The sequence below is a fragment of the Ictalurus furcatus genome, chromosome 20, assembly GCF_023375685.1.
Source record: "Ictalurus furcatus strain D&B chromosome 20, Billie_1.0, whole genome shotgun sequence".
Lineage (NCBI taxonomy): Eukaryota > Metazoa > Chordata > Actinopteri > Siluriformes > Ictaluridae > Ictalurus > Ictalurus furcatus.
In genome coordinates, this window is record NC_071274.1 from 638,926 (window position 1) to 778,925 (window position 140,000).

General features: G+C 41.0%; 9 protein-coding genes and 1 non-coding gene across 17 annotated transcripts; 4 read left to right on the top strand and 6 right to left on the bottom strand.

Moving 5' to 3' along the window:
• Positions 1 to 3,755: 3,755 nt before the first annotated feature.
• On the top strand, positions 3,756 to 34,083 carry jph1b (junctophilin 1b). Of its 3 annotated transcripts, none has more exons than XM_053651424.1 (6): positions 3,756 to 4,996; positions 9,963 to 10,716; positions 19,190 to 19,308; positions 23,898 to 24,577; positions 24,887 to 24,984; positions 34,002 to 34,083. In XM_053651424.1, the coding sequence occupies exons 1-5, from the start codon at positions 4,618 to 4,620 to the stop codon at positions 24,965 to 24,967; spliced, it is 2,013 nt and encodes a 670-aa protein (XP_053507399.1). In that variant the 5' UTR covers positions 3,756 to 4,617; the 3' UTR covers positions 24,968 to 24,984; positions 34,002 to 34,083. The 3 variants fall into 3 exon arrangements, with proteins under 3 accessions (XP_053507399.1, XP_053507397.1, XP_053507398.1); XM_053651422.1 differs by lacking the exon at positions 34,002 to 34,083 and adding an exon at positions 25,619 to 26,044; XM_053651423.1 differs by lacking the exon at positions 34,002 to 34,083 and adding an exon at positions 25,735 to 26,044.
• Positions 34,084 to 37,542: 3,459 nt separating this feature from the next.
• Positions 37,543 to 41,105, bottom strand: rpl7 (ribosomal protein L7). The gene is made up of 7 exons (XM_053651426.1): positions 41,037 to 41,105; positions 39,968 to 40,121; positions 39,686 to 39,852; positions 39,163 to 39,300; positions 38,867 to 38,976; positions 37,773 to 37,983; positions 37,543 to 37,593 (listed from the first exon to the last, which is right to left on the bottom strand). The coding sequence occupies exons 1-6, from the start codon at positions 41,048 to 41,050 to the stop codon at positions 37,775 to 37,777; spliced, it is 792 nt and encodes a 263-aa protein (XP_053507401.1). The 5' UTR covers positions 41,051 to 41,105; the 3' UTR covers positions 37,543 to 37,593; positions 37,773 to 37,774.
• Positions 39,377 to 39,466, bottom strand: LOC128624586 (small nucleolar SNORD12/SNORD106). Its single transcript, XR_008388792.1, has one exon. It is a non-coding gene; the product is annotated as a small nucleolar SNORD12/SNORD106 (small nucleolar RNA).
• Positions 41,106 to 42,941: 1,836 nt separating the features above from the next.
• On the top strand, positions 42,942 to 47,496 carry rdh10b (retinol dehydrogenase 10b). The gene is made up of 6 exons (XM_053651425.1): positions 42,942 to 43,796; positions 44,605 to 44,840; positions 44,934 to 45,032; positions 45,145 to 45,290; positions 45,887 to 46,018; positions 46,509 to 47,496. The coding sequence occupies exons 1-6, from the start codon at positions 43,508 to 43,510 to the stop codon at positions 46,630 to 46,632; spliced, it is 1,026 nt and encodes a 341-aa protein (XP_053507400.1). The 5' UTR covers positions 42,942 to 43,507; the 3' UTR covers positions 46,633 to 47,496.
• Positions 47,497 to 55,355: 7,859 nt separating this feature from the next.
• Positions 55,356 to 61,167, bottom strand: ube2wa (ubiquitin conjugating enzyme E2 Wa). Of its 5 annotated transcripts, XR_008388760.1 has the most exons (8): positions 60,529 to 61,167; positions 59,811 to 59,902; positions 59,500 to 59,602; positions 59,253 to 59,408; positions 58,769 to 58,844; positions 57,349 to 57,889; positions 57,022 to 57,128; positions 55,356 to 56,621 (listed from the first exon to the last, which is right to left on the bottom strand). XR_008388760.1 is itself a non-coding variant. In XM_053652022.1 (6 exons), the coding sequence occupies exons 1-6, from the start codon at positions 60,541 to 60,543 to the stop codon at positions 57,861 to 57,863; spliced, it is 471 nt and encodes a 156-aa protein (XP_053507997.1). In that variant the 5' UTR covers positions 60,544 to 61,167; the 3' UTR covers positions 55,356 to 57,860. The 5 variants fall into 5 exon arrangements, 2 of the variants coding, with proteins under 2 accessions (XP_053507997.1, XP_053507998.1); XR_008388758.1 differs by having other exon boundaries at positions 55,356 to 57,128; XR_008388759.1 differs by having other exon boundaries at positions 57,022 to 57,889.
• A 3,609-nt stretch (positions 61,168 to 64,776) lies between these two features.
• On the bottom strand, positions 64,777 to 73,140 carry elocb (elongin C paralog b). Of its 2 annotated transcripts, none has more exons than XM_053651936.1 (4): positions 72,919 to 73,140; positions 67,192 to 67,228; positions 66,455 to 66,598; positions 64,777 to 65,206 (listed from the first exon to the last, which is right to left on the bottom strand). In XM_053651936.1, exons 2-4 carry the CDS (start codon positions 67,193 to 67,195, stop codon positions 65,016 to 65,018), a joined length of 339 nt encoding a protein of 112 aa, XP_053507911.1. In that variant the 5' UTR covers positions 67,196 to 67,228; positions 72,919 to 73,140; the 3' UTR covers positions 64,777 to 65,015. The 2 variants fall into 2 exon arrangements, with proteins under 2 accessions (XP_053507911.1, XP_053507910.1); XM_053651935.1 differs by lacking the exon at positions 72,919 to 73,140 and adding an exon at positions 68,338 to 68,437.
• On the top strand, positions 68,557 to 71,897 carry tmem70 (transmembrane protein 70). The gene is made up of 3 exons (XM_053651934.1): positions 68,557 to 68,891; positions 69,881 to 69,980; positions 70,851 to 71,897. Exons 1-3 carry the CDS (start codon positions 68,688 to 68,690, stop codon positions 71,291 to 71,293), a joined length of 747 nt encoding a protein of 248 aa, XP_053507909.1. The 5' UTR covers positions 68,557 to 68,687; the 3' UTR covers positions 71,294 to 71,897.
• A 2,300-nt stretch (positions 73,141 to 75,440) lies between the features above and the next one.
• On the bottom strand, positions 75,441 to 100,104 carry kcnb2a (potassium voltage-gated channel subfamily B member 2a). The gene is made up of 2 exons (XM_053652297.1): positions 99,529 to 100,104; positions 75,441 to 77,291 (listed from the first exon to the last, which is right to left on the bottom strand). Exons 1-2 carry the CDS (start codon positions 100,102 to 100,104, stop codon positions 75,441 to 75,443), a joined length of 2,427 nt encoding a protein of 808 aa, XP_053508272.1.
• Positions 100,105 to 112,418: 12,314 nt separating this feature from the next.
• On the top strand, positions 112,419 to 127,883 carry trpa1a (transient receptor potential cation channel, subfamily A, member 1a). Its single transcript, XM_053651678.1, has 26 exons — positions 112,419 to 113,132; positions 114,429 to 114,604; positions 115,273 to 115,380; positions 116,399 to 116,507; positions 116,599 to 116,744; positions 117,501 to 117,637; positions 117,955 to 118,003; positions 118,333 to 118,432; positions 118,525 to 118,625; positions 119,115 to 119,284; positions 119,895 to 120,059; positions 120,279 to 120,393; positions 120,965 to 121,131; positions 121,443 to 121,533; positions 121,640 to 121,699; positions 123,719 to 123,820; positions 123,907 to 123,977; positions 124,413 to 124,566; positions 124,936 to 125,025; positions 125,130 to 125,299; positions 125,673 to 125,802; positions 125,975 to 126,157; positions 126,257 to 126,325; positions 126,806 to 126,910; positions 127,014 to 127,120; positions 127,491 to 127,883. Exons 1-26 carry the CDS (start codon positions 112,811 to 112,813, stop codon positions 127,678 to 127,680), a joined length of 3,387 nt encoding a protein of 1,128 aa, XP_053507653.1. The 5' UTR covers positions 112,419 to 112,810; the 3' UTR covers positions 127,681 to 127,883.
• A 100-nt stretch (positions 127,884 to 127,983) lies between these two features.
• Positions 127,984 to 136,002, bottom strand: dnajb6a (DnaJ heat shock protein family (Hsp40) member B6a). Its single transcript, XM_053651677.1, has 10 exons — positions 135,882 to 136,002; positions 133,802 to 133,975; positions 133,477 to 133,586; positions 133,297 to 133,356; positions 133,035 to 133,142; positions 132,130 to 132,297; positions 131,798 to 132,026; positions 131,177 to 131,247; positions 128,569 to 128,700; positions 127,984 to 128,473 (listed from the first exon to the last, which is right to left on the bottom strand). The coding sequence occupies exons 2-10, from the start codon at positions 133,864 to 133,866 to the stop codon at positions 128,406 to 128,408; spliced, it is 1,011 nt and encodes a 336-aa protein (XP_053507652.1). The 5' UTR covers positions 133,867 to 133,975; positions 135,882 to 136,002; the 3' UTR covers positions 127,984 to 128,405.
• Positions 136,003 to 140,000: the final 3,998 nt, after the last annotated feature.

A 140,000-nucleotide genomic window follows, 5' to 3' on the forward strand; every position in this document is an offset into this window, starting at 1 on the left:
TATAAAAAGCGTGTAATGTAATTGTAAATGATGTGATTATATTCGTAGTTTCTGATTATTATATGATACAAATGGACATAAAATTTGGTCTTCACACACATTACATCATATAACCATATCGTGTGTCGTATAGAAGCAGTATAAGTAAAGGTTTCGATTAATGTAGTGGTATGTAGTGGTATGTAGAAGAATGTAGTGGTATGTAGAGATATGTAGAGGAATGTAATGGTATGTAGTGTTATGTAGAGGTATGTAGCGCTATGTAGAGGAATGTAATGGTATGTAGTGGTATGTAGAGGAATGTAGTGGTATGTAGAGGTATGTAGAGGAATGTAATGGTATGGAGTGGAATGTAATGGTATGTAGAGGAATGTAGTGGTATGTAGAGATATGTAGTGGAAGATAATGGTATGTAGAGGAATGTAGTGGTATGTAGAGATATGTAGAGGAATGTAATGGTATGTAGAGGTATGTAGAGGTATGTAGTGGTATGTAGAGGAATGTAATGGTATGTAGTGGTATGTAGAGGAATGTAGTGGTATGTAGAGATATGTAGAGGAATGTAATGGTATGTAGTGGTATGTAGAGGAATGTAGTGGTATGTAGAGGAATGTAGTGGTATGTAGAGGAATGCAATGGTATGTAGAGATATGTAGAGGAATGTAATGGTATGTAGTGGTATGTAAAAGAATGTACTGGTATGTAGAAGAATGTAGTGGTATGTAGTGGTATGTAGAGGAATGTAATGGTATGTAGTGGTATGTAGAGGAATGTAGTGGTATGTAGCGGAATGTAGTGGTATGTAGAGGAATGTAGTGGTATGTAGAGGAATGCAATGGTATGTAAAAGAATGTACTGGTATGTAGAAGAATGTAGTGGTATGTAGAAGAATGTAGTGGTATGTAGTGGTATGTAGAGGAATGCAATGGTATGTAAAAGAATGTAGTGGTATGTAGAAGAATGTAGTGGTATGTAGAGGAATGTAGTGGTATGTAGTGGTATGTAGAGGAAATTAGTGGTGTGTAGTGGTATGTAGTGGGATGTAGTGGGATGTAGTGGTATGTTCAGTGTGCACAATCCAGTCAGCACTGTATTACACATTACAGATCAATAACTACAGGAGCTGAACCACATGACGTTTATGCTATTTTGAGAAGAGAAGAGAATTATTAGTCCACTGTGGAGGTTACAAAAGACGAAATGAACCAGACCGAGTCCTCGGTACGCTGTGAATGATTTTATTTAACCCATGAGCCCAGAACTGGACGGACTCCCCTGCTGAGGCTCGGTTTCTCACATCATTTATTCTTTTTTAAGAGTTTTTTCTCCTCAAAGTCACACTTGCTTTGCTGAGTGAAGGTTAAAGCACTGACCTATATTATAGATTACAGATGACCTATATTATAGATTATAATCTATTCATCAAATACTTTAAATAAAATAGTAAAACATTTCACAATTAAAGTGTTGTAAAATATGCACAACGGGATAAAGAGTGGTGTATGTTCAATACATTTTATTTATTCAGCGCATGATTAGAGACAGTTATACCACACACACACACACACACACACACACACACACACTCATGGTAAAGCAGATTGCACCACTGAGAGATCATTTTAGTCCAAATCCAGGATTTTATCCACATTCTGGGTGCAGAGGTGTCGGACTGAATGAACTTTAATCTCAGTTCAGAAAATTCTGTTTTAAATAAAATCAATAAAATAAGGTCGGTGCGTTTGAAGACATCAGAGCTGAGGAGCAAAACACTCAATCTGGCAACCAGACGCAGTCCTTACTGCTAAAAATGAAATGCAGTGCGATATTAATGCACGCGCGCCTTTTTAGTCATTTATTACAGTCCTTTACGAGCCCCTTTAACAGCGCGCGGTGGGCGGGGACAAGCGGGATTGACGTCATCAGTGTTCCGTCTCTCGCGCCGCTTTGGGCGAAAGATGAACCGTTACGATTCACTTAAATGATTCGAACCGAATCTCTCAAACAAGAGCGAATCGACTCGAGAGATTCGACTCTTTTGATTCTTTTGATTCGCCGCAGGCAGTGGAATCACAGCAATAGCGTTGCCGAGATTTACACCAGAATAATGGGAACGAAATGCACGCACGCGACATGAGTAAAAGATGAAAACAGGATTTTAAGGATTTAAATTAAATTTAAAAAAAAAGTTTTTTAATAAAAAAAAAAACAGAATACACAGGTCAAAATAGGAACTATAGCGCTATGTTCACGCGGCTGAAATAGGTGAAGAATATTTCATAGAGCGTGGTCACGTGACAGCACAGAGTGGCAGCTGATGCCTCTGAAATTAGCCTTGCCACCATAAATGCCTCCCAAACCCTGACCTTAAATTCCATCTGCGATGTTTATTACTGTGTAATTACAGCAGACTGAGCAGAATGAGATGAGGGGTGCTGTACAGTATATCGCTCATGCTGTTGTCCTGTAATCAGCTGCCACCCCTGACTGTGCTCTTGCCACCTCTTTGCTACCCTACATCTCCCTAAAACCGTCTGAAATAAACAGGTGAATCAGGTTAATGACGATCTTTAGGATTTTGTGTTAATATTCATAACCTTATATAAGATATAAATACTGTACGTGAACAGTGAACAGCTGTAATTACTGCCCCCTGCTGGTCATCTGGAGAAGCGTTAGAATGTATTATTCCGGAAGGAATAAGTCTGAGACGTTGTGTTGTCTTTCACTCACATGCACAGGATTGTGGCAAATATAAATTATTCTAGGATGCTATTAAAAAAACAGATGAGCGTCAACCTCAGGAGTCAACCCCAGTGTTTATACCTATAAAGAAATATAGAAATGTTAGGATTAGACTGTTAGCTGTGCATTAGCTGAAACTCAGAGTTCATCATTTCCAATCAAACCGATTTTGAAGCAAGAAGCATAGGCTCATGGTTCTCAGTGTGATGTCCAGGCCTCCCAGGGGTTCATGAAGCATAGACATTGGCCTTATGATTCTCTCATTTCATTATGTTGAAGTTATTATGCCTATAAATAATTTTAACTGTAAAGTAATGACAATTTTGATTAAAAAAAAAAAAGGTTTCCATGGACAGTTCAGAAATTTCACTGGCTCCAATAAAAAACCAAAATATTGTCGTGTGGATTTAAATAATCCGCCTGATTGTGTTAGTCTGTCTGTAAAAATACATTCATACTGAGAAGATTCATGGAATTATTTTTACACTTAAACATTCTTTGACTATAAAACATTCGAGAACCCTTAATGAAGGCTTTGATATCTTCTTAAATAATTCACTTACAATCCCACAACAGTATTACACTCCTGACTGTGAACTTTAAAGATTTATTGTTTAATAAGTCTGGCTGGGACTGTATTACAAAAGCGGTGAGATTAATATTTTAAAAAGAGCTCAATATCAAAAAACCCAACAGCTTTCCAAACCCTTTACACTTCTTTTAATCATCGTAACGAACACTGTAAAGTGTTTTGAAATGTTTAAAAGTAACGTCATGTATTTTTAAACAAAGCATTATTGAAATGTACAGATTTCCTAATTAAGACCATTCCTTTCACAAAATCCTGAAATGGTCTTATATTTCATATTATAATTATTATTATAAATCAAATATCTGAACTTGATTAAAACACACACACACACACACACACACACACACACACACACACACACATTGTCCCTGCATTGTTATGGTTTCTTTCACATTTCAACAATCAGTCAATTCGAACGATGGTGTTTTTGTTTGTTTGTTTGTTTGTTTGTTTTAAATTACTTGAAAGTGAGGAAGATTACTATCAACTAGTGTCAAATGTTATTATGCTTTTTTCTTTCTTTTTTTTGAGTTTTCATAGTTGTGTTGAAATTGGTTCAACACTCAAAAACAAAACAAAACAAAACAAAACAAAAACAGACTAAATAAACTTTAACCTAACTGCCGTTTGAATAAAAGCAGGAAGTCTGTGTTAATGTAATGCACAGTGTTTCAGATCCACATCTGGATGAGTGGAAAGTTCAGGAATAACAAGCTCAAATTTATGGAATAAATGATTAGAACTGTACATGTTTTGCTGTTCATTAAATGAGGGAGTTGCTGGAAATACTTTGACTCTGGAAAAAGTCTCAGGAAGTTACAGATCCCCTGAATCAGTAGGAGACTGTTCTTGACGGGGTTTTTTTTATTATTATTGTTATTTATTAATATTCATTAGCGCTTGAGAACCGATTCTCAAAAAAAAAAAAGATTCACTTAAAAAGAATCATTTAAGAGGGGGGAAGGAACCGATTCGTTCCCGAGTCTCCCCTCATCACTACTTTTGGTCTCTGCTCCGTTCTCCTCCTCTCTCGCGCTCCGGAGGGAGAGAGAGGACCATAAAGCGACTAACGGCGCTGACAGCGCGTGCGGCCTCCGGTGTGCGCACGCGCTCCCCTCCACCGACGTCGAGCCAGATGCGCGCGGATACCCGACTCTCACCGTTTTCCAGGCACCGCTTTCTCAGAATTCATCCCTTTATCACGAATCCTCGCGTCTGATCAGCCGAGCTACGACACAGCCACCGAGGCGCGCGCGGTTTGTTTTGTTGTTGGAAGCTGAATGACGGGCGGCCGGTTCGACTTCGACGATGGCGGAACGTACTGCGGAGGCTGGGCGGACGGCAAAGCCCACGGGCACGGCGTCTGCACCGGCCCCAAGGGCCAGGGCGAGTACTCGGGTTCGTGGCGCAACGGCTTCGAGGCGGTCGGCGTTTACACGTGGCCCAGCGGCAACACGTACCAGGGCCACTGGGCGCAGGGCAAGCGGCACGGACTCGGTGTGGAGGCCAAGGGCCGGTGGCTTTACCGGGGAGAGTGGAGCCACGGGCTGAAGGGGCGCTACGGCGTGCGCCAGAGTCTCAACACCTCCGCCAGGTACGAGGGCACGTGGAGTAACGGGCTGCAGGACGGCTACGGAGTCGAGACCTACGGGGACGGGGGTGAGTTTCAGGGGCTGAAGCTCCAGTCACCTGAGGCCTCTTAATGTCTATATGATCTATACACGAGTTAAGATTGCACTGCCTTATAACACGTCATGAAGACTTTATAAGACGACATAAGGTCGTATAAGGCTACATATAAACAGTTTATGTAAGACTAAATATTAATACTGCAGTATATCTCAGAAGGCAGAGTATGTGAGTCATATGACCAATTTAAATAAGCTTATATATATATATATATATAACACCCCATATAAGACTTTACAAGACGACATAAGGTCGTATAAGGCGAAGTATAAAGACTTTATGTAAGACTGAATAGTAATACTGCAAGCTATTACAGGAGAGAGAATATGAAATATCTGTCATTTATATAAGCTTTTATACAACACTTCATTCAAGACTTATGTAAGATGACATAAGGTTGTATGAGGCTACATATCAAGACTTTATATAACACCTAACATTAAGACTGAAATATTATTGGGGCAAATGAGATTACACGCTGTATAAGACTGAATATAAACAAACAGTTCAGTCATATTTATACAAGCTTATAGCTAACATGTCATCAAGACTTTATAACACTACATAAGGTTGTGTAACAGCACAAGGCTACTTATAAAGATTTTACATAAGATGATATATTAAGACAATTTGTTTGAGACGACAGAAGATGAAATGTCAATATTATGACTCGTGCATATAAGCTTATACGAAACACTTCGTATAAGACTTTATAAGATGACATAAGGTTATATAAGACTGCAAAGCTACGTATAAAGATATATCTACATAAGACTAAACCATAACACTGCAATACGTCTGAAAGCAGAAGATGAAATGTCACTCATATGATGAATCTATATAAACTTATATACAAGACTCCATATAAGAATATCTATCTATATATAAGTACATAAAGCTAGATGAAGATATGTATATATATATATATATATATATATATGAATATATACAGTATATAGTACTATATAAGTCTTAAGGCTGCACATAAGATTGTGTACCGTATAAGACTTTATATTAGGCAGATTAATCAGACTGGATGTAAAATGACATAGGAGACTGCATAGTAAGCGACATATGACAGCTTAACGGAGAGTCTTCAACTTATTTAAAACTACATAAGGCTACATATCAGATTATACTGCATATGATTCCATATGAGTCTACATTTTAGGACTTTATATGACTGCACAGGCTACATAAGACTGAATAGTAAGCCCGTGTACGTGTATATAATGACTGCATATTCCCACGGCACAGGGCTGCATATAAGATTACATACGCTATAAGGCTTCATATAGGGCAGAACATTAAAACTGGTTATGAATACTTATAAAACCACATATTAAAACTCACACATGTCATTCTTACGCTTATTCAAAATGACATAGGACTACATAAGGCTGTGTGTCAGATTGTACTGTATATAACTCTATACGAGGCTACATATTAGCACTTTATATGACTGCATATAAGACTAAAATTGCATATTTAAATGTAAATAAGACTACATAACATTTCATAAAAGCCTTCATAAGACTGAATAGTAAGACAGCAAGATCATACTATAAGATTATGTACAGCCTATGACCTCATATAAGACAGAATATCAAGACTGGATAAGATTACGTATTAAGATAAGACCGTCTTATAAGACAGTTTATTGACGTGTTAGTCGTGAACTTATATAAGACTACATAGGACCACATAAGGCTGCCTACATATCAGATTGTACTGTATATAATTCCATTACGTGACATATTAAGACGGCATATAAGCCTGCATACAGCGACATAACATATATAAGACTACATAACACTGACTGCATGTAAGACTAGTACAAGACAGCGTAATACTGTTTAGTGAAGTGTCAGTTATAGGACTACATAAGACTATATATCAGATTGTACAGTATATAACTCCATATAAGGCTACATATTAGGACTATGACTTCATATGACTAAGAGTGCATACCTCATGTAAGACTGTATAGAATTCCATATACAATTACATTGGATTATATGTGAGACTTTATACATAAGGCGTATGTGTCCATGTATAAGATTAAGATTTCTTAGTCTATATAAGATAGTAAAGCACTTTATATGAGACTTTATAAGAATACATTAGGCTGTATATCTAAAGATTGTATAGTAAGGCTATGTATATAGTGATTAATAAATAACATATGAAGGCATATAAGATTTCATATAAGGACTGGATAGTAAATGAAATAAGTATTAACACATATAAATTTATATACCCTATGTGCATGTATTAAGACTGAATAACACTTCTTAGAAGCTTTTACGAGAATGTCATGTAAGGATAAAGGTCAGGAGACTTTATATAAGGCTAAAATGCAAATGAATTGTAATAATTAATAGTATGTATATAATGACTGGTTTATTTAAATGACTTCCATGGCAGTCCTGTATAAATGCGTATATAACCTGCGTATGCAGTCTACATACGGTATGTAATATAACGTTATATAAAACTGTAGTGTATATACGAATGTATATTAGGACTAAGTTTATTCCTGCGTTTGTGAGATGTTTGTTTTTATGCCCGCTTTCTCGAACTTTCGCGGTCATGTTTAAAAGTGTTTACACGTATATCTGAGTCGGACCCGCGCTGTATGATTGATGGCATTGGACTGGACCGGTCAGTCATAGAGGTCACGGGTAATAATAGTAACATCTGCTACACTTCAGATCAGAGTAGCTGTGAACCGACACGGAGCTGAAGATCAGCATCGATCCGGGTTTGGTTGGCGTTTGAGTTCAGCAGATTGGAAACGTTTGAGTTAATGAAATGATCGTGTGCTGAAATGACTACGTAAAGCCACGTGTATAGTAATGGTAATGGGCGTGGCCTTTTATACTCGGGGGAAACTTGTGATCTGTTTCTTAGAAGATATTAAATCAAGCTTTCTGTTGTGATATTGCGTTCTAAAATGGTGCGCATAGAACGTGACACGACTGTATAACGTCGATGAGACGGAATGAATGAATGTCGCGGCGTGTTGTGTAATCGAATAGAAATGAATATTTTAATAATTACAGCAAGACGACGTGTGATGAAGCAGAGTTACTAAAAGTTACCACGGTAAAGTAGATTTTTTTCCCCCATTAACAGCACGTCCCGTAGTGCGTCATTCCTCTAATACCACAGCAGTTTTCCAGCGACTACAACTTTTAGCATTTCTATCCATTTATAGTTACATTTAATGTTGTAGAACGTCCATGAAACAAGTTAGTTCCTGTTCTCGCTCACATTATAGCAGCTATAAACGCTCACTCCCTCACGAGCCCTCTCTTTTTCTCTCAAAAAATAACCAAAAACGCTTGTCGTGTTTCCGAGAAACCGCAAAGGAGCGTAAACGCGTCTGTCCCGAAGATGTCGGAAAACTTAAAATGACAGCTTTATCTCCGACTGTTACAAAAATCGCTGACACTGGAGACTCCTTCCATACACGTTATATATATAAATGTCTCTTTACAGAAAACATCAACGATTATACGTGTTTTTAATCCGTTTATTATCACTGGAGCGTCCGCTACGAACGTCCCTGTGAGTGATCTGTTGCTATGGAAATGATAACGTATTAGAACGAGCGCATTAATATAAACCTGCGATTTATGTCGCAGCTGTGCTACCGTCAGTGCTGCTGTTATAGAGAACTAATCAACACCTTCTGACCAATCACAGTCCCCGAATACTAAAACCGCTGTGGTGTGATGTGTCATAGTAATTATGTTGTATAAATCTTTTAAATCAGAGATTAATATGAAATTAGGGCTCAGATCTTGTCAAATCTGTGTGTTACGTACGTATATATATATATATATATATATATATATATATATATATATATAAAATATAATAGCTGTACTACACAAATCTACTTCCTCTTTCATAGCTTCAGCCCACATTATCGACGAGGTCCGAGGGGGCGTGAGGGAGACAGGTCGTCCCAGCGGAAAAGATGAACCTTGTTTTGTGAATAAACCAGAGTTATGATTGGCTTAAGCTACAAATTTCTCCACATCTCGGGTTACTTCCATGTTTTAAAATAGCGCTGTGTGTTCAGGACGGAGAAATGGCAGCGACGACTGTCCACTCCACACACTCGTCATTCCACAGCTCCAGTTACACACAACGCAGAGCAGAGCGTTTAGCATGTGCTGATAGGAAACTCTTCATATCGTGACTTTCTTTGGGTTCATTTTCACTATAACATCATCACAACCTGAGGTTTGTCTTCTAAACTTTTATAGAACTCTGGTCCGGTGAGCAGGCCGTGATGCTCGTGTCCTTAGAGGACCGTTGTCCTTATCATGTCCTCAGAACGGGATTTTATGAAGCACAGAATCGCTCCTCAGCTAGACAGCGTCCCCTCGAGAGGAGCTCGGGGTCATGACCACGATGACACTATCGTTCCTGTTGAATATGTTGATGTGTAGTTTTATCCCGTGAGTCTGTAGAAGAATCTTCAACACACAGGACAACGGTATAAAGCGGATCTGTTCATATTATAATAATAAATCCGTCATCTATTTTATTTGCTTCCTAAAATTTGCTTTTAATGAAAGCTTTCTGGTAATGGATCAATATCAGTATATATTGCTTTATATTATTATTATTATTATTATTATTATTATTATTATGTTGAATTCTGGACTGTGATTGGTCAGAAGGTGTTGATTAGTTTTCTATAACAGCGGCTCTGACAGTAGCGCAGGTTTATATTAACGCGCTGGTTCTTATACGTTATCGTTTCTATAGTAACGGCTGATTCACAGGGGCGTGTACAATAAAAACGTGTGTAATCGTTGATGTGGTGAGGTTTTCTATGAGCGAATGTATATTTAACGCTAGACAGCTGGTGTGTTGTGTTAAGATGCTATTTAACCCCTGTATGTGTGATTGACAGGTACGTTTCAGGGCCAGTGGATGGGCGGGATGCGTCACGGCTACGGCGTGAGACAGAGCGTGCCGTATGGCATGGCTGCCGTGATCCGCTCGCCGCTGCGCACCTCCCTCGCCTCCCTGCGCAGCGAACAGAGCAACGGTTCCGTCCTGAACGAGCGCTCCTCGGACAGTCCGGCGGGGACACGCGGGGGCTTCGTCCTCAATGTCCACAGCGACGGCGAGCTCAGCTCAGGCAGGAAGAAAGGTCTGTTCCGGCGTGGCTCACTGTTCGGCAGCCTGAGGCAGCTGAGGAAGTCGGACTCACGTTCTTCCATCTCGAGTAAGCGTAGCTCGGCACGCAGCGACGCCGCCATGAGCCACATCAGCTCCAGCGACGCCAACTCCACGCTCAGCTTCGGAGAGGACGAGGACAACGCTCCGACCGAGGACAACGTTGATGCAACCACCACCGAGTCGTACACGGGAGAGTGGAAGAACGACAAGCGCAGCGGCTTCGGCATCAGCGAGCGCTCCAACGGCATGAAGTACGAGGGCGAGTGGGCCAACAACAAACGCCACGGCTATGGCTGCACCGTGTTTCCCGACGGCTCCCGCGAGGAGGGCAAGTACAAGAACAACGTGCTTGTGAGGGGCATCAAGAAGCAGCTCATTCCGCTGAAGAACGCCAAGACCAAACAGAAGGTGGAGCGTGCTGTTGAAGGTGCAATCAGAGCGGCCGCCATCGCCAGGACGAAAGTGGAGATCGCCACCTCCAGGTGAGTGCACGCCATTGGGAAAAAATATGGTAGGGGTGACAAGTTCGCCAACATGATGATATTACTGATGATGTTATTGTCACAGATTGTCACCATACCGTTTTCTGTCAGTCTTACTGATGTCATCGGACTTCATCTTAGAGAAGCCAGTAGCTGATTGGGCGCTAAAAGTTCCCCGCTGGTTCCCTTTTTAATCGATTATTTATAGAATGTTTTCCTGTGTGTTACACTGTAAACATCAGCAGAGCGAAATACCGTCATAACGTCATGTATCCTGAAAACATCCCGATCGTTTCTGCTGTAACACTAACCAGGTTCTCTTCAGCCTGAAGAATCACGCCGACGTCGCGTAATCATTCATGAACGTTTTCCTGAGGGAAACGTTCCTGCTATTCTTCTATACACTGCTGAGTAAGGAACAAATAAAAATAATAGGACGTAAAAAATGACAGATGTTTAGGGACCCGTGGGAATTGTGGGTAGAGCCAGATCTTTACAGAACCTCCATAAACTTCAGGAGGTAGTGAAGACAGGAAGAGATGGAGATGCGCGGAAATAAAGAGGAGGAAACATTACGTTTAATTTGAACCATAAATTAAAGTACCTGGACATCGTACTTCAAATAATCTACTTTATACGTCGGGCTCTGTGGAGAGGAAGACGTGGTGAGTGCTTATCCGCTGAGGATCACGTGAAATTAGAAATCAACGTCATCTCCATGCTTGTGCTCGTCATTTTACGTACCTGTGACGATTAAAAGCCAAAGATAAAATGACACCAAATAGCATCATTAACGTGTACGTGTTGGTCATTAACCTAACGTGTACGTGTTGTTAAGGACGAATCTCGCACGTGTTGAAATCGATGAAAGATTGTATTTTGTTAGGATTTGTTTAAGATCAGTTTAATATCGTTCTGTTTAGCGTTGGCAGACATTAGACTGCGTCTTGTTTTAAGTGATTAATCTGGTGTCTTAAGCACTCGGTTTCATTTCGTCAGCCATGCTTTTCTGGCCACAGTTTGGGTTCCTTCAGGAGATTAGACCTGTTCAGGTGTTGTGTTTCAGACACTTTAAAAACATAACGACCGAACAACCAAACAAACAAAAAAAATCTGATTTGGGGAGGAATCAGACAGTTTGAGATAAAGAGGACGAGTGAGGGACAGAGAGACAGACAGGAAAGGATATAGAGTTACAGAGAAAGGGGAGGAGGGGAAACTTTGAGATAGAGAGAGAGAGAGAGAGAGAGAGAGAGAGAGAGAGAGATCCGTCCTGTTGAATAGAATAGTGTGTTCACATGAGTGCCGTTATTAGCCCCCAGGCTAAAGCTCTCTCTGAGCAGCTAATCAATGCAGAGCTGAGCGGATGTGTTAGTGATGAAATCACAGCGGCGTTGAGAGCAGCTGCATGGGAAACTTCAAACTGCACAATACATCACTTACTATTCATCATCATCATCATCATCATCATCATCATCACACTACTCCTGTCTGTACAATACTGACACGAGATTTTAATCAGGCTTGTTTTGTCTGAATTACGGCTTTCACACAAACATGACTTGCTCCAAATAATGCAGGATTGTCTTTAACGGTTACTCAGTTACAAAGTCCATACACACAAAGCCCCGCCTCCCTATCAAATCCGTTTACACAAAGCCCCGCCTCCCAATCACGTCCATGTACACAAAGCCCCGCCTCCCAATCACATCCATGTGAACAAAGCCCCACCTCCCAATCACGTCCATGTACACAAAGCCCCGCCTCCCAATCACGTCCATGTACACAAAGTCCCGCCTCCCAATCACGTCCATGTACACAAAGCCCCGCCTCCCAATTACATCCATTTGTACAAAGTCCCGCCTCCCAATCACATCCATGTACACAGATTTCTTCCTCTGATATAATACTTTGTGTTAACTTTACCCTGTACATCAAGCCCCGCCTCCCTACCACGCCCATATACACAAAACCATCGTCCCAGTCGTAGCCATGTACACAAAACCTCGCCTCTTAAACATGCCCATGTACACAAAGTCCCAGAACTATTTCCCAATGCTAATTTTTACCATGCCGTGTCGTTTTATCATTCTTGCTAACATTAGAGAGTGCTGGAACTCGTTGGCTAATTTTAGCTGGCTATTTGCTAGTGTTGCAGGGTTTAACAGTTGCTAGCATGATATTTACACTAACAAAACATTAATCTGTTAAATGGCTTGTTAAGATCTTATGATCTCAGCTAGCATCCCGCAGTCACACGGGCATGAATCAGTATTGTATTGTTATTTCTACTTTCTTACAGCAAAAATCTGTAACTGCACCTTGGTAGCATTAATGGCTAGCTGTGAGTGTGCTACTGCTGTACATATGCTATATAAATACTGAAAACTTTTCCTGTCACATTAAACTGAGCGCTTCACCAGTTAGCACACGCAGATATGCTAGTTTCCCTTCTATAAATATACTAAGCCTCTCATCACCTCTGAAACCAAATATCTAGCCGAATAGCTAGAATGCTCTTCCCCTCGTCTTTCACTCTATAAGCAGCTTTAGTGCGTGAATTAGCCTAGCAAGCTAAATCAGGGAGTGTAAATGAATACTTCACAGATAAATGCTAATGCTGCTAATAATGACCGAAAGCTAGTCGAGCCTGTTAGCATCCCAGGAATGAGACAGCGCTAGCTGGTCCTCGCTAGTTCCCAAACTGTATTTTGAGATGTGAGTTATGCTAATTCACAGTGAAATTTTATACGTTAACTAATTGGTTTGTTGGCTACGTCAGCGTTTTTGGATAAAGCTACTACTCGGTTTTGTGATAACGTGCAAATTAGCAAGCTACAAGCTGTTAATATTTGGATATTAGCACATTATGCTAACTTTGCTACTAAAAAGCTCATTAGAAATAAAACATTATAAACATTATTATTATTATTATTATTATTATTGCTATGAAACTATTTTTACTGAATAAACAGTATGTGTGTGTGTGTGTGTGTGTGTGTGTGTGTGTGTATTACAGTAAAATACTGAGTGACAGGGTGGTGTGAGTTACTGTAACCTCCCTGAAGTTGATTATTTTCCTATAAAAGCACGCCCCCAAGTGTTTTATTCCTCTTACACCACAGCAATTCACCAACAGTTACAGTTTTTATTTATGAAAGTACGACGTCATATGTTTTATCATATAGCAGCTATAAACAGTCGTAACCTCACCAGCCTCTATTTTGTCGCTCTCTCTTCAAATTAATAATAATAATTATTATTATCATTAATAAATTAATAAATAAATAAAAACAGATTGTCCTGTTACTGCAAAGAAGCGTAAACACCTCTGTCCGGAAGATGTCGGAAACCTTAAAGTTACAGCTTCACCTCTGACTGTTACAAAGCGCTGACACTGGAGACTCCTTCCTTACATGTTAAATAAATACACGTCTCCTAACAGATCAACGATTACACACGTCTTTTAATCTGTTAGTATTAGCGGAGCGTCTGCCGTACAAAGTCTACGTTAATATGTCAGAGCTGCTGTTCTAGAAGATTAATCAACATCTTCTGACCAATCAGTATCCAGGACTCAGCAGTGCTGAGGGGTAAATGACAGGAGCCGCACTGTGATGTCGTCTTGATGCGAGTTTTATTGAAACAGTTAGAGCGGCCCGGAGCAGCGCTACGAATTAAATCTCTCTCTGTGCATTTGAATGCTGTTATGGAGAGCAGAGATAAGCACTGAGGGGGACTTGAGGAATGTGAAGAGAGAGAGCGTGAGAGACAGACATTCTCTCTCTCTCTCTTTCTCTCTCTCTCTCTCTCTCTCTCGCTGCTTGCTGACTAAATAAGGCAAGGCAGGATTTGGCTCCTCAGCGCTGACGAGAATAAAACGCTGCGACTGATACAGTAGTCGATCTGTGTGCGCCTATCATCTGTTGGAGCACTCAGCAGACTGAGCATGTTTAGTGAGTGTGTGTGTGTGAGTGTGTGTGTGTGTGTGTGTGTGTGTGGCCCCTGCACTCAAGCAGCTATTCATGTCCATGAAGCTGGTCAGCGTTTCACTGTGTTTGTTTTCCACAGAGAAACTTTTAAATGCTCAAATTAATGAAGAGTTAGTTTTAAACCATGAAGCTAATCGGAAGTTACCGCGTTATTCTAACGCACGCTTTCACGCTGTTTTTTTCACTGATTATTTTAATTGTTCTCGCGTTTCCTATTCAAGACGTTTTATGATTTGAAAAACTCACTAACTGGCTCTCGGTGTCGTGGCTATGAGACCGGAAAATAGTTTGCTTATTTATTTATTTATTTATTTATTTATTTATTTATTACTGTTTGCTTTAATAACATTTTAAAAAGCATCACATTAAGTGTACATTAAGGTTCCTTTAACGTGATTTATATACTGTATTAAATACCGATGCATATTTAATGCTATAATAATTAAAGTTTGTATTAATCTATGATTTTTTAAAACACTATATTAAATGAGTCCACTATATGAGATAATTAATATTTGTAGCGGTTAATTGGCATAGGTGAGGCTAGACAGAGGGTGCCAATATTTATACCCCTTGACCTGAGTTCACCTGTTTCAAAATGATGAAATTTAATTGATGTATATTTATGCATGGACAGAATTCATGTATTAAGTAACATTTTTAAAAATAGCAGTTAACTTTATGAATGCCGACCCTCAGGATTTATTAATGTTAACTAAAGTATTAATAATTTTAAATGTTAAGTGTTACGTCATCTCGAATCCTGTCCCAGTCGTCTTGTGCTCGGGGATGTCCTGCATTGCCTTATATGGTCAGTGTTTCCTGTCCTTGTTGCCATGGTAGTTTTCTCTGTTGGTGTTGTTCTGCATTTAAACTCTATTTCAGGGCAATAATAAATCAGCAGTCACATCGCATAGTGCGGCGTTTGGTTTTGCTTTTTAACACAGTTGCACTGAACGTGAAAAATAAAGAAATAAATGAAAGTTAAGAAGATAAAGGAAGGTCCAGGCCGATACGGGGTACACGTTACTGCCGTAGTGCTCGGTCTGTTCCGTGTGTTTAATTACACGTTAATAAAGAACTGTATTTGTATTTATTCCACTTCCTCGCCGTCTCTCGGGCTTTTTCACTTCCAAATGTTTTTACTGTCATGTTTTCCTGGGTCTGACCCCTGCCTGATTATTTATGACTATTAATAATGATCTTCCCCTCGGGGATTTTTGTCTGCTGGTGTTTTGACCCCAGTTTTGGACTCGGATTACGATACTTGGATCTCTGATCAAAAATGTCATTTAACCTGCTGAAAGTATATATTCATACAATAATCATTTTTTTGTATTAGTTTTCATTAAAAATGCAAACGAGGTAATAGACGACTAAATCTGTTTTCATTTGCATGGCATAAAAAACATACAAACAAAACTAATTAATTATTCAGGTTTATATATTTCACAAATTCAAGTTAATGAAAGAGGGGAAAAAAAAAACAAAGTCAAAACTACTCAAAAAAAATTTCCAGATAAAACCCTCAGAGTGTGTGTGTGTGTGTGTGTGTGTGTGTGTAATAATGTAGATGTTTTTTTTTTTTCTTCGGAGATAAATGACTCGCGTGGGAAACGGTTTATTTAGAGAAAACGTAAATGATAATAAACCGAGTGTCTGGATACTGAGAATATTTCAGCACAAATGGACTACATGCTAAGTTTTAGGAAATAAAGATTACAATAAAGGATTTAATAAAAAGAGATTTTAAAACACTGGTTACACTTCAACCTGACAGGAGTTCACTTACAGTAAGGAGCTGGGATAAATATATTATATATATATATGGATAAATATGTACAAATGCGGTGCTTATATAAATAACTGCCTGCTTCTTATGACATATTTTGGAAGTCACTGATCTATAAATTGACTCGTTCAGTTCAAAAACCTAAACACAGTGTAGAACAAAAGGGTTCATAATTTACCGCGCTATAGAAAAAAACAAAAAACAGGACGCTTTGACCATATAAGGAACGGTGAGGGGTCAGTGGGGACAGAATCGACTTGGAAATGCCACACAGCGACACAGGATTTTGTGTGATGTGTACTTGGGACGTCTCTCTTTAGTAGCCTGTTCTTTTCTAGTTAAAGTTTTGTTAAACCCTCGTGATTTCGGAGCACCGTGAGAAGTGTGTATCCTCGCAACAGTGTCCTCGTTATCCCATGATACCTGATTAATCGTGTAATTACACTGAGCTCGGATCTCTTCATCTGCCCCAGGCTCTGCGCAGTGTGTTTCTGGAGAGATTAACCTGCACAGATTGACGAGTCTGTAATCCGCCGCTGAATCTGTTGCATCGTATTTGTGTTCGGCGAAGCGGAAGCGTCTCGTGTCTGTGTACCTGAACACCGTGGGGAGGTGTTTCACATAATCCGGCACCAAAAGTCCAGTAAACACATCTACACACAGAGCACGGGTCCTCGGAATGTCTCTCTCTAACGCGTTGTGCTCGGGTTAGAGCTAGCGCACTGAAGCTGATCGTTTTCCTTTAACAGCACACCCTGACGTGTTTTATTCCTCTTACGCCACAACATTTTTGTGATTTAAAGGACGATATGTCATGCGCTTTATCCATTTGTAGTTACGTTTAACGTTGAGGAACGTCCACGGAACAAGCTAGTTCCGGTTCTCACTTACGTAATAGCATAGTTAGAACTAAAACAGATTCCACTGAGGCCTGTGGCCTGGGCAGGTCTGAGGTCTGGGTGGCTCTGATCAATAAAACTACCTAGTGTCTTCTATTTTGCACGTACTTCAAGGCAGGATCGCGTTCAGACGCCTCCGATGAGAGGATCCCGTCATCATCATCATCATCGTTATCGTCATAGTTCTGTTCAGTATTCTCAGCGAACGAGTTCCAGGAACGTGTGAAAAACACGGCAGAGAGACGGGACTGTCAGTGTGACATTTTATTTACTCATGCAGTATTATTTCAGTACTAAACACGATCAGTAATCGTCCTGGTGACAATTTAATACTGGCTCATTCTCAACGTTTGCTCTGTTTATTCTGTGAATATGAGAAAGAGAGACACAGAGAGGACGATGCAAGCGTTTCTAAACGACAGAGCGAGGATGTGCTCGTCTTGACATCTTTATCTGCAACACTGAGAGAGTGGGTGGATTGTGTGTGTGTGTGTGTGTGTGTGTGTGTGTGTTGGGTTGGGGGGACTGCTGCCAAATTAAAACCTCGGAATTTCTGCAACTGCTCCATCTGTCGCCAAGGAGATGATCTCCGTCTCCGTCTCTGCTCTGTACCCTGTTACACGCAGCCTATTGAAAATATAAAGAATGCAACAGTACAGCGAGATGAACTAGTGTGTGCTTTTTTTTCTTCTCCACACTCGCATGTGTGCTCTTCATCTCCACCGAGCGATGTTCAGCGAGGACATTCTCATCGCTCTTCAAGGCGTAGTGATGTTTGTAGCTTTAGGACTTTTGTGTTAAGATCATTTAACTCGTAAAAATGGTTGAGCGAGCATCATACTGAACTCTCTCTCTCTCTCTCTCTCTCTCTCTCTCTCTCTCTCCTCATCAGTGCCGTGGAGATTAAATTCTTCCCGTCAGTCAGAAGACGCACCTACGCACCTACCAGAACCGAAAAACCCCCAAAAAACACGCCTGCGCTTTTCACGCTCCTATTTACGACTCTGCTTATGACACCACAACTCTGACTTCAGTTAAACGATACAGAAATGTATTGAAATCTTGACGGATTAGAATTGAAGCAAGCGCGAGTAATTTCATAATTTAATAATAACGTTAAATTATAAATCTGATTGGTCGCTGGTAAAGATGTCGATTAATTTTCTATAACAGCGGCTCGGACTGTAGCGCAGCCGCGACTCACAGGTTTATATGAATGCGTTATCGTTTCTATAGTAACAGCTCGTTCATTAATATGCTGGAGTTTTCTCCAGAGAAAGGAGATGTTTATGAAACATTTTAAGGAAGGAGTCTCCAGTGTCAGCGCTGTGTAACAGTCAGAGGTGAAGCTGTAACTTTATGTTTTCCCACAGCTTCATCACAGAGGAGTTTACACTTCTTTTGTCTTATTAAGTTGAAGAGAGGGAAGAAAGAGAGAGAAGAAAGAGAGAGGGAATAAAGAGACAGAGCAGAGAGAGGGCGGTGAGGGGACGAGTGTTGATAGCTGCTATAACGTAAGTGAGAACAGGAACTGACTCGTTTCAGTGACGTTCCACAACGTTAAATATAACTATACATTTTTTTTTAGCAAATAAAAATTGAACGTTGGCAAATGACAGTGGTATAAGAGGAATAAAACATGTGTTTTTTCATTATGAGCCGAATGTATTTGTTTATTAATTTCCTTTTCATGTTGGTTTGAATGAATTTGACCTCATTGTACACACTCTGGTCAGCACATTGTATTTTAACGTTCTTTTATAAACTAATAAAAACATTTTTTTTCCCAGAACGGCCCACGCCAGAGCTAAAGCAGAAGCTGCAGACCAGGCAGCGCTCGCAGCATGCCAGGATTCAGACGTGGCTCGTACCGTGGCCCGAGAGCTTTCGCCCTCCTTCCGTCAGCCAGGTATTCCCCTCACACACACACACACACACACACACACAATCTTGCGTAAAGTCACAAGCATGCATATAAACTAGGGTCCAAACGTGACTTACATCCCTGACATCACCATTTATTCAAAAAACTAATTTCCATCGTTCTTTATGAACTGGTCAGATTTTATTGGTGATATTTATGTTTTTCGGTGTAAATTTCTGCCTACATAAAAGTGCTGGATGATAAAACCCACATTGGCACACAAACATTTAAACACAAGCTCCACAGGTCTATGTCCTTGGCTTTGTGTCGGTCTTGACTTCGCCTTTATTCAGGAAGAGAACGTTAAGCAGATGTAAATGCAAATGAGTTCTGAAAGGAGGACGCATATCATTTGCATATCTTTTCTGCTGTTATGACCGGCCGTCAGTTCGTGCTGCATTTAAAAGTGAGGCGATTATTTTCATTATTTCAGGACAGTGTGAGGGTCCACTTCAATTCAGCGCGTCAAGAAGATTCTACAGCGTCGCTTTTATATTGAGTTATATTGAGAATATTGAGATTTCCATTCAGTTCCATTCAACACCTCCACTTTCGAGATTGCAGAGAAAATGTTTTTTTGCATATCAGGAACCCTTAAATTCTGCCAATGTCTGATCTGAAATCTACTTTCTCACCCAATAATTGATTCCAAAAGCTCAAACCTACCAACAACCAGTTTCAAACCATAAGCACCATTCAGTCCCTGGTTTCAGATGCCCAAAGTCTTTCCACTGCTTGTTTCACACCACCAATTCTCCAATTCAGTTGCTGGTGTAAACAGATTCTACTGTTAGTTCCAAACCCTAAAAATAATCTAGCGGCAGGTCTCAGATCCTCAAACCCACAAGAAGTCTGGCCTCAAACTTCCAAACACAACAGCTTGTATCAAACCCAACCAATATTTAATACCAAGTTGATAATCACACCTAATCACACCTATCCCTAACCCAAATTCTATCCCTAACCCAAACCCTAACTCTAACCCTAACCCTAACTCAGCTAATAGCTGGTCTCAAAATTCTACCAAAACTGTTCACAAACCCTCTAAATCCATCTAATAGCTAGCTGTAAACCATTAAATCCACCTAACATGTGGTCTCAAAGCTCTAATTTGACAAAAAGTTGGTCTAAAATCCCATTTTAAGTTAAATTATTCTCTAGCTAATTTTAAGAAATATTACAATTATATTGTAAAATAGTTTTTAGAATAAATTGTGTGCAATTATCATCTATCCTGTAAATCTGAATTATAGAATAGAAAAACACTAAATTAGCATTTTTCCTTGTTTTTCTCTCCGTCACACACCGATTACATCATCCTTTGGGGCAGGTTTGTCTCCCTGCTCTCTGCCCTTCCTGGATTGCTGTAATAGCTTCCTTTGTCTTGTCCAGATTCAGGCACTGCAGTACTGTATGGGTATCGCTGCCAAGAGACACAATGCAGCTAGTGTTTGTGTAGGCTGTGAAAACAACCGCGCATGCTAGTCTCGCCTCTGACCTCACATCGGTTCACACATTTGTCCTTGATAAAGCTGACACAGGATCAGTGTGGGATCAGGCTTCAGAGATTTATACTTGATGTAGCCAAAGAAATTTGGTTAACTGGCGATATTACTCACTTTAGATGTTTAGGGTTATGATTGGGGAATCTTGATTGATCACCGTTCCACAAATGATCAAGTCAGTGAAGGTCGACTACAACCCCAATTCCGAAAAAGTTGGGACAGTTTGGAAAATGCAAAAAAAACAAACAAAAATAGTTCAGTTCACTCTGTACTGGATTGAAAACACATTATTAACACATTATTTGATGTCGTACTTGGTGAATTAAATTTATTTTTGAGAATACACACTCATTTCAAATCTGATGACTGCAACACACGCCAAAAACGTTGGGACAGTCGACTGTTTAGCGCTGTGTGACATCAGGTTTTCTTTTAATAACATTATTAAGCGTTTGGACGCTGAGTGAAGACTGCAGTCAGCGAGCGGAATTTTCCCCATTCATCCATTATGCATTTCTTCAGCTGTGTAACTCTACAGGGACTTCGGTGCCTTATTTTGCGCTTCATAATGCGCCACACGTTCTCAATGGGAGACGGGTCAGGACTGCAGCAGGCCATGCTCGCACCCGCGCTCTCTGCTTACGCAACCATGCGCTTGGAATCCGGGCGGAATGTGGTGTGGTGTTGTCCTGCTCTGGATGGAGGCATGTGTTGATCCAAAATGTCTACATATCTTTCTGCATTAACACTGACACGCCCCCATACCATGAGCACTGACACGCCCCCATACCATGGGCACTGACACACCCCCATACCATGAGCACTGACACGCCCCCATACCATGGGCACTGACACGCCCCCATACCATGAGCACTGACACGCCCCCATACCATGGGCACTGACACGCCCCCATACCATGAGCACTGACACGCCCCCATACCATGGGCACTGACACGCCCCCATACCATGGGCACTGACACGCCCCCATACCATGAGCACTGACACGCCCCCATACCATGGGCACTGACACACCCCCATACCATGGGCACTGACACGCCCCCATACCATGAGCACTGACACGCCCCCATGCCATGACAGACGCCGGATTTCGGACCTGACGCTGATAACAGCTCGGACGGTCCTTTTCCTCTTTGTCCCGGAGAACACGACGGCTGTTTTGTCCAAAAACTATTTGGAACGTCGACTCGTCGGACCACGAAACACGATTCCACTGTACTACTGTCCATCTCAGATGAGACCGAGCCCAGAGAAGTGGGCGGAGCTTCTGGACAGTGTTGATGTACGGCCTCTGCTTTGCATAGTAAAGCCTTAACTTGTATCTGTGGATGCAGCGGCGAATGGTGTCGAGTGACAAAAAGGCTTACCATAGTATTCCCGAGCCCATGTCAGGATCTCCATTACAGACTCATGACGGTTTTTAAGACGGTGACGTCTGAGGTGTCGGAGATCACGCGCATTCAGAAGCGATTTTCGGCCTCGCCCTTTACACACCGAGATTTGACCGGATTCCTCGAATCTTTTAATTATATCGTGCGCTGTAGAAGGTGAAACGCCCAAAATCCTACCGATTTGTCTTTGGGGAACGTTCTTCTCAGAGTGTTGGATTATTCACTGACGCATCTGTTGGCAGATCGGTGAGCCTCGACCCGTCCTTGCTCTTGAAGGACTCGACCTTTTCTGGAGGCTCCTGATATTCTATGATTAGACGATCGCCTCGCCTGTTTCACATCACCTTCTTATTTCAACTTCTCACATCGCTATTAGTCCTAAACTGCCCCGTCCCAACTTTTTTGGAACTTGTTGTGTGTATCAATTTCAAAATAAACGTTTACCTTCAAAAAACTATGCGGTTGATTAGTTAAAGCATCAAATACCTCGTCTTTATACGTTTCTTGTTTAAACACAAGTCAAAGTACATTTACACTTCACTCCTCTTTGTTTTAATTAGCATTTTACATTCTGTCCCAACTTTTCCGGAATGAGGGCTGTAGTTTTAACACTTTTCACAAATCCTATGTATGGGATTGGAAAGGATAAAAACTTTAAACCAACGCCAGTGACCTTTTGCTTCTCAGTGAGGACAGTTCAGGCTGTAGCTTGACCTACCAAACCCCCGTATAAAAATAACCACAAACCTTCCTTTCAGGACTCGAACGGTTGACTGTTGATATTGATGGTGCACTTCAGTTCAGCAAAATGTTTTCATTCCTAATAGAAAAAAAAGTTCTGGTGAATGAGTTTTCAACCTCTTGTATAAGACCAGTTCTCCTCCAGCTCTTCGGTGTGTCGGCTGTGTGAAGTGTCGGATAAACAGAGTGATTTACAGGCCCATCTATGGCCGGATCTGGACTCGCCGCAGTAAGGGTTCTAGAAAGCCCACCCGTGTCAGCTGCACGACCGTGTCGGCTCCGTGAAGAATCTGAAGAATGCGTGAAGGCTTACACTCCATTCGTAAAGCAGAATCGGACTCTCCTGCCGTGTATAAACACTGACGGAACTCAACAAAGACAGGGTCAGAACGGAAAAGACAGCGAGTGAGCGCTTTGTGTAGAATTCTCTTGAATTTATGCTTTCGACATAGGAAGACGAATACACAATACCATTCGAGTGGTTAGAATACTGTTGCCAGGCAACTGAAAAATCGGGGCACCAAGCAATTCCTAACTAACGACTAAGGCGAATGAGTTAGCTAGCCCATAGCTATTAGGTATTTCATACACAGAGTTACAGTAGAAGCGAGACAGAATGATCAGGAATGTCAACATGTTCCTCAGATGTCTTGGTGAAGTCCAAAGAAAACACTACAATTTCACTTCACCTCGACTGCTAATGGAACTTCCATGGCTTCCGCCATATTGAAAAATATTTAATCAACTTCATGTTGTCGGTAAATCTAGTAAGGAATGGGTCATTTGAATTAATCTTCTCAGTAAACATGGAGAATATGCAATGCGGCATCTTGAAAGCATTCCTGTTCTCATTGTAGATCAATTATTTCATATATTCAATATATTTTTGGCATAATCACGGTATGTATTTCCTTTAAAGGCCCTGATTACATCAAGCAAAAGTTCTCCAGCGAACCGATAGAGATTAAAGAAGTCATCGAAGAGAAAAAAGAGAAAACTCCTTCAGGAAGCCCTCATTTCTATCGCAAGGGCACTACGCCCCCCCAAACGCCCACCCACAGCCCGGGTCCGACTCCTCCGCCCTCACCCCCACCCAGCAAAAAGAAATCCTTCTTCAACCGAAGCGCACCAAAATCTACCAAAGAGAGCGTAGTGGAGAGCCTAGCGGCCAGCGTCGTCCCCAAAACCGCCCCCAGGGTGCCGGCCAAACAGGAAGTGAAGCAGGAACCGGTGTCTTCTTCTTCTCTTGCGTCCTATAAGCCCTTGGCGCCGGTCGCCAACTCCTCAAGTCCCGGAAACGGCGCGGTCCATTCGCAGTACCACAGCTACTTCGTGAAGGCGGAAGTGTCCATCCCACCCGAGGAGCCGGAGGAGGAGGAGGAAAAGCAAGAAAATCAGACTGCCCTCGTCAGGGCGACACCCCCTGTCAAGCAATACCGTACACCTACACCCTCCCTGCCTCCCGCCAAGCTCACCACGACCAGAGATGTCAAGCCAGAGCCCAAGCTGAAAAAACAAGATTCTCTGAAGCCAAAGAGTCTATCAGAAACCAAGAAAGCAAGCATGGAGATAACCACGGACGTGGTTGAGGAAGAATCAGTGAGTGACCTCCACACACACCCGACTAATCAGAAAATCTCTAGGTGTCTCATTTAAATTGGTTAATTTGGTAAAGCTGAAAGACTTTCCGTGTGCTCAAATCAAATCTGCTTAATTTCTCTTTGAATAAAAGATTCGCCAATTTTTCATCAAGCTGAGGGTTAAGATTTAGGATGATGTTTGGATTAATATGTTAGTCATGTTAGGCTGAACTGTGTAACAAAGCCTTCAGAAGAAATTTTTTGAAAAATGCACATTTCTGAAAAACTGGTTGAACATTTCTTACGTAATGTCGTCACTCTCCTGCAGGGTCCTAACTCAATACTGGTGGCATTAGTGATGCTGATTAATATCGGGCTAGCCATTATTTTTGTCCACTTCTTGACTTGATGCATCATCAAACTCAGGTAAGACATCATTCACCACAGTACAGAAACATTTAACCTGTGACCTAATATTCACACTGCACCATTAAACTGCACCATTAAACTTAAACTGCACCATTAAACTGCACCATTAAACTTAAACTGCACCATTAAACGGAACCATTAAACGGAACCATTGCTCATCACAGAAGTGGTACTATAAAAGGGTACTTTTGCTGTTCCTTTGCTCAAATATTTCACCTGGGAAAGAAAATGAAGTCATTTAAGTTATGTAACTGAGCCTTAAAGACTACCGTTGTACCCAATATGAAGGGTTCTGGGGACCCACTACCCTGAAGAGCTTCATATTATCTCTATTGATGATATTGTGTTCAACTGATCAGCTGATTATCAGATGACAGGCCTTCCTTTTAGGACTCGAAGGGTTCGTTTTCTGGACAAGTCACAATGTTCACTTCAGCGAATGTCTGTTTTGTCCTGTCTGATCAGCTAATTCTCAGGTTCTCCATGGGTTGAGCAGCTAATTCTCAGGTTCTCCATGGGTTGAGCAGCTAATTCTCAGGTTCTTTATGATTTGAATCAGGAGTGCTGATTTCACCTGTGAAGAGCAGCGCATCCCCAGGTGGCAACACTACTTTTTTTTTTTATTTTCCAGGTTCATTTATGCTGCATCTGGAGCAGCTTTTGGTCATCCGTGGCTTTCTAAACAACTTAGCAAGCCAAGCTCTTCTGACATGTAATTGTGGTCCTCTGATTGTTTCGCCTTTTCAGCGAGTTCTTCAGGACGTGCGGCGTAGGCCCCGTAATTCTCTGCGGTTGTATGGACGGCCTTTACAACACGCCGCTCAGACTCAGACACAGGCAAAGGACGACTGGAATTAAGAGCGAAAAAATGGTGGAGTGAAAAAAACGCAGAGTCCCGTAGCCGAGCCCAAGCAGGTCCCCCGCCACCCGCCCCCAACCTCCAGCCCCGCCCCATCCTGACCGTGATTTACGACTCGCTTGGGCTCTGTGAAAGCTGAAGCAAGCACAGTCGTTGGTAAAAGGGGGTGGGGGGGGATAAAAATAAAAAAATGTGCTGAGCCAAGCCGTACCCAGTGTGAAGTGCATGGACGGCCTGTTGGAGTGTGTGTGTGTGTGTGTGTGTCGGTGAGGAGGGGATAACTGGATACGTTTGGCGATGCACTTTTAATTGACAGAAGCGAACAGCTGCCTTACAATTTTACCCTCTGACGTTGTCGTGGGGGGGTGGGGGGGGGTGTATGTGTGTGTGCACGCAGTGGGAGGTGAGAGTGTGTGTGTGTGTGTGTGTATGTGTCTTCCTTCTGATCTAAACACCGTTCCCATTTAAAAAAAAAAAAAACAAGAGGCACTCGCCAGTCTTATTGCATTACCCGTCTCTGAAGCCTTGTGGAACACCACCTGCTCGTGTTTTTAGGAGATTAGAGAATGCCACGCCAGGGTGTGGTACAAATTTAACAACTATGTCTTCAGCGTGTTTCTGTGTGTGTGTGTGAATTTCTTTTTTTTTTTTTTTTTTTTTTTTACTTTAAATTGAATAATAATTGTGTATATTTTTGTCCCCTTGCTCCGTGACCGAACGTCGGTCAGATAACGAGCGATGTTTTAGTTGTGGCGTGATTAGCCGACACTTCGAGGTGAATCTTTTTTTTTTTTTAATCGGTTCACGTGGAAATGATCACGTGGACGTGAGCAGCTGTGGTGTTGAAGCTCTGTTTGTAAAATTAGAAAGGAATCGTTCTGATACGCGGGTGTTGTAAAATAGCTATAGGATATTATGCATGGTGTTTGTTGGTTTTATTTATTTAGTAATTATTTATTTCTTTTGGGTTAATAACTGGTTATTGCACTGGATTTTTGCACATGTAGTGGTCCGAGCCCGCGCGGGTTCGGACGTTCTTCCCCTCATCACCCCCGTACGCCCTGAACCGTGGTGTTGACTGAATTCAGGATGAGCAAGCGAATGTAGTCAGATGCCTTAAAGGACTTTTTAAACAGTGTTAGAGTTTACCTCGGGAATAAAAAGTAGTGATTTTGGAATTTTGTCTTAATTAATTGGAGGTTTTATTGAAATATATTATTAATCTGTAGTCTATTTATTTATGTGGTGGTGCATGAAGCTGTGGTTTTATTTTACACTAAACTGTACATGGCACTTTTGTGTCTGTATTTGAATAAAAAACATGTTTAAAAAATATATATTTTATATACATAATATGAATATATTTAGTCAGTTGTTCTAAATGATATTGTTATATCCAGCACATGTTTGTTTTTTTTTTGTTTTTTTTTGGCGGACTTTCTCGTGTGCACGGTATAATTTGAAGGTAGATTATTTTTAGACACATTATTTAAAAGTAGGCATGCGGCGATAATCAGTGATACGATATACCGCGATATTCATCACTTGCAATATTATTAGCGTGAACACACACATACAATTTGGAGATTTTTTTCCCCCTCTGCAAAATCCTGTTTTCTTTCCTCATCAGATCGATTTCTGTCCAACGATCTTCTTCTTCTCAATTATCGTGATATAAAATTGTAATATCGTCACATGCCTATTTAGAAATGTGGTTTTGCGTTATAGACTATGTGAGTGTGTGTGTGTGTGTGTGTGTGTGTGTACAGTATGCGCGGGTGTTTGTGTGTGAGTGTGAGTGTGTGTGTGTGTGTTCGTATATATTTTTGGAGCATTTACAGAGTTTAGTTCAGATTGTAAAAGCATGTGATCAGGAAAGAAGGAATGAAGGAAGGAAAGAGAAGAGAATCGAATGAAAATATAGAGCTTTTTTTTTCTTTTAACTTTTGATATTTAACATTTTTTAATTTATATGCAGTGGCTGTGTAGATGGCTGTGTTCTGTTGTTTTTAATATTTTTATTTAATCCCAAACGGAAGCAAAAAAAAAAAACAAACAAAAAAAAAAACAACACACAATTAGGTCTAAAATAAGATCCTAAATCACGTCAGTATATACTTCATATTTTTACGCATTTATACAAAGTTCAGCGAAATTTGTCCGTATTTTTCTAAAACAATGAAGCGTCTATGTTTTAATGAAAAAGTTATATGACTGTATTTGCATTTAATAATAACGAGTCTTCAGATATATATTTTAAAGTTTTCCTTTTGAAGAAACATCGATGAACATTTTGGTATTGACGGTCCCTTTTCTTTTTTTTTTTTTTGTTTTTTTTTTTGGAAATTGTTTAAGTTAACGTATGTTACAATAAAAAATTGTAAATTTTTATGTATGAATGTTTGATGTTTCAGTTCATAACTTTGCTGCTCACACTGTGTTGTTTTCCAAAAAGGGAAAGAAAGAATTAAAGCAGAGGAAGGTTCGATTTGTGCGAGAGTATGAGCACTGAAATCAAAATCATTTTTGTTTTTAAATAAAGGATCAAAATGCAAGTGTTAAAAAGGACCGAATTATTCAAAAATAAAATGTGTTCAAGTTTGAAGATGATTTTATTAAAACTGTAAATTGTCTTCTTTTATTAAATGTTTATCTTTATTTAAATGTTCCCTAAAAACATATGCTAAAGTCTAAACAGACTAAATTATAAAATATAAAATCAAGCTTTTTATGAATTCATTTTATTTAAGAATACTTCCTTGATAAATCATAAAGTATGAATCATAAATGTTTGAGTTTAAATTTTTTAATAAAATCTGCAGGATCTTGCACAAACCATTTTTAATTTACAAATGCATCTAATTTTTTTTATTTATTTCACAAGCACTTGTTTTTTCCCTCCACAATAATCCTAACACATGGCAGCGCATCAATTATCTAATAATCTAAATAATTAAATCAAACGACTGTTACGTTTTTTTAATGAGTGAGTGTTTTGTGAATTCAGTTCTGTCACGTTTGCTCCGTCACACAGGAGTGTCGCACACGCCGGCAGTTACAGGAGCGTTTATTTTAGATCACAGCAAACTCACAGACCTCGGTGTGAAACCTGCCTGTTGTCTGGGGGATTGGTGCGGCAAAAATAGTGACCAACAGCTGCGCTCGCGCTCTCTCGCGCTCTCTCTCTCTCTCTCTCGCTCTCTCTCTAGTTAGCTAGCTAGTAAATGCTAACAGTCAGCCACTCATTGAACAGTAGACGTGTAACTCGATGACTGCACAAGCTACACACACTCGGACTACACCGATCTCTGCTACTTCCTTCCGAGCTTTATTTTAATTCGTAATGTCTCTATACACAATTCACGATAATGAGCGGGTGTAAATGAGAATAAGATGAAACCGCTCGGAGGTTTTCTTCCATTTCTGCGTAAAGAAAATTGGTCAATTTGGTGACTTTTTTGTCCCCATTAGTGGCTTTATTTAAAAATATCATGTATTGATACATGATTAACAGCTGCTGGTTATACACGTTGAGGGAGCTCACTCACTCGACTCACCACCATTATGTAAAGCCAAAGACCAATCACTGACCGCCACTGTTCCCAACGACCAATCACTGACCGCTACTGTTCCCAACGACCAATCACTGACCGCCACTGTTCCCAACGACCAATCACTGACCGCCACTGTTCCCAACGACCACTCACTGTCCGCTACTGTTCCCAACGACCACTCACTGACCGCCACTGTTCCCAACGACCAATCACTGACCGCTACTGTTCCCAACGACCAGTGACTAAATGTGATTGGTTTCCATTTTAAACGAAGCTTTGTGCAGTTAAAGAAATGTTTCAGTGGCCAAAGTCAAGGTCGAGCTCAGCGTCAGTTTCAGAGCATCTACAGCATGTGAATGAGAGACAGCGACAAACCCCAGGCATGTCAGAACGCACACACGGACTCACGTTTCACTTTTTTTTTTAATTGTGTAAAACACACGCACACACACACACACACACACACACACACACACACACACACACAGCGGATGGACGATGGCAGATGGAAAGGGACCATGAAGATGGTCACAGGTTTAGGTATTTCTTAATTGCTCTTTTAACATGGTATTATTCTGACTTCAGGAATAAAACCCTCGGGGACATGCTGTTATCGGATAACAATCAGTGCAGGAGTGCTGTGATGAAGCAGATTACTGTTACCAACCCAAAACTGGTAACTGGGGTATTATAGCTTCCTATAATAATATATAAAAGTTCTATTCCTCTTATACCACAGCAGCTTGCCAATTATTAACTCTTTATTAAAGAAGATCTTTTGTTAACCATTTCTAGTTACATTTAACGTTATGGAACGTCCACAACACGAGTTACTTCCTGTTCTCACTCACGTTAGAGCAGCTACAGTTTTCTCACTTTCTCTCTCTCTTGAAGTTTCCTAAAGCTTTACCTCCAGTGCTGACACTGGAGACTCCTTCCTTAAATATTAAATAAACGTCTCCTTACAGAAAACTTCATATCAACAATTACACACGTTTTTTAATCCTGTTTATTATCAGTGGAGCGTCCGCTGTATACGTCCCTGCGAACGAGCCGTTACTATAGAAACCATAACGTATCAGAACGAACACGTTAATATAAACTTGCACCACTGTCATCAAAGCTGCTGTTATAGAGAATTAATCAACACCTTCTGACCAATCAGAAGAGGCGTAGAGTTTTGGTAATACAGTCTATGACTAATGCGCAAAAACGCTGACATGCTCGTAGGAAGTGATCATTTCTGCTGCAGGATTTTATCTCCATGAAGCTAAACGTCTTTGCGGAAGTGAAGAGAACAGATTGTGACTGTCACCTTCAAAGTCAACTCCACCACCTGCTCCACCTCCAGCTCCTGAGCCGCTACTCTGGACATTCAGCACATTTTGTTCACCTTTACCTCCGGAGTAATTCTGAAGCGAGGTAGGTTTACACCGAGGCCCCTTCACTACCCCTGTTTTTCTAAACCCCACACAAAACTGCCATTACAGGAAGAATGATGGCCCTGAGGGTCAAAGCTGCACGTCCGAACTCACCTGTTATTACCCGTCAGGTCCTCGTCACCCTCAGGGGTTCAGTTCTCGCTCTAACAGCGCCCCCTACAGGACATACAGAGCAGGTGGTGTTTATAAAGGTGTTCTGTCACGTGGCAGATCTTCTACATCCTACATGTGTGCAAAATAACACAGCACAAAACATTAGGACACAAAAATCCGTTTTTTAAAACATATTTTACATTATTACTATATCCTTTTTTGTGTGCTGATATGCAGTTCTACACGGATGAAATCAAATCAGGAGTGTTGTGTTTGAAAGTTTCCGGAACTTTTAAAAATATTTTTCGGCTCTGGGCTTTTTTTCTGCGTACAGTTCTCCTCCAGTCTCTCCGGGATGCTGCAGTGTTGTGTTCACAGAAATGAACACTAAATCAGACAAACTCCGCAATAGGTGGAGGAGTTTGCAATTTATTTATTTTTAATTACCGCAGATTCGGCCCGAGACGCGTCGTGTGACGTCATCACAACGCGCATTCAGACAGTGGCGTCTTCGATCACGTGCGTCGAGCATGAGTACAGCTAAAAGGTCTCATTTACCAACGAACATCACTGTGAGAGTTCACATATATGTTTATATCATCTCATATATATGGACTATAAAGTTATATTTATTGGATAATTATTATTATTATTATTATTATTATGGCAGTAGTGGCTTGGTTGTTAAGGCTCTGGGTTACTGATCAGAAGGTCGGGGGTTCGACTGCCAAGCTGCTACTATTGGGCCCTTAATCCTCCCTGCTCCAGGGGGCGCTGTATCATGCCTGACCCTGCACTCTGACCCCAACTTCATAACATGCTGGGGTATGTGAAGAAAAGAATTTCACTGTGCATATGTACATGTGATTAAAGCCACTAAGAGAGAGAGAGAGCGAGGAAAAAAAGAGGAGGAGTCTCATTATTCCAATAGAAATAAAATAAAAGATATAAGGATTACCATTAGTAAATGCCCTGCTTCAGCGGCCAAATCTGAAGCACCTTCTCCGTGAAGAAAATCCATTAAAAATATAAAACCATCATACTGACTTTGGAATGATTTTTAAATACAAAACCATGATCACAAAAAAAAGTTTCAGAACACACTTCTCACAAGGTTCTTCATCAGTTCTGCTGAATGATGGGAAATTCCCCCAACACGGTCCCGAAGTTTGAGGAGCACAGAAGCCGCTGTTCTGTGAAACCCCTCACTACAGCTACAGCAAGTCTGAGACGAGTTAAAGTCCACGACATCAACACTTTGTCCCTTTATAAACACACACAGTCCAAACTGAACGGCCGCAAACACACGACCCTGAACACACTTATTTTATTCCCAGTGTCGAACTGGTTTCCTGTAAATGACTCTGGAAACAGAGAAGCGTCTGTGAGGAACAGGGAAGCGTGAGGTTATGAGGTTCAGACCGCACCACAATAAAGAAAGAAAGAAAGAAAGAAAAAAGAATACTGTGTGGTTTTATTTACAGGAAGTTTTAAAGCTCAGCTCAATAAACAGTCAGCAAACTGAAGCATGGGAAGTCTGTGTGTTACCGAGAAAATCACGAGGAAATCACACACACACACTTCACACACGATGACGCCACACAAGAACCGTGCGTAGTTCCCTGGAGAACCTTCTTACCCACAACATACATGAAGATCCGACATGAAGACCCTCGCACATGATGGAAGGAGGAGTCATCGTTTTAATTCTCTGCAACTCCAACAATTAAAGACTCCATCAAAAAGTTTTTAAGGAAAAATATTTTTCAACTCAAAAGAACACTGTTCTGGAACAGATATTTTGCGAGCGGAGAGAAGGTTCCAAGTAGAACTGTTTGACAAAACTAAGAACACTTTTTAACTAAGATTGAAAGAGTGGAATAAGATGTGTGATAACATCCATTAATAACAATTAATAAACACCCCAAATAGACACTTCAAGCTTATAAAAAAAAGAACCATTCAAATGGTTTTCATGGGTTCTTTGGATGGTTCTTCACTTGCTAAAAGGGTTTTTAATAGCATTTTTGAAAGGGGAAATAATCAGTTCCAGGGACACAGAACCCTTAATGCTTCTCTGAAAGACAAACCACAGAACGATTAAAAGGTTCTACATTTGACCAAAGAATTCATCAGAAATCCTTCAGGGTTCTTCGTTTGTCCGTCTGTGGAAATATTTTACAGTTCTATGAAGAACCATACAACCGAGTGCTTCCCTCTACCAACGGAAACAAAGCAGCTGAGATCCTTTAATTATCCAATGAACCCTTGAACAACCATTTTTGTAAGAACGTGTGTACCAAGTTGATAAGTGTGTGTGTACAAACGTCAAATTATTGCGCTTAACACTGAACCATCCTGGTACTCGGTACACTCTTGGGGAAAAAACAGGGTTCTTGAAGGGCTCTAGCCATTGTAGTGTACTTCCTGTGTTCACTGGATAGTTAAGATTTCTGAACTTCTGAAAGGGGTTTTATTTAGAACCTCTTCTGCAGAAACAATCAGTTGTACGGACTCAGAACCTTTAATGCTTTCCTCAGAGGGACAAATCATAGAACCTTTAGATTTTCCAAAAGAGATTATACCTCCTGTTCTTCTGGACAGTGTTTCCCTAAGCTAAGATTCCTTAATTATCCAACAAAACCATTAAAGAACCATTGAAGAACCCTTTTCTCGAAGGGTTTTTGTAATAATAATTAATCATGAAATTGTCTTGTATCAGCGTTCTATGTAGAACGTCAGCCTTTTTCAGTCTGTTACAGGGCGTGTTTTGGGAGGTAGACATAACCCGGAGAACCCGGAGAACATGAACTCCACACAGAGCGTAAGAGAAGTTCATGAAGAACCCTCAGACTGCTGCAGTGTTATGTATATGGAATTTTTTTAAAAATATGAGAACCTTTCATGAGACACAGTGACGCTCTGGAAATCCCTCTGTTCCAGCTCGAGTCTGAAGGAACACGTGGTGCTACGGCGCAGTTACGTGCTGGATGAGATCACGCTTTAACCGTCACTGTTTCTCACATGCATTGTGACATTTAAAGTGATGGTTATTTCTTTTTCCAGGTCATCGATGATGTTCAGATTAACGTCAAAGCGATATTCTCCCTGTGGAAGAAACAGAACCCATCACTTTTAAATCAACAACGTGCTTCCTTCCATTAAAGACGTGGAGTTTACGTGCAGAACCCACCTCAGCAGCATTATACGGTTTCACAGACAACACCAATGACTCTCTGAGTGTTTCTGTAACAGAACGTCCACATTTTCACACCACTGTGGTGGAGAAGCAAACAAACAAACTCCTATTCAAAACCGTCCACAGTTTTCATACCTCCTTTAATCATGTTGCAGATGTTTAGATCTTCACATGTTACCGGTGGCTGAATAAACTCCACCCACAGCTGATTTTTGTAATATGAGGTGATGTTATATCCAGCACGTGCGATCGTGAACTCTGGAGGATAAAAGAGATGGAGATTATCTCCAAGTCAGCTGAATATGAAGAAAGAAAAGAAAAGAAAGGAAGAAAGGAGAACACACAATTCATCACAATATTTAGTTTTACAATAGTTCTTTTTCATTTCTATGCAGCGTTTGAAGAAAAAAACCCAACAGTTTCCTCATTTTGAACAGAAGTACACATCGAAGTACGCTTTAACGGATTACCGTGGGGGTACAAACTTTTGCTCTCAGCTGTACTTAACTGTCTTACTTGGAATCAGTGTGTAGTTGGCGATTATTACATCCATCCCATTGGTGCAGGGTCCGGTGTTGATAGAGAAGTAATGCAGCGGTCCTGAAGAACGAAGGAATAAAATATTAACAGCAAATACGTTCAATTATAGAAATAATCAGCTAAATAAGGAGAATACACCAGCCTATTAAATACACCAATGATACACCAATCTATTAAATACACCAATGATACACCAATCTATTAAATACACCAATGATACACCAGCCTATTAAATACACCAATGATACACCAATCTATTAAATACACCAATGATACACCAATCTATTAAATACACCAATGACACACCAATCTATTAAATACACCAATGACACACCAATCTATTAAATACACCAATGATACACCAGCCTATTAAATACACCAATGATACACCAATCTATTAAATACACCAATGATACACCAATCTATTAAATACACCAATGATACACCAATCTATTAAATACACCAATGACACACCAATCTATTAAATACACCAATGACACACCAATCTATTAAATACACCAATGATACACCAATCTATTAAATACACCAATGATACACCAGCCTATTAAATACACCAATGATACACCAATCTATTAAATACACCAATGATACACCAATCTATTAAATACACCAATGATACACCAATCTATTAAATACACCAATGACACACCAATCTATTAAATACACCAATGACACACCAATCTATTAAATACACCAATGATACACCAGCCTATTAAATACACCAATGACACACCAATCTATTAAATACACCAATGATACACCAATCTATTAAATACACCAATGATACACCAATCTATTAAATACACCAATGATACACCAGCCTATTAAATACACCAATGATACACCAATCTATTAAATACACCAATGATACACCAGCCTATTAAATACACCAATGATACACCAGCCTATTAAATACACCAATGATACACCAGCCTATTAAATACACCAATGATACACCAGCCTATTAAATACACCAATAATACACCAGTCTATTAAAACTAAACAAAACAGCAAGAAAGAAATTCCTGGCTTTTGTCCAAAAGATCAAATTTACTTTGATGATAAATAAAAAAACCAGAATGACTTTTTATTGTATGTCTTATTTATTTGCCTAAATGATAATTTGATGTTTTGTCTGACTTTAGGATCATTTCTATATATTTTTGTAATGACTCTGATGATGATGATGATGGTGTTTAATACTCACACCACCTGTACAAGTAAAATCCTGTAGATACAGGACAAGAGCTTATGAACATTAATGTTCACATCAAGCATCAGAAAGGGTTTAAAAAGTAGTAATAAATATTAAACATAATTTTTAAATATATATTCTTGGTAGGGTTTATTTTATTTTTGTTAGAATTAAATTTTACATTACAGCTCAGTGTGAAATGAAGCTTAACTACCAGAGACATGTTTACCCCCCCCCCTTTAAATCCCAATGGTGCCAATACTTCTAGAGCAGAATGTAAATCTCAGCAAGAGATGAGCACAATTCTATATTCAATCACAATTTCATGCATGTTCTATATTTCAGTGAAATAAAAGATCTCCATTACCTTAACTGTTTATTTAAAAGGATTGGTGTTGTAATGTTTTATAAAGATTATTGCTAATATTCTCAGTTTTAGCTACAGAATATGTTTTAGTTCTTATAAACATAACATTTTATTTATTTTTACATGGTCACTACATCCACCTAAATTTAAATTTTTTTATACATAAATATAAAGCTAAATTTGACTTACCGTCATATTCCCACCATATGGTCATGGAGTTTGAGGAGCACAGAAGCTGCTGTTCTGCGAAGCTCCTCGAACTCAAACACACCGCAGTTACAGCAAGTCTGAGACCAAGTAACGTCCACCACAGCATCGTGAACACCATCTAACACCGTAAACACACGAGGTACAAACTGAACTGGTGTTGGATAAACGGTGCGTCCAGTCAGAACCTCAGACGTAAATGCCACGTGTAAATGCCAGGTTGTTTTTTTTTTTGGACAAAATGTAATGAGGAATTTGTTGTTTTTTTTAAAGGAAGTGTTTGTATTTAGAGAAGTGATGGGTTAAAGGTGAAACTGCTGGCAAACAAAAGATCTCCTTTCTGAGACTATACAACACTTTCAAGGCTAGTACATAGCATTAGTTTTGTATTTCTCTCTGAATTTATGATCAGTAACACACATGAAAATTAGATACTTTTACACAAACACTGATTTGCATAATTTGCAGTAAAACCTACAAGTCAACTGGTTGGTTGAATTATTAAAACGTTATGCACACCACGAGGCGGTGATTTGAGGAGACCCGGAGGCGTTACACCACGAGTCAGCATGATTTTCTAATATGCCAACCAAACAATTATTCCACCTCAAGACATTGTTCAGATGTTTTACTTCAAGAGATGTGTCAGGTTTTTATCCTTAAAACACTCCAGTGTGGAACTAATTTATTAATTACACATCCCAACTCAAGCCTCCGTTGCTAAAACATTCCAAACCATTATTTTAAAGCTAGTAATACAGGATTGGGCCACTGATATCAAGTTATTAGAGAGAGAGAGAGAGAGAGAGAGAGATCAGTTTGTTTTTTCATTTCATAGGACAACTTGTTCACAGGGTTCTTCAGTTCGTATGACTCCAGAAAATACAACAAACAAATAGGGAATTAAATGAAATGTTCAACTTCAGCAGAGATGCAGATCAACACGGCCTGCAATCCTCTGCACTGTAATACCAGCTGCAGCCGCTAGATGGAGACCAACTCAAAGGAAGCCATATAAAGTATATTAGCACCTTGTTCTAACCATTACAAACAGGAAATAAGGACAGAAGACAGTGTGTGTGTGTATTAAACGTTTATTTCCCATAAACCAAAAGATGTCCCAGTACACCTGAAAATGAAGGGGGGGGGGGGGGGGAGAGAAAAAGTTAGATATGAATAATTCCATACATTTTAATTTACACATTAATCCTCAATAAAGCCTTGATTTTGTTCAAGAAAAGCAAATCAGATCTTTCACCTAACAGAGGTTAACCCTCAACTCTAATCCTAACCCTAGGGTTGGTTCACCTTCAGTTCATTCTCCTGATGAGTCTGTTGATCTGGTCCTCTCGGTTCCCGGCGTCTCCTCCCTCCACAAAGTGAGTGGTCTTCTTGTTCATGCCACCACGAGGAGACGACAGTTTGAAGGGCCACAGGAAGTTGTTGGCGGCTTTGAAGTTCCTGCCGACGGTGTAGATCTCATGGATCAGATCCTCCACGCAGATGATTCCACATGGTCCTGGAGAAATTAGGAGCAACGTTCTCGGATTACACACGGCTCTAAGATACAACGTTCAACCCACACAGTGTTCTAAGCGTGGACGCTGTACGAGTGCAGTCACGGTTCTGTTCGGACGTCGTCTAGGGTCAGGTGAGAGGATAATCATCGTATCACAATAATCCAAGTTATTTTTATCGTGATGCATAAAATTCAGCTAACCAACAGCCAGGAAAACAAGCGCAGTTATATAAAGCCAACAAAAACGAAACTAACTCTGAAAAATAAAATAAATAAACATTAAATCAGCAGCTTCCTTTCAGTTCATTATTTTAAATACCTGAACTTTTAATTTTTTTAGAAGACTATTTCAGAAGTGCTACAATTAATCATGACTGATCATATCGTCAGATTGGCCACCTCGAAACTCATCTCCTTTACATTCAATCATTCTGTTACTTAAAGGAAGAGCTCACTGATGACGTATTCATGTGAACCACTCCTCATCCCACAGAAGGTCATGAGATCATCTTCCCAATGACCCGAGTTCAGAAAAGGTCGTATCTAGTGTTGCAAACTAATACTCTGTCACTAGATTAGACAAGTTTTTAGGCCATTTTAGCATTCTTACTTTAAAAAAAATTAAATGAATAAGAAGCCCTGCAGGTTCTCAAGCAGACATTTATGATGTTCCTGAAGGAGATGTGTTTCTCCAGCTCATATCACAACTGCTGGAGATACAAACAGAGCAGCTTCACCGCCAGTGTGTAAAGTCTGACCACCCCTGCCCTGGACCACCAATCCCTGACCGCCCCCGATGACCAACCCCTGACCGCCCCTGCTCCTAGTCTGGCCTCTAGCATCGAATCCACATCATTTTCAGTGTGTGTGTGAGATTTTTTACCAAGGCTCTTCTCGATGAGGGAGTTGTCCGTCAGAGGAATACGCTGCTTCTTGATCTTGCCGTATCCACGCTTGTAGACCAGCTCGCGTACAGACTTCAGGTTGGGGTAACTGAGGGGCACAACCACACACAGGTCACCTAATTACACCTGAGCAGGTGTCACACCTCAGACGTCCACTACAAAATCACCACACACACCCCCCCCTTTAACAAACTCCTGTGTTAATATAGCATTCTAAGCTAATTCTATTGGCTGAACGTATAAAGAAGTGTAGAATGATAGAATTGCTCGTCACCCCCAGGCGATGTAGGGCTCTGCGATACGCAGCATGTTGATGGAGGCCTTGTTGAGCTTGACGAAGACGCCGTTGAAGATCTGGCGCAGACGCAGCAGCTGCAGAACCTTACGCACTTTAGGGCTCACGCCGTTGATACTGCGGAGAAGAAACACACCGAGCATGCAGTGTTAATACAGCTTCGCTTAGACCGGTTTATTTACAGATAAAGAGCCATGTGGTTTCAGTGAGACTGGCTTAAGAGCAGAGGAATCAGCATGGTCGATATGACGGGGAAAAAAGAGCTGCATCATTAACCACCACGACGTTATAACATGGAACAGATCATCCAAACACCACCGCACTGCTCATCACATCCTCAACATCTGGAGCAGTAAACACTTACCCTGGGAAAAGCCTGATACTTATACAAGGCTTCGTTCAATTAAAAAAAAAGGTCACATATGAAGCAAAAGCGGTGAACGTTTGGGTGAAATGTTCCTCCTGACTGAAAGCGTAACCTCCCTGTAGAGGTAATCCTCACCCTCTGATCCGGATAACGAAGGCCAGTTTGGGCTCAGCGGGGACGTAGAAGTTTCCGGCTTTGCGAGCCATGCGGTTCATGCGGATCTCGCGCCTGTACATCTGCCGGTACTCTTTATGGTAAAACTGCGCTCGGGCATAGATCAGGTTCCGGGTGATTCTCCGATTCTGGAGAGGAAAAAGAAAAGAAAAGAAAAAAAAAAAAAAAAAAACAGAGCGCGAGAGGTCAGAGCACAGCTCAGGCAATTTATGTTTCACAAACACGACTTTATAAAGCACGAACCAACTTCTCGGCCCGTAGAGACTTGGCGCGAGCCTCCTTGACGGCAGCATAGATCTTCCTCTTCTTCAGGAGGCTTTCGGGGACTGACGGAGCCTTCTTCGGCTTCTTCTCCTTCGTCTCCTTCTTCTCCACCTCCTTCGTCTCCTTCTTCTCTCTGAAGATAACACATGTGAGATCAGAACCGAGATCCGACTGTTTAAAGACCACCGTTCAGAAGGAATAAAGTTTTGGCACTCGTGACTCTAATAAAATTACACTGTCATTTTACACAAAAGGTAACGACAGCTTTAGTTAATAGTCAAACCTCTTCATTACACCATTTTAATGCTGTTACAGAAACGATATATTTTAGACAAACTGTACCGTTACATTGCTTTATTTTAAAATATTAAGTGAAAAATCGTGCATCACTGACCCACTGTACTTCTAACTTTCTGCAAGTCTAAACACTTCATTTAACATTATTTCAAGCGAGTTACACTAAAATCCAGCAACTTATTTTGCATTAAATCATAAAAATATTATTTTCAGGACAGAAATAAAGCAATTTAATGATCTTAATACAAAAATTACACGTGATGTGATAAGACATGCTGTAAAATATGGCTTTGGTTATTTTTCCCTTCCAAAGACTTCAAGTTAAACATTGTGATCTGTTTAAAGAAAAGAATAAAATAATGACTTATCAGACTAGCACAGGTAACGTTAGTACTTAGCATCCAGCTAACACAGGTGTAGTGTGCTGATAAACACACTAGTCTGGAACATCAGTTATTTACTTGAACATTTGTTGTTGCTGTAAATTTATTCTGTATATTTTTTATATATTAAATCTGAACCCTCTCACGAGCTACAGGCCGGTTAACATCACGATGCTAACGCGACACTGAGCCAGACACTACCATCTTTAACATCAACTTTTACACACTTTATAATTCGTATCAGTGACTAATATCAACTTTAGAATACATCCGAGTGTTTAAACATTATCCTCCATCTGAGATTAACACCGAACAGACTTCAGAGACGCCGATGGAAGAAGATTTAAACGACAAGACACTCGACTTACGTTTCACCCGCCATTATACCCACGGTAAAAGAGGCTTTCACGCATGCGCAGAGACGCCTTATAGGTCCACACACTTCCGGTCAGGATTAGGTAGACTTTGATATCGCCTGAATTTTATAATCAAGTGATTTTATTTTTTAACCAGCAAATATTTATTTATTAATAATCTTTAAACATTGAAAAGAGTTGATTGACAGTGACAAAATGATATTTTAGTCTAAAATACACACAAGTTATTTGTGTTATGCTAATCTGGCATCATGAAAACGCCAATAACTGATCGGAACCTAATACTTCAGATCAGTAATACTAAGTAACGAGGAATAATATGGCTTGTAAATCGTATATACAAAAGGTTTTTTTTCCACTCTAGCTTGCTAGCTAGCTAGCTCTTAACACTGAATAAAAAAATGATTATTATAAAATTTTAACTGTAAAAATGAGTAGAAAATATTATTTTGTGGCACTTCATGCGAGTTAATGTTCACATATACAGAGCGAGTGATTATGGGAAATTAAGTTTTTAGACTCCATGGAAAATATACTTGCTAGCCTACATAAAATGTTTCAGAAGGTTTCAGAAAAACAACATGTATAATAAATAATTAATGTAATGTCAAATATTATAGTCGATTAAAAAAATCCCTTTAAAACGAGTTATAAAACATCACATTGGTTGCCAGATTGGACAAAACACCCCTACCCTCAAAACTCCCCATATTAAACGTACACTTTCTCTTTTCCCTTTTTAATCTTTAAACATTTAGTTTCAGTAAAATTTTCATAGAAAGGTTTCTCACCAAAAACAAACAAATAAACAAATAATAGCTATATACACTGTATAATCGTATTATTGAAAGGAATCAATCAGGAGATGGTTATAAAGTAATATAAGTGATGTTTGATGTATAATGAACAATCTCCTGTATTGTGCACATACAGTATGGGCTCTGGAATAGCATGGACATCCAATCCTGTCTACATCTTTACAAAACATACAGTCACACTCAGGGCGTTTTCACACCAGGCTCGTTCAGAGCGTTTGTTTCAGAACCGTTTTCTCCCGTGGTTTAGACATATATGAAGACCACCTGAACGAGGTGGTCTCGGCCCGACCGCAAACGAACTCTGGAGAGTGTAGCTTGTATTGACAAAGCAACGGACCAACGAATCAACATGTATAGCAATGCATGATGGGAACTGCGTTACGTAAAAAAACATGTTTGTTTCGCTAACGGATCGTAACATGAATATCGGTTTAACATGTACCACAGACGAGGTAAAATGCCTCATTGAAATTTGGTCTGGCAAACATATTTCTGAACAACTTTCAAAAACACATGAAAACGCAGAGGTTTACAAAGTGATTTAATTTCTCTGTGGAACATATCAATTAGATCAATTATAATAACTACAGCTAAAAAGAAAGCCACAATAAGCTCACAGAGCTGCTGTCAGTCCATCTGGATGGACGAGCGTTATGGGCAGAACATAAACAGCCCTTCCTGAGTTGAAGTGAGAACAGGGGGTTCTCCAGGACCAGCGTTATTAGGAACCTGTGCTTGAAACAATCTCTTATAGTGTGATGAGACAGAGGCTGAACTTAATGTTAAAGCTACATTAGGTAAGGTTAATCTTTTCACTCAATATCGGGTCTCTAAGCGTTCGACGGGTTCAAGATTTGAACGATTCTCGCCCATGTTCACGAAGCTCCGCCCCCAGGACCTAGAGTAGCTATAGTGTCTGTAAAATGACTGACAGGAGGCACACCCATACACAAACAGGCATTCTAGACCGGAAGTCAGTTTTCCACACAAGTTTTCTCAAGTAATGATAAAAAATGAACCGTTGCACTTTTAAAACATGTGTTTGGCACAAATACAACACTATAGCTACTGTGAAGAATGGTGGTGGTAGCGTCGGGCTTTGGGACTGCTTCTCCTCAGCTCAGACAGGGGCTCTTGTCAAAACAGCTCCATATATAAAGTTTTTATCTTAATTTCTGTCTGTACATAAACAACAGAAGAAAAAAAACAGAAACAAAAACAGAATTAGCACACTTTGAGGGTGTGTAGACTTTTCCACTTCATTTGGTTTGAGGCTTCGTCGTTGTTATTATTAATGCCATCCTGGAAAACCAAAATGATAGCCTATAGATCCATAATCTGATCTACAAGTCTAATCTGGCAACCTCGTTCCTCTGACTGATGGGATTGGATCGTCTGGGATTTCGGTGACGACATCAGCGTGACGTCATCAGCTCGGTCCAGTATTTATGATAAGAGCAGAAGGACGTGTAATGAGGAGTTAGATGTGTGTGTGTGCGCGCGCTGCAGAAGTTGATCAGCTGATAGTTTAGTTGTGTGTGTGTGTGTTTAGATTGGACCATCTGCACTGAGACTCGGTTCCAGATCGAGTTTTTTTTTACAGAAACTTTGTCGGTAGTGTCGGTAGTGAGGCGGTTCTTGACGATGCACATCGCGGCGGAGTTTTGCGTGGTGTGCGTGAAGGTGCTCTGGTCGTTCGCGGCGGCGGCGGCGCGGTGGCTCGTGAAGCCGCGGGAGAAGCGCGTGCAGGGCCGCGTGTGCGTGATCACCGGGGCCGGAAGTGGACTGGGCCGCCTGTTCGCGCTGCACTTCGCCCGCAGAGGTGCCACGCTCGCGCTGTGGGACATCAACCGCACCGCCAACGAGGAGACCGCAGAGCTCGTGCGCGAAATCTACCGACAGAACACCACCGACACCGGCACCACCTGCACAGGTGAGTCCAGAAACTCCAGCGCGCGCGTCTTCTCTCTCAAACGGAGTGTTTATCAGAGTTGAGATTCAAATTAAATACAGAATCTCAGATTATATAAAAAAGTGGAATGTGAACAACAAAAATATAAAAACATTTTTAAAAAAACAGTTAAAAAACATTTAAACTCTGCATTTAGCAGATTTCTCAGTCCAAATATTAGCACAGATTCTGAAATTAAAGGAGATTTATGCTCCAGAAGTTGAAAAGGCTGAATCTCAGGGAAGATATTTCATTCTATTTTGTGTGTAAAAGTCTTCTAAATTGAGATACAGACTGTAGAGCGCACTACAGGATCCTCCTGGATCTAAAACTTCACTTTCCAAAGGAAAAAAACTCCCAAAAAATATTCTTTGAAAATTTGTCTTCAAAAATCATCCAAAAGGTTCACGCGAAACGTTTGAACATTTCGTCCAAATTGCAAATGAATTCAGATTTTAGTTTGTAAAGTTATTTCTGAAATTCATCCTGAAGCAATTTTACAGAGAAGTTCCATCCTAAATGAAATCTATATAATCTCAGATTAGCATTTAAAGGCTTTAAGGGTGACCTTAAAATGGAGATTTCATCCTCGACAGTTAAGATCATAATCCTTTTCCGGAGCTGTTCGTCTAAGAGATTTACGCCCCAGACGTTAAGACGGAATCCCAGAGTTGGCGTGTGATCAGGATTTCTCCATCAAACGTCAAACACAAACACGTTTAGAGATTCACACACTCGTCATCGTTACATTATTATCTTATTCATTTTGAGAGCGATCGTGTGTCTGCAGGTCCGGACGACAGGGTTGAGGAGTTGCCCGCGCTCCAGCCGCGAGTGTACACGTACGTGTGTGACGTGAGTAAGCGTGAGAGCGTGTACGCCACGGCCGAGCAGGTGAGGAGAGAGGTGGGAGACGTAACGTTCCTCGTCAACAACGCCGGCGTGGTTTCAGGACATCACCTTCTCGAGTGTCCCGACGAACTGATCGAGAGGACCATGATGGTGAACTGCCACGCCCACTTCTGGGTCAGTAGGAGAAGTCTTCGTCCTGTTAGCGTGCTTTAAATCACGTGACACGTGACTCCGTCAGGGTGTTCATTCGTTTCGTGTGCTTCACAGACCACGAAAGCTTTTCTCCCGAAGATGCTGGAGTTAAACGAGGGACACATCGTGACCGTCGCCAGCTCTCTGGGTCTCTTCACCACGGCCGGGGTCGAGGTGTGTGTCCTGTACTTGTATTTTGTGTGTTAATTCTCATATAAATGTAAAGATGTTATTTTCTGCAGATCTCATGCTCTTCCTATACTCTCTCCAACCTGTTTTGTCGCAGGATTACTGCGCGAGCAAATTCGGCGCCATCGGCTTCCACGAGTCCCTGAGCCACGAGTTAAAGGCGGCGAATAAAGACGGGATCAAGATGACTCTGGTGTGTCCGTTCCTGGTCGATACGGGGATGTTTAAAGGCTGCGAAATCAGGTTGGTCGCCGTTTAGCAGAGTAGACGCTCAAAACCTAGGGTTGAGTGCAAAGCGTGGCTTCATCTGACAATTTATCTACAAAAAATACAATTCCGAGATGTTGAAAAGTAAACGTCTCCTGTAACAAGACAACAACCCAAAATATACACCGCAAACAACAGCGTAGTTTTATTATGTGTGTTATATGAAGGAGACTTAAGACAGGAAGTACACGTATCTCGCTAAGCAGTCACCTTTGTTTTGCTGTAGGGGTGTACAAACTTTTGCACAAATCTGTATGTAACGCTAGGATGTATTGAACGTTGTCCTCTTGGAAAAATGGGATGGTGTAAAGTTTATTTATCATAACTTCAGAACAAGTCAGAAAGAATTCAGTTATAATGTTTATAAACGAATGGATAACGAGCTGGTTATAATCGATGGGGTTATTATAAGGCGCCGTTATAATTTACTGTAATTTATTAACGATATATTGATGTGATACGTTAATAATAAATGAATTACGATGTATTGTAATATAGGAACGATGTAGAATTGAGCGTATTTTTACCCACCGTGTTGTATGTGGTTGATGACGGTCTTTTCTTCTGCACAGGAAGGAGATCGCACCGTTTTTCCCGCCGCTGAACCCGGAGCACTGTGTGGACCGAGCCATGAGAGCCATTCTGACGGATCAGCCGATGGTGTGCACGCCGCGCGCCATGTACGCCGTCACCTTCATGAAAACGTGAGTATCTCTGTATCGCGGCACTGATGTTTATTTACTAAGAGAGAAAAAAAATCAAATACAAAAGACAGGATGTGTAAATAATATCGAATAAATGTGCAGTGGTTTAAACTGTGTATGAAACTGTAGTGATGTAGGCGCTTTCAGGAAGGTGTTATTACATCATAAATGATAAGAACCAATCAGGTTTCAGTATGCAAATGAAGCGGTGCTTTATGAGAGAAACGGAGCAGGGTTTGTAGAGCTGTGGTTTTGGTTTTGGTTTTTTTTTTCAATTTGCATATTCATAGAATCTGAATTTTATGAGCGTTAGAGCCACCAAGTCAAGCAGTTTATTATTCAGTAAAGGAGAAAAATAATCTGTTTTGAACTGTCGTACTCATGGAATTTAAACTCACGGCCTTCCGAGCACGCGAAGCTTACACTTCCCTGGGTTAGGGTTCGGGTGAAGTTAGCGTTTTCTTCACTGATGAAGCTCTCTCTGTTGCAGGATTCTGCCGTTCGACGCCATCGTGTGCATGTACCGCTTCCTCGGCGCTGATAAATGCATGTATTCCTTCCTGGCTCATCGGAAAGAATCCACCAACAACAACGAGTCGAAACTCAGCATGTAGTCACTCTGGATGTTCTGTGAAATCGCTGGATCAACACGTCTTCTAACATCTCTAACGCTCTTGTTTATCGGGAGCAAAAAATTAGAACTGTAACGACACGACCTAGAAATCTATGGATGTTGTTAAGCTGCCTTCACATTTCCGTTTTTAAGCTCGATAATTTCATCATCTACAGATTATTAGATGTGTGCCGACATTACATTCGTTTATGTCCTGATAATTACTTATATTAAAAAAAAAAAGAAAAGAAGAAGAAAACCTCGCAGGAAAAACCGGGGTTATTGTTCAAGACGTGACAAGCTGGGTTATCGCATCATAAAATATAAGAACCAATCAGATTTCAGTATGCAAATGCAGCACCGGTTTATCAGGGGGAAATTATTTAAATAATGACCTTATGTCCTCATTTGGAGGCGTTTTAACCGTAAATAAACTTCAGTCACGGTACCGGACGCACCGAATGCTGGGATATCCTCCTCCTCCGAGCAGGACACATGCTTCTGATGTTTCCATTAAACATGTCCTCTAGAAGACGTCTGGCCGTACGCTGCGCTCTGAACAGGACAGAAATAACAACCAGCAATACTGTGTGTTAATGATCGGCACATGTCTGTATAAAGTCCTCTGATCAGCTTGATTATGAAATAATGCAGTATGTTACTGTAATCGTGTACAGCATCTTTATTTATATTTAATATTTGTAATATCTGTCTTGTTCCTTAGCTTTCGATTCCACACAGTGACTAAACGTTTATGCGGCTTCTGGCTGAAGCTTTGTTACTTTAAACATTGTTCTTTTTCTGAAAGCTGTTTTTAAAAATGTATTCTCTATTCAAATGTGCAATATGTATTATTATTGTTACAATAAACATTTTAACCTAAAAATAAACTCGGTTGTTGTTGTTGTTTTTTTTTTTTACATACGATTCGAAACAGGAGTCTTGTTTGAGAAATCTGACAAAAAGTGTGTAATATCTTTAGTAATAAGTGATAATGAAATGTACACACAGATACGTCTTTGTTTAAGATGTTCAAATGAGTGTACTACAGTTGAGTGCAAAAGTTTGTGCACCCACACGTTTTTTTTTTAAACGGAAAGAAACGTAAACATGATTCTGTTTTATCTACAAAACATATCATTCCAAGAACATCGATGGGGGGGGGGGGAGAAACATGGACACATCCTGTAACATGACATCGATCCAAAACACACCAACGTTGACCAAGAAATCATTTGTTATTTATCATAATGAAGGAAGATCTGTGAAACCTAACGCACGAAATGTCGTTGCTATAAATTAAAACGGCGTCGGGGTGTACACACTTTTACACTCAAGTGTAGTCAAATGAATCAAACCGGGATCTTTGGGTGTTTTTCCCCGTTACATCCACAGGATACTGGCGTGTGATTGGTCAGAAGGTTTACACTAATGCGCTCTTTCTAATACGTTATCGTTTATATATGGTTTCTATAGTAACAGCTCTTCCACAGGGATTTGTACGGCAGATGCTTCACTAATAATGAACAGATTTTTAAAATCTTTAATACGGTGAAGTTTTCTTGAAGTAAGGAGACATTTATTTAACATTAACAGAGGAGTTTATAAATTCCTGTGGTGTAAGAGGAATAAAACATGTTATATTGATGGTGTACCTGTAAATGTAATATTTATATTAATATTATATGTCTAATATTAATATTAGAAAGGGTTCCAAGTAGAACTTTTTTTGGGAGCTAAAAACACTTAAAGAACATTTTCCCCCCTGAAAGTGTGTGTATTAACCGGGTAAGTGTGCGCTACAAACTCAGTACAAATTATTGCTCATTATTTTCTTCTTAACACCTAGACCCCGTTCCTCAAGAGCTCTTCAGGAGCTCACTGAAGGGTTCACAGCCTCTGAAAGGGTTCTACTTGGTTTCTGGGACACAAACAGTGTGTTGTAGGGTTCCACATGAAACCTTTAAGTGTTCCCTGGTGATACGTTTGTCAGCAGTGTATAAACTTTTTGTTCAAATCAAGAACCTTTAACAAAAGAAAACAAAACTTTTGAAAATCTCTCTCGAAAAAATACTTCTTTCCAGAAGAAAGGATCCTTGTTGAATGTTTCCCCCCCCCGGGGGTGTGTTCCACCTCGACACCTCACACACGGCAGTCGAAATCAGATGTACTCACTTTATTTCAGCATGAAACAGGAACATCATGGAGACGTGCCCCGATGGGAGCGAACAGATTTCATGATTTCAGAGTCTGTGTTTTCTGAAGTGCACACACACGCTTCCTGTGGAACGCCACACGTGATCAAGATAAGCAGTGATCCCTCAGTTCTGCTTTGGCTATGACTCATGACGGTTCTGTGTGAATAGGATTCCCTTTTCTCCCTCCAGGAACCAGATGAAGCTCATGCAAACTCACACAGCTGCTCATCTCTGACATTTCACTCCCTCACTGCTTTCATTCAAAAGGAATGTGTGTGTGTGTGTGTGAGACAGAGTGAGAGAGAGATACCAGGACTCAGCGCACTTTCCGGTCACCGTGCGTAGAGGAACACTGGGAAGTCTGACTTCCCAAAAATGTCAGTTTGTTATTAGAGTGTAACATTATAACACACGTCATCATTCGCCGCTGGAATGTAGATTAGACAGCTTCGTCATCTTTAATATAACACAAAAATAAATAATAGTAATTGTGTAATGCTGTATAATAACATATGCAATTGTAAAACTTTTTTTAAAATCTGCAACAAAATATGTGATAGACTCTATCAAAACCTGTAAGTTCGTAGCGTAGGCCAGCCGTCGCTCCTCTCACGCATCAGTGAGCCTTGGGAGCCCACGACCCTGTCTCCGTTTCACCGGTTCTCCTTCCTTGGACCACTTTTGGTAGGTACTGTTGGCTCAAATTTAGCCTATTACCCAAAAACACTTAAAATTCATCATAGAAGCCAATACTCACGTCTCCCTCTGAGCCCAGTTGGAGATAGAAAAAAATACACCAGCCGTGAGTGAGAAGAAGCAAGGGTCCAGCTTTATTGTTCCGTTCCACCACACGAGATCCACACCGATGAGAATTCTCAGAGGTGATCCCAATACCCTGAGCTTAAGCTCCAGTATTTATACTGTACTTACACACTAAATAACCCAGATGTTTCAAGAAGACTACGATCTCACTACCAATAGGGTTAAAAAAGAGCTCATTTACCTTACTCTTATGTTCCAGAAAAGGGCTATTCCACTTACACATAGAATTGAAACCAGGGGTTTTAATTTACACATAAAATCAGAACCCAGGCATTTCTAATAACCCAGAAAATAAAAACCCAGCGTTTCTAGTTACTCAGAGGATCAGAAACCAGAGTTTTCAGTTACCCAGGGCATCAGAAACTTCGTTTTTCATTTACCCAGGGAATCGAAACCAGAGAGTTTGAATAACCCATAAAATAAAGTGGACAAGACTAAACAATCTAGAGTGACCTTGGTCTTACTGTTATCTCGCAGGGGGGGGCAGCTTGACTCAGCCACCCTTATAAATGGGTTCTTTCTATAAATGGGTTCTCATGGTTCTTTCTTAAAATTAAGGCCTTCCTTGCGAGACAAGAACCCTCACCATTTGAGTCATGAGTAAGTTTACATTTTCCTGTATTTCTAGTTTATAATTTATTTTCATATTTGCACTATATTTCTTATTTTATATATATTTATACTACTTGAAAAGCGGTTTACTGTACTTCCAACTTCTTAATATCATTACAGTTCTACTGTCCTGCATATCCTACTATTCTGTTTTTTATAGAGTTTCTCTATTACTATAAGATATTATTAAAGTTATTCATGTGTGTGTATGAGAAAGAGAGAGTGTGTGTGTATGTTGTGTCTACTTGCCCGCCCTTGACTGTACGAGCGTGTGTGTGTGTGTGTGTATTAGCCCTCCTCAGCTCAGCTCGTATACCTCTTTTTGACTTTTTTGACTACTACTGCTCTTAAAGATCTTTAAAGTGTAATTCCAATTTGTCAATGTCCGCCTAATCCCGCTTCTATGTGTCTAGGTGCCCGTCTTTTCTTCTTCTCCCCTTTGCTGGACGCTAGGTCTCCCTTATGTTTATTTTATGACATTTTTTATCCACAACACTACTAACCCCTGCACACCGGGAACACCCCACCACACCTGCTGTTTTGGAGACGCTCTGACCCAGACGTCTAGACACCACAGTCTCTCCCTTGTCAAAGTCGCTCAGATCCTTACACTTGCCCATTTTTCCTGCATCCAACACGTCAACTTCAAGAACTGATTGTTCACTTGTGTCTAATAAAAATACCCCCCCACAGGTGCCTCTGTTACGAGAGAATCAACATTATTCACGTCACCTGTCAGTGGTTTTAATGTTATGGCTGATCGGTGTAGATACATGAATCGTACTAGGTGTATTATGATTATTCTAACTGTGGAATTAAGTGTAAAATCACAGTTTCATCATCACCGTGTAGCTGAAATGTAAATGATTACGAGTGACTTTCTCTCTAAAGCATCCTCATGGTTTTTCCCTTCCTCTGAGCTGATAGTGAACGGTGACGTTGAGGAAACAGGAAATTGAGCTCGGGCTGTGATGTGCGTTTCCAGGTACGTGTTGAGTGTGTGTGAGTAATCGCGGTAATCGCAGAGATAACGGGATCTCCCTTCTTGGGATATTCATTTATCGTGATATGGTTTCCCATTAATAACATCCTGATGCTTTTAGCCAATAAAGAGAGAGGGCACATGTTCCAGCGATGGTGACGTCAGTGGAATAAACCTGTACATAACTGCTAATGATCAGTAACGGAAAGGTTATAACACCGTCCCTGCCTTCCTAATAGAGCTGAAAATAAGGCATAATAATCGCATTTTCATGAAGGTACACAATCTTTCTGTAATGCGACAGTCTGAGTTATGACAATCACAGAAGCCTGGACTTGATCCAGATCTGGATGTATCTCCTCTCTGTTGTTTTAGCTTTCACTAAGACGTTAGCTGATCTCATGGGAGCGCTGCTAACACAACATGTTCATGATTCATCTGGGCAGAACAACGGTTTCTCAAACACTTCCACGTTAGAAATAATGACTAACACACGTCTAGACGGCCCTTCAGTCCATTCGAGAACCTTTTAAATTAAAAAAATCATATGAGAAGATCCTAGTCTGTGAAATTCCCAGTTTTACTATTTACTACTATTACTAGTACTAGTGAGGTTTATCCTCGCATCATCTCTACCTAAAAAGGGCGATGCGATGCAGCGGCGCTTTAGATCCTTAAATCTGCCCAGCTGTCTCTCCTCCTCATCTGTACACTCAAACATGCTGATACCACAGTTAACACCACCGCCCTCGTCATCACGTAGATCGCCACCTAGCCGAGCCGACTCACGCAGCCGCACTGCATTCTGGGACACAGCATTTGCTCCACTACTACTGGATTTCTCAAGTACTGTATATTGACATATAAAGCTTTAAACCGCGGGAGGTGGGGCCTAAGAGGGGCGGAGTCACAACTAAACAAACAAACTAACTAATGCCAGAAATCAAGACACCAAACCTCTCGGACTGCATTCAAAATAAAAAGGTTATTGTTATTGTTATTATTATTATTATTATTAGTACTATTTACTATTTTATGTTCTGATTCACAACTCGTCAGCGTTCACCTGTAACCGCTGCTGGAGTCAAAAAAAGACTTCCATTGTTGTGCTGAACATCTGCAGAGGCGGAAAGATAATTAAATAAACTTTCAAATGAACACTTTTCCCTAATTACAGCTACATTAAAATGAAAATTAAAGCCACAGATTGTTTTTATTCCTTATATTTTTATTTGGAAACTTCAAGCACTTGTTGCAAATCTTTAACATCATGGATGATAATACATTATACAGCATACACCAATGAATTACCTTTCTGTGCTTTTTAACTGTATTACTTCTATTTTTAATTTACTACATTTAACACATTCAAACACGTCCATAACAAAACCATCAAATTTGCCCAAATTACTTAAAAACACCTTCTCATGAATATCCTCCTGTTTGAATTTTTGTCTTGGTTTATTTTTTTTCCAAATAGATTTATGTGGTTCGATTTTACACGAAAAAGTAGTATAAGCTCTAGCCCCACCCCTAGCTCCGCCCCTAAACCTCATTGCTTCATATTAAAGAAAGACTTAAGCTTCTGATCAAAGGGTCAAAGTCACTGATGCAATCTGACATTTTGAGCAAATTGAGTAAAATTCCACTTGAGAGTGAAGAACACGCCTTTCCTGAGTAGACGGGGAACCTCGGGTTAAAGGTCACGGGCGTGAGAGTTTAAAGTCGTGAGGACGGGGTGGGGAGGTGGTGGGTGCAAAAAAAAAAAAGAAAAGAAAAGAAAAAGACTTCACAGAAAGGGAAGCTAGCGATGAGAGGAGTGTTTAGGTGTGGTCTTTTTTCTGAATTTCACTGCAAACAAAACAAAGTAAAAATACAGTTTAAAAAAACACAATCTTATACATTTTAGTGATCTGATGGGTTTGTTATTAAATTTGCTTTTCCCTTTTTATACAGAGACAAATATGTCTTTCCCAGATATCACACACACACTTCTGTGCCAAAATTTTCAGAGACAGGACACACCGATCGTATCTAAAGTTCACGTTATTTTTAGGAGACTCTTATAAGATACGGAGGTTTAGATGAATCCCATTTAATCCAGAACAGTGTAATGACTACAGCGTAAGGACACTGTAAGACATACAACTTTTATAATGCTGATTTCCACCACTCTCCATTCCAACCTCTGCTCTGAAATATTTCATCTGCTTTTATGAAATAAAACTGGAAATGTGTAACAGTGCACTCTCACTCTCACACACACACACACACACACACGCACAATGTGGAATGTGGAGAAACTTCTGAATGAGGCTGTTTGTCTCTCTTACTCACACGTCACACTGAGGGTTTAGGTTTATTAAATCAATCGGGGAACATCATCACCCCGCGCACTCCACTTCATTTCTGGGTAATTTGAGTCAGCCGAAGATATTTCAGAACTTTCACTAGTTCCTCTTACTTTCACTGCAATCTGTTATTTTTAGCTTCTGCTGTATTATGAGAGATTTCAATAAAATGTTCTCCAGATGGAGGAGCTCCCACTCATTACAGGTTCAGTGTAGAACCCTACAACAAAACGCTTCCCTGTCAGAAAACATTCAACAAGCACTTTCCGTAAGCTAAGAACCTTTAAAGAACCCTTTTTTACTAAGCGTGTGTGTGTGTTTATTATCGGTGTAAGCATGCTGTACAAACTCCAAATTATTGCTCATTGTTTTCTACTTAATACCTAGAACCTGTAAGAAAAATGCCTCTTTTCAAGGCTCCAGGTATAATCATGAGTTCTTAACCTCCCAGAATGGTTCTACACATGAACGAGTGTACCCTTAGCTCAATGTGAACAGGTTTTAGTCGCTCTGGTGGAATGTTGTGCGTTCATATTAGAAAAGGTTCCAAGTGGAAACCTTTTAGGAAGCTAAGAACCCTTAGTGTTCCGATGAACCTCCAAAGAACCCCTGAAGAACCGTTGTGTGTGTATTAACTGGGTAACTCTACATTATTGCACATTATTTTCTTCTTCATACCTGGAACCTTCCAGGGATTTTGATACTTGGTCTCTTCGAGGGTTCATTGAATATGTAAGAGTTCTAAGCCTCCAATGAGGGTTCTACTACACTTTGTTGTAGGGTTCTATGCAGTGCTTGCTTGTGGAATACATTTACTGGGGTTGGTGAGCAGTATGGTTCTTCAGTGGATTCTTTGATTCCCAACAGAGTTCTACTGAGGAACTCGTTCTGACGAGGAAACACCAAGGGTTCACCCTTAAGCGCAAGAGACGTTTTGTCAATACAGTTTATTATATAATACTGTTTTAAACAAGTAAACAAACAAAAATATTTTTCTATCATTATGACAGCCCAAGAACTTTTTTTGTGAAGAAATTAATCTTGTCCCTCGGAATCTTTTAGTGTTTAATCATATTTTGTCTTCTACTTGTCTGATCCTAAACGGTAACTCGTTATTATATATAATTTAATAAAGTTATAATATCATAATTTGCAAATTGTGTGCTTATGAGTCAAACTAATACAAATAGCGATGCTGCCCTCTAGAGGAAGCAGTGGGAATAACAGTGGAATATCCTCAACTCCAAACCGTCCATCCATCCATCTTCTATACCGCTTTATCCTCTTCAGGGTCACAGGGAACCTGGAGCCTATCCCAGGGAGCATGGGGCACAAGGCGGGGTACACCCTGGACAGGGTGCCAGTCCATCGCAGGGCACAATCACATACACACTCATTCATACACTACGGACACTTTAGACATGCCAATCAGTCTACCATGCATGTCATGCACTGGGGGAGGAAACTGGAGTACCCGGAGGAAACCCCCGCAGCACAGGGAGAACATGCACACTCCACACACACACACACACACACACACACACACACAGGGCCACGGTGGGAATCGAAACCCCAACCTGGAGGTGTGAGGCGAACGCGCTAACCACTAAGCCACCAACTATGTGCAGATTAATTTGCTCCATGTTCATGAACTAACTTGATAAACAAGTGCATTAATAGTAATAATAATACCAAAGGAGTTGTCAGAGGGTTACTCAGACCACATTAACATAAATGCATATAAAACACAGAGACTGCAGTCATTCAAAATATATTATATATTTTTAAATTCAAACATTTTGTTTAAATAATGTTAAATAACAACAAAAAATCCCACAAACCATCACACATTATTAGATTAAAAATTACTAAACCTTAAAGCCCGAGCCCAAAAATCATCCTGAAATCTGAGAGAGAGAGAGAGAGAGAGAGAGAGAGAGAGAGAGAGAGAGAGAGAGATCTGACCCAATCCAGTCCTCAGACTCCAGCTGGGGCTTTAAACACCAGAGATTAACTACCGGGAAAAAAGAATAAAACCATCCTTCATAACGCAGCGCTGCAACATTTCAGAGTTCACCTGGAACATGTGAAAAACCTTGAGTGTGTACACAACCTGACGTAACAGCAGAACAGACGGCTCGAGTGGTGATATTCATTTTAACCCCCCCCCAAAAGTCAGCTCTTCCTCAAAACACTGAAGAAGAAGAAGAGCGTCTGTAAGTGGTACTGAGCTTACCTACGAGTCCTGCAGTCCTTATCGTCATTTTTCCCTTTTAAAAATCACTCCAATTATCTGCTGTGCCGACTCCTCACATTTTAAAACAAGAAATCCTCTCCGTTTATTGACCGACTACGTCCGCCTCCTCCTGAATATATTATATGGGGTAATGATGGGAATGTGAAGTGTCCATGAGGACAATATTGTGTCTGTTACTGCAATAATATATTGCGAAAATTGTATAAATGATGAGGGGAACATGTCCAGTTCCACTGAATAAAGATTTCTACAGTAACACATTAAACAGAACAGAGCCTCCTCTCTACAGTCGACACGCAGGACACGCTAAAGACCAAGCCTGATGAAATCTCCAGTGTGTTCACGTTGTAATAAATTTACCCAATCAGCAGAGACATGTTCGCTGCATTTTTTGCTTCTTAAAGGAAAAATCCACCCTGAACAACGGACAAGTCAGTATTTATAATTAACACGGGGTTATTATAGGTGTAGCTTTTTGGTTAAACGTCTTTCGTTGACATCGTGGCTGCTCTATCTTCACTCTGATTAATGTTTCCCTACATTTCCCACAATGCCTTGTTGATAACGGTGCAGTGAGGTTTATCCTCGCATCATCTCTACCTAAAAAGGGCGATGCGATGCAGCGGCGCTTTAGATCCTTAAATCTGCCCAGCTGTCTCTCCTCCTCATCTGTACACTCAAACATGCTGATACCACAGTTAACACCACCGCCCTCGTCATCACGTAGATCGCACCTAGCCGAGCCGACTCACGCAGCCGCACTGCATTCTGGGACACAGCATTTGCTCCACTACTACTGGATTTCTCAAGTACTGTATATTGACATATAAAGCTTTAAACCGCGGGAGGTGGGGCCTAAGAGGGGCGGAGTCACAACTAAACAAACAAACTAACTAATGCCAGAAATCAAGACACCAAACCTCTCGGACTGCATTCAAAATAAAAAGGTTATTGTTATTATTATTATTATTATTATTATCTGAAGCGAGTCGTATTTTTAAATCTCGTGATCTAAAACAAACTTCTCATTCCGTTTTATATTTATGCTCCGGGACTGACTGCCTTTACACACCTTTAACATTCTAAAATAATTATTGCACGAAACGTCAACCTGAAAAGACGTTAAAGAAAGAAAAAAGAAAAAGAACTATCGCTTGTCCACTGATACCGTGTGATGGGGCCGGTCCTGGGGGCGGGGCTTATTCCCAAAACCGTTTCTCAACCGTCTTCACCACCAAATCCAAACGCGATTCTATTCACCAATGAGACGCTCAACTGAAACCGAGGAGACAACAAAGTGAGAGCTTGTGGGCGTGGTCCTTTCGCTGCCATGACAACGACATGAACTCAAACTGTTTGTTGTTTTGTTACTGTAACAAGTAGCTACATTTAAATAGCTATATTTATATCGATTTTATCTAAATAGCTATATTTCACACGCATGGCATCTAGTTTGGAAGATTATTATGAAATAATAAATATAACCGTGAATTACCGGTCCACGGAATGAACTGTACGGAAGCCATATTGCTAACGCTAACGCTAACGTGCAGTTACAGGTCCAGTGAAAAGCGCTAAACATGATGCTTTTGTACTGCGGATGGACAACTGGGTGTTAAAACGCGTTCCCACAGCCGAACTTTCTCCCCTACAGGCTGTTCGTCAATAAACTCACACGGTAACCGAACACGAAACCAGTGGAATCGCAGAACACGTCTTTAAAAGGTTTAACGGTTCCCAGAACCAGCACCGGCTCCACCGAGTCAGTGGAAAAGAGGTAAAAAGTGATCCAGCACCAATCCCGCCGTTTATAAACCCTCTCCTTATACGCATCGTTCTCGCTTCTCACTCTGTACACGTGGAGTTTTACATTCCTGGAGTTTCTTCAGGTTTTTTTCAGCCTGCTGAAGTGTAACGCTCCAAATACGCCGTTTCTCCCGAGAGGCCCGCTCAGTCCCGGGACCGAAGATCCGAAAAAGTGCAAGTGTACCGTCCATGAGTCTGTTTTCAACTGGAGTACGCTAAAAGTCCCAGAACTACTAACACGTATCATCTGTAAGGAGAGAGAGAGAGAGACAGAGAGAGAGAGGAGGAGAGAGAGAGAGACAGAGAGAGAAGGAGAGAGAGAGCGAGAGAGACAGAGAGAGAGACAGTGAGTGAAAGAGAGAGAGAGACAGAGAGAGAGAGGAGGAGAGAGAGAGACAGAGAGAGAAGGAGAGAGAGCGAGAGAGACAGAGAGAGAGAGACAGAGAGAGAGAGACAGTGAGAGAGAGAGAGAGAGAGAGACAGTGAGAGAGAGAGAGAGAGAGAGACAGTGAGAGAGAGAGAGAGAGAGAGAGACAGTGAGAGAGAGAGAGACAGTGAGAGAGAGAGAGAGAGACAGAGAGAGAGAGAGAGAGACAGAGAGAGAGACAGTGAGAGAGAGAGAGAGACAGAGAGAGAGACAGTGAGAGAGAGAGAGAGACAGAGAGAGAGAGAGAGACAGAGAGAGAGACAGTGAGAGAGAGAGAGAGAGAGACAGAGAGAGAGACAGTGAGAGAGAGAGAGAGACAGTGAGAGAGAGAGAGAGACAGAGAGAGAGAGAGAGAGAGACAGAGAGAGAGACAGTGAGAGAGAGAGAGAGACAGTGAGAGACAGTGAGAGAGAGAGAGAGAGACAGTGAGAGAGAGAGAGAGACAGTGAGAGAGAGAGAGACAGTGAGAGAGAGAGAGAGAGACAGTGAGAGAGAGACAGAGAGAGCGAGAGAGACAGTGAGAGAGAGAGAGAGAGAGCGAGAGAGACAGTGAGAGAGAGAGAGAGAGAGAGAGAGAGAGAGAGCAAGAGAAGGAATAAACAGCAGCATGTTGGTTTACAGTCTCGAAGTGAAATACGAGTAAAAAAGTCACGTACACGACGGCTGTGATTAAATCTCTCACCGTGATACCACCACTTTGTCTTCTTTGGGTTTTTGTTACACGTTCGTACGTAGAAGGAGTTATCAGGTGGACGTCGCTACAGACAGAGTAAAGAGCAAAACTCAGATCATTAAACATTCTGACGTGGGGTAAACATGTACTTGTTTCATCTCCGTAAGATAGAAACATTCATCAGGCGATGAAGCTTTTCACCCGGTCCCGCTTTATAACATTCTAATCATTAATAAAACGCTGTCATAATAAAATAAACATAAACCCAAAACATTCAATCTGTACACGCCTGCTAGGGGGTGCAACCTGGACGGTGCTATTTTTTTCCATCTCACGCAAGGAAATTATTTAAAAATGTAGAAAAGCGGGAGACTCGCGTTCTTCTCATTCCTGACCGACCGGTTTCTACAAGTTACGCGCTCCCGGGGAGCACGCCGCTCTCATGGGGAACGCGGGTCGAGCTTGTCTGACGAGCTGCTGAGGTGACACTGACCTTCTCTTTGCAGCTGGACAGCATGCTGATAATACTAAGACACACGGACTGGACGGACAGAGCCGGACTCCAGTCCTCCGTTAAAATGGACAGACAGATGTGTCCGTTGCTGTAGACGTGCGGATGGACCGGAATGTTCTCGCCGGTAAACATGACCTGTATGACACAGAGGGACAGGGGTTAAGATGAAGGGCACTTGAGGAAGTGAAGAGAAAACACTGTGCACTCTGGCGCTCCCGAGGTTCACCTGAGGAGAGTCGAACGGGTATCTGCTGCTGAACTTGAAGAGAAGCTGGAACTTCTCGCCTTCGTACAGGGTTCCGGGAGCGCCCTCCATATCTATAAACCACCTGGACAAGAGACGCAAGTTAGACGCCGCCAAGGACGATTAAACACACTTCTCTCTCCTGTGTGTGTGTGTGTGTGTGTGTGTGTGTGTGTTCTAAACTACTGCATCCGTAACAGACGTCGTGTTTGAGAAGACAGTCTGTATAAATCAAACAGAAAGAAAAAAATATTTCATTTAAATACATTTTTAAACGAACTACGAGCACTTACTCCGTGATCGTATTCTGAACGCTTCTTTCGTTCAGCGTCATTCCGGGCGGAGGATCACTCTGCAAAGCCAACAGTTCCTTCTGTAACCTTTTCTACAAAGGAAAAACCATAAATACAGCTGAGTGCAAAAATTTGTACACCCCCTAGATTCCAGCTGCAGGGGGAGAACAAATCTCCATTGGAATCTCCACTGCGTCTTAGACTAATGCGCAGCTCTTAAAAGTTTGTGCACCCCTTTGACCTGCTCCGATGAATGTATTTAAATGTCCTCTCATTACCGTGAGTTAAACACTTTGTTAGGTCTCAAAACAAGCCTGGATTAATTCTTCATACAATTGTTTTTATTATAATTATTATTAGTAGTAACCTTTCTGTATATTAAAGTATTAATAGTTCAGTCTGTAAATGATTTGCTAACAGACAAACATCATAGATAGGCTGACGAAAGATATATATTCAAATCTAGTTTTAAATTATTGCTAGGAATGTATGCTATGCTGAAGCTACACATCCGACTAGCTAACCCAGCTAACACGAGAGCCAAGACTAACTGGCTCAATATCCATGATTTTCGAATTCCGTTCATAGATAACGATTTAACAAACAGATACTGGATAACATATTCTGCCTGTAACGATAGCCGTTAGCTATGTCAATTAAAATCTCCATCTAACAGTTTGAATTAACTCGGATTGTTTACTGTAGTTTTGTTACTCACCTGCATCGACGCCATGTTGGAACTCCCGCAAGTTCTAGACGCGTTCTTTTTCTCGTCACATCCGCATTTTTTTGACAAGTCCCGCCTCCTGCGCTACGATTGGCTAGTTATAGCTCTATCCTGGATCCAGATTGGCTAACTGTATCCCAGTCCGTCGTGCACTACGATTGGATAGCTCACAAAGCAGTGCATACTGTACGCATCAAATTGTATGAATGCTGCTAATAACCGATCTTTTCTGATTAAAAATAAAATGTATTAGATGGACTTAACTATGCCAAATTAACGATGCACATCACCTGTAGTCTAGATGTGCAATACAAAGTATAACAAACAAAAACAAAAAACCCCAAACAATAAAATGTCACAATAGTGATTTAGACTGCTCTAGACTACGTCCAAAATGTCCTGGATATCTCAGCAATCCAGTGGAAATCATTAGCTAATTCTAGTTGAAAATAAGACAACGCACATTTCATACCGTCTATAACATTCACTCTGTCAGCCAGTGAGAATATGTAATTTGATTGATTATGGAAAATGCATGTAACTTAAACTAGCTAGCTAAATGGTGAAGAGTAATTTAACTACATTTAAGCTGCATCCATGTTTGATCCACATCTTCTGCTAATTACAAAAAAACAAAAACAAACAAACGAACCACTTAGTTAGCATTAAAGACCCTTAACTTTTTGTTGTTATAAAAATGTGTGTGGGGGGGGGGGGGGGGGGGGGGGATAACATTAGGTTATTGTGAGAAATTGAGAGAGTGAGAGGGAAAGAGAGTGTATGTGTAATATTTATACACCTTAAATTTTTAAGTCCTATTATGGATCAGGACAGAATGCCTATATATGACATTTTACAAGTTGCCCTTGGTTTGTTGGTATCATGCAAAATGTGCTTACTTGCTAACTACATTAAGGTATACCCATAAATTGACCCATTCAGAAATTGTGTTGGTTTGCATGTTTGCTGAAACCGGTCCCCTGATTCAATGAATCATTTCGGTCATGACCGAGGTGACTCAGTGAGTTCAACGATTCCCATTCCAAATATGGGTAAGGCTGAAAGTTGAACAAGAAGGTCATGTAAATGAAACTAATATGTAGATTACATCAGGTACGGAAAGTTATTTTCAAAACATGATGCGTCCCTTTTTACATTTGACCAAGATTTGGTTAAATTTCCATCGGACTATCTGGTGTACCAGAGATCAGATCTGTTTGCTGGTCACCAATTAAAATCAGGAGATCCTTCACGTCCTTGATCCCACCTCCAATTTAACATATAAAAGGTGTGAGGTGAGCCACTGCACAGGAAAGACAGAGTTCAGACACATCGTCGCCGAAAGATGAAATCGTTCTTCATTATTTTGGTCCCGCTGATACTCTGTGGCACGTCTGTAGGTCTGTTCAGAAACTATACGTTAATTTACAAGTCAATAAACTGGTCTGAAGCTCAGCGCTACTGTAGACAGAACTACACAGACCTCGCAACCATCACGACTGCCGAGGAGCAAAACAGACTTGTGCAGTCTCAGCTCCAGCATGTTCACCTGGATTGAGCTGGAGAGAACCAAGCCACTCTCAAACACCTGGCAATGGTCTGATGGACAAAATCTTACTTTCTTTACGTGGGGCTTCAACAACATTGATGATTGTGTTGTTTTAGGTCCAATGGGAGAGATCACCACCAACTGTTCCAGCAGATGTTATTTCTTTTGTTACAGAAGCTTGACGTTTGTGAAGGAGAACAAAACATGGGAGGAGGCTCTTGATTACTGCAGGACCTACCTCACTACTTTGGCTTCCCTGACCGTTAATTGGCAGATTCCCCTGGACGAAATAGAGGCCAGTCCAGTTGAAAATGGATGTGGGTGACCAGGGAAAAGGTGTCGAGCATGTTCTCGTGAAGCTCCTGCCCAGCACGTTACGGCTGTGGAGCTCACAACTTCAGCACACATGTCCGGGAGAACAGAGACCGCAACGAGAAGCTTAATTTCCTCTGCTACTGAAGGACAAACAGACCCATGGAATATCAGGATTTTATACCTGTGAATTTGCCTGGAATAAACATATTAATGCTTCATAGATGTCGAAATAAATTTCCAAAACTAGGAACGACATCTCAGACCTGACACGATACAATTCATCCAGACCTGAATGTAGAGACACAGTCTCTTTTTTTCGTGCTTCGTAGAGTTATTCTGATGTTAAGGCGCTTAAAATTATCAACAAAAAGATTTTACTTTATGTCTCTCAGTTCCTTTTTTTATTTTTCCTCTTATCTGTTTAAAAAAAAAAAATATATATATATATATATATATATATATATATATATAGGGCACTAAAACATCTGCAAAGCACTGACATGTACATGTCTAATGTAAATGATGGAAGTCTTGAACCTTACAGTAGAGGGTTTCAGAAAAGCAGAGCACATTTAGAAATGTTAAGAATCTTTAACTATACAAAGAACCTATCAAGGAACCCTTTTAACTCTTTAAGGTCATATGGAGAACCCTACAAGTGTTTCACCTTTCTACCATGATGTAGAACGTTTCAAATGTGACTACTGGGATTGAATAATTATGCAATGTGCAGCTGCGCTATTGTCAGAGCTGCTGTTATAGAAAATTAAGCAACACCTTTTGACCAATCACAATCCAGAATTCAGCAGCGCCGCGTTGAAAAGAACAACTGACAAGGATGCAAGAATATTTTGCTTAATATGTTCTGTCCATTTCATTTAATGAAACAATAAAAAATATATTAAACAAACAAACAAAAAAAACCAAAAACAAAAAAAACAAAACACTAGCTCTAAACATTCACAATGAATCCCCCCCACCCCCCCGAATGATCAATATTTGGAAAAGACAGACCACACCCACTGAGACAGACGTCTTTGCTCCTTACGTGTACTCACAGGGCACTTTATTAGGAACATTATAGTAATACAGGCCTCCCTTTGCTCTCAAAACAGCCTCAAAGCTTCTTGGCATGGATTCCACAAGATTTTGGAAACTTCTTTGAGATTCTGCTCCATGGTGACATGACAGCACCACACAATTCCTGCAGATCTTTCAGGTGCACTTTCATGCTGCGAATCTCCCGTTCTACCACATCCCAAAGGTGCTGTACAGGATTCAGATCCGGTGACTGGGAAGGCCACTGAAGAACACGGAACCCACAGTCACATCCATGAAACCGGTTTGAGACGACTTTAGCTTTGTGACACGATGCATTATCGTGCTGGAAGCAGCTGTTAGAAGATGGTAAATTGTGGCCATGAAGGGATGCACACGGTCAGAAACAACACTCAAATAGGCTGTGGCATGCCAAAGTGTGCCAAGAAAACATTCCCCACACCATTACACTACCTCCACCAGCTTGGATTGCTGACACAATCCAGGTTGGGTCCATGGGTTAAAGCTGTTGGCGCCAAATTCTGATCTTACCATCTGTGTGCCTCAGCAGAAATCGAGATTCATCAGACCAGGTGACGTTTTTCCAGTCTTCACCTATCCAGTTTTGGTGAGACTCAGCTTTCTGTTCTGTCAGACGTGGAACCCGATGTGGTCTGTTGCTTTTTGTAGCCCATCTACCTCAAGGATCAATGTGATGTGCATTCTGAGATGCTTTTCTGTTCACCACAATTGTACAGAGCGGATATCCGAGTTACTGTAGCCTTTCTGTCAGCTCCAAACAGTCTGGCCATTCTCCTCTGAACTCTCTCATCAACAAGGCTTTCCCGTCCGCAGAACCGCCCCTCACTGGATGTTTACTCTTTATTGCACCGTTCTGAGTAAACTCTAGAGACTGTTGTGTGTGAAAATCCCAGGAGATCAGCAGTCATAGAAAATACTCAACCAGCCCATCTGACACAAACAAGCCACGACCACAATCACTGAGATCAAACTTCCCCACAACATTCTGATGGTTGATGTGAACATTACCTGAAGCTCCTGACCTGAACCTGCATGATTTTATGCACTGCATTACTGCAGGTGTTCCTAATAAAGTGCTCTGCGAGTGTATTTCAGATATTCAGAACTCTCGTGCACTGATAAGATTTTAATGCACAGAGTGTGTGCAAACTAAGACTCTTACTGTATGAGGAAGCTTGTTGCATTCAACAATAAAGATCTTGAATCAGATTTCTGAAATCGGGCGAATTCTCTTATTAATGCTTATTAATAATTCATGAATATTGTCAGCTCTTAGGGAAAAACAATTTAATGAATTCTTCTTTAAAGTTAATTATTAAATTATTTTTATTAATGTGATAAGTTTCACAGGTTAGTAGTGGAGGGGGAACAGACACTGCATGCTATCTGCTTAACGACCTCCACTTCAGGAAATTCTGTGGCATGGACAAAACTAATACTGTGGGAACTAAATTTAAAAAGCATACAACACGTCCTTCTGCCAAACATTTTGCCTATTGTTTAAACGTTTCCAGCACATGCACGGCGAACGCGTTTAACAATCTAAGAAGTTTGCGGCCATGAGCAGTTCCAGGGCGATTTCCGGGGCGATGGGGAACTCTGGGATTTCTGTGGAGCTGTTGGTGTATCGGACTTTGTAGGTGAAATACATGCAGACTTTGGAGAGGACGTGAGACGGGATCTCTCGGAAATTCACTTCGTTCGTTTCGTTTTCAGCAAACTGGCCTGTTGGACGAAGAAAAGAAATTAGAGCTGCAAAATATTTACTGCGCTTCAAATAACACAAAGAAATAAATTATTACTTAAGCTCATATTAAATGTAAATTAAAATATATAAACTTTATATATTTTTTCTGCAGCAAAATGGCCTGTAAGGTTAAAAATAATATTTATATTATACATAAATAACAACATAAAACATACACATTATAAAATAAAATTTTGCTTCCATATACAGATGTTTCTATATGGCAACAAATATTAATATCTAATGAATATAATCCAAATAATTTATTGTTAGAATATATTTTCCAAAATATGATTACAATTTAAAAAAAAGTGTAAATGTAATTTCATAAAAAATTATAATATCAAATTAATGTATTATACATTATTAAATATAATATTTTAGAACAATTTATAAAAGAAATTAACTTTTTTTGCAGTCATGTGTAGATATCTACAGCTGCAAATATATAAATATAATCCAAATAATTAAATGTACAATTGTAATTTTATAAAAGTGAATTATCTATAATAAATAGTTATCTATTATAGTAAATAATATATATAATATTTTATAATACAAATAATTCAAATTTTTTTTTGCAGCCATATGCGTATATATCTACAAAAGAACAAATATAGAAATAATTCAAATAATTTATTTTATAAATATACTTAAGAATATTTTTATAATCTATTAAAATAATATTTTAGAGGGGAAAAAGTGTCAGAAATGTAAGAGGTAAAATAAAAGTAATGTAAACTAAACACAGGAACCAAAATCAGTTTTTTAAAATGATTTTTTATAGTTACTGCAAATAAGCAGCGCGTGAAATATGTAACGAGGTCGTCAAATATATTCCGAAAGTTGTAGAGGATACTCCATTTAAGGGAGTGTCACGAATCAATGAATCAACGAATCAATGAACTGTGATTCACGATACACAAGTTTTCGAACATCTTTTCCAGCAATAAAGTAATGCTTAATATTATTAACAAAAACCCATTTTATCTTATAAAAATAGTATTTTATTTATAAGAATAAAATAAAAATATCTAACAATACATCTTTAATAATTAATTAATAAAGACATGATATCTCAGAAAAGTGTACAATAACGACGAGTCATCACAGTATCTGTATAATATCAGTATTGGGGGGGGGGGGGGGGGGGTGTGCCAAAAGTAAATGCGCACACGAGTTAGCTTTAGATCCATCAACATACACATGCGTGCGGGCGTACTCACCAGGGCCACTCAGCATGGCTTTGATGGTTCCTGATGTTAGCGCGTGTTCTCTCTTCACGATGAACTCGTGACCGTCAGAAGAGATCAGTTTGACGTACATGGCATCTGGCCCTTCACAGCCACCGTACGTCTTCTCTTCACAGTCTGGAAAAAAAAAAAACCCAAAAAACTAATTTAAAACAAAACAATGAAACAGAGTTACTACCAGAGTTTCCTACAACAGCATGTCACCATGTGTAAACAACTCTGCCCTGAAGATGTTACAGCTTTACCTCGGACTCCTACACAGCGCCGACACTAGAGACTCCTTCCATAAACGTTACATAAACAAACATCTCTTTAAAAAACAAGTCGAAGAGCATGGACGGGAACTTCTAAACCGCCGACACGTCTAATCCTTCTCGTCATTACTATTTATCATTACGTCTAATCCTTCTCATCAGTCTTTAAACACGAAGGAAGCGATGGCAGAAAAACTATTTCGGATATCCGACCTTGTCATGACCTTTGACCCTTTTCAGATCCACTGTTACCGCGATGATTCCATCCTACACATCGTTCAAGACCTCGCATTAACGAGAATAAAGAGAAAACCTGCGAATGAACCAGCACTATAGAAACGATAACTGTTTTTTTAAATTCAGCCCTATACACCTTTCAGACTGCGTTTATTTTTTGATTTTTAATAAGTTTCCTTGGCAACTGTGTGAGTGACAACATCGACCGACAGCTCTTACCCATCTTCTGTTCAGTTCAGCGCTTCTTCTCCTTGTTCTGTAAAACACAAACATTAATGAGCCAAATACAAAAAATATCACAAGCGTTCCTAAAAACATCATTTATGTAGAAGCTAAATCTTACCAATATACTTATTTAAATGTATTTTATTTTCTTTATTTCCAGTAAAACAGTTGTTATTATTATTATTTTCCCAAATTAAAAACAATCTAAACCGTTTAAAGCAACGACTCTCTAATGTTTTGGATAAAATTTCAGCAAAATAAATTACATTAAAAAAAATTTAGTAAACATACTCTCACTTCTTTACTACTTATTCCTCTCTTTTTCTTCCTCTCTGCTTCCCTTTTTGTCTCGGATTTATTTTCTCTAACACTTTTTTTCCTTCTTTCTTGCTCTTCCAACATTTCTCTCTTCATAATAAAATTAAACTAGCTGTTTGGAAGTCTGGAACTGGAGAACTTTCCTCTTCTTCTTCTAAAACTTTTCATGAATTAATTACCCAATTCTTCCATTCTTTCCGCTTGTCTTCTTTATTTCCTTTTACTCTCATCTATTTCCTCCCCATATCTTTCTCTTATTTTTGTCCTTTTTTTATCATTACTCTTTTCTTCCGTTTTATTTCCCCCTTTTCCACCGTGTATTTTCCTTCTTGTCTTCTTTATTTTCTCATCTTCCTTCCTTTCTTTTCGACTCAAACGTTTTTAACCACTTTTAAAAAAAGCCTAACTATTTCTAGTGTCTTTTCTTCTCCTCCTTTCACTTTCATCCTTGTATTAATTGTCTTCTCTCTTTTCTTTCTTTCTCTTTTTTCCTCACCAACCGTTTTTATCAGACAGCTTTCTCCCCTTTATTCTACATTTCCTTCAATGTATTTTCTTGTTTATATTTCTCCTCTCTCCCCCCTTTTCTTTCATCCCTCTGTCATCCCCAGCTCTCCGCACGCGCTGTGTATTGCTGTCAGCAAATGTAAAACGGAAACCAACCAAACACAACTAAGCTTACGTTAGCTTTTAGCTAACACGACACATAGCCGACTCACGTTACCAAGACGAGTCTGTGGAAATGAACGCTGGTCTATATTCTTATAAAATAACATATTACACAACATTTACATGAACAGAAACTGTGAAACACGGATTTACCTCACGATACACTAACTCGCTCTTCTTCTCCTGGAAACCACTAAACTAATGACTGCCTCCCACAACCGGAAGCGTTCCCCTCTTTCTTCTTCTACTTTAGTAGAATTCACTTCCGGCGAGTACTCGACCTTTCATATCTTTATTTGTAAACTCCAATTGAAATACAAATAATATCAATTATGTGATCATGTATTCGTATTGTATTATTTTTCTCATTTTTTTTGGTTAATTATATCGAGACACTAATAACAGTCGGCTTCCAGGGGGTCGCGCTGTTGAAGTACTTCCGGGTTGTACATGGCGGCTCTGCAGTAATCCGAATAGGTAGAATAACGTTAACGTTTCTGAAAATGTTCCATTTAAATGTCTTACCGAGGTTTAGATTTATCTCAAGAAATCAGCAGATATTAAAACACATCCACCGAGGCAGCGTTTATTTCCTGAGCAGCTCTCAGACAACATCTTCTGCTCTGAACAATAACCATCATTTACTGCAGTCAGTCCAGAGGACATCCTTAACATCCTTAACATCCTTAAGATCCCAGAGAAATCAGGTGAACATGGGAATCTACTACACATGTTTATAAAACAAAATACAACATGTTACCTTCCCTGCAGGGGGAATGGTCACCTTTAGGAAGTCTAATTAATACTTTAATTAATTATAATGTTAATGTCTTAATTGAAATTACTGAGATATTTCAGAAGGCAGAACATACAGCTGTAAGACATCAGGAGTCACATCTGCTTATTTTGTTGAGCCTTTCATTTTAAGTTGGTGTTAGTGGTACAATATCAATAGTATCACATCGTAAGATTTAAACACATTTTTATAATACATGAATATATTTATATCACAGTATTTACACTTGCTAACAATCTTCCAGCAATACAGCAGTGTATTTAAAGTGTTTTAGTTCATGCAAAAAGAACACTGAAAAAACACGGGTTTAAAAATATGTAAATATTTTAAATAAATATAAATAAAATTTTTTTAAAAATGTAGAAAACTTGAACATCAAATCAGCTCCATTCAGTATTTGTAATTATATATTAAAAAAAAAAAATATATATATATATATATATATATATATACTTTATCAATATACTTTATCACGGAGTTTAATACAGTTTGGTGATTTTTCTACTCATTCAAGTCAAAAATATCATTTTGTGATAATTAAAGATGACGTACAATATGTATCACAATATTTAGGTTTTGAAAAGAGTGCAAACAAAACAGATCATATTTAAGAAGGAAAGGGAGTGTAAAAACAGGTTAGTTACTTCTTACACGAGTAATAATAGAGATTTAAAAGTACACCACCTGTTGATACTCAGAATAGTCAGAAACGTCTATCATGATGCCAATATATTATGGAGAAATCGATATTCTAATCCTCATATCGTGTGTGTTTGTTGTATGGAATCTTCTTTAAGTCTGGATTTGCTGTGGGTAAAATCTTTTACTCAGAATCCATGTGTTCTATTTATTTAATTTTATATGATCTTCTAAGTTCTAACTTTGTTCTTTATTCTTCAGATTCGACCCTGCGCGTACGGACGATGTTATTCCTCACTGCCGGGCAGTACTGACGACGGAATTCTGATCTACACCGGCAATCTGGGCAAGGCCGTGCTCGGTAATTCACTTGCACTACATTCCCATTTGGCTAATCGCACAAATGTTTTGCTTTAATTAAGTAAGAAAAAAGTGCCAATAAAAGACATGATTAGATCTACATTTATGATGTCTGATTTGCCAGAAGCTTTTATCCAAAGTGGTTTACATGTAAGTGACCCCAGTTCAGTGACAGAGCTGTTAAGGAAGTGAATATCAGCATCAGTTGCTACACATTGCGAAAGCGACACACCTTGTTATAAAAAATTCTCATAAAACAGCTTCAAGATGAATCATGACGTCGTGAAAATTATTTCGAAGCCAAATAATACAGGTAGGAATCCTCTGAGACACATAGTATCTCAGAGTATTCCTACCTGTATTATTGTAATTATTATTATTATTATTATTATTATTATTATGTGTATTTCTGCCTGTATTATTACTGGTATCCTGGAGTATTCCTAATGGATTTATCATTAGTATCCAAAAGTATTCTTCCCTGTTTTATTATTGGTATCTCAGAGTATTCCTGTCATATTTATCATTAGAATCTAAGCTAATTTCTAAACTAGTCTCTAAACTAGTCTTAGCAGTTTTTTTTTATTAGTATCCTAGAGTAATTTATTATAGTACCTATAGTATAGTATAATATAAAACATTAGTTCTGTAATATCCTATTTGTCACGTACAAAAATAAAATTTTACTCCGACCAAAGAGAAAAATCACAGCATTACAAAAAGTTGCTTATTGTGTAAATCCTGACAGCTGGTTCTAAAATTTCAATTCTGTGACCCTATTGGTTGTTTGCACGCTGTCTGTGATTGGTCGAAATCTGTCTTATTATAAATCATTCCGTATTGAGTAACTAGGTTTGTGTTTGATTTTCAGGCGTGAAGTTTTTCTCCTACTCCAGTAGCATGTTCAGTTTGTGTGTGATGCCCCTCGTCCTCATGAAGACGGGCATCGGCATGAGCAGCTTTGCGATGAAGGCGGCTTTCTGCGGTTTTATCGGCTTCTTCACGTTCCTGACTCCGGTCCTCCTCCACCTCATCACCAAAGGCTACGTGGTGCGCTTGTATCACGACAAAGAGACGGACATGTACACGGCTGTCACGTACAGCGCGCTGCTGGTGGAGAAGAAGACCACGTTTCACCAGAGCGACGTGAAAGTCCCAGACGTGAGCCGAATGTTCACGAGTTTCTACGCCAAGAAGCAGTCGATGCTCATAAACCCGATGCTGTTCGACATGCCACACGACTACAATCACCTCATGGGCTACGATCAGCCTTTCTCCTTCGACCCGGACGACATCAGTAATGATAAAAATTAGCCGTTGTCACTCATTTTAATTTAAAACATAATAAAAGTTTATTAAGAAAGCACTTGACTTGTGATGAAATGAAGAAAATGTAAGATAAATAATGATCTTGCATTTTCTTGGAGTACAAATTGCTTGGTATATCTTGTAAAACTTGGTATATAAATTATTCCTTGATAGAAGGGAGTTTTGTCCTCCATAACTGATAAGATTGCTGAGAAGGACAATGATCCTTCCAAAATATTGATCTTTAGACGGCAATTGTTTTTATAACAACATTGTATTAAATAAAAATAGATTGTATGGCATCTTCTTAATGGAGTAGGATCTTTCCTCAGACCTCAGAGGCTCACTAGTGTTAGCACTGATTATGAACATGTACTCTGAATTCCTCTCAGAACCCCCGTCAGGTTAGCTTATGTTAGCCAAAAAGCTACCAGTGAAAACCATAAACAAGTCCTCTAAAACATCATGTGAGATTAGGTTATGTTAGCTAGCTAGCATAGCTGTGAAAGTTAAACACATTTTTTTTTGTTGCAAAAACTCATCTAAAATCCTGTCAGCTTAGCTTATGTTAGTTAGCTAACAAATGTTAGCGTTGAGAATTATAAACACATGAATGTGACTTAAAATCCTTTCAAAAATCCTGTCAGATTAGATTGTTCGCTACTTAATGTTAGCATAAGTTTTTATAACTGTTATAAACAGGTTTTTAACAAGATTGGAAATCTTCTTATTAGCATACCCATGACAATTAAACACATTTTTAAAAATATAACTAAATAAATAAATAGAATCCTGTCAGAATATTTGAACACTAGCTGGCTAGTGACGATTGTGTCAGTGAAGATTATGAATATGTATCAATCTCAGAAATCCTCTCAGGTTATGTTAGCTAGCTAGCAACCATTAGCAGTAAGGATTGTACACATGTTTGAGGAGGACTTAAAGATCCTCTCGGACATCCTCTCAGGTTAGTATATGTTAGCCAGTCTAGCTAGATAGCATAGCAGTGAACTAAACCCCATTCAAAAACCAACAATTTAGCTTATGTTAGCCAGCTAGCTGGCGTTAAAAATGAACATTATGAAAGATGTGAATAAAATCATGTCAGGTTAGCTCATGTTAGCAAGGTGTCTACAGTTAAAAATAAAGATTAGAACACCTTAATGAATTCATTCATAGGTAGCTCATTTTACCTAGTTATCTAGTGTTAGCAATAAATATGCTAAACATTTATACAAATTTATATAAATAAAATCCTGTCGTTAGTGTGAGGGAAATGACTCATTTTTACTTTGTAATAGTTTTGTTCTTGTTCTGTTTCATTCTCATATGAGGATAACGCCTAAGAAGGCCACGTCATGTCAGTGAGATCTGTACAGAATGTTTATCTGCGTACAGAGACACAAACATGTTGTTCTGTTCAAGGTTCGTCTAAACATCTTCCAAGATCCTAAAACAAAGCCTGTGTGAACTGCCTCAAACCGCTTCTTATCGGTACACAGAATTATGTCATGCTCTGAGTTTCATATCTATAGTAGTGGTTCAGTATGAGTGCTTCAGAGCGCTCTCATTATTCTATCCTGCTTTATTCTACCGGGTATTAACCATCTTTCTGTAATAAACCTTTTTACCTTCAGAGGACGAGTCCGCGAGTGTTGTGTAATTTCCACGACAGTTTGGCGTCTCCTGGCTGGGCTGCGCGAGGCTTTCAGCTTTTCTGGACAACAAGCAAACCGGAGGACGCTCGTGGAGAAGTTTCACCCTGAAGTCCGTGTTGATGCGAAGATGATTTGCCCTTTGTTGTGCAGAGTGAAAGACCGATGCAGCCTCACCACTGACCGGTAGGACTCATCAAAAATTTAGAAATAGAATTAGAATTTTATGAAGTCATAGTGTACTGCTGTCTGTGTGGAAGCGAGTCAATGTTATAAGAAATGCATGTATTACATTGAGAGAAGTATTACATGGAGCGAAGTATCGGGAACTTCGCCTCTGTGACAGCAGAGATATTGGTGTATCTTAGATCACAGCTTCAAAACTAAGATATATACCGATGGGTGTATATATATATATATATATATATATATATATATATATATATATATATATAGAGAGAGAGAGAGAGATAATAACGGTAAAAATATTTGCTAACGGAAAGAGTCCGGTTCGAGCAATGAATAAGTAAAAAGAGTACTTATTAAGAAGCACAAGAGGCGCAGTATTTTTACAGCGGATTATTATCAGTTTATTATTAGTAATTTATTGAACCATCTGGTAAATAAAAGTGTCTATAAATAACCAACTAATAAATTGTCTTAAACTATAAATAACTTATTTATTTATTTATTTATTTATTTATTTATAATAAAAATGTGTTTATTCACATTTCAGACAGCATTCAAACAGAATACAACCTCCTCTAAATAAAGGACGTAGCCATGCAGGTCTGTACAAACACATTTATTTTACTGTGTTTGAAACAATCCAGTCACTATCTTTAAAGTTAATTGTACAATAAATATTAACTACTGTTGCACCGCCACAAATCTACAAACTGAGCTTCAGAAGAAAAAAAACATCAGCATGAGAGTAAATTCAGAAAAGACAGCCTTCAGTTTGTCATGTACACTTTACATTGTGCAGGTTAAATATCCATTACGGGAAGTTTTCATTCACACAGAATGATTCTTGCATTGTAAATACGAGAACTAACACACGATTATGAGTGGAGCGTCTGCATTTCCTCCATCGATGCAATGAATACGTGAGACAGAGAGTCGCAAGTGTCTAATGAGGAAAGAAACCATGACATTAGTGCTTTTCAAGTTATACAAAACCTGAGAACTCAATTGTACTTGCATATTTTACTCTATAAAAATTAGACTTTTTTTTTTTCCTGTACAGATTGATATGAAGAAAGCCAAATACCGTAACACCTTCTCATAAATATTTATGACAAGGCACGCATAATTCTTCATAAATACTCGGAGCAGGAATTATTTGTCCTGCAAAAATGGTCTTTTTTTTCTTTCTTTTTTTTTACAAAATCACTTGTTAGGAGAGAGAATAATCCATGTGATTTGTAATCTGTAAGTTTTTTTCGCAAACTACCAGGTCAAATATTTACAGGTAAAATAAAGACCAACCCTTACGTGTTGGTCATTCAGGTGTTTATCTCTGGTGATTATGGAGAAGCCAAGTTCTGTGCTAATGGCAGTCTTTTACCATTAATATAAAGTGCTGTTTTGTTTGTCCAGCAGGAGGCGCTGCTTTGTCCGTCACTATATAAGTGACACAGATGTTTGATAAAAGGCAAGACATCTTACAGCTAGTTTTGTCCACAGTGTTAAAAATGTGCTGGACAACCGGTATAATGCGTGCATGCATTGTTTCCACTGAATAAATGCGCTGAACAGTTGAAGACTAGCATGCTAATGTAGGTAGTTGAATATTTTGTATATATCTTTCTTCTGGTTTATTTTTGGTCTCGTATATTGTGCCTTATTTGAACGAGAGGGTAGTTAGAGCGATTCTCAAAATACTGACACGTAAGCTTAGCAATCAGGAGGAGGTCACCTCATGAAGGCATTTTTGAGAACAATTTAATGCTCATCATCATATTCAAGTCCTATGAACTATTTGGTTTTACTTTCGCTATCAGTGAATAGACTACTAGTCAAACCAACCTAAACAAATTTGGATGGTTCACGCCTTGAACCGTATGGGATTACTTATTGCGTGGAGACTTGTCAGCATGTCAGGCTCGGCAGTAATTCTGCTCAGTCGTACGTCCGTGGATCAGAAGAAGCTCTGGAGTACAACAGTACAGTTCTCAGAGTCGCTGATCCACATCAAGAACCGCATACAACATATTTAATTAAATATGACAGGACGATTTTCATCATTTCATCATTTCCTGCACACCAGGTCATTACGATATCGTGGTACAAGTATCTTCCTCTGTGGGAATGCAGTTCCATCAGCCATAAATGAATATATCCTGTCATGCAAAGCTAAAGAACCGTCTCTTTGCAGTATCAGAGAGTCCGTCTGCCTCGTCCAGTCCTGTTACACCAGAGAGTCCATTTACCTTTTCCCTATTAATGACTTGATTTATAGTCAGCTCACAGGTATCTAAAGTGCCCGATTAGCATCACATGCCGGATTCGCATGGTGGCGAGACATTCCCATCCCCGGTTGATTTGAGAATGTCTGGTGACAGGAGGTGATTGACGACCTTCTGTCCACTTGGACTGCTGTCTGATGTGTCCTCCATGCCAGGGGAACAATTCAGCACAATTTGAGGTGAAGCAGGAGAAACCGTCGGCTTGTCAATGTGATTCTTCCCTCTTTGGCTCTCGCCAGAGGATGGAGTAAAAACAGGAGAACTCATTGCTCCTTCCCCTTCAAAAACTCTTCCTGGGGTTTTGGGACTTTGCCGAGAATGTGGTGTTAGAGGTGCCGTGTCATCGGTGACCATCAGATGCAAGCTGGATGATGTGTCGTCTCCAGACTCGCTCACCATATTCACTTGGAGTCCCTTGGCATGTCTTTTCGGAGAGCCTGTTGCACTTTCGCTGCTCATATCAAAGCTTTGGTTCTCCTCACCTTGAGATCGGGCACTGCTCTCTGGTTTGTATTGGACAAAGTCATAGAGACCCTCCTTGATGATGGTGGGCTGCTTGAACTTGTCAGATGACTTCATGTTTAAGGAGGTGATCTGGCTCAGATCTAGAGGAGGAGGAGCACGAGGGTGTCTCGACTGCATCATGCTGGGGATCAGAGCCGTTTTCTCCACTTCGCTGATGTCTGTGGAGCAGCTTGCAAAACTGTCGATGCTTGACACACTTCTGATCTCAGTAACAGTACGATCCTTCATCTTTGGGTCAGACTGAACCACCTTCATCTCCAGACTCTCCTCCCTGCCAATCCTGCTGCCTTCTTTAGGAGCCGATTCACTGGGAGGCATTGCCATTTGGTTATACATTTGCTCCAGAGTTTTGGCGTTTAACCGTTGAGGACTCGAGCATGGCTGGATCATTTTCTCTGGAGACCTTAACTGCATCACCTCCTGATATTTAGATTCACAGGATTTGGTGGCAGTGCACGGGCTTTTCTGATAGGCCCATCGACTTGGAGAAAGGTGGTTGTCCGAGGGCTTCTCTTCACTCTTCTCAATCACAACGTCCACCAGTTCCATGTTACGCACAAAGGAATCCTTCATATTCATGGATACAATGCTGCCATTCCGTCTCGCCCTTTCCAAAGCTTCTCTACGCTTGATGGCTTTCTCCTGCCTCTTCTGCTCTTTGTAGAACTCTGAGAAGTTGTTCACAATGATGGGGATCGGCAAGGCGATCACCAAAACACCGGCAATACAGCAAAGCCCACCTACAATTTTACCCAAAAGAGTTTGTGGATAGATATCTCCGTAACCCACTGTAGTCATTGTAATTGTGGCCCACCAGAAGGATGCTGGAATGCTGGTAAATTTGGTGGCGTCTTCATCTTTCTCTGCAAAAAACACCAGACTGGAGAAGATCATGATTCCCATCGCTAGGAACAAGATCAGCAAGCCCAGTTCATTGTAGCTCCTCCTGAGTGTGAAGCCCAGTGACTGAAGGCCTGTGGAGTGTCTGGCCAGTTTCAGGATCCTGAGTATTCTCATGATCCGGAATATCTGGACCACCCTGCGTACGTTCTGGAACTGGAGAACGCTCTTATTGGACTCTGTGAGAAATATGGTGATATAGTAGGGAAGTATGGCCAATAGATCGATGACATTCAGAGGGCCTTTGAAAAACTTCCACTTGTTGGGCGAAGACAGAAACCGTAGAAGGTACTCCATGGTGAACCACGCTATGCACACAGCTTCTACGTGAGCAAGGTTCGGGTTGTCGTTCGACTGTCCGAACTCGTCGATGACTTGTAGCTCAGGTAAGGTGTTCAGTGACAGGGCGATGGTGGACAGGATGATGAACAGGATGGATATTATTGCCAGGATCTGAAACGAACAGGAAGGAGATGTTAAGATATGCGATGTCACTAATCAAAGATTTTACACTATAAACTTGCAGCATTAAACAATTTAGACTACAGGTTCCCAATTCTGGTCCTGGAGAACCCCCTGTCCTGCAGCACACTGAAACGGACCAGGGTTGAGAACCTGTGCTTCCGACCTTTAAAAGCAGCAGAAGGTAAGTGGTTAAAGTTCTGTGCTGTTGAGTAGAAGATGAGAGATGTAACTGATGAACATCTGATCAAGGGCCTTAACCCTAAACTGGCCATTTTTATCCTGGGTTTGGATTCGGCCTAACGTTTCAGAGCCATGACGTATACATAGTCTTTTCAGGATACGCTTCTTCATAGGATAAAGGTAATCAGTCAGAAGAACTTTGAATTGGTTTGCACTTCCCTCCAAAGGGGGCATACGGAGCCTAGCAAAATAATTACCTCCCAAAGCATAACAGCCTCCAAACCCACTTTCAGAGTCACTCAGATCTTTTCCTCTTTCCATCTTGATCTTGATTTATACACACTACAGCGAATGGTACGATGCGAATTAAGATTTCATAATCGCTTCTGGAAGCATCTCCACCAGGTTTTTCCTTTAAATGTAATAAATAGTAGAAGATGAAAGAGAGTACTCCGAAAAGAGAGTATTCCAATAAAGAACCCATATTATTTTGCCACGTGGAACTCAAAACCACCTGAAAACGTGAATATGACTCCAGAGTTCCTCTATATTTATCAGAATTACATGAGCTTCAGCGTGTGCCACCTTATCTCCGCACAAACATCTCGGGTGATAAACACCGCCAAGCACGTATTGATCAGCTGCTTTGTTAGTTTATGGAATGGATCTCTCTCGAGGTTTTTCCACTCTGCTTGACCGGGTTAATCGGATATTTCTGACTGAGATACCATTCTTCATATCACGTTTCTCGCCATTAAATCAATCACTGCGTCTGCAGCGCTATAGCGGAAGGCTCCATGCTCTTACGTAAAGATACTTCACTCCACAACGCTAATGTTGCGAATACTGAATGGTTATGTTGAACGCTGCACTTGCGACTGCCTCCTGCTCACAGGCCTTAATGACTAAAGTGTTATCGCCCATCCATTTTACTGTCAATCCCATCCTGACATAAAAACAAAAGACATCATATGTACATGTTAAATATTTAAATGGTAGGGCTGCAGAGGCCCGCGATATTAAGACCTAATAAACGGCATCCGTTTCCTCTTTTATGATGACGGGATCTGTGACTGTCGAGCATGACGAGGAAAACATCCCCACCTGCTTTTGAGAAATGAAACGATAAACTGAAGACTTTCGCAGTTTCATCACAAATAATGTCAAAAAATGTTTCTCGTCCAACGTTTGGTTCTTTACGTCAGTGGAGCTTACAAGTTTACTGAAGACTGAGTCACGGAAAACATCGGCTTTTCTGTAAATATCTGCCTCGAACCACATCCACATTCCTCAGTAATGTCCCACAGACTTGCTGATGGTGGTTTAGGACACACCGGGACTTCCTGTCATCTGTAAACACGAACTAAACTTCATTGTGTAGCTGACTGCTGGAACACTATGGGGTGGTCACCCGGGACAACTGGAATCATTTTTTTCCGTGTTACACACCTGGACTGTGAAGGACAGCGCTCTTCGGGTGCATGGCTTTTCACTGAGCAGGAATAGCGCAGTGTTTCTTCAGTAGATGCACTCGCACCGCAAAAGTGCTCTCGAGAGGTTTCGGTTGTCTCGCTGAGGAACACTTTCAGGGTTAGTTCAATCCGATTCAGTTCAGTGTTGTGTGTGCAGCGTGTTTAACGGTGGACATTGTCCCAGAGCAGCGGTGCAGAAATATATAAACTCAGGATATAGATGTTAAATGTGTGAATTTATCTCTAATGAGCAGCCAGAGGAGACGGTGGCGAGGAAAAACTCGATATCAAAAGACGATCTGAGGAAGAATCCTTGAGAGGAACCGGACTCAGAAGGAACCCGTCCTCATCTGGGTGACACCGGATAGTGCGATTATAAATAAATACACCCCTTCTGTAAATGTGTCCTACATGCTCAAACAGTGCAGTCGTGCAAGCAGAAAATTCATTACAGTTTCTACATGAAGTGTGTTTCGTGTAAAACTGATCGTATCAGTTGCAGTCCAAATCCACCTTCACGGTTTAAAGTGGTTAAGAGAAAGCCCTTTTTTGAAGCGCAGAACCGTTAACTATCTAGAGAACCAGTGAACCCCCCACCCTTTTTTTTTTTGTTTTTTTGAAGCGTGTATCAGTTCATATCCAAGGGGAGAAGATGTCCATGTTTATTTAAAAACGACAGAGCTTGATGACGCATGAGTACTGTAAGTACTGTATATAAGGATTTTAGTCTGTATTTACATAAATGATGTCTTGTGTGTCCTGTGCAGTGCGGAGGACACCTGATAGATATTTTTTATAGAACTACTTCTTTATTAATATGAAAAGACTTCTGGCAGTTTCTCTAACCAGAAACTCAAAAATCTCACAGCTATATCGCTTCTTCATGTTCTTATTGTTATATAGTCTTCATACAAAGTTCTATACGAAGATCAATATTTTTTCATATGGACTTACAGCACGGTTTCGGGGACGCACCTACCACACCTATATACAGGTGGTGTCATTATACAGCTATAACACCACAGCATTAGCGATATATCATCACACCTGTACGTTGAACCTTATGTCGATTCTTCCTGTCAGGTTGGAAAGAGTGAGTAACCACCTCTAACCTTTCGGGATCCTCACTATAGATAGCATCTAAATCCTATTATTACCGTTATCCTGAAACATCCGGCTGTGGGGGAAACGATGTAAGTACGCTCGTCACAGCTCTGAATACAAAAGCAGAACAAAAATACTCTGGATAGTTTCATATCAACTTTTTACTGTAGTACGTATTATATAATTACACATCCTTTTCTATTTGCAGAGCGGCTGGACGTGGAGAAGGTTAATCCGATGGCTCAGCTACAGAGGACACGGAATGCCATGTGAAATCCTCCTGAGCAATGGCACTGCCAGATCTTAAAGGAAATCCTATCAGACACGCAGAAGTCTCTTGCAGAGTCACTGTGAGAACACACCTGAAGACACGAGTGTACTAAGCGTCTGCTATAACGCTCCAGTGGATTTATTCATTCGGTTTAATTGTGCATTACGTTATAGCCACAAAGCCACAAGCGCGCCAATGAATCCGGGTTTAATTTATAAACGTTGTGCCGCAGAAAACGTTTTACTCGTTGTGGGAGATGAGACAGAGGATAAGAGACAGACGTGGTGAGATGTGACGCCAGGACTGAGCCGGCAGGTTAAAGGCCAACAGGTGTGTTCAGAACCAGGTTTAAAAAAAGAATCTGCCTGTAATCCCTTCAGTAACAGACACGCAGGTCGATAAAGACAGAAAGGTGAACGGATCTTCCTCTTTAAAGCTCTACAGGTTATAAAGCAGAGGACGTTCTGCATAGAGCCTTAAACGCTGACGTTCCGCTGTCTCGTGTAACGTCTAACACTGAGGGTTTATTGTGTATTGAGGATGCTGGGTTCAATCAGGGGGAAGCCACAATGTCATTCCCATGTGGACACCAAACATCACGCTTCACAGGAAATATTCCTCAACGGATTTGGGGTGTTTTATTACTTTATTTTATTCTTTATTTAATGATTATTTCGCCGGTCATTTCACACGGAGATAAGAAACTCTTTTACAAATGAGTTCTGGCCAATAAAGCAGAGCACTAGTTTAAAAACAGGAGTAATCACACCCAGACATTCCCCTATAATCCCTTTAAAAACACACGTGTGAAGGGGGTCACCTAGACGGACAACCAATGAATGCTTTGGGGTTTTTTTTGTTGTTTTTTTTAAAGACTAGAACATAATTAAACATTACAAATAAATGTACAGATTTTTAAAAAAAAAAAAACTACACTACCAGTTAAAAGTTTGGACACACTGAATGGAATATATATATATATATATATATATATATATATATATATATATATATATACATACATACATACATATATATATATATATATATATATATATATATATATATATATATATATATATATATATATATTTTACAGTGTATTATTTCTGTAAAAACAAGATTATTTCTGTTTATTTCCAAACCAAACCTTTTTTTTTCTCCAATAAGTACACTCGCAAACAAACTTAGGTGAAGCAGAGAGGAGCTCGGTGTATTTGGGAAACTTTCAGAAAAGCCTCCAGGGTGAATATCCATCACAAAGCTGGTTGAGAAGTCAGGAACACTGTTAAGAATTTAAAATGTAAAGTTGGGATTTTCTGAAACGCTTTTTTGGGTCACTGTATAACTCCATATCTGTCGTTTCGCAGTGTTAATGTATTTATTATTATTCTAAAGAGAAACATTTCGAGAATAGAATAAAATGATGACAATCCTTCTATGAGGAGTACATCGTACATCGTTTCGTAGCTTCATGTTGTTTGTTTTGCTGTTTTCTGAAGATTAGAACAACATTACACACGCTGCCTCACCAGTAAAAAGTGTGCATGTAGATGTACGATGCTTTTAACTTGCTGGTTTGACACGGAAGACTCTCGACACACTCGGTGCGACTTGCTGAGTAAACCTCATGAATGAAATTGAAATGATTCCCTGTAGATATCCCTTACAAAACGAGCGCGTGTCCTACACCGACAAAGCGCTTTGCTACAAGCACTTAAGTCCTTTAAACATCTGAAGGTGGACGGATTGAAAAGTGGGAAACACCCGAAGGCTAAACTTTAGAAGGGCGAAAATTCCCAGAGTGCAGTGCTGCCATGGCCTGCTCATTAATCAAAACACTGAGCTTTAGGGAGAAGAAGACAAGCCTTCTACAGAACTGTGCGTCTCTTATCCACTCCACTGCTCGTGTTTTTAAGTGTTAGACAGCGAGATGCAGTCTGAAGAGACAGATTATTGAACTTTCTCCAACTGTGCATTGATTACATCAGTGAGGTTTTTTGGCACAGCATGCAGAAAAATATGAAAAGACTAAAACTTTGTCTCAAATCGCATGATGCTTATATTGTACTGTAGCATACCTTACTGTACTATATGATACAAAACGATATGTTGCGATACTATACTATACAATACTGTAATATGCTATATGATATACAGTATAATATGCTCTAGTCATGTGGTATGGTTTCGTATTGTATATGATACTATACTATACTATACACTACTATACTGTACGATGCGATATTATACTGCACAATATGATGCTATACTAAACTATACTATATGATACAAAAGGACGTGATACGATGTGATACTGTACTACACGATACTATACTGTACGATACGATACAATACAATGTGATACTATACAATAAGATACAACATGACAGGACACTATAGTGTACTATACGACACTGTACTATACTGTATGATACTATGCCATGTGATACTGTACTACACGATACTATACTGTACGATACGATACAATACAATAAGATACAACATGACGGGACACTATAGTGTACTATACGACACTATACTATACTGTATGATACTATGCCATGTGATACTATACTATCCGATACAATATGATGCGATACACTACGATGCGATACGAAACTATACTATATGATACTATACAATACAACGTGATACTATCTATACAATACTATACTACGTGCTACGATACAATCTGATTATATACACTACACTACATTATACGATACGATCCAATACTACACCACACTCCACTCCACTACATTTATGTCTCAGATGTAACACTAACTTTTTGCTTTAGCAAAGACCCCGTGACGGTTCTATATACACCTCTACAACAGAGATTTCCCAATCAAATAAAGGTTCCAAAGAACCTTTCACTATTATATAAAGAGCAGAGATTCATGCAGCGCTTATTTTTCCTGTACGGAAAATGTACTGTAAGGAGACAGCACCGTATCGCGTCATAACGAGTGAACATTTTGTGTGCAGTTACATCCCGACAACAGACATAATTCTGTGTCTGCTAGCATTTTCTTCTTAGCACTGTTGTAACGCTGCATTCCTGCACTGGCAGGTTTTAAAAATTCTATTTTAATGGTCTCCACCTCTTCTGAATGTCAGTTCTTGAAAGTTGTAGTGAATGGTCCAGGTAATAATAGCGCGCGGCACCTTGCAGAGGTTTCCAGCGTGAACATGTTCCTACACGCTACTAGAAGCTACTGATTAAACAGACATGTCTCAGTGCTGTCGTATCACCATCCCAAACAGCACGACCACCATTACGTCTCTCAAGCACCGGCATATGTGACACTAACTACCCGTACTATCGATCTCATCGGCAGCAGTCAATGATACAAGGCTGTAAGGATTTATACGGTGGCTCCTTGGCTTCGGTTCAGTGTACTGAGCTCTGTGACTTTGCAGTAATCCTAAACCGCACGTCCTCTAAACCGCCCATCGAAGAGCTGAAAGCCACAAAAGCTCAAATTAACCATGGTCACGGGCCTCTTATTTCCCTAAGCACTCAGCTTCCGGGTATACTCGTGTCCTCCTTCTGCTGTCCTGTCGGTTTCGTAATTCATTCCTTAACATTCTTATGATTCTTAATTAATGTCTACGCATTTTCCTCTTTGTTGAAGCTGGTAATATTGATAAAACACGAGTATGTTTCTTGGACCTGGCAGTGGTGGTTCTGCGGCTGAGGCGCTGGGCTACCGATCAGAAGGTCGCGAGGTCAAATCCCCGTACTGCTCAGTTTTAAGTCGCTTCGGAGAAAAACGTCAACGTAAATGAACGAGAGCGACGTTTCTGCAACGTTTCGTTTGTGTCACCTGTGTATTAGCATGTCAACATGCACACGGCTCACGTCACATAGCGTAACCCGGTTTCTCATATTGGTATCGGAGCATTTTTTATTTTGCTGAGTTGGGTGTGTGTCAGCTCCACACACTTCCTCCTGTCGTATTTATTCCGATTTCAAGTGTCGTATGGGAAATTCTGGGAAATCCAGCAGCAGCAGACTCGAACCCCGAGGTTATTTTGAGTCTAGCTGTCCGAGTATGCGTGCGCTTGGGTGACCTGTGCCGAGTCCTTGGAACATCTGGCTTCTATGCTAAGCAGATTAATTGAGAGATCTGGACGTTTTTTTCCCCCCTCTCGCCGCCCGCTGAGTTACTTTAACAACTTAACGGAGGTCCCACAAAAACGTTCCAGTGTGGAGGACAATCTGGCCGAACATGAGGATTTGGAATTTAATCTGTGACGGGGGTGGGGTTGGACTTAAAGCGTGGGTGATGAGAAGATGGACATGCATGTGAATTAGAACCAATAAATATAGATGAATAAGGGAAGCATTAAGGTTGAAAATCCTAGAGGGAAATGTACCCATGGCCCTGAATAAAAAATACAGATGTCATGTTTATTTCCTGTTTCATCACGATTCTAAATTGTGTCTTGTGTTATAATCATTTTCCCTTTTAAAATGCATGACTTTGTGCCTTCTTTCCCTGTCTGTAGTTTTGAAATGATTCGTTTTCTGTTTCCTCTGCACCTAAACGTCCACAAAAACCCCGACAGTTAATAAAACGACGGAGGATGCCGATATACGTGGGATGAAGAGGGATGTTTTTAGGATAGAAAGCCACGCTGACAGTGTGCTCTACAGCGACTGTCACTGCGGGGGGTTGAAGGTTGAATTATTTCTGGAAATCACCGTCATCATCGCTGCGCACAGAGGAAGAGGAAACTCTGCCTGGAAAGCCGAGGACCTCGTGATCAATATCGTGGGTATTTATGGAAGGGTGTTAGAAGATCTGCTGGATTCTGGGTTTTTATAGGACAGGGGTTTATTTGGAGTAATCGTTACTGGGGTGTGTTTCTGCTGAGTTTGGGACAATCTGTCCATTCACACCGTGATAATGACAAAACAGAATGGACTGAAACTGAGAGCACACACACACACACACACACACACACACACACACACACACACACACACACAGCATTAATCCTCGTGTCCTGTTTGAGTCAAAGTGACTCGCTATTTAAAAAACCATCTTAATAACATTCAATAATAATAATATTATTATATATATAATATAAATAAAATAATATTTCTACTATTTGGATTATAAATATAATATTATCGCGATACTGTACGGCAATTGTCAATATCACAATAACGTCTTACCCTACTGTCTCACTGCACAGTAACCAGGGGAAGTAAGCAAGGAATAAAATACTTAGGGATGTGCTATTATTGGAAAATAATCCATGACAGGGTGACGTGATGCGCGCCGACACAAAGCAGAGTTACCGTTACCAACCGAGTCCCTGTGAATTAGCTGTTACCATAGAAACGATAACGTATTAGACAGAAGGACGGCATTAAATAAACACCTTCTGACCAATCGGATTAGAGAATTCAGGAAAAAGGTGGTTTATGTGGCATAATAAACAAAAACTATTTTTTTTATAATTGTCTATAAGTATTAGAGATATTAGAGAGAATATAGAGAATATTAGAGATTTATCATTTTATCAGTAATGCACTGGATTTAGGATTGGACAATATGGCGTCTGTATGTGGAAGAGGGCAGATAGAGCTTTCCTCCGAGTGTGTTACGCCACACTGTGACTGTTTTATCTAAGCGCGTGTTAGCCTTCACCCTCCTCACTTAGTAGCTGTTGTGTGATTAGGAGCTTGAGTCATTGGCCACGTGGAGTTTCACCTGTTCTCCCTGTATCAGTGCGGGTTTCCTCCAGGTTCTCGAGTTTCCTCTCGGCTCTTAAAAACTTACCGGTAAGTGTATTACTGACTCTAAATAGCCCCTAGGTGAGAATGAGTGTCTGGCATCCCATGCAGAAGATATGCCTGCTTCATGCCCAGTGTTCCTGGGATAAGCTCCGGACCCTTTATTACTGAAAAAACTAGTGCGCTTGAGACGAATAAATGTAAACGTATCGTGTCCTAGTGCTGTCCGAAAGTAAGAGAAATAGAAAGTAAGTGAGAATGGAAAATAGACAGTGGAAAGTGGAATTCCCGTTTCCTCCATCTCTTATTTCCGCTCACAGTTTCGCGCACAGCTGGGATCAGGAACGACCCTCGAGTGTGATGGTGTCGATTCCCTTAAACACGGTTTATATCGATCATCTCCCAGATGAAGAGAAGAGATATCAGGTGCTCAGTGTTGGAACGTCTGTGTAGATAGAACTAGACGACTGCCAGAGTGCCACAGGATTGGACTCTCTCTCTCTCTCTCTCAGGCTGGCCCATTACCACACCTTCGACCACGCCCCCTGCCCCACTAGCCCCGCCCCATCACTGATGAGCCAGTGCTGGCCCATTGACACCAATTCTGCATAACGATCCCATTAAAATCTGGTCTTTGTGATTGCGTGTGTTCTCCATGGCAGATTATACGGTGAAGATCCTTGAAAGACAGACCTGCGATAAATGGAAATTTTTATCATCGTAAGCTCATGTCAGAAAACATTCTTCAGCGTGAGCTTGATGTAATAAGCAGACTTCTTTTTCTGTCCGTTAGCACGTTTTGTTTACGTTTCTCCATCACCGCTACCGTATTTGTAGCTGTCTTGAGAGTTTGCCGGCCTCCTATTGGTGGATTTTCAGACGAGCGTCGTAGCAAATGTTTCACTCTGACAGAATTCTGTCGTCGGCCATCTTAGTTCCCAGTAGCAGCTGAACATTACGCGATCTACGGCCGGAGATCTCAACTCTCCACCAAAGGATACTGTCAGGATTCTTTTTATGAAATCGGATTGAAAATTGTACAACGTAAATCCGACTTTATTCGACGTCTAAGTGCGAGCTGTTGATGGTCCGAGTCACTTTAGTATAATTTTCTGTGTTAGATTTGATGTGAGACCCGTAGGGAAATGATATATATTGTGTATGTATTACGCAGCGGGTGAATGAGTGAATCGCACATATTTCCACAGTGTGTTTTGCATGTGCGGGGGAGACAGGAAGTGTGTGTGTATGTGTGTGTAGAGGGTTTGATTACAGTGATTAGTCAATAAATGTGGCCCTGATGACTCCCTGTGATTTACAGATGAGCCCTCAGCTTAGTACTTACAGCTTCCCTCACACATGAAGCCCCTCAGGCTGGAGACAGAGAGAGAGAGAGAGAGAGAGAGAGAGAGAGAGAGAGAGAGAGAGAGAGAGAGAGAGTGTCTCCCATAAACACAGTGCTGAGGGTGATAATCACGCTGTCCAACATCCTCGACCTATTCTTAACTCCACTACTGCACGGAGCTTCATTCTTTTATCATGCAGGTTATCTAACAGGAAGGCTAGCTAGCATAAACAATGTGTGTGTGTGTGTGTGTGTGTGTGTGTGTGTGTGTGTGTGTGTGTAAGGGCATTTCCTGTACAGTGCATTTTTACTGGAACGTGATTGATTTAATTCAGCATGAGTATTTAGTCGGTATTAGAGCTGTCCTGATATATCAGTGAGACAATACACCCTGATAAGGAAATCTGAAATAAATATATCATTAATGTTCTGCTACAGCGGTGTAGATAATGACATTTGCATATAAAATTGAGAGAAAATACATACTTTTTCCCCCCTACATTACTACCAGAGGCTCAGAGTGATTCCTCTCATCACGTCCAGTTTATTCCACAATATTCTACCGAAATAAATTAACCCCCGCTTTCCCGCCTCGCTATATTACAACATTTTCAAGCACTTCTCCACATTTTTTTCTTTTTTAAAATAATAAAACACTGATATGAGAGCGCTGACTATTGGGAACACTAACTCAGTACTGACTTTTATAAAGTTGTAAACATTCCACATTATAATAACGATCCGAACGGATCTACCCGACTTGGACTTCGGATCTATTCAGCCAGCACGTGTTCATGGCAGTGGATCGGATCAGATAACGTCCCTTACCTGTGATCATATCAGTCCAACCCTGGTTTTTATTCGCTATAGTCATTTTCTCCTGTGTACAATGACATTGGAGTGTTTTCTAAGCTAAAAAGAAAAATGCACATGCACGTTATAACTATTATTACTATCATCATCATTAATAAACACAGCTAAGCTTTCTACCTTGAATTTTCTACATTTCTTTAAATGTGTTGCTGGGAATCGGAGTGAAGGTGAAGACGCACCGGCTTTGTCCTAAAAAGCTAAAAATCAGTGGCAGGGCTCCCGACTGTGGCAGCGAGCGCTGAGCCCGAGTGGGCAGAGGAGCTGGAGGTAATAGTAGGCACTTTTGTTGTCATGTCATGCTAATAACACACAGCTCGGCCGAGCGCGAGCATCATTAGAGTTCGGGGCGTTTCGGGGTCTCATCTGGTCCCAGCCAGTTTTTACGGAGAGCAGCCGGGTACCAACATGGACAACAAAACACTCTGATCAATAAAAAAATAAACACCATTTCCCTTTACGTCTCATCGTAAACACCGTGGTGGTTCAGCGACTTCTGGGTTTGTGGAATAGTTTATTAAAACGTCATCTAGTTAGGATGAAATACACTTTTATCATTTACATTTATTAAAATCACTTTTATGACAGGTTATCAATAAAATCAAAATAAAGAGCTGTTGGACTAGGTGCAGTTTGGATAAAAAATAAAAATGCCTTAAAAAAGATATTTCAAAATCAAAACTAATAATAAATATGGTAAATTAATTATAATAATAATAATAATAATAATAAATTAAATATGAAATACATCAAATATAAATCGTTTAAGTAAATATTCAATATATAAATTACAAGTATTATTTTTTAGAGTACATCTGATTAGTTTATGAATATATTTTAGCCACGTATGGCACACTGCATGTTTATATGATGGAATAATATTAAAAGCTGCCAGAAAAGTAGTGTTTCTTTATTGTTGTAATAAACTAATTTTATTGTTCTTCCTCTTTTAAAAATAGGAACATCCTGCTCACATGGCATTTCGTTGTTGTTGTTTTTTTGTTGTTGCTTTTTTACAAATTGTTGTTATAAATCTGATAATGAGTTTTTTTATCTCCATTTCTTAATAACAAAGTTCCTCTTGGTGTTCTGCTTTGGCTTTCTCCAAATCATATTAATAAAAAATGATGGTGTGAAAGTGGAATTTGTGGGTCAGGTCGTAGCTGTGTCGTTGTCTTTTAATAAAAGAAGAAATTCAATTAAAGTTGTCATAAATCAGGACTAAAATAAAAGGAATTGAATAATTTGACCTCCAGGTTATGGAATATATAACCTTAAATAAGGCTGAATATGAGCTGAATGCCATATTAACATGTGTCAAATATTTTAATTGTAATAAATAAATAAAAATAAATAAATAACTAAAATCGAGGCGAGTGTAAAGTTTCTCCATGACTCGGAGTATGTGTAATGCAGAGTTACAGACACAAGACTAAGAAAAGCTTGACCAGGAAACACAAAGATAAACAGGGTTAGTAATTAGTGAAACACACACCTGGTGTGAGCAATCTGTGAGCGTGATGAGGTCATGTGACGTGCAAGGGCTGGTGGGTAATGTAGTTCTCTTCGGCCATTTTGTGGTCCAAGCTAGCAAATCAGTGTTGTATTGATCGTTTTTAATACAAGCAATGACTCTCTCTCATGGGCGTGTCTCGATTAAACAAACAAACTGATGAATTACTTTTAATGACTAGACTGTCAATACAAGACGAGACGAATTAAGTACAACCTCTCTTAAAAACACGTGTCAGGTGCACACAATCAGGTAAACCAGCCAGAACTCAGACGGAAGGCGGAGACGGGACCGAAAGCAAAAATACAAAAAAAAAGTTAACACAAAAACACTTGTGCAGTTGCCATGGGAACAGGAATGCAAACCCTGAGACAAGCCTGTGACAGGGTTTTTTTTTTTTTTTGGAATATTCCATTTTATTTCCTTATTTGGTTCAAGAAATTGCTAGAATATTATTTAAAGTCGACGTGAAGACCATAATAAAGCTGATAAACTTCCTCATGGTATATAAGTGTAATATTATATCGATATATCGTCACAGCTCTATCCAGCAGCTAACTCTCTATCCAGACCTTAACGTCACAGCAAACGGCGTTTTAATCCCACACACACTGTCACAAACGCAGGTTTCCTCGTCTCTCAGGTTAAAGATCATTGTCTTTACATCTCCGCGGTGGAACTGAATCTTTTACAAGCATTGTGGGAATGAGAAAGGTCAAAGGTCACTGCCAATATTGGGCCCATGCACTATAGCATTCCCCTGTTGATAATAAAAGGTGTAAAATTCATTATGCAAATCAACAGAATATTGAACATATTGGCTCATATTGATCTGCTGTTAGTCCCAGTGAAGGAGGCGTGGCCTTGTGACTGTCAGTCGCAGTAAAGGAGGTGTGGCCTCACTAATATTACATTATAATATTATAACACAACTTCTTATTCTTATATCCGTCATGTTAATTATTATACTGTATATCAGATCTTAAGGGATAAACGCCTGTGTGTGTTGCTTTTAATTTCTGAATTGTTCCTTATTTGATTGAACATTTACTGTAACTGTAATGAATTATAAATAAATAAATAAAACCTCTGTTCTGCAATAATCTGGAAACGAGAGACAGACAGATCCGCGTAGGAGATGTTTTCACTTGCCAAGATATTAATTTTTTTTCCAGTGAACGGAGAAGGAAATGTCTCAGAGAGTCGTGTAATTATGTATGAAATATACGACTAACTGACTCGGAGTAAGCCGTCACGCCATTTCGACGCACACTTTCACCCTGAGCCTCATTATTTTAAGCTCCGTCTTCAAATAATTTCCCTTCCTGACCCCGGGATGGCAGAGCGAGCGAGGTACGGTGCTGATGTTTAGTGCTGGTACAAATTGCAGTGAAAGTAGAGCAGAACACTCTTGGAGTTATTGACATCATCTCACTCCGGCTAATAAGATCTCCCCGAGCCCGTAAAGTGCTCTTCCGTTACAGAGTGGTGACCAGGACGCGAGCCAAGACCGCGCTGTGCTGGGAGAGCTGTGTATCTCTGGACGAGGGGAAGCCCCTGATGCACTTTGCTTGGAGAAGTGAAAATAATGACCAAACCCCCCCCCCCCAAAAAAAAACACCATGATGATGGAATCAGAACTCGCTGAGATTTAAATAACTCAGGGATGCATCAACAGTGATACTGGTCATTGTGAGAATGGGCATTAAATACAAGCACACGGTGGCATTAATCGCACACAGCGCATCCTAACGCTCTCTATTAAACACGTGCATTCATACTCGTAAAAACGTAATAATCAGAATCCTCAGTGCTGTATAACACGCTGCGTTGCTATAAATCGTAGCGTATATCCTGCTATATTGTTGTTGGTATTTACCAAAACACTTCCACTGAGGCAGTAATATCCATCTTCACCCCTGTGCACATACTGCAGTGGACGTTGGTTGGATGTTGCAGGTCGATTGCACTTCTCCAGCCTGAACAGAATTCCGATCTATTATTAATGTCAGAGCCACATCAGAACTGCAGCGATCTGATCACAGAGAATCCCCTCGAAGCCCAACTTCAGCTGTGGTGCTTCTGACCTGTACGTGCTTGTCATTTTAGGATGAAAATGAACTTTTCCCAGTAGTGTTGCGCAAATGATCCCTGACATTATATTCTGTCTATACCATCGATGAATCCCACTGCGCTAATGCTAACAATTATTCACATGGACTGAGCCGTGCAAGGAAGCCTTGGTGTTAAAAAGTTGGAGGCAAACACAAATTGTGTATTGATGCTGTGTATATTTAAAAATGTAACTGCCTCCAAATTGTGTTTTTTTAGGTTGTTTATTCAGTCCCGTCAGGATTTAGCGATTTCGCGAGCATAGAAATGAACGCAAAATCAGGCAAAACTCCACAATATTCGGAGGAGCTCGCAAATTTTTAAAATTGACGCAGGTTTGGGCCGAGACGCGTCATGTGACGTGATCACGACGCGCATTCAGTCCAAGCCCTCTTCGACTGACGTGCGTCGAACATGAGTACAGCTGAAAGGCCGCGTTTATACCGACAAACATCGCTGCGAAAGGCCGTGCAAAACTATTTAGAATTTGCGATTGCGATTTCTCCAAATTCGAGTAGTTTTCCACAAAATAAAGCACAAAATCTAGCAAAATAAAGTGTTTCTCGCTGCAATCACAAACTCACAAACTCGGCGAAATCCTGTCCGGACTGGTTTAGCACCTCAAGTCTCACTATACTGTTTTCCTGAGTGGACGTCTGTAGTAATTATGACTGACTCTCACATGATAAAAGGATCTCTACACTAACCTGCATCTCATTAATACAAACTTGTTTGCCTGAGCTTTATTATTATTATTATTATTATTATTATTAAGCGCTTCTTGTCTGTAGTTTGTATTTGTGCTAGGACGTCTATAACTTCCCTAAAACCGGCCGTATTTTATTGTCCGTGTTTGGTTTTATTCTCCCACGGTATATAACAGAATCTTCATCGACAGGTCGATTCAGATGCGTTACACACTATATTACCTGGGGGTTATTTCTACTGCTCATTTCACAGAAGGTAAAAATACGGCGTAATCTTCCCTCAGACTTGTGGAGAAACCCTGAATGTTTTTTTTGTGCGAGTAGTGATACATACTGGAGGTTTTGGATTGGACTGGATTTATACAGGCATCATTAAGCCGTTTCAGAACACACAGCTCGGGCTAACAGAGTGCTGTCTATCGGTGGTGAGAGGAAGTACATCAGACCGCTCTAACTCGATATAAACACACATTTTCTGATGACTCTTTATCGGTGTTACATTTCTTGACACTCTTGAAATTGTGTTACGTTTCAGACGGGTTTGTCAGGGTGTTGCGTTTCGGAATGAGTTGCTAGTGTTTCATTTGTAAAGCAGGTGTAAGATTTCGGACCGTGCATCGATTCCTGTAAGCAACACCACAACTTTCTGACTCCATAGGTTTAACGTATCAGACAAAAGAACCGTTTTCTTGAACCTCGTCACATGTCGTGGGTACTGTAGGGAACGCCGAGAGCTCTTTAAAGGAGCTCGGCCAGGTCATGTGATGGAGTTTAGAGCTCCGTGCCCTTTCGAGAGGACAGTCTTCGATAAATCCCTGGGGATCGCGCGGGCAGGGAGAATGTCAAGGGGGAAGAGAGAGAGCGTCTATAATGGACCTGAGCTACACCTGATCAATATATAAGGTATCAAAGAGCAAGGTTAAATCCTCAGCCTCTCATCTTTATTAGGATCTTTTAATCAGGCAGAATTTCGACCATCACATCAGAACCTGCCAATCTCCGGTTCTAATTTTGTCTGATAAAAGCCGAGCCATACAGGGAGCACATCCTTCCCGCTTCTCACTTTAAAGTGAACGCTGAGGAAAAGCAGATACCAGAAAGGTTGCATATGTAAATGCATGGGCATCATTCAACCCATAAATCTAAAGAACCTTTTAAAGAACCTTTTTTTCCTGTTGGCTTGAGCAAGACCATTAACCCTCAATGGCTCTGCCATGTCCTTTAATTCGTCATCACTTCCTTCATTCTTCATTAGCGCGTGTGCACACCACGTGAGCCGACGGCATACGGCAACCTTAAAGAAGACGACTGAAGGCTCTTCCTAGTGCTATTTGTACGAGCAGACTAGGAACCAAAGGAGATTAGGGCGTGACAGAGTACAGAGCGAGGTCATGTCAGACAGACTCCATCATCAGAGAGAGCTTTTCCTGCCCAACAGTTTCCATTACTGCAAGCTGATTCTGATTAAAGTGATGTTTTCTTCTAAAAAAAAAATATTACCTGGTAAAGATCTTCCTAGACAGACACACAGTAGATCATCCTCCACCGTCCAATAAAAGAACATTATATAAAACAGAACCTGACACTCTGAAAACATGCCCGCGTGTGCGAGACGCACGACACAGACAAGCGACTAAACTAGCAAAATTCAGTGAGCTAACAGGGAAGGAGAAAACCAAACCCAAACGATATCAAAGGCATACTGAACATGTTAAGGGGTAATTCAGGTCTATTCAAAAATTATAAGTCACTTCTGAAAACATTTCTCATCCCTGGATAATAATTTACTGCCAGTAATCATGCAGGAACCCTTCTGCGAGTGGTTAGGGTGTGGGAGGGTGTGGGTAAGGTGTGGTAGGGTATGGTATGGTTAGGGTGTGGTTAAGGTGTTCTAGGATGTGGTTATGGTGTGGTAGGGTGTAGTAGGGTGTGGGTAAGGTGTGGTAGTCTGTGGTTAGGGTGTTCTAGGGTGTGTTAGGGTGTGGCAGGGTGTTCTAGGGTGTGGTCAAGGTGTTCTAGGGTGTGGTTAACGTGTTCTAGGGTGTGGCTAAAGTGTTCTAGGGTGTTCTAGGGTGTGGTTAAGGTGTGGCAGGGTGTTCTAGGGTGTGGTTAGGGTGTGGCAGGGTGTTCTAGGGTGTGGTTAAGGTGTTCTAGGGTGTGGTAGGGTGTGGTTAGAGTATGGCAGGGTGTTCTAGGGTGTGGTCAAGGTGTTCTAGGGTGTGGTCAAGGTGTTCTAGGGTGTGGTTAATGTGTTCTAGGGTGTTCTAGGGTGTGGTAGGGTGTGGTAAGGTGTGGTAGGGTGTGGTTATGGTGTTGCAGGGTGTGGTCAAACAGTAAGTCAAAGGACAACTGCGTCGACTATAAACTGAACCCATGTGACTGTAGAAATGACTTCAATGATGAATTGAACTTTACAGCTGCAGGAGATCTGAAGTTACACAACCATCAGAGCTCATCATCTTCCTCAATGAAGGTGCGCACCAACTAAACCAAACGACACAATGCATTATGGCCACTAGAGTAAATCATTTGTACACTGTGTGCGTACTCGCCACTCGCCACGTTTCTGGACACGGATTTAAGCCGGATTTACGTCCTAACACCGGTCTTTTATTACACAACTATGATTTACTGAGACATGATGATGTCAGCACGTCACGACGGACATCAACCCAGTGCTACGAGACACGACAGAATGAACAGATGCTAAGTTGTCCTGCTGACTCACACGTTTTACTGACTGGCAACAAATCACAGTGGCAGCAACACAACCCTCATCCTCTTTTACACAACAGCTCCACCTCCTCGCTAATAACGCCGGGATAAAACTGTCAGTGGTGTTGAGTAACGTGCTCGGTTCTCAAGTAGGCCACGTGAAAAACGTGTCAAACCGTGTGTGTTGAGGAGATGGTGCGAGGGGAAGGTGAAGTGTTAATGCCAACGCGACGCTAATGCTAATCTTAAAGCTGAAGTTTTTATTACTGTTATAAATAGCGTATAATATTGCGGTAATATCTAGAACCTGTCAGGATTTTAACATTTAGCTTGTTGGTATTTGGAACACTCTTAGACACGAAGGTTCTTTCAAGGTTCTTTGGGTAATTATGAGTTCTTGGAGTCCAGAAAAGTATTCAGTTCTAACCCTTTCAGACAGGAAGACGCTTCAGTGTAGGGTTTAACATAAAAGCCTTAACGGGTGCCTCAGCTGGTGCCCAAAAACCCCCTGAAGGGTTCTACATTTTTTAAGAGTGCACCACTGTCTCAGTTTATTATGGTTTTCAAACTTTTCTGAAACTGTCGTCGGGTGTTCTGTCGAAGTGGTCCAAAGTACTGTAAAGATGACAATTATCCTCACTCATTATCTCAAAACCTAAAGGGAGGAGCCTGTTAAGGTTCTATGTAGAGCTTCATAAGTGTTGTCTCGATGTTGAAGGCTTGGAGCTACTGATCAGAAGGTTGTGAGTTTAAATCCCAGCGGCACCGAACAGCCACTATTAGGTTCTTGATCAGGACCTGTCCAAGTTTTCATTTGCTCTGGCAGGAATCCAAGTAGAACCTATTAACAAAGCTATAACCCTTAACTATCAACAAATAAGACACATTTTATCTCAGGAACACAAAGAGCGAGGAACACTGAACAATTATTCTATAGTAACAATTAACCCAAGGACTTCCATTTAAGGAAGGAGTCTCCAGCGTCAGCGCTTCATAACGTTCAGAGGTAAAGGTGTAACTTTAAGTCTTCCGACTTCTTCAGGACAGAGGAGTTTACGCTTCTCCACAGTTTCTCATTAACACCACAAACTGCTATTTTTAAAATGATTAATATCTATAGAGAGAATAAAGAGAGAGAGAACAGAGAGAGGGAATAAAGAGAGAATAAAGAGAGAGAATAGAGAGAGGGAATAAAGAGAGAGAATAAAGAGAGAGAGAACAGAGAGAGGGAATAAAGAGAGAGAATAGAGAGAGGGAATAAAGAGAGAGAATAAAGAGAGAGAATAGAGAGAGGGAATAAAGAGAGAGAATAGAGAGAGGGAATAAAGAGAGAGAGAGAGAGAGAATAAAGAGAGAGAGAATAAAGAGAGAATAAAGAGAGAATAAAGAGACAGAGAGAATAGAGAGAGAATAAAGAGAGAATAAAGAGAGAGAGAATACAGAGGGAGAATAAAGAGAGAGAATAAAGAGAGAGAGAGAGAATAGAGAGAGAATACAGAGAGAATAAAGAGAGAGAGAATACAGAGGGAGAATAAAGAGAGAATAGAGAGAGAGAATAGAGAGAGAGAGAATACAGAGGGAGAATAAAGAGAGAGAATAGAGAGAGAGAATAAAGAGAGAGAATAAAGAAAGAGAATAGAGAGAGAGAATAAAGAGAGAGAATAGAGAGAGAATAAAGAGAGAGAGTAGAGAGAGAGAATAAAGAGAGAGAATAGAGAGAGTAGAGACAGAGAATAGAGAGAGAATAGAGAGAGAGAATAAAGAGAGAGAATAAAGAAAGAGAATAGAGAGAGAGAATAAAGAGAGAGAATAGAGAGAGAATAAAGAGAGAGAGTAGAGAGAGAGAATAAAGAGAGAGAATAGAGAGAGTAGAGACAGAGAATAGAGAGAGAATAGAGAGAGAGAATAAAGAGAGAGAGTAGAGAGAGAGAATAAAGAGAGGGAATAGAGAGAGAGAATAGAGAGAGAGAATAAAGAGAGAGAGTAGAGAGAGAGAATAAAGAGAGAGAATAGAGAGAGAGAATAAAGAGAGAGAGTAGAGAGAGAGAATAAAGAGAGGGAATAGAGAGAGAGAATAGAGAGAGAGAATAAAGAGAGAGAGTAGAGAGAGAGAATAAAGAGAGGGAATAGAGAGAGAGAATAGAGAGAGAGAATAGAGAGAGAGAATAAAGAGAGGGAATAGAGAGAGGGAATAGAGAGAGGGAATAGAGAGAGAGAATCGAGAGAGAGAATCGAGAGAGAGAATAGAGAGAGGGAATAGAGAGAGGGAATAGAGAGAGGGAATAGAGAGAGGGCTGGTGAGGGAACGAGTGTTTATAGCTGCTATAACGTAAGTGAGAGCTTGAAAGGAACGGATCATTTCGAGGACGTTCCGCAACAGTAACCATAACCGGATAAAAACTATGACTTGTTCTTTAAGAAGTAAAAATGATAATTATGGAGCTATTGCTTTGGTATAAGAGGAATAAAACACTTCAGGATGTTTTACAGGAAAATAATCATGGACTATATGACAGTTCTGTTTCAGATAAATGATTATAATTTCAGTATTGAGAGGAACAATCTTTAGAATCTTTTTTTTACAATTGTTTTTAAAAACTTTTTATTATGGTTTTAGCGCTTCACCTCCAACGGAAAGGAGAGAGGAAAAATAAAGATGAATGTACATTAAAGCTGTTTACTAATGGCCCATTTGAACGCTTTCCATGACCGTGTTCTGGGAAGTACACAGCGCCTCTGGGATTAAGCTCACGCATAAGAAGAGAACAGGCCTCGGAAACCAGCAGAAAAACTCACACACATCGCTCAGTTACCTTCTCTCTGAGCAAACACACACACACACACACACACACACACACACACACACACACATATATGTTTACACACATTGCTGTCTGATCATATCTGTCTCCTTCACCAGAATTCCCTTCATTTAAACACGTTACTCTTTCCCGATCTGTTCGTTAGTTTGACGTTATGTGAGGATTAAGTGGCCGTGAAATTAAAAAGTCACAGGGTCATTTGGTGTGACGCTGCGTGTGCATGAGATCCGTTTGTTATCAAATCAAATGCTACATGAAGCAATTAGCAAGCTGTGATCAGCGGTGTTAAAAGACGAGACAAATCTGATTGGAAAGCAACGCCCTCGAATCGCGACAAATTAGTATGCGTGAGTTCAGCAGCTAATCAGACAATTAAAGCAAAGTCGCACTGTAACTCATGCGATCTGATTCCAGAAACAGACTCCTGATGCATCCACACTGTGTGGGATTTATCTATCTATTTATTTATTTATTTATTTATTTATTTTCGCATCATAACTCATGCAGGAGAACGTTCAGAAATCTCACCCGCACTTCACCGAACTCCATCAAGTCTCCCGAGAGCGGCTTTCCGTAAGGAAGACATGAATATTCACACAGCTCTCTCAGGGTCACGCCAACGCGCAGGAGCCGAACTCAGGGGCCAAAGACTTTAAACCTGCTGGAGATTTCATTTAAATGTGAAGGACTTCGCTTTCAGAACGTGTTCACGAAGACGTGGAGCGTCGTGTTACCCGTGTTAGACGTTCTGAAGTGGATCCAAAACGATGGCGTCAATACAGCATCAGCCAAACACACACACACACACACACACACACACACACACATAAACAGACTCTTTTTTCACATCTTTCCTTAATTCGTATAACTCTCAGATTTTTATTTAATGATATTTAGACTCTTTTTCTGGAACGTTCCACAGCCGCACCTCTGAGAGGTCTTATGGAATAATAAGAGCTTCGTAGAGGGTTCGTTCGGCTTCTTTTGTGGATGGTGGGTTCGGATCTAAACTGGGATTTGGTACTGGATCGAGGTTGTGTGTTTCTGGGCCAGGTGTTATGGCTGTGTGTGTGTGTTTGAGTCAGTCAGAAGTGTTGCGAGCTGCAGTGTTTACAGTAGGAGATGAAACCCCAGTTATGATTTGTTTACATCACGTGTTTGGACTGTGGGTTTAGGACAGGAATTTTTATTGTGTGTTTTTGTGTATACGGGTTGTGCGTTTGGGCCTCGTGTTTGTATTGTACCTGAGTTCGGTGGTGTTTTTCGGGAAGTGTTATGCCTGTCCGTGTTTTCGATGTGGTTTGAATTCAGTTAGCTATGGATATACTTTTGTGGCGTACAGCCAGGAGATTGTCTTACCTTCGCAGCCACAGAAGAGCTGGGTTTCTCCAGCAGGTCCCACAGCTTCTTCCTCTTATCCGGGCAGCATCCCGTATCCAACTCGTCCCCCTCCTTCTCCCTCAGCGTCTCAGCCTCGCGCCTCAACTCCTCGTTCATCTGCTCCTTCTTCTGGTGGTAGCGCGCCTGGCAGCACGACTCCAGGTAGATCTCATCGATGCCCCAGTAGTCAAGCTCCTGACCGAACGACAGCGCACACATCTCCTCCATCATGTGCAGCTTGCCCGTCCGGTAAAAGTTCAAGATGGAGGAGAAGGCACCCGGGTGTCTGTCGAAGAAGTACTCGTTCTCGTTCAGGCTGTAGTCGTCACAGATCTCCATTAAGGTGTCGTGGGTGTTGCAGTCTCTCAGCTTTCCGAGTCTTGTGCGAGGCAGGCGGTCCAAAGTCCGCCACAGGACCTCGTGGATCAGGCCGCCTACATTGAGCCGGACTCTTCTGGAGCGCGCTTTGATTCGGATGATGTCGATAGGTTCGGGCGGAAGGGAGCCCTGGGGCCGGGAGACTTTCTGGCTCCCAAAGTTTGACCTTTCAGCCATGACAGCCACTAAAACATGAACACAATTCACAGTCAAGAATCCTACAGGTAGGAACCCTGATACAGGAACGGCTCAGGAACATGTCTGACTACCGGGAACCTGGTTCAGAGCCTCTTCATATCCACAGCAGGAATGTTTAGGTGTTTTCTTTATCAGATAATCAAACAATGAGAATGATTCTCTCAGTTATCATTACGGCTAGTTAAACGAAAGTTCTCTGATGAGAACGTCTCGGGACATCCTACGAGCTCGGCCTTCGCAGGATACACGGTGTACAGTAGGAACATGACGGAGTGAAGAATACATTTTCAACACAGTGAATTACACAAGCCAGGTTTTAGGCAGCGTCACACCCTCACAGGAGTTGGCGAGTATTATTAAGCCCTTAACGTGTGAATAAATAATTATCAGACACGATTTAAATCCCGATATTTTAGCATCTTTAAACAGGTGTATGCAAATTTTTAGCAGGGAAAAAAGTCCGAGCGGATAAGGAACTGCAGTCGGCTGGAAAGGAGCAGGTAATGCGATTGAGTATTTAAGAACGTCTCGATCACAAATCCCTGTAGGACTAATTAGCAAGATTGCTTTTTCCTGCTCTAAAAGACTTTGGAACAGTCGGGCTATTTAAAACTTCCAACCAGAGAGGAAACTATTTAGGCCATGGTTTGATAATGGAGCATGTTGAGAAGAACTACACCAGCCCTTTGCCCTTTGCGCCCTGTTAATACCCTGCCACATCCAATACGTCAGGAGCTTTTCTCTTTATCCCTACAAGGTTACCGAGGAGCCGCTCGTTATTTAGGAAGACGTCCTGAGACGTCGAAATGGAGTCGTGGGTACGAGTGTCCCCTGAGATATGTACTGCAGCAATGTCCCCTGTGTGTAAAGATCCTGCTCCTATTACAGTTTGTCCTTCGGGGGAAATTTCCAATCGGCTCCAATAGAGAAAGATCTCCAGGGAGGAAATTGTTGCTAATGGTTTCATCCAGACTGTTTATATTTAAAGGTCATCGTACCTATCTGGGGGCAAATCATGACCGAAATGCCCAACTCACGCCTGGAGTCATTCGAAATAACGGTGTGGTTTCTGTGTCTCTTCCTGTGAGGAAAACAAGTGCACTAAAACCTCGGATTAAGACGCAGCCCAATTAAAACGGACAAGCAATTAAAACTCACAACTCCAGTTTGCAATGTCAGTCAACAACACAGCGCTTAATGTTGATTAAATATACAATGTTCTACTATTTATAAAACAGAGAGGCTATCAAAGCTCACTTTTAATCATGAAATGATTCGAGTCCTGACCTCCACTGTTTATTCCTGCAAAACGGATCAGATCCTCAAGACTGGAACATCTCCCAAACAACAAAACAAAACAAATCCCAGAAAAAACCTTCACTGCATTAATGTTTACACTGAACTCTTACCTGAGCCTACTCAACTGAGCACCTTGTCCATCTCTCCAGTCCGAGAAGAAGGAGAATCAGCGCCGGGATTCTGCCTCCAGGGGACCACAAGGAGTCACTGAGAGCTGTTTGGAAAGCATCGCGGTTCTTCTGCGCGCGCGCGCACACACACACACACGCACACACACACAGTCTGTCCCACTGCTTAACACGTGTCTACAAACAACAGAATTCTTATAAATAAAGAATCAGTCGATTTTTCTTGTCATGATGAATTTGTGGAAAACCTGAAAGCAGAGAGCAGCGAAATGTCACTGAGGGGGTTAGCGCAAAGAGAGAGGGAGATGGAGAGAGAGGGAGAGAAAGAGAGAGAGGGAGGGAGAGAGAGAGAGAGAGAGCTGCAGGCGAAGAGTAATTAGATCGGCTCTGGTTCACTGAGGAGTCGATTCACTAATGAGTCGACCCAATTCTGCGAGTCATTCATTCTGGGAATCGATTCTCAAGCGCGTACGAATTATTAATAGTTGTTACTATGAAATAATTTTTGATTGTGAATTATTGGCTTAAATGTTAGCTAGTTATATTCTAACTATATATATATAAAAAAAACAATTATATCAGGAAACTAACAACGTCAAGATTTAAATGTGAGAGATGGATAGAAATCTGTCAGATGAATCAAATGAATCGAAACGGGCATTGATTTAATTGACTGAAACCGGTTTGTTCAAAAGAATCGGAACATTAAAGTGACTCGTCATGTCTATTTTGTAGGAATCAGTTGCGTCTATCTTAAACTGGACTCTGAGGACAGAGAGAGGGAGAGAGAGAGAGAGAGAGAGAGAGAGATTGTCTTAATTTAACACTCAAATTTAAAGCAATAATCGCTTTGCACCACAAAGATGCCTCCACATGTGTGAAAAATTAAAATAATAAAACCAGAAAAGGATCATGTTAGAAAATGTTATCCAGTTTTGTGAAATATATTTTTCACTACATTGATAAACCTTCTAAAAGTAATATTTTATTTAATATATAGGCCTATGCCATATTTCCTAAATGTAGACAATTTATAATAGATTTATATTTTATGTGATTCTAGATTTATTTCTTTATCAACTTGATGTTGTTTATTATTTTCACTTTATAATTATGAAGTGTTTTTACCTTATAGTTGAATGCTTTAATGTTTTGATTTGTTTTTTTGTTGTTGCTTTAAAAAAAATAAAAAGCATAAAAATAGTACTACTACAGCTACCACAGTTTCAGTTTTGTTTGTTTGTTTGTTTGTTTGTTTGTTTGGGTGTGTTCAGGATTTTAGCTTGAATACTTTGTTCAAGTCAAGACACTAAACTTTATAATTTACTATAAATTATGTGATATACAATATACACTGATTATTAATGAACATCATTTTCTCCCAATAGATTAGAGATAAAGATAAATATGGATAAATAATAATAAAAAATATATATCAATAAGAGAGACAATAATATAAAGAGTGATATGAGGAATATGTTTGTGATTTTGTGTATTTAATTCAATTTTATTTTAAATAAACCCCATTCTGAATGTTCTGTTATGAATGAAATTCTTTATAAACTGCTCGAACTGTAAATTCAGTGATGAATATTAAAGTTATTTGTGTTTCTGTGTAGAAATGAAAGCTGTCAATCAAAGTGCAGTTCCTCTGATGGCCACAGGAGGGAGACACGCCATCAGATTCACAATTTACTAATCAGATTCTGATGATTTTTTCTTTTTTTCATCTAAAGAGGAAAACCAGGAGTGACTTCATTAAACCAACTTTTGCAAATGATGTGTTTTAAAGAGACTAGAGTATCACCAAATACACATGGTGTGTTACACTTATCTTATGTACATTTTCCAATTCTGCTAGCACTTCCAGCAGCAATCTTAGTTTTCCCCAGGAGGTCTCCTATCCAATTACTGACCAGACTTGACCCTGCTTATCTTCAGTGGGACACCAGGTGAGAACTGGAGGAAGACATGGCTCTGGCACCTGAACACTACAGCGCATCTGGATCTCTGTCCACTGGGGACATTGTGTGTATGACCGTGTGTATGACCGTGTGTATGACCGTGTGTATGACCGTGTGTATGACCGTGTGTATGACCGTGTGTATGACCGTGTGTATGACCGTGTGTATGACCGTGTGTATGACCGTGTGTATGACCGTGTGTACAGGAGATGCTTGAGCATGATTTATAGACAGTGTATTATTCATCTCAGCTCACACCAATAAGCAATGGTATGGCTGAGCAGCTGTGTGTGTGTGTGTGTGTGTGTGTGTGTGTGTGTATTTCCCCTCTGAATACAGCACTGAAACATCATCAGATAACATCATGAGAATGAATTGTTATGTTCAGAAATGACGCGGTTTCACACTGAAAATAAATATGTGCATATAATAAATAAGTGAAGTCTACACTCTAAACAGTTTACTCACTTCCATTTATTTATTAATCTTTGACTTATTCCAAGATAGAACTTCTGCAAACAACATCATCTTTTAATGAGAAATATCGGATAGATTATTCTACATCAAATACTTTTCTGTTCCTTAAGATTTGTGTGTTTATTTGTTGGGTTGCTCGTTTATTTATTCATTTTAAAGGGTGTATTTATATTTCAGAGAATAGAGAGAGTAAAGAGAGAGAATAGAGAGAGAATAGAGAGAGTAAAGAGAGAGAATAGAGAGAGAGAATAGAGAGAGAGAATAGAGAGAGGGATGGTGAGGGAGTGAGTGTTTATAGCTGCTATAACATAAGTGAGAACAGGAAGTAATTTGTTTCATGGAACATTGTTGGTATTTGTTGTTATTATTTGTGGTATGGTATATTGGTAATTGTTGGTAGATTGCTGTGGTGTAATAGGAAAATAATCAACTTCACGGCGGTATCAGTAACTCTGCTTCATCACACCACCCCTGTGTTGATTCGTTTCCTCTAACAGCACTACACACGGGGTTTATTCCGCTCCAGGGTTTACATTTCAATTATAACATCACAAGAACTGACGAGGAGATAAAACAATTCTGCTAAATATCCATCTGTGGTGGTTTTGGATTTAGTAAGATCTGAGAGAGAGAGAGAGAGGGAGAGGGAGAGGGACGGAGAGAGAGAGATAGAGAGAGAGATGGAGAGAGAGAGAGCGAGGGAGGGAAGGAAGGAGATAGAGAGAGAGAGATAGAGAGAGATGGAGAGGGAGAGGGAGATAGAGAGAGAGAGTGATAGAGAGAGATGGAGAGAGGGAGATAGAGAGAGAGATGGAGAGAGAGAGAGGGAGGGAGGGAGGGAAGGAAGGAGATAGAGAGAGAGAGAGAGAGAGATGGAGAGAGAGAGAGAGGGAGGGAGGGAAGGAAGGAGATAGAGATAGAGAGGGAGAGAGAGAGAGATGGAGAGAGAGAGAGGGAGGGAGGGAAGGTAGGAGATAGAGAGAGAGAGAGATGGAGAGGGAGGAGGGGATGGAGGGAGGGAGGGAGATAGAGAGAGAGAGAGTGGGAGTGTGTGTGTGTGTGTGTGTGTGTGTGTGTGTGTTGGCCGTCCTCCAGGCTGATAGTGGATGGAGGAAGTTTAGTGCTCCCGAGATTGTGGCCCATTAATGTCACTGGAACAGAAGCATGAGACAGATGGTGCAAACCAGAGTGCTGATTTCCTGTTCCTGACACACACACACACACACACACACACACACACACACACACACACACACACCCCAGCTCAGTAGAGCAGGACCAGGACAAAATCCAAATGTGAAATAATTTATAAATCCTAAGCATCAGATTTCTGATCTCTGTCTGATACACACGCAGTAATACATGATTATACAAAATGAACCAAAATAACCACATATTATACAGAACAAACATCTTAATGACGGGTTTATTTCTAGAGAATGAAGGATTTCTCTTAAAGGACAGTTTGGATGAAAATGTACACAAAGAAAGATGTACACAAAGAAAAGGTTAAAGATGAAGATGTTTACGGCACGCGGAGCGAGAGGGGAAGGTTTAGGAGAAACGCATGTGTGGAATGTTTAAATCTAACATGATGTGGGTTTATACTTTTCTTACTAACGATGCCGTGTTACTCAACTCGGTCTTGGGACAGACCTCGGACAGCGCATCGGACAGACCTCGAACAGTGCATCAGACCTCGGACAGTGCATCAGACAGACCTCAGACAGTGCATCAGACAGACCTCGAACAGTGCATCAGACCTCGGACAGTGCATCAGACAGACCTCAGACAGTGCATCGGACAGACCTCGAACAGTGCATCAGACCTCGGACAGTGCATCAGACCTCGGACAGTGCATCAGACAGACCTCGAACAGTGCATCAGACCTCGGACAGAGCATCGGACACACCTCGGACAGTGCATCAGACAGACCTCGAACAGTGCATCAGACCTCGGAGAGTGCATCGGACAGACCTCGGACAGAGCATCGGACACACCTCGGACAGTGCATCAGACAGACCTCGAACAGTGCATCAGACCTCGGACAGTGCATCGGACAGACCTCGGACAGAGCATCGGACACACCTCAGACAGTGCATCAGACAGACCTCGGGCAATGCATCAGACCTCGGACAGTGCATCGGACAGACCTCGGACAGTGCATCAGACAGACCTCGGACAGTGCATCGGACACACCTCGGACAGTGCATCAGACAGACCTCGGGCAATGCATCAGACCTCGGACAGTGCATCGGACAGACCTCGGACAGTGCATCGGACAGACCTCGGACAGTGCATCGGACACACCTCGGACAGTGCATCGGACAGACCTCGGGCAATGCATCAGACCTCGGACAGTGCATCGGACAGACCTCGGACAGTGCATCGGACACACCTCGGACAGTGCATCGGACACACCTCGGACAGTGCATCGGACAGACCTCGGGCAATGCATCAGACCTCGGACAGTGCATCGGACAGACCTCGGACAGTGCATCGGACACACCTCGGACAGTGCATCGGACACACCTCGGACAGTGCAGGTTTTAGATTATTAGGATTACAGACGCGTGAGGAGAGATGACCTTGATATGATCTTTAGAAGAACGCTAACATTTACACCCTACATGGAGAAACGCTTTATAACCACGAGTATCCGATGACTGACCCTGTAGCCGTGCTGTAAACACTTGTTTATTTGTTTGTTTAATATACAGCACCTTTCTAACACACACCGTCGTTTTATAAAGAAGCAAAAACACGTGAACGATCATCGTGAACATCTGCACTGGACCGAAAGATGCGCTTCATACACAGTATCACTGATTCAAATATAAAACCACCAACGCTTCACTTCACTTCATTCATTCATTACCTGTGTATCAGCACATCTTTATTTACCTGCTGTCACGTGTCACGTGTCACGTGTCACCTCTGAGACCTTTTTTAATAACAGTGACATCCGTTCTGTACCTCAGCGGAGTAATAAATCTCACTGGCGTGTTCACTGGCCGTCTCTGTGATTGCTGTCCCTTTGATCGTGTTATTACACAGAGGTGAACTTAAAGCACTAACCCACAATATCACACACACACACACACACACACACACACACACACTCACACACACACACACACACACACACACATTTAATGAAAATGTGAAACAATTAATAAAACAATGATTAAAAAGGTCATGCTGGAGAAAAACACCCATTAATGATGAACGGGAACGAACCAGATTCCTGCTGTATCGAGTCCATATAAGATATACAGGCATGTGAATAAATAAGTACACCCCATGGAAATTGTTGACTTTTTTCACATATTTGGACGAGCAAACGTTTGATCATCTTTGAAACGATGTCTATTAATAAAGTTGAAATACTTGAACAAAACCACAAGGAAAATGAGCTTTTTCAATCATTTATTCAACAGAAATATCAATGGATGTGAGATTCTTCTGTGGAAAAAGTAAGTACACCCTTACTGGAATTTTTGACCGCTCTTCCATGCAATATTCTTTCAGCAGCAAGATGTTTGAGGGTTTTCTTGCATGTTCTGCCCGTTTCAGATTCCACCACAACATCTCAATGGGATTTAAATCCAGGCTTTGACTCGCCGTTCCATAACCTTTCTTTCCTTCTTTTTGAGCCGTTTCTTGGTGGATTTGCTCATGTGCTTAGGATCATTGTCCTGTTGAAAGATCCATTTTTGGTTCAACTTCAACTTTTGCACAGACGGCCTCACATTATCTTCAAGCGCTCTTTGATGTGATGCAGAATTCACAGTTGAATCAGTGAATGCAAGCTGTCCAGTCCCTGAGGCAGTGAAGCAACCCCAAACCATAACATTTCCACCACCGTGCTTCACAGTTGGTGTGAGGTGCTTCTCCTGAAAAGCTGTCTTTGGTCTGCGCCAAACATGTCTGCTGTTACTGTGACCAAACAACTCTATCTTCGATTCGTCTGTCCAGAGCACATTATTCCAGAAGGTCCGGTCTTTTCCTGTATGCTCATCGGCAAACTGTAGTCTTGCAAAAAAAGGCTTTTTCCTGACACGCCTCCCACGCAGGTCAAATCTGTGCAATCTCTTTCTGATTGTAGAAGCCTGCACTTTGACAGCAACAGCTGCAAGACTTACTTGCAGATCCTGTGATGAAATACTGTGGTTCTTGGAGACTTCTTTTTGCATCAGACGGTCTGATCTTGGGCTGAATTTGCTGAGACGGTCAGTCCTGGACAAACCGGCAGTCGTTTGAAAGCTGCAACGTTTGTAGATGATTTTCCTTACAATGGAACGATGTTTTTTAAATAATCTGGAGGTCTTTTTAAACCCCTCGCCAGACTCATAGGCATCCACAACCTTTTTTTCTGAAGGCCTTACAGAACTCTTTAGATCTTGGCGTGATGACGCCACACACCGCAATAGCAAAGGGAACACCAGACACTAGATATGAGAGGGATATAAATAAGACCGGTTCCACAGGGTGGAGGTGCGAATCGAACTCCCAACCTCGGAGGTGTGAGGGAAACATGCTAACCTAATGGTATCGTTGAGGAGAAAAAGAAGCCAAAGTGTTGTGATTAGGACGAGTCGATTCGAGGGTTTTGTAAGGAGGTAGTTCATTTACAACCGCAAACCACACCACATCCTGTAGGCTTTTACCATAGCAGTGTTTTTCATTGTCTGGGTTAGTCCTAATAGACCAGCAATTATTTCCCTCTGTCTCATTTCTGCCCACAGAGATGTGGATCATAAATGGCCGTGATTGGATGCATGCTTTTGAAAGCCTTCATCATTTTCTAATTCTAATTCTGACTTCCAGGTTGAAATTCCTTGCTTTGTGAAAGTGACATCTTTGTAATTTTTATCCCCAGAACATGCGAGATGGAAAGCAAAAGCACACATCAACGTTTACAGAACATTCAAGAAAGATCCAAGTCAGATTAAAAGCCGTGAGCTTCTTCACGTTGTGCTGGGGAAAGAGTGCTGCTAGGGGGACTGAAGACTGAAGTGGTGTGGACGTGCTAGCAGAAGCGCCTGTGCTAACGTCACTCCTTGTTGTTGTTGTTGTTTGTTTGTTTGTTTTGTAATCAGAACACGATCCGATCCATCATGAGTTTTCTTAGGTTTGTTAAATGTGAACGCACAAAATAAACGTCCACTTCTGACAGGCAGAGGTAACATGGAGATTAGCCGCTAATAAAAACAATGACTAGCTGCTAGTAAAACAAGTTAATTCTGTAAGCAACAAGTTGATTAAAAGAATCCCAAAGCTCACGGCATTCCGCTAAATACGGACGTCAGGAATTCTTGAAAAAAGTCCTCAGGATCAAATCAGGAAGATGTTTAATGCTAGCTTACCGCCAAGGATTTATCACAGTACAGTATATGATAAAAATAACATTTCAACGATTTACTACCTGTCACTTACCTGAGCAGCTTCTCATTCAGGATTCAGCTGGTGCAGTTCATCTGACCTTCACCTACTCACAAACAAATATCTCACCTTCCACAGCTCACAATGTAGAGTTGAGGCATGTAGACAGGTTGTGACTAATGAATTACACCTCGTCAGTGAAGACCGCAGACGGAAAAGTGCCTCTATAACAGGACAAAATAACACAAGCTTTGTTTCTTTCATACATTTTAAAACTAAATAAAATGTAATCTATATTGTACAGACTGGCAGCTAAAGTAATCTACAGCTAATTACAGATTATAACATATCAAACCTATAAAAGGGAAACGACACGGCTATTTATATGAACAGAGAACAGAATCGGACCTGTTACGGATCCCTGAGGGACACCTGTTAAAAGTCCAAATCTACTGTCCTGTAGGACTAGAAATAGTGGAGGAAGTTATCCTTCCACATCCCTTTAGGAAAGGCTTATGTGTTGCCTTTACAACTTCCAGTATCATGAGTGTGTAAACACTAACGCAATACACAACTGTACGTCTTCCACAGCTGCAGTATAACATGGATCATGTAGATACAGCCATAATTTATAACAAAATTTGAAATTTTTGCATTGGCAGCCCAGGCTAATGTACAGCAAATTACAGAACCATAGCAAAGCCAGAGTTTAAAATTATATTACCATAATTATATTACCAGAAAACAGAATACAGCCTGTAACGGCTTCCTGTGGGACAAAAAATTGTTTAGCGCTGTTAAAAGCCCAAACCTTCTGTCTTACATGATATACGCTCACTGTCCACTTTATTAGGAACACATGTACACCTGGTCAAGGTTCAACACACGTGTTGTGTGTTCGGAGATGCTTTTCTGCTAAACACGGGTGTAAAGAGTGATCATTTGAGTCGGCTTCCTGTCAGCTCAATCCAGTCTGGTCATTCTCTTCTGATCTCTCTAAACAACACGGGGTTTCCACCTGAAGAACTTTCTGGAACACTCAAACCAGCCAAGCATGAACAACAATGCCACGGTCAAAATCGCTGCAATCGCTGAGGAGTTTTCCTCATCCTGATGTGTGGTATGACCATCATCTGAAGCTCTTGTCCTGTATCTGCATTGTTTTATGTATTGCAGTGCTGCCACGTGACTGGCTGACTGGATAACTGCACGAATGAGCAGGAAGGAAGTAAAGTATGTCTTAATTGAAACATTTCAGAGTTTTACAGTCATTAAAGCAGCTTTACAGACCGCAAATGAGAAAGCTTCAAGAGGTAGAAGACAAGTAAAGCTTCTCTGAAATTAATTTCAGGCTAAGACTTTAAGAATGATCAGTTAATATGAGGTTTGAACTTTATGGATAAGTAAAGCTCACATGTAGCTAATTATAGATCATAACAAAGCAGGCATTTAAAAAAGGAGGTGAAGATTGGTTGTTTATTTAAAAAGAACAGAAAGAGAATAGGGCCTGGAATGGAACCCTGAGGGACACCTATTGTTTACGAGGAAACAGAAACAAAACAGAAGCGCTAACAACATTTTTTTATCCCGAATCTTTAGATGATTGAATAAGCAGTGGTGTAAATGTGAAGTCACTAATATCATAATATCATGCATGTTTAATATCGTGATGTATCGTCCAGGCGATTATCAGGACGCGCTGGAGATGTTTTCTGGTCTAACTCTGAACAGGAAGCCATCTCCCTGCTCTAATGAATTTCAGCGATGACAGAATGCTGTTCAGATGAAAGCGAAGACGCTTGACGGATCTTCACACGTCTCAGACGTAATGCTCGGTTTATTCGGTTAGCTGCAAGAACAACGATCATAAAACAAATCGAATATAATTAAAGCAAATGAGGAGGATTCACAATTGCATTACTTCACCCATAAAACCTTATAACATGACGTCTGCTGCAGCGTGACCGCTCTCCGCTTTTGGACGCTCGTGTTTTTCCGTCTTTCTGTTGCGTGACCCCAAGTCCCATTAGAGCTGGAGAGAGGAGAGAGACGAGAGTGTGTTGGATGAGTGTATAGGAACAGTCAACACACACCGCCCTGCTGCTCTCACACACCACACACACGCACACACACGCACACACACACACAGAAATCTGATATTCAGGGTGTGTATCTCGCTCTATATAAACCCACTGCACTGATAACCAGCCGCCCACAAGCTAAAGACCCGGACAGGAACAGCGGAGCTCACCAGGTACAAACTATTTTATTTTATAATAACGTCAAACATGATGTGAAAGAATATTACTTTTCAGTATTTAAACTTTTTAAACTTTTTAAATGTATATTACAACATAAACGTTCAACGCTGGAAATATAGCAGTACAGCGGTGTTTAAAAGTTGATGTAAGTATATCAGTTGGTTTTAATGATAAACTGAATCTCATTAAACCCCAAATCATTATTTCTACAATTAAGCTAAATTTCACAATATGACATTTTAATTTTCATAAAACTTTTATTAAGATTCATGATATTATATTGTAAGCAATCTTTTGTAAATAAGACTTTACTCTGGTGTGAGACAGACTTCAGCCTCTGAACAGAATTATGGGATAGTTTAATTCCATTTTGTAACTCATACATGTTTTCCCATCTACAATTTAATTTACTAATACCAAAATAACACAACTATTAACGGTTTTATTCACGTTTATTCTTGTTATTATAGTTATCTGGGTAATGTATAAGTTATGAATCATGTTCTGTATTTCAGACTAAACATAATATGTCAAGGACAATAATATTATAGAACAAAATAACACAAGAAACTGCGTTTATAATTTTGTTATGTATATATTTTGAAAATTGTAGAGCTATTTGCATTAGATATAAGTGCTAGGGTCTACAATGAGCTGATAATAATAATAATAATAATAATAATAATAATAATAATAATTTTAAAGGCAACTCAAAATGTTTTACTATGTAAAGTATAAAACTAAAATAGTGGGAAAATAAATAAATAAATAAATAAATCAAATCAAATAGTGAAAAACAGGCAAATAATAAAATTTCAACAAATACTATTATGTAAGAACTAAGTAAATAATAACAGAATAAGATATACAAATATGTAATACAAAAACGTAAATCAATTATTGATTTTTAAATGAAAGTAAGACAAAGAATAAAACATTTCGATTATTAGTTTTTTTTCTTCTTGTTGTTTTAATCGGTGCTGAACGGAGCCGGATGAAGGCTGATGACGTTTGAATGCGAGAGATTTGATTATTTCCTACAGAAGTGTGTCATTTTTTCTAGTTTTTTTTTTTTTTTTTTAACAGAAAATGTTCTCAGACCTCAGACTCTTGTGCTAATTTGTGTTTTTTGCTGGTCCAGTTCTGTTTTGTGTGTTTGTGGTGAGATGCTATGCGTCCGTCCCGGTCTCCGCCGAAGTTCACTCACGAATACCTGAGTCTGAAGGACATGGACAGAAACAGCTGCACGTCGATGAACGTCTTCGAGGTTTCAGATTTTATTGTGAAAGATGATCTGACGCACATTTCCCCATGCGGATTGCTAATTGGTGTTTTTTTACAGTGGGCTTTGGAGGGCAACGTCCCGGCACTGGAGGGTCAGTCGGGTAACCTGAACACGAGGGATGGCGGCGGTGCCACCCCGCTTCACTACGCCTCCTCCAAAGGCCACATCCGAGTCATCAACCTCATCGTACGGATCGCCGGCTCACAGGGTCAGACACGGGTTCACTCAGGGGAACGACAACCCCTCATCATTTCTGCTCATTTATCAGCTAAAGAAAAGTTTGCTCGTGCTTGAAGAGTTGAAGAGTTATGTCAACATCGCTGTAGACCTCAGGAGCAGATATTACCCAGAATGCATTGCGATCTGATGCACTTATCTTTTCAGCAATAAAAAAAAAACCCTTCCTGTTTTTGAAATCTGTTCAGCAAGAGCAGAATTAGTGCAATTCCAACAAATTACCCCAAATCCAACAAATCTAAACATTTGAACAAATTCCTCCGTAATAAATAGGATTATAAATTTAGTTAGAAAAACAAGCTCCAAATTTGAGGTCATTTGAGGTGGTTCCACTCCACTGCGTGTGGTTTATAAGGTTAATTAAATGACGTGTAGGTCATAAGGACAGATACATTGATATTTTATATCAGGATATATATATATATATATATATGTCGTGAGGTGGTGGTGAAGTGGGCGGAGCTTAAAGCCTTCTTCAAAGATGCGAAGTATTAGATAATGCAGTTGAGAAAAACAAAACCAGTGAAATAAACACATTACTCCTGAGGTCTGACATTTTTACTGCTACAGTTTAAGAAAAAACGTGTTATACATGCAATTGATCAAAAAAAGGAAAAATAATGAAACAATATTGTTATTTCCACCTGCGGTGTCTTGAGAGAGAGAAATGTCTGCATCCTGAGTATGAGCAGGAAGAATATTCCAGATTTGAGTTTTGTATTCACAAAAATGTTCTCCTTCATATATATATATATAAATGTAGCTAGCATACAATAAAAATGCTGAGACGTTCTGCTTCCTGGACTGGATCCAGGTGACGGATAGGTCTGAGAATCCGTCTGGAAGTGCGTTACAGTAATCTAATGTAGAGGTTATAAACACATGAACTCATTCACTTCTTCACATGGACTGCATGTTCCTTATCATAGCAATGTTCTAAAAATAGAACTTCTACCAACATCAGCAATATGACTTTGGGAGGATGTTTATCCGACCGTAACTGTAAAGACATCTACGCTGATGGATTTCTGATCGTCCTGGGTCCGAGAGAAACATGTATACAGATGTCACTGTGATGTTATTAGCATCAGAGTGGAAATGAGTGGAATTTTACTTCACGTACAAAGTTGTGGACGGTCAGCTCTAATCGCAAAATAGCTGAATGCAAATTCCACAGACATTTCGACCTGGACACTTCTATAGCTGTCTGTGAACTCCTATATTATTGAGAAGCATATTCTGTGTGTGTGTGTGTGTGTGTGTGTAGAGCTGGACGTTGTGGATGATGAAGGAAACACTCCTCTGCACTGGGCCGTTCAGCAGGATCAGAGTGGAAGCTGTTCGGCTCTGCTGAGTCTCGGAGCGAATCCAAACATCCTGAACAAAGCGTCACTCTCACCACTGCACCTCGCCGTCAGCCTCAGACACAACCACATAGTGGAGGTACCAGACATATCAAACATCAGACTTTTTATCCGTTTATAGTTGCATTTAATGTTGTGGAACATCCATGAAATGAGTTCCTGTTCTCACTTACGTTATAGCAGCTATAAACACTCGTTCCCTCACCGTCCCTCTCTCTATTCTCTCTCTCTCTCTCTCTCTCTCTCTCTATTCTTTCTCTCTTTTCTTTCTCTCTTTAAATTCTCTCTCCCTTTATTCTCTCTCTTAATTCCCTCTCTCTATTCTCTCTCTCTTAATTCCCTCTCTCTATTCTCTCTGTCTTTATTCTCTCTCCTTATTCCCTCTCTCTACTCTCTCTCTTAATTCTCTCTCTCCTTATTCCCTCTCTCTATTCTCTCTCTCTCTTGGTAATTAGTTAATTAGACAAAAATAATCGCAGCTTGTCGTGTTACTGAGAAACCTCAAAGTCAACAGAAAGAAAACATAAAGGTACAGGTTTATTTTTTTGGATGGGGATGTGATTTCTGCCATTTTCTCCTCAACTTGATCGTGGCAAAGTCCCGCCCACCGACCAGCTTTGTCCTATCACAGGATATGCAGACGCATTATTTATTATTATTATTATTATTTTTTACACAGGTTTAATATTTAAACAGACAGAACAAGAACTTCATACATGCGAATCTATTTTTTTCTCTTTTTTACAGCAACTCCTGACACACAGTGGGACGGATGTGAACCTGGAGGACGATCTGGGAAACACACCTTTACTTCTGGCCGCTTCAGTGGACAACCATGAGGCGCTTCTCATACTGGTAAGAACAAACCCCTGGATTCCTACCGCTACACGGATAAACCTTTCATACAGTTCAGCGTGAAAAAAAAGTGGGACCATTTACCCTCCATGATAGCAGGGAAACCAGAACAGGAAGCACTGACCATATAAGGAACATCTTGAGTTTGATGCTTAAACTGAGACAGTATAAAGGTCCAAAAAAAAAGTTTTGCAAACATAAATACTGAAGTATTTCCAGTACTTGTGTATCAGACGACGTGGATGTGATATCATATGATCCGAAAGCTCTGCATCCACACACGCCTAGTAAACATTCTTTCAAGCCATTTATCCATCTCAATAAACGCTCTACCTTTCCTAATCAGCGTTAAATGTCTTCCGTCTCCGGCGCATTTACTTCATCCTTTACCATATCTTTATCAAATTCAAATCTCTTAAATAACGTTTATCCAGACTGATCTGATATTTCTCATTACACCACAGCGCTGTTGAATTCTGGATTCTGGTTAGATGTCGATTTCCTCATCATCATCATCTTATATCATATAACAGCAGCTTTAATGCTCGCATTCTTTTATTAATGCTTATTAACATTAACGCGCTCGTTCTAATACGTTATCGTTTCCATAGTAACAGCTCGTCCACAGGGACTCGGCTCCGCTTATAATAAACGGATGAAAAAAAGCATGTACTCGTCGATATGGTGAAGTTTTCTTCTTGTAAAGAGACGTTTATTTAACATGTAAGGAAGGAGTCTCCAGTGTCAGCGCTTTGTAAGAATCAGATGTAAGGCTGTAACTTTAAGTCTTCCGACGTCTTCGGGACTGAGGAGTTTACGCTTCTTTGCGGTACAAGCTGATAGTTTTTTTTCGAGAAAATAAAGAGAGGCCGGTGAGGGAACGAGGAACTTATTCATTTCACGGACACGCATTCCACAGCATTAAATGTAACTATAAATGGATAAAAAGTACACCGTGTCGTTCTTTAATAAGTAAAAGGATTGTAATCCGTATTTGAAATATCGGTGTTGAATCCAGCACAAGAACGGCGCCAGGCTGTGCTGCCAGAACAAGCTGGGTCACTTCCCCATCCACGCCGCCGCCTTCTCAGGAGCCAAGAGATCCATGGAGGTGGTTCTTCAAAAAGGTCAGACGTCAGTCTGTGAGTGATCTGCTTGACATTAGACAGTAATATACAATATAATCTATAAAGTGGTCAAATCTTTTCCTACAAACAGGGGAGGAGATAGGCGTGCCCACTGAGATACACATAAACTACGTGGACAAATCCACCAGCAGTCCTCTTCATCTGGCCGTACGTGGAGGAAACCTGGAGGTCATCAAGCTCTGCATCGCCCACGGAGCCAAAATCGACCAGCAGCAGGTAGAGAAGTCACGAGATGTTCACACAAAGTCCAAAATGTTCACTTCTTCTGGAGCTACGAGGCTAACGGAAGTCTGTCGCCGCAATCCGTTGAAAATGATCTGACACGATGTTCTTGCTACTTTAGAGCTGAAAGGTTCTGTAATGTACATAAAAGCTTCACGTATCGTGAACGTAAAAGTGTGATCAAGTAGACGGTCTGTGTGTGCCGTGACGTCAGGTGTGTTTGAGGTGTGTCAGAGAACTCGGGCCAGGTGTGTTCTCAAAACTCAGTGATGTCACACGCAGACTCGCTGGACGCCGGAACGTTACGGGGGCCGCCATTTTGGATGCGTTTGGCTTGAGTGTGTATCCACGCTTAGAAAACGTTCTCTGAAGGTTCTTAGCTCACTTAGCTTCCACAGACAGAAGGGAACCTTGTGTTCCCGGACTCAGGAACCTTTCTGGCAGGAAAACACTCTGTTGTAGGGTTCTTCACAGAACCGTCCAAAGAAAGATTCCCAAAGAAGGAAATGACCACAAGACCGTGTGGTTTCTGACACATAAATATCTAACGTTTCTGGTTATTTCTCATTGTGATCAAATATTGTGCTGTTAGCAAATCATTTGAAGTCTTTCTAGAAATAAATGCATGAAATACGCTAAATTATCTGCTGGTAGAATAGGAGTTAAGTTTCGATCTCAGGTCTGTTTTTATCGTAACGTTTGCGGTGGTTTGAGATGTTTGAATTTAAGTGCCCCCTCTCTGTTCCGCAGTGTGATAAAGCCACCGCTCTCCACTTTGCGTGCACTCAGGGAGCCACTGAAGCCGTGAAGGTGATGCTCCAGGCGTACGAGAGAGTGTATGACATCGTCAACATCACCGACGGAGCGTTCCAAACACCGCTGCATAAGTATTCACACACGACAGCGCTGCTAAATTCTGGGCTCTGATTGGTCAGGAGGTGTTGATTCATTCTCTAGAACAGCAGCTCTGCCAGTAGCGCAGCTGCACCTCACGGGTTTATTCATAATTAATGCGCTCGTTCTAATACATCCTCGTTTCTACGGTAACGGCTCATATGACGTGTCGTTCTGTAATAAATAAAAAATTGTAATGGTGAGCAAGTTGCGGTGGTATAACAGGTTGAATAAACCCCTTAGGGATGTGCTGTTATAGGAAAATAATCAGCTTCATCACACCACCTCACGCCCATTCTCTCTCTTGCAGGGCGGCCATTTTTGACCACTACGAACTGGTGGAGTATCTAATCTCACAGGTGAGAGGATCTGATACGGCGCAGTGGCGTAACTATCGCACACAACGTATTATGCTCTGAGCAAACAATACAGCTAATCAGCACTGTGACTACCTAACAGTGACGCTAGTTAGCTAACACCGCAGCTAATATTCGATCTATCTATCACTCTGACTAGCTAACAACAAAGCTAATATTCGATCTATCTAACTATCACTCTGACTAGCTAACAACAAAGCTAGTTAGCAACCTATCTGTTTATCCATCAGCTGATTAGCACTATATCACTTTTTTTTTTAAAAAAAGAAGAAGCTAGTTGGCTTCTTTGCTAGCTAAACATTGTGTTCCAGGGCGCCGACATCGACTCCACCGACTGTAAAGGCCACTCGCCACTGCTGCTAGCGACCAGCTGCGGCGCCTGGAGAAGCGTTAACCTGCTGCTGTCACACGGTAATCTCCAGCGAACTCTTTACGAAGATTCATCAAGAGCTATGGAGCTACATAATAATAAAGATGTTGGATTGTTTGTGTTTTGGTGTCAGGTGCTGATCTGACGGTTAAAGACAAGACTGGGTGTAACTTCCTACATCTCGCCATCTTGCAGCCTCGAGGTCTGAAGAACCTTCCGGCAGACGTTCTGGAGGTGATTCACACTCACTGCTTTCTGAACTTCATCTTCATTACAGTGCAGATCAAGATGTTCCTCGTCTCATCTGAGGTTCTTCAGCGGTTCTGTTTCTTCTCACACAAACGCACACTCTTTTTCTTCAACTTTTTCTGCAAGGAATGAGGTTGTAATAAAAAAAAATGAGGTTTTACTGCCACCTAGTGTTCGACTAAAGCGCTGCCACTGCCTCAAACACATCACAGCACATTAGGGCCGTGTTTCAATTCGTTTTTCACCACAACCTTGTCCACTTCCCCTGGCATATTCACTACCGTGATCAGCTTGAGTGAACTTCATTAGATCATCTCTTAGATGTTCATCGTGTAGCCCTCAGAAGCAGAATTTACTCAGGAGGCTTTGCAGTTTCTTTTAAAAAAACAAACCAATAGCAGATGTTGATGTTTATATCACAGCGTGAGTTATTACTTATTGTTTGGACAAGCTAACATTTTATTATTGTTGCAGCACAAGACTGTGAGAGAGCTGCTGAACGATGAAGACTCAGAGGGCTGCACTCCTCTTCACTACGCCTGCAGGCTGGGAATCCCTGACTCGGTGAAGAACATGCTCGGCCTGGAGGTCTCACTCGACCAGAAGTCCAAGCAGAAGAAATCGGCTTTACACTTTGCAGCTGAGTAAGTGGATAAAGAGAGGAACACCTAGAAGAACTCTCAAAATGTGTGGTACTAATATCATGATTGGTATTAGTGAGGTTTAGGCAGTGATTAAAGTCAGAACATCTAGATTAACGTACATAGAAACTTTATGGGCCATCAGATCCATGAGTAAACCTCTGATGTCCACAGTAAACATCCGATCTGCTCTGAACCAAATCACTAATTCCCATGAGTAGAAGTTTTGATCTGATCTGTTCTTCCATTACATGAGTACTAATGTATTTGAACAGTAGCAGTAGCTTCTCCAAGAGCTGAAGGTCTGATCTCCATGATTAGAATGTCTGATATCAACGAACAAAAGCTGTAATCTCCACGAGCAGGAAAACTTACCCTCATGAGCAGAATCTCTAATCTCCATTTCCAAAAGCAGCAACGCTGATCTTCATGAGTAGTATCTCCGATCAGGTCCGAGAGTAGGAGATCAGATCTCCATGAGCTCTGATTTTGATGAACAGAAGTTCTGATCTCCATGAGCAGGAACTCTGAACTCCGTTAGTAGAAGACGTCTGTTCTTCGTAACCAGGAGCTCTGATCTTCTCATTATCTGTAACGTCTCTCTGAACTGCAGGTACGGGAGGATCAACACGTGTCACCGGCTCCTGGAGACCATGACAGACACACGTCTGCTGAACGAGGGCGATGAGAAGGGCATGACACCGCTACACCTGGCTTCACGCGGCGGCCATGTTAAAGTGGTCGAGCTGCTCCTCAGGAAAGGTGCTCTGTTCCACAGGTACAGAAACACACACACACACACACACACACACACACACACAGAAATGTAGCATTGTTTGAGCTTAATTATGGTCAGCATTATCACGAAGAGATCACTACTGTGATCATCAGGAGTTCCCTCCATACTTGAGCGGTGAAGAAACAGATGGGCTCTGAACCCACCACCTTCTGTTCACCAGCACAGACCCTGAAGCTGTTTATGTTCCGTTGTGTGCAGTGATTATAAAGGCTGGACCTGTTTACATCACGCCGCGGCTGAGGGATACACGCAGACCATGGACAGCTTACTCATATCCAACATCAAGCTCCTGGACAAAACCGATGGAGACGGAGTACGTTTCAATGATTTATCTGGGTTCTGGACTGTGATTGGTCAGAAGGTGTTGATTAATTCTCTATAACAGCGGCTCTGACCGTAGCGCAGCTTCAGCTCACAGGTATATATTAATGCACTCGTTCTAATATGTTATCGTTTCCATAGCAACAGCTCGTTCACAGGGACGTGTACGGTGGACGCTAGATCAAAAACGTGTGCAATCGCTGATAAGGTGTAAGTTTTCTAAAAGTAAGGAGATGTTTATATCATGTTTATGGAAGGAGTCTCCAGTGTCCAGCTGCTATAACGTAAGTGAGAACGGGAACTGTCTCGTTTCATGGATGTTCCGTAACTATAAATGGATAAAAAGCATCCCATGTGCTTCTCTGAGAAATTAAAAATGAATAATCGTTGGGAAATTGCTGTGGTGTAAGAGGAATAAAACCCAGGGGGCGTGCTGTTATAGGAAAATAATCAGCTGCAGGATGGAAACTCTGTATATGATTATTGACTGCTAATAATATGATGACAGTAAACGAGTGAAAGTGATGATATCTACTGGTGCATTGTGGGATTTGTTGTGAAAGAACACAGCACTGCACTTAGCCGCACGAGCCGGACACGTCGCTGCGGTCCGCCTGCTGCTGTCGCGAGGGGCTCAGATCCTGCTGAACCGGTGCGACGCCTCCTTCCTGCACGAGGCCATACACAACGGGAGGAAAGACGTCACGAGCGCCGTGATCGACAGCGACAGGTAGGTACCATCAATCCCATCATGCACTGGGGTTACACACAAGCATGTGTACTCATGTATAAGGAGTCTTATTGAAGGAGGTGTGGCCTCTGTGTCAATCAGATTTATTGAAGGTGTGGCCTCTGTGTCAATCAGTCTTATAGAAGGAGGTGTGGCCTCTGCGTTTATCAGGCTTATAGGAGGAGGTGTGGCCTCTGTGTCGTAGGTCTTATAGGAGGAGGTGTGGCCTCTGTGTCGTCAGTGTTATAGGAGGAGGTGTGGCCTCTGTGTCTGTCAGTCATATTAACTGTCAGGTGTGTTTACTGTCGTAGGTGTGAGGAGGCCATCACAATGTTTAAAGTGAATTCAGCCAAACGCTGCGCTGTGCTGGACATGATCGAGTTTCTCCCCGAGTGTTGCAAGGTGAGCTGATGTTTCGAGCTGCAGTCATCAATACAGTTAATATGGATGGTGTTATATAAACTATATACACTTTATATATATAAAAAAATGCATTTTCTTCTCCTAGCATCTCTTAGACAGCTGCATTAAAGAGTCAGAGGAAGACGTGAACTCCTGCGGCTACTATGTGGGTTTCATTCACAATAAAATGCTAATGTGAAATATTCTTCTGAAACTCACGTGTTAATCCCTGTCCCCTGTAAACTCGCGTTAATCCCTGTCTCCTGTAAACTCACCTGTTAATCCCTGTCCCCTGTAAACTCGCGTGTTAATCCCTGTCCCCTGTAAACTCGCGTTAATCCCTGTCCCCTGTAAACTCGCGTGTTAATCCCTGTCTCCTGTAAACTCGCGTTAATCCCTGTCCCCTGTAAACTCGCGTGTTAATCCCTGTCTCCTGTAAACTCGCGTTAATCCCTGTCCCCTGTAAACTCGCGTGTTAATCCCTGTCTCCTGTAAACTCGCGTTAATCCCTGTCCCCTGTAAACTCGCGTGTTAATCCCTGTCCCCTGTAAACTCGCGTGTTAATCCCTGTCCCCTGTAAACTCGCGTTAATCCCTGTCCCCTGTAAACTCGCGTTAATCCCTGTCCCCTGTAAACTCGCGTGTTAATCCCTGTCCCCTGTAAACTCGCGTTAATCCCTGTCCCCTGTAAACTCGCGTTGATCCCTGTCCCCTGTAAACTCGCGTTGATCCCTGTCCCCTGTAAACTCGTGCGTTGATCCCTGTCTCCTGTAAACTCGCGCGTTGATCCCTGTCTCCTGTAAACTCGCGCGTTAATCCCTGTCTCCTGTAAACTCGCGCGTTAATCCCTTTCTCCTGTAAACTCGCGCGTTAATCCCTGTCCCCTGTAAACTCGCGTGTTAATCCCTGTCCCCTGTAAACTCGCGTGTTAATCCCTGTCCCCTGTAAACTCGCGTTAATCCCTGTCTCCTCGCGTGTTGATCCCTGTCTCCTCGCGTGTTGATCCCTGTCTCCTCGCGTGTTGATCCCTGTCTCCTCGCGTGTTGATCCCTGTCTCCTCGCGTGTTGATCCCTGTCTCCTGTAAACTCGCGCGTTGATCCCTGTCCCCTGTAAACTCGCGTGTTAATCCCTGTCCCCTGTAAACTCGCGTTAATCCCTGTCTCCTCGCGTGTTGATCCCTGTCTCCTCGCGTGTTGATCCCTGTCTCCTCGCGTGTTGATCCCTGTCTCCTCGCGTGTTGATCCCTGTCTCCTCGCGTGTTGATCCCTGTCTCCTCGCGCGTTGATCCCTGTCTCCTGTAAACTCGCGCGTTGATCCCTGTCTCCTGTAAACTCGCGCGTTGATCCCTGTCCCCTGTAAACTCGCGCGTTGATCCCTGTCCCCTGTAAACTCGCGCGTTGATCCCTGTCCCCTGTAAACTCGCGCGTTGATCCCTGTCCCCTGTAAACTCGCGCGTTGATCCCTGTCCCCTGTAAACTCGCGCGTTGATCCCTGTCTCCTGTAAACTCGCGCGTTGATCCCTGTCCCCTGTAAACTCGCGCGTTAATCCCTGTCTCCTGTAAACTCGCGCGTTAATCCCTTTCTCCTGTAAACTCGCGCGTTAATCCCTGTCCCCTGTAAACTCGGGCGTTAATCCCTGTCCCCTGTAAACTCGTGCGTTAATCCCTGTCTCCTGTAAACTCGCCTGTTAATCCCTGTCTCCTGTAAACTCGCCTGTTAATCCCTGTCCCCTGTAAACTCGCGCGTTAATCCCTGTCTCCTGTAAACTCGGGCGTTAATCCCTGTCTCCTGTAAACTCGCCTGTTAATCCCTGTCTCCTGTAAACTCGCCTGTTAATCCCTGTCCCCTGTAAACTCGCGCGTTAATCCCTGTCCCCTGTAAACTCGGGCGTTAATCCCTGTCCCCTGTAAACTCGTGCGTTAATCCCTGTCTCCTGTAAACTCGCCTGTTAATCCCTGTCTCCTGTAAACTCGCCTGTTAATCCCTGTCCCCTGTAAACTCGCGCGTTAATCCCTGTCTCCTGTAAACTCGCGCGTTAATCCCTGTCTCCTGTAAACTCGCGCGTTAATCCCTGTCTCCTGTAAACTCGCGCGTTAATCCCTGTCCCCTGTAAACTCGCCTGTTAATCCCTGTCTCCTGTAAACTCACGTGTTAATCCCTGTCTCCTTCTCTGTTTGATGAACAGCTGGAGTATAATTTCCAGTGGCTTCAGCAGCCGATACAGTACACTAAGGACATGGAAAAATCGGAGAAAGAAGACGAAAACAAACCCCTGGCTGCCCTCAACGTCAGGATTTCTCTGAATAAAATATCAATAATACGATATAATGTTGAATTTTTGTAAAGTCTGCCTTTCTCCCTCACCGTCTTTAGGCCATGGTGGAGTTTAATCGTGTCGAGTTGCTGACTCATCCGGTGTGCAAGAAATATCTGGAAATGAAATGGTGAGCGGTCCGGACGTGTGCACGTCACAAAAAACAACATGTAGAACTTAGGAATCACGATAATCCTACGATGATGCTGGGCCTATAAACACAGCGCTGCTGAGTTCTGGATCCTGATTGGTCAGAAGGTGCTGGTTAGTCCTCTAGAACAGCGGCTCTAACGGTAGCGCAGGTTTATATTAACGCGCTCGCTCTAACACGTTATCGTCTCTATAGTAACGGCTCGTTCACAGGGACGTGTCCACAGAGATCGCTCATAAGGTGAAGTTTTCTGTACGGAGATGTTTATGTAATATTTCTGGAAGGAGTCTCCAGTGTCAGCGCTTTGTCTGAAATCTTCAGGACAGAGGAGTTTACGCTTTGTGGTTGCTCGGCAACACAAGTGGCGTTTTTTTTCGTCGTGACAGGAGATATTGACACGTCTCTCTCACGCAGGCATGCGTACGGTGTGAAAGCTCACTTGCTCAACATGACCATGTACACACTGGGAGTTTTCCCCCTGACCTACCTGATCGTCCACCTGCGGCCCGAACTGAAAGTGGAGAAAAACGTGACGACCGTCAACATGGTCACGAAACGTCTCGACGAGGTACAGCACCACGGCCGAGCGACGAGTCACGTCATTAATCTCCGGTTTATATCAGAAAAAAATATCGGAATCATTTACGTGGTAAATCAGAAGAACCTTCAACACGTCACACATGCAACATCATGTACAGCGCTGCTTGAAAGTTTGTGAACCCTTTAGAATTTTCCATACATCTGACTTTTCTAAATGTGACCGAAAACAACATCATATTCTCACACGAGTCCCAAAAGTAGATAAAGAGAACCCGATTAAACAAATAAGACAAAAATATTATTTATTGATCACAAACTTATATATATATATAATATTTATATTCCACTGGTTAATCACAAAATATGCTAATTTTTGTGTTTTTAAAATTTTTTATAGCAGTGTTATTTCATCACAACCTGCATGTTTCTGGTCCTGGCGATGAATTTATACGCAGTCGGTAAAGAAGTAGTGCAGATGTTCCAGCAGGTACGATGATGAATTCTTCCACACTGGATTTTGCGACCCGTGATTAAGTCTCGTAGACGCTATCGAAGTCGGAACAGCTGAACGAATCGTTTTCCTCTCCCCAGAGGTTCAAGTACCTGCAGGACGCGTCGAACGTGATGGACTGGGGCTCGACCATCTGCTCTCTGCTCTTCGTCATTCCTCTCCTGCTGAACGTGAAGAAATCGTGGCATTGGCAGGCCGGAGCTCTGGCGTCTCTCGGCTCCTGGGTCAACCTGCTCCTCTACCTGCAGAGGTACACCAACACGCTCACTGTCCCAAATTCCCAAGAGTCTTCATTAGTGTGAAATGGCGCTGGACACACACTTATTGTGATGTTCCTGAAACCTGTTCACTCACAACAAATTTTCTGTATTGGTTGCGCTTCTGGAAGGTTGCACGTCTATTAGTGTATTTACACGAGGTGCGTTACGATACCAATTTTTTTTTAAAATTACGCCAACACTTGCGATCAGGGGTTTAAGTTGATTTTTCGGTAAGCCTGCTGTTCCAGTAGTGGTGCTAGTTTGTTCATTTAGTTGTTAATTAATTTAGTAGTGCGTTTACTCAACACACTGACGTGATATTTTGGAGAGTCGGTCGCAGTCTTCTCCTCTCTGTGTGTGCAGGTTCCAGAGGTTCGGGATATACGTGGTGATGTTTCGGGAGATCTGCAAGACGCTGCTGAGCATCATTCTGATATTCGTCTATCTGATCCTGGCGTTCGCGCTGGCCTTCTACGCTCTGATGATCGAACAGGTGAGGGCTGTTTTTTTTGTTTTACAGCCGGAATACAACCCTAAGTTCGTTTCACCGAGATAAATGCATGAACGTGTGATAAATAGTGACGTCTTTAATGTTAAGCAGACACGGCGATGGACAGTTCTGATGCTGGGAATTCATCATCTCCTTCCATCGTTTTGTCTTCCAGAAACATTTTGGCCGTATGTTTCTGTCGCTGATGCAGACGTTTGCCATGATGGCAGGAGAGATCAACTACCAGGACAACTTCATGAAACCCTACATGGCCAGACACCTTCCCTTCCCCGTGCTGACGTACTTCATCTTCATTTGGTTCGTCCTGCTTGTGCCGATTCTGCTCATGAACCTGCTAGTGAGCTTTACAACAAACTCCTCCTCCACGTCGCTCATTAGTGATGGTTCGAGTAGCTGAGGTGTGAAACGTTTCTGAATGCTGTGTGGTTTATTGTAGATTGGTTTGGCTGTGGGAGACATCGCGGAGGTGAAGAACAACGCCTGTTTAAAACAGATAGGAATGCAGGTGAGTGCTGTGACCTACCTTCAGACTTCAGTGATGTCATGTCACCTGACAGGCCACGCCTCCTTGATTTACATTGACACACGGTGAAGGAGGCCACACCTCCATTTCCAATGCTTGGACTGACATGCAGAGAGGCCACGCCTCATTTACTTAGACTAACAGGTGCAAAGGCTATGCCTTCTTTCTTTAGACTGACAGTTTACAGACGTCACGCTTCGTGCACTAAGACTGACAGGAGGCCACGCCTCCATCACTTAGATTGACAGGCAGAGGCCACGCCTCTTTCCCTACATCTGACAGACACAGAACCCAAGCGTTCTTTATTGTGACTGACAGGTATAGGGGCCACGCCTTCGTCACTACTTCTGACAAGTGATTAGGCCACGCCTCCTTCATTGTGACCGACAGACAGTTACACAATGTTCTGAACAGGTGCAGTTTTATAGTAAATAATAAAATCTCATGGGAAATAACGTGCAGATTGAACTTCACACTAATCTGGAGGAGCGCCTGCCTTCCTGGTTCGTGAAAAAAGTCGACCAAATCTCCGTCAAGGAATTCCCTAACAAGTGCTACAAAGGAAAAGTAACGCAAACGCAAACACGCACTCAGGATAAATGTTTATTCGTACAAACCGTTCCTGAAGCGGCGTGACCTGTCCAGATTCACGTTTGTGTCTGTGTATCAGAGGTGGTTCTTCTGTGGAGGTGAAGTGAACAAAGTGAGGGCACGTCTGAGTTCCAGCACACGGCAGTGCACACAGCTGGAGAGAGAACTCACCAAACAGAAACACAGGTAACCCGGACACGGCGGGGGGGAACCCGGACACGGCGGGGGGGAACCCGGACACGGGGGGGGGAACCCGGACACGGCGGGGGGGGAACCCGGACACGGCGGGGGGGAACCCGGACACGGGGGGTAATCCAGGTAACAGATAAACAGATAACCCAGACACAGCTAACAAAAACACAGGTAACACAAACACAGGGGGGTAACCCAGACACGGGGGGGGGTAACATAGACACGGGGGTAACCTAGGTAACAGATAAACGGGGAACCCAGACACAGGTAACAGAAATAGTAGCATTTTTTATGGTATTCTGCTGCAAAAAGTGGTGTAGACCTCAGTGTGTGTGTGTGTGTGTGTGTGTGTGTGTGTGTTCAGACTGAAGGACCTCTCCGAGTCCATGGAGAAGCAGCACAACCTGCTGAAGCTGATCGTGCAGAAGATGGAGATCAGCTCCGAGGCGGAGGAAAATGACGGCCCTCGCGTCCTGCGTGACTTCACGCACAAACTCAGCGCCAGGAGCAAGTGGGGGCCGCTACTGCGCGCCGTTACAGCCAAGAGGAAGTGACATCACGACCCGGGCGCTCGAGTGCGGCGTTTCACACGAGGGCTCGTCCTATCGTGCTAGTCCTCCTTCGGGGCTGTTTAAGTAATATTGATTTTTTAAAATACGCGACATCTACGGACACTGAAGTGAAAATGAGCGCGGTGTTCATTCTCCTCGCCTTCTTTCTGTTTATTAAACTGATGACGCGGTAAAAACTCCGACCGGGTCAGAAACAGTGCGACATTTATAAAACACACGCAAGTGTCACGTTTCACAGTCAACGAATGACTGCTCAGGATCCGTGTGGGTGAAATTACTCATTCGTTTTATCGTAGTGTGGGAAACAGAACCGACTAAAGTTTATTAGGAAATATTACAGACGGGTGCACACAAACATTAACTACAGGAGTGCGTGGAATTAGGATAAACAAACAAACAAACAAACAAACAAACAAACAAAAAAAACCCACAAACAATCGCAAACATCTCTAATTGACGGCTTTTTCTAGCTACAACATCTATTTTGGTAATTATTCATCAAGCTGTCTTTAATCGTTAAGTAGATTCAACAACAAAACTTTCTCACAGCACAAAAACAATCCGATACCAAGTTTTAGTCATAATTCAAAAAGTTATTTTTAACTTCTACAAAAAACACTGAACCATTCGTCCTTCCACCATGACGCCGAGTCCACGCTATAACGCTCGCGACCGCCACAGACCTCGTCGCTCGTTTTGGAAATATTTCACGACTCTCTGGACTTTTTTGTTTCGCTCTTCAGCGGTGGTCTTTTCCTTTTCATTCCATTTTGCTCTGGAGAGGAAAAAAAAAAGACTCAGGATTGAAAAAAATTCGCACAAACGAAAAAACCCCCCCAAAAACCAAACGAATGAATAAATAATTCCGACCTGTTGTTGGTTGTCGCTCTCTCTGGGATGACTGAGAGTGGGAGGAGTTGGAGTGGGCGGAGTCGGAGGAGGAGACAGGAAGTGACTTGTTCTGTTTACGCTCCGCCCCTAGGCCCAAGTCAAGGGCCTGCCCTAAAGAAATGAAGGGCGGGGCATGCATAAAGGGGGAAACAATCTGTACAGAATTTTGTTTTGTTTGTTTTTTGAAGATTTAACCCCTCCCTGCTGGTGCTTCATCCATGCAAAAGCGCAAATATTAAAAATGCGAGAGAAAATGCACATCAGCAAACACACGCAACGTGAAGGTTAGTCTTTATAATGACACAAAACCTGCACGTGTGTTAGTTATTGACTCGAGCCCAAACCAAACGTCAACCAGTGCACGTTTTATAAAACGCCGTCACGTAAAAAAACCAGACACGTTTAGGTTGAAATGCTTTCCACGTGTTCGTTTTTACATTGCATGTTGGGTGAAATTTTGCGACTCGAACTCAAAATTAGGGACAAGCGCTGTCTCAGAACCCGGGGTGTAAAGGACTGCAACACGGGGCGGAGGGACAAAACAAACCGGTTTTTATTAGTAGTAATTATAACGTCAAACGTTTTTAACGCGTTTCCTTCATCACTGCGCCGCCGCAATTTTAACCCACGCTTATTATTTCAATCCGCGTCTGTTCTATTTCTGCGAGTTCATTTTTTATTTCTTTTCAAATGACACACGTCTTCTTTCTACAGAAGAAGAACATTTATTTAAAATCACAGTTTTAACCCCGGTGTTCTGGCCGGAGCCGGAAATACTCCGCCGTTATACGCTCGGTGTCGCTATGGAAACAGGTTCCGTTTCTCAGCCTGCGTTCACATTACAATGCGGATATTTCAGATCTGTCCATCCTGAAGGTTCACATTCGTAACCGTCCCCTGAAACGCCCCACACACACACCTATTTCTTGTGCACCTGTTTCACTACACGACTCTTAACATAAATAAATAAATAGATAGATAGATGGATAGATAGGTAGATAGATGGATAGATAGGTAGATAGACCGATTCCCCAGATGTGAAGTGAACCACTAATTTCCCCGTCCTTCCCCTGAATATCGTCCCTGCCGTCACTGTTTCTGTCCAGCATTGTTTTTTTACTTATCCGATCTAGGACCATAAACAAAAGCGGCTCAGGTAGGATTTGTAGAGATCAGATTTTTGTGGAAACGAATCTTCTTAACGAGGCACAGACACGGCAGCACAATAACGTTCACTTTATAATTATTTAAACAGATTTTCATCCATAGCAATGCCAAGTTATGTTAATTTGTTAATGACGTTAGAGTTGATTTGACAATTTTTTTTTTTTTTACTTAATCTGTCTTTGTAAGCATTAAAGGAAAGTATCAGATAGAGTTAAATGTTTTTTGTTGAATTTATTGCTGTTGTGCAGACAGTTTGTTTGTTAGATAAATTATACCTCATGATGCGCATTGTAGAAATGTCAAGCATCACGATGTGATATTTTTGGTCATATCGCCCAGCCCTACGTTTAAGGCACTGATACAGATGGGCCAAGGACATCAGATAAGGTTCAAATAAATGTTAAAAAGTTATAATATTTGAATAAAATTTAAATTTGAGATTTGAGCTCCACTGCTGTAAGATTTTTTTTGTTAAAATGTTAAATACACTGTGTTAATCACTTCTAGAAGGAAGTGTGTTAGTAGCATGCAGTGCGCACGTGCACGCACACACACACACACACACACACACACACACACACACACACAGCCGGAAGCTGCCGCAGCATCCTCAAAAAAAAGGATGAAACTCACATTTATTGATTTTTTAAATTCGTGTACAAAGTCCACAAAATTCATTTACGTTCATAATCACTTACACCTCGAGTCTGTAGGCTCGTTTCCATGACAACAATAAGACTAAGAACATCATTAGCTGGTGTACAGGTACTAATGAAAAAAACACTCATTTAAACAAAACAACCCTTAATATAATAATAATATAATAATAATAATAATAATAATAATAATAATAATGATGACTGCATATCAGTACAGTTGGAGTAACACTACACGCGTTTACATGAGACGAGCTTATTAACAGGGTTCTAAAGAAAACCGAGGATTATTCACTCAACTCGGAGCAAAAATGAAAAGTCATGCCCGTTAAATGCACAATGCGTTTCTCTCTCTCCATTTTTAATCCTTAAATTATTTTCATTTTTAGCTCAAAAGCAAGACCCAAAAGGCAATGTGCATTAAAGTCCAACACAGCAACGTCCATCCGGATCGCAAAAGTCAAATAAAAACAAAACAAACATAACTTTACACCATGGTCCCTAGAAGGAATAGCACGTTTGCACTAAATACTGACATTCCTCTTCATAAATAGGTTTACAAAGAAAATCTATAATAATAGTAATAATAATAAACCCCACAATAACGGTAATCGAATAGTGCTAAGAGACGGGGAAAGAAAAAAGAAAAAAAAAGAAAAGAAAAGAAAAAAAACAAAAAAAGGGTACATACATCTGAGTCCTAACTTTGCACTGAGCTCCGAGGTGTGCTTACTTGTGTTCCAGTCGCAGCAGCTGTTCCTTACCATTTATAGTTAGAGACCTTAACTGCCCGTCCTCCTCGACTTCGACTCGCTCCTGTCCGTTCTCTACGATTCTGCAGCCAAACACAGAGCTTTCATTAAGAACAGGTTTATAAACACAGCGCCCTGTAGTGAACTGTTTAAAGGGTTTAATATTGAGCGAGAGGGGGGACTGGCAGCTCGGGGTTTAGAACCCGGTTTCGCTGTGACTGTGACACGACCCTTAACTGATCGTACACACGTACAGACGTCCAAAAAGACACATCCGGTTTTACTTTACAATCCGTCTCTGAGTAAAGTGAAGAGAAACCGCTGCACGGCCGTCAGGTTTTATCACGAGGAAAATAAGTGATGAGCTCGAGATAAAATCTCAAGCGGAGATAATAATAAAAATAATTTGAAGCTTGTTCTACTGGGAGCTAATTTTTTGTTAATTAAGCATACATATTTAATGAAAATGATCTGCCAGTAGAATACAGAACAATAGGTCTAATAATCACGTGCTTTAGGCTGATCTTAAAATAGGAAAAACTACGTAAAAGCCGAGATATTTCACACCCGGAGCCAAACTGCTGCTTCAACCTCGCTCGTGAGTTTTATCGTCTCGCTGTCCGGAGGTCGTACCTTTTTGTGGTGATTTTTCTGCCGTTAACGAATTTGGTGGACGTGGACACGGAGCGGAAGTTCCCCATCCCGCTGCCGCCTCCTCCTCCTCCACCTCCACCTCCAAACGAGCTGGAGGAGAAGGACGTGAATCCTCCTCCACCCATCTGTCCCATCTGCCCCATCTGCCCCATCTGCCCCATCGGCCCCAACTGCCCCATCGGCCCCATGTGACCAAAAGAGCTGAAACCTGAACACACAAACACACACACACACACACACACACACAGTGAGTGCCTGAGTGTATGAAACAGCATCTGATCTGAGACACGAAAACATCAGTGATGTCTGACCTCCATCAAAAGAAGAAAATGCCGGTCCGAAAGACGGAACGCTGCCGAAACCCCCGAATCCTCCAAACCCGCTAGAGAAGAACGAGCCGCCTGTTCGGCTCCGGCTCATCCCGCGATGCTGCGGCCGTCGACCGCCGCCGAAGAAATCGTCTCCGAACAGACCGTCTCCTACAGCAGAAGCACAGAACATCACAGCTCAGGATTTCCCTCCATTACTCCTCCATAACACAATATCAGAAAAAGTCCAACAACATTCACAACGCACAATAAGGGCTGGTGATGAAGCGGAGATACAGTCTCCACCCAGACACTGATCATTTTCCTCAAACAGCACGTCCCCGAGTGTTTTATTCCTCTTACACCACAGCAGCGCACCAAGAGTCACTTTTTTATTTATTTAAATGGCATCATACTCCACTTTCTGTTTGTAGTTCCATTTAAATGTTGAGGAAGAAACTTAGTTCCTGTTGTTACTTATGTTATAGCAGCTATAAACAATCGCTCCCTCACCAGACCTCTCTCTATTCCCTCCCTTTATTCCCTCCCTTCATTCTCTCTCTCTCTCTCTATTCCCTCCCTTTATTTAATACTGTCCTGAAGTTATCACAGCTTTACCTCTGTCTGTTACAAAGCGCTGACACTGGAGACTCCTTCCATAAACTCTAAATAAACATCTTATCATAACATTCTTTAACCTGTTTATTATCGCCGAATAATACGAATCCCTGTGATTGCGCTGTTACTATGGAAACGATAACGTATCAGAACGAGCATGTTAGGTTATAGAAAATTAAAATCACATTCTGACCAAATTTTTGTAAAAAAAAAAAAAAAAAAAATTCAATCATTATGGCTATTTTTTAGCAATAATAAAAAAAATGAAACAATCGTATCTGCGATCTTACCAAAGAAATCAGCAAAAGGGTCGCGACCACCGAAAAAATCCCTGAAGACCTCATCTGGACTGCGGAACGTGAAGCCTTCGAAGGGATCGCCGTTATGATAGCGTCCTCCTTGAACACAGAGCGAGACACGGATCAAGACCAGACAGGAAATATCCCTTTTAAACCTTTTTGGTTTTTTCCCCATTTGCAGCTATTCAGATGTGACCATGGACTGAATTCCACTGAACGTACGAATACGTATGGAACGTTTCATAGCGTTTACCTCCTCCGCCTCCTGACAGGCCTTCTTTACCATACTGATCGTAAATACTCCGCTTGCTGGCTGCAGGAAACAGAAAAACAAAAGACATCAAGACAACGAAAGTAACTGTTGAATAATAAATAGTACAGAGCGTCACTGAACTAACACGAACAACACGGACGGAGAAAAACCAGAACGCACCGTCTGAAAGGACTTCATACGCCTCGGAGATTTCCTTAAACTTCCTCTCCGCCTCGTCCTTGTTGTCGGGGTTTTTATCGGGATGCCACTTCAAGGCGAGTTTTCTGTACCTGCGGAACACACAGCGGTACGAGCTCATAGTCATTACACTGTTATAACAACGGGTTTAAAGATAAGAGTCAGAACACACCGATACACACGAGAGACAAATACACAACCAGAACAATAATAATAATAATAATAAAAATGGCTGTATATCGTATTATTTAACTACTTATCCAATCTGTGATCGTATGCAGACGTATGGGCGAGATCAGACACTTACGCTTTCTTAATGTCATCCGGACTGGCGTCTTTCTGCACTCCTAATATCTGGTAGTATTCCACCATGGTTTCACACACACACACACACACACACACACACACACACTCACTCACTCACACACACACACACACACACACACACACACTCACACCAGTGCTCAGGTCAGAAGACGACCTGAAACACACAAATAATGAATGAAATCACAGCAGGTGAAACACAGCTCGGAGAAGACTTACACTCAGCAATGAGGAATAAAAGTCAATGTGAAAGATTCCTGAAATTGTGTGTGGGTATGTGTGTTAAAGTGTGCGCGGGTGTACATGTGTGTAAATGTTAAGGTGTGTGTGATAATATGTGACTTCTGACGCAGGTATTTAGACTCCACTGCGTAGAGCAGCTCACACTCGCAGGAGCGCACTTCTGCTCGTACGTCACCTCGTGCCTTCTCGCCACACCTCGGATTTCTTTTCACTCAATTTACGAAGGTGTGGTGAAGATGAAACCGAAACCTTCACAGCAGATCTCTAAAGCCCTGCTCGGACGGGATCGGTTCTCCATGCGGAGGTGCGTGATGTCATTTATCCCGGAGTATCTCTGGGATTGTAGTCCGAATCCGCCGCGAGGTCTTTTAAAAATATATTTTTTACACAAAACATCACGCTGTATTTTCACTGCAGGTGATACAAACCCGTCTTATTATTTATTGTTTTGGTTGTGTGGATGAATGTCAACGTCTGAATAATCTTAAGAATTAAACGTTCATTCCTCTTCGACAGCGTGTACTTGCATTATTACGCTATTATATAGGGGCAGTGGTGGCTTGGTGGTTAAGGCTCTGGGTCACTGGTCGGAAGGTCGGGGGTTCAAGTCCCAGCACTGCCAAGCTGCCACTGTTGGGCCCTTGAGCAAGGCCCTTAACCCTCTCTGCTCCAGGGGGCGCTGTATCATGGCTGACCCTGCGCTCTGCCCCCAACTTCCTGACATGCTGGCGTATGCGAAGAAAAGAATTTCACTGTGCTGTGATGTATATGTGACCAAAAAAGACTCATTATCTTACCATTATATCAGTGTCGTTTATCGCAATTATTTCTGAGACAATATATCGTCCAATAAAAGTAGTTACCGTGACATGCCTACGTGTCGTATAAATGGTTTTGCATAAATGAAACGCGAGTGATGCAAATATAATAGCGCTAGCGTCACATCGCGATACACTTGGTTTTTTCTCTTTTTACAGGAAATAAAAGTGCAATCAAAAATCATACTTCATTTGTGACTTTTAATCCTGAAGATTAAAAGTTAAACATATCGTGTATCGTGAAAACTATTCAGTATCACGGTATGATTTTGTTTAACCATAATCTCTCGTCTCTACTTAGTTTTCCGATGCAGATTTTTTTCAACGTCAACACACTTTTCCAGAAGATTCTAGCCTCTTCAATAACATGGTTTATTTCAGAATAGTCCTATAGTAATATTTAGAGTGGTGAATAATTCTTAATAATATAAAAGTGCAGTGTAGGAAGTGGTTTAGGAGTGTTTATGTGACTCCGAGAGATAATAATGGAAACTCCGGTTAGCATAACAAGCTAGCGAAGCGCGCGCGCACACAAACACACACACACACCTCGATTTATTTCTCTAATGACGCCATCTGGAATATGGGCCTGTTTTTCTGTACCAGAAATATTAATTACAGACAAACGGAACCGATTTGTCTTTCTATTATGATTCACAATCCGAATGAAGTCATCTGCCATTATACCTCCGGTTTGACGCGTTATTTTTTTTTTTATTCCAGCTCTATTCTGACAGCACCGCCCCTCTCCTATGATTGGCTAGGGCTTCTTACACCGACGGATTGTCCAATAAGAATCAACTTATCACCCAATCCCAGGGCAGGACGCGGAAATTGCCGGAATACGGATAGAAAATGAATACTCTTGACAGAAAAAAGGGACAGTTTACTGAACGTCTGTTAAACGTAGCTCGAGTATGTAAGACACTTTAACAGAAATACAATAAAAAAAACAAAATGGCTACAGAGTTAAAATCCACACACAGAGTAATAAGCGCATACCTGCTTGTTTTTCAGCGGCAGGTAGTGTAACTCTCCACCACTGCTACGCGGAATTATCCTTAAACAGCGTTTCTTCCACGATAAACAGTAGCTCGGTTTGGCGCATTCACCGGAAATGCTGTTCATAACCTGCAGGTACATGTCGTCACATCCTGTCTGGGGGGGAAGGGAGGGGCGGGGGACTCACTCAGACATTCTTGTTTTTTTGTGTAGAAATCACATGCATTTTTCATTTTTATTAGATTTTAAATGAAACTTTCTTGTTTGGAAATTTAATTCAGCATATAATATCAAAACTTTTATTTATTTATTTAATTGATTGCACTTTATTTATATCCTGAAAGTTCATTGTTCGTGAGGTGGAACAAACTAAAATAACGTTTAAATGGGCGATCATTTTAAAACCGGATATTTCTCTTATTTAGAAGTAATATTTATAAAGACAGATTATATGTAGATTAAAGTTTTCTTAGGATTTGTTTTTGAAGATTTGTGTCTTTGGTTTGTGTTTTGTTATCGTTTTAGCCTACTGAGTATACGTTCACCGTGTATTATCAAAACTATGACATTACTGAATTTATTTTATTGATTACCCTTTATACACAATATGGACAAAAGTATGTGCACCCCTGACTATCACACTCAATTGTGGTTCTTCCCAAAGCTGTTGCTACAAAGTCTGAAGCACCCAATTGTATAGAAAGTCTTTGTACTCTGTAGCATGACCCACTTTCTCTTCAGATTCAGTTCATGGACAGATGTTCTAACATTTTCCTTTAGAGTTCGCTGATATAATTCAGAACTCATTGTTCCATCAGTGATGGCGTGTCGTCCTGACCCAGATGCAGCAAAACAGTCCCAAACCATGACACTACCACCACCATGTTTCACAGATGGGAGAAGGTTCTTATGCTGGAATGCAGTGTTTTCCTTTCTCCAAATATAACACTTCTCATATAAACCAAAAGTTCTATTTTGGTCTCATCTGTCCACAAAACATTTTTCCATTAGCCTTCTGGCTCATCCACGTGATCTTTAGCAAACTGCAGAGGGGCAGCAGTGTTCTTTTTGGAGAGCAGTGACTTTCTCCTTGCAGTCCTGACATGCACACCGTTGTTGTTCAGTGTTCTCCTGATGGTGGGCTCATGAACATTAACATTAGACAATGTGAGAGAGGCCTTTAGTTGGTTAGAAGTTCCCCTGGGTTCCTCTGTGACCTCGTGGACTATTACACGTCTTGCTCTTGGACTGATCTTTGTTGGTCTCTACTCCTGGGGAGGGGAACGATGGTCTTAAATTTCTTCCATTTGTGCACAATCTGTTTGACTGTGGATGGGTGGAGTCCACACTCTTCAGAAATGGTTCTGTGACCTTTTCCAGCCTTATGAGCATCAACAACTCTTTTTCTGAGGTCCTCAGAAATCTCCTTTGTTCGTTCCATGATACACTTCCACAAACACGTGTAGTGAAGATCAGACACTGATAGATCCCTGTTCTTTAAATAAAACAGGACGCTCACTCACTCACACCTGATCATCATCCCACTGACTGAAAACACCTGACTCTAATCTCACCTTCACTGCTAATCCTAGAGGTGCACATACTTTTGCTGCTCACAGATGTGTAATATTGGATCATTTTCATCAATAAATAAATGACCAAGTATATATATTTTTGTCTAATTTGGTTCTCTTTATCTACTTCTAGGACGTGTGAAAATCTGATGATGTTTTAGATCATATTTATGCAGAAATATATAAAATTATATAGGGTTCACAAACTTACAAGCACCGCTGTAATTATGATGCCAGCTTTGATTCCCGTCCTTATTCTGAGGTGTTTGCTACAGTATATTTTTCATGTCAGTGGCGGATCTGTGTTTGGTGTACGAGTGAACATTACCTTCAACTCCAAATGCTTCCATCGGTAATCTCTCTTATATCTATAATAATCTCTTCTGACTTTATGGACTTTTTATAGAAGCAGAAAAGCGATGAAAAGCTGAAGATGATACGAGACACGAGGCTTCAGCCTTCCCGTCTGAATCATTACATGACAGTTAGTGTAGAGGAAGCAGGTGCTCCAGTACCTCTCCAACCTTCATCTGGCTCTCGTTATGCAGAACTGTGAAACATCTGTCTCTGTCCACACCCACAGATTACACACTCGGAACGCTGCGAGCTCCTGTGATTACGTGCAGATCGTTACTGAGAAGTTCTTCCTCCTGTGGGAACATCACATGGGGATGGACACGGACAGTACTTATTTATATTGCAGGCTGTAAAAACTGACTTATGCAACCAGATTTGGAGAGAACAATGACGCATTTTTACACCAGTAACTAATCTTGACCGGCTCCGTATTCACTCTGTACTGCACTATACCTGGCATTTACAGTATACCGGACCATATATCAAATGTAAAGCCATGCTGGATTAATCATAACTTAACTTTGTACTCAGTTTGTTTAGCATGTGTGTGTGTGTGTGTGTGTGTGTGTGTGTGTTTGTGGGTGTGTGTGTGTGTTGCTAGCCAACAGATATTATAGTAGACTGATTATCTACTCATTTAAGATGTAACTTGATAAGATGATATAACAAAGATATTATTTCAAAATTAGTCTGGATTTCCTTCTGTAAAAAAATTAAAAATCCATCTCGCACTTAATGTTGATTTTAAACTCAGATGTTATTACACCATAGCTAGTCCAATAACGCAGGACTAAGCCTAATCACACTGCTGTCTTAGATTAAATGAACTTTGAAGCTTCGCCATGTTTGGACGCACAGATGTGCTCTGAGCCCAGATGTTCCACAGAGAAATAAACGACATCAGTTGATCTCTGTGCTTCACTTGTATTATCTTTACAGAAAGCTGCTGAAGAAACTGCATGTTAGAAACCTCAGAGGGTTTATTAGTTTGCAACTCCAGATTCCAGACTCCCACACACACACACACACACACACACAGACACACACACACACACACACACACACACACACACACACCATGGAGCTTTCAGGTCCTCAGTCTTAGGATTTGAACTCACAACCATGAGCAAAGAGCATTAACATTTGAGTTTCCTTAAAGATCAAGACTCAGGCGGCATTAAATCAGAATTCCTCTCGAGCCTTTTAAAAGTCACATCACGTCCCCTCGGGCCTTAAATCTATTTTTATCACCAGTTATTAAATAACAGCTCAGGAGGAGGAGGCACAATCAACGTCGGAACAATCGATCCAGACACGCCTGCCTTTTTTCCCTTCATCCAGATTACACATTTTACATTTATTAGCTAAAAGTGTTCCTCTCTTAATCTCTTTCATGCACAGTGTCCACACTTGGAGACAGAGAGATAAATTAAAGCTTTTTGTAGGATATATACACTATACATACATACATACATACATGTATAAATAAATAAATAAAAGAACATTTTCTGTCTAGACTCAATGCATCATCTCTTTGTTATATCTTTACAAACATTCTACATAAAATCCCAATAAACACCTTAAAAAAAAAGGCTATTTATTTTAAAATTGAAAGTTGTTTTGTTTTTATACTGAATCATATAATTGTCCTAAACTGCATCCATGTTGTACAGGTCAAGAATATTGCTATACTTTGTACAAAATTTATACCTGAATTATTTTCCTTTATAACTACAGTGAATTTGATTCCTTTTTTTTACTCTCTTATTCCTGCACACACACACACACACACACACACACACACACAATCAATCAATTCCCTTTTTAATAGTGTACATAATATTTTACAGTCAAAAAGTCAAAAATCACATGATGTGATGTTAACTGGTGAAGAATCTGGATATATTCTGAAATAATTTATGCATGAAAGGGTTAATCTCTCATGTGAATTTTAATTTCTAGTACTTGTAAAGCACCTCGAGATTATATAGCAAAAGAAATGTTATATAAATGAAACCTATTCTTCTTCTTCTTCTTATTATTATTATATGACATAATATCCTTAATATCTGTAATTAATTCAATGTGTTTATTCAATTAGCACTTTTAAAAAAAAATATCTCAAAGTGCATTTGTTCACTGGGGCTTTTCCTTAAACTATTTAATTTCCACCCTTGATTTTATTTGT

Bases quoted from the DNA above. Each gene is read 5' to 3' on its own strand.
- kcnb2a (XM_053652297.1), bottom strand. From the start codon at position 100,104: ATGGCTGAAAGGTCAAACTTTGGGAGCCAGAAAGTCTCCCGGCCCCAG. The intron at 77,292-99,528 runs GTAAGACAATCT...TGTTCGTTTCAG, and splicing joins GCTCTTCTGTGGCTGCGAAG to ATCCTGGCAATAATATCCAT.
- rpl7 (XM_053651426.1), bottom strand. The intron at 39,301-39,685 runs GTGAGGATTACC...TCTTCTCCGCAG, and splicing joins TTCGTTATCCGGATCAGAGG to TATCAACGGCGTGAGCCCTA. The intron at 37,984-38,866 runs GTAAAAAATCTC...TAATTTCTCCAG, and splicing joins CCTCATCGAGAAGAGCCTTG to GACCATGTGGAATCATCTGC.
- dnajb6a (XM_053651677.1), bottom strand. From the start codon at position 133,866: ATGGTGGAATACTACCAGATATTAGGAGTGCAGAAAGACGCCAGTCCG. The intron at 132,298-133,034 runs GTAAGATCGCAG...CTTCTGCTGTAG, and splicing joins CCCTTTTGCTGATTTCTTTG to GAGACGGTCTGTTCGGAGAC. The intron at 132,027-132,129 runs GTCAGACATCAC...TTGTGTGTTCAG, and splicing joins ATTTTCTTCTTTTGATGGAG to GTTTCAGCTCTTTTGGTCAC.
- jph1b (XM_053651424.1), top strand. From the start codon at position 4,618: ATGACGGGCGGCCGGTTCGACTTCGACGATGGCGGAACGTACTGCGGA. The intron at 4,997-9,962 runs GTGAGTTTCAGG...TGTGATTGACAG, and splicing joins CGAGACCTACGGGGACGGGG to GTACGTTTCAGGGCCAGTGG. The intron at 24,578-24,886 runs GTGAGTGACCTC...ACTCTCCTGCAG, and splicing joins ACGTGGTTGAGGAAGAATCA to GGTCCTAACTCAATACTGGT.
- trpa1a (XM_053651678.1), top strand. From the start codon at position 112,811: ATGCGTCCGTCCCGGTCTCCGCCGAAGTTCACTCACGAATACCTGAGT. The intron at 116,508-116,598 runs GTCAGACGTCAG...TCCTACAAACAG, and splicing joins GGAGGTGGTTCTTCAAAAAG to GGGAGGAGATAGGCGTGCCC. The intron at 121,132-121,442 runs GTAGGTACCATC...TTACTGTCGTAG, and splicing joins GCCGTGATCGACAGCGACAG to GTGTGAGGAGGCCATCACAA.
- tmem70 (XM_053651934.1), top strand. From the start codon at position 68,688: ATGTTCCATTTAAATGTCTTACCGAGGTTTAGATTTATCTCAAGAAAT. The intron at 68,892-69,880 runs GTGAACATGGGA...TTTATTCTTCAG, and splicing joins TAAGATCCCAGAGAAATCAG to ATTCGACCCTGCGCGTACGG. The intron at 69,981-70,850 runs GTAATTCACTTG...TTTGATTTTCAG, and splicing joins TCTGGGCAAGGCCGTGCTCG to GCGTGAAGTTTTTCTCCTAC.
- elocb (XM_053651936.1), bottom strand. The intron at 65,207-66,454 runs GTGAGTACGCCC...TTCGTCCAACAG, and splicing joins AGCCATGCTGAGTGGCCCTG to GCCAGTTTGCTGAAAACGAA.
- ube2wa (XM_053652022.1), bottom strand. The intron at 59,603-59,810 runs GTAAGTGCTCGT...TCTCTTGTCCAG, and splicing joins GTTCAGAATACGATCACGGA to GTGGTTTATAGATATGGAGG. The intron at 57,890-58,768 runs GTGAGAGATTTA...ACGTGTTAGTAG, and splicing joins GACAAAGTGGTGGTATCACG to TTCTGGGACTTTTAGCGTAC.
- rdh10b (XM_053651425.1), top strand. From the start codon at position 43,508: ATGCACATCGCGGCGGAGTTTTGCGTGGTGTGCGTGAAGGTGCTCTGG. The intron at 45,033-45,144 runs GTGTGTGTCCTG...GTTTTGTCGCAG, and splicing joins TCACCACGGCCGGGGTCGAG to GATTACTGCGCGAGCAAATT. The intron at 45,291-45,886 runs GTTGGTCGCCGT...TCTTCTGCACAG, and splicing joins TTTAAAGGCTGCGAAATCAG to GAAGGAGATCGCACCGTTTT.